This window comes from Etheostoma cragini, chromosome 14 (assembly GCF_013103735.1).
Source record: "Etheostoma cragini isolate CJK2018 chromosome 14, CSU_Ecrag_1.0, whole genome shotgun sequence".
Classification (NCBI taxonomy): Eukaryota; Metazoa; Chordata; class Actinopteri; order Perciformes; family Percidae; genus Etheostoma; species Etheostoma cragini.
The window spans coordinates 16,272,848-16,405,111 of NC_048420.1; the positions used below are offsets into that span (position 1 = coordinate 16,272,848).

Sequence of the window (132,264 nt, forward strand, 5' to 3'; positions counted from 1 at the left end):
ACACACACGCCGCCTGAGGCAAACCTGTATTTGTACCAGTGTTTCTGCTGATAACTCTGATATTGCGGCCTCCACGGTGAAAAAAAAACGGAAGAAGTTCTTGAATACAACTAACTTCAGTTGGTAGAGTAATAGTGTGTGAGACGGAGCCTGCTGGATCTGGGCGAGAGATGGGACCCTTGGCCAGAATATCATAGTTCATAAAAATGCAGCATAGTGACAATACAGACTCTTCATACACACACGTGTAACTCTGCTGACCCGTCATTTGACCAGTTCTGGACCCAATCTCAGAGATACATTAAAAAAAATTAAAAAAAATACACTATGTATTTCAGATAGCTAATTTTTATTTATATGTGTTGCAGCTGTTGTCTATACAAGATACAACTTCAACATAAGAAGAATGTAGCATAATATGGATGTGGAAGCAGTTTTAAATAGCCTCTGTGGCAATAAAAGTTGTTTTGGTTAAAATCAACAAATAATCGTGATTGCTTTACTCTGACCTCGAGGAGAGACTTCACTCGCTCGTTTGAATCAGAACCACTCATGACATCATAGCTGGCTGATTGGCAGGATTGACTGACTCGTGCGAGCATCGACGTCTCGCGAGTCATCAAGTAAATCACATGGTCTGCGAGCTTCTGGCCCTGAGTCTGCGGGTCGGTCTGTTTCTCGGTTTACTCAGTTGCTTGAGTTGACTTGTGAAGTTGTTGTTGCCTACGAAATTGTAAGCTTTTTGCAGCTAAGGTGGCAAGGAACTGTAGTAGCTAACGTTGCAAGAGGTTTGTGTGTGGCGCCGTTGTCATTTTAGATTGAATTGTAGTAGGACTCAATTGATCCAGGTTATTGATACTAGAGACTCGCGATTTCATTCAAAGATCGAAGTAAATCACGACTCAAACAGGTTTAGTGTGTCCCTTTGTTTCCCCATGCTTTTTTTTTTATTTAAGTTAGCTGGCTACAGTGGTCCTAGTAAACTAAAAAAAGTTAATCTGGAGCCCTGAAAGTGAAGATAGGTTTACCAGGAGTAGAGTCAAACTTGGGCGGGTAATTTGTTCCCTCTGCTGCAGCGTATTCCAACCCTAGAGACAAAGACAGAAGCCGGAGATTAAAGTTGTATGTAATGAAAAAATGTGACTATACTTAAGACAACTGGACACAGATATTTGGATGTAAATATCTAAGAGAAAAACAAGAGCTGTGGAATTTGGTGTTTGTAAACAGTGTGCATATGCCCAGCATTGAAAAGCACATTTCCTTCCTTTCACCTTTATCACAAGAGCTTCTTTGGGATGCTGATGAGGATTTTTTAAATATTTTTGATGGAAAAAACAGATGATTCATTGATAAGATCAATTATCCTATTAGAGGGGGGCACTTCTTAATACATTAACTTACTAGCTCCCTCCTCAAGGTCTGTGCTTCCTGTGTTGTTCCAGGTGCTGCACCCTCCATAGTTTTCTTCTGCCTGGGCTGGCTCTGCATAGTCAGCAGGGTTGAATGTTCTGGGGAAGAAAGTGATAAGTGGGTTGAGTTGAGAATTGAGTGTACCGACCAACAGCTGAAGGGCTGCCAGCACAACAACAAAACAAAAAAACTTTAGCCACAACTGGCTGCCCACACAATAATCTGGGGTCCATTTCTTAACTTACCTTCTACAGGTCAAAGTTTTGAAAATGTTAAGCAGAAGCAGACTCCTATTTAATTCTTAAGAGCTTCAAACCCCTAATGAGCTACTTGGTTTTGCACCTGCATATTGCATTACGTGTACTGTATGAATAAATCCCCAGCTCTGCTCTTATGGTCATTCTGCTTTTAGCTAATAGAAACACTTCAGACAGGAGTGAGTGGGGAGTTTAGCATGAGGAGGAAATTATAAGAACTGAAGTGAAACCATTTCCATCTTTGGGAATTTGTACAGCCAAGACATGCAAATGAGCATCTAAATGCATTTTTTGTTCCTCAAAAACTCTTTCCTGGTACTGCACGTTTTTAATTGACATATCTGCGTATGCTGGTAAAATTACAGCTGGTGCAACCTAGCAACATGATGAAGAACAAGACTTTTCTTTTGAGTCAAGCAAAGATGCTTTCATTATTTGTCTAAGATCCTTCCTGTGCAAATCTGAGGGAATTTATGGCTTGCCTTAGCAGATTTGACATCAAATTTCAGGAAGGTCATATCGTTTTAAAATCCTATTAATAGAATGAGGAATAATACTTTGTTTTGATAAAATCTTATATTACAACATCCTGTTTTATGGCACTGAAAGGTTTCCCTAAAGAAAACAAGAATAACAGACACACCAGAGGCGATGCACTCACCTCTCACCTCCTGCAATATCATATCTGGGCCCCTTATCAATCTGGCTTTAGAGGAAAAATAATGGCAACAATTACAAGAAGCACAACAAAGTAAAAGTAGAAGATAAAGCTTGTTTTTCAGACCACAATCCAGAGCAGCAGCGCAAGCAAAATGCCATCGGTCTGCCTGTGCCAGTGTTGTAACAAACACTCTACACCGGTCAGTCACTCTCCAATGCAAGGCAAGCCAGTGTGCTTTTAGTCATGGTGGGTAAATACAAAACAATAAACCCAACTCAGAGGTATACACATTGCAGCCACAAACACAAATCCTATGCTAGATGAGAGCAGTTATGCAAGAGTAATTGCAGTAATCTTTTCATTGATGCAGTTAATGCCTAAACAATCTCAGAATTTCAATGATACCTTCTATCACACAAATGCATCATCTCAAACTAGGAATGTTAATATTTAACCGTTAACCGACAGTAAGAATTTTGACTGATTCATATTATCAGTTAAACAGTTATTACTAGGTCGATAGCTAGTATGACTGGACCGTGTATGGTCAATGTGCTTAATTGTGGCCAACTTGTTACAGGGATAGTAAGTAGTGGTGTCTATAATGTAATATAGATAATAAATGTTAATCTGTAGGCCGTGGTCCCAGTAATATTTGTTGTGTACTCAGGTTGCTATCACATGATATTGTAAAGATGTGTTTGAGAAAAATAATTGAGTATTGCTTTTCAATGTTTTCATGTTTGTTTTTTACAAGTTCTTGCTCTGGATTACTCATCTAAAGTGTTATTGTCTAATTAATTTTACTTTGTACAAACCAGACATAAGTTGCAATACATGACAATTATGAACTACAGCTTCACTTTACCATTTATTTCTTCTGTTCTCTTTGTTGCAGTTTTTTTCCACAGGGTTTACACCAGCCACTGAAGCACTGCCTGCTTCCTTTCAGCGTCTATGTTAAGCAATTGTGATGTTCACACAGCCCACACTGCGCCATAGAGCTCTGCGAAAGCTTGCAATCCGGAGCGATTGTTTAAGCTTTGTCTATTTTTTCCCAATTACAAATGATATCAAAAAGGTATATATTATACAAGTGTATGATAAATGATCAAATATGCATCGCCTGCTTTCCTCTGCAATAAAACAGTTTAAAGAGTCCGGTATTGAGGAAATTGCTCAGCTGATAGGCTATATGGAGGTAAAAGCCTGTGTCGCGCCAATACACTCGACCAATGGTGGAACTTGGGTTCTATGCTGTCCAGCCAATTTTTATTTTTTTTAATATTTATTAAATTTAAAACAACAATATGTTGCATTGTAAAAAGAAAATAGGTTATACAATCTATTTCTTAAATGCTAGTTAAGTTATGTTTTAAGCTCCTTTTTCCCTGCCAAGTTCATGGCTCTTACTGTACAGCGCTTACAGAGGAGAGCTATGTGACACATGCCACTATATTCTGGGTAAAATTGGCCACCCTACACAGTAGTATGCCAGGCAGACACACAGCTGACAACCTTGCAGATGGATAGGGGGGGGAGATAGTCTTGGACACGTAAGCAGTTACTGTGAATGTGGATGCATGTGTCCACGGCAATGCAGGCATGCAATATAGTGGCTGCTCTACCCGTACAAGTCTGCAGCTGCCTGCAGAAGCTGAACACAGAAAATATGTCTGAGTCTCCTGGATAGGTGAACTAAGAATCAGTTGCCGGTTTGTCGGTTAACGGTTAATGGTCAGTTAACAAAAGTTGGCTGTCGGAAAAAAGCATCCCTTTCACAAAGCTATTACTAAACAGCCATAACGGATGCTGATGTAAATCAGCATTCAATATCTCCATTGACAGAAATTTCCACCTTACGTCAACTAGTGAAATGACAAACACATACTTCATAATAAACCTTGACCGTCTTCAAATGTAAATGGCTCAATTCAAATAAACAGCTGAGCTCAGTCTCCACAAGAACCACACTTTTACTAGTATTTGTAGCTCTGACAAACAACATTAACCATTTTCAGGGGGTTTATGGATGCTGACTTGGAGAGGCCTCGATGAATATGACATAGTGGGACTCCCATCTCTTCCCTTGTTTTTTTTCTGCAAATTAGAGAATTCAATAAAAAGGCAGCCAATTACCCCTAAAGCAACGCTTTAAATGTTCAAACCAATGCTATGGTAAAAGTGAATACAACTGGCTACACAATGACTGCATCCTTTCCACCAGGCAAGGGAAGGAGGTTGATATAGGCAGCCTTGTTACATGCTGCAGTTATGAATAACACAACTCTGAATGCAACTTTACATTGTGTCGCAATCTCAAAGAGCAGTGATTCAATTCTAAACAATTTTAAAATCCATGATTTAATTCCACAATGATAAGCCACTACTTTATATTATATATAGATAAAACACCCCTACTTTACTACAAGGTGACCTATTATAAAATATGAGACAAAAAGAGATGTTTCCATTACTTCGCTAACCACCAAATACTAAAGACCTTCTTAATCCCCAAATGTGTCTGATATTCTTGGAATTGCAACTAAAACCGTGTTATTTTTTATTTTTATTTTTAACATCCCAAAAATCGGATTTGGGCTTACAGTGTCAATATAGCCTAGGAGAGTAGTAACAACTTAGATACACATGTTATGCTTAATGACACAAGTCTTAGTCAACTCATAAGCAAATACCTCCTCTTTCCTCTTTATTGGCCAGTGAGTGAATTTGTGTCTGAAATTCTTGGCACCATGGAGGGTTTCTACAGCTTCAAGAAATTGCTAATATGTAAATAAATACCAACATTTATAGATAAATTCATGACATTTTATTAATTTGACATTCCTCCAACCATCTGGGTCATTCAAGTTTTACTCTGACCTTAGAACAAATCTTTTTGATGAACTTATTCGTCAGTAATAATATGTGGTACTTGTGAGCTCACAGTATTCATTTAATTTGAGAAGAATGCTAACATTGTATAGCAGAAAATGTGTATGTAGGGTGAATGGTACAATGTGCATTAGCATCCTCTTAAATGTACCAACACAATGTAACAATGATGCACACAAATGCAAACCTTCCTTTTGAGCCACATTTGTTTTATTTAAGTCACTGGGTTTAACTGCAGTGAAGCCAAGCTGGTAAACTGTCTGGTAGCAACAAGAAGCAAAAGCAATCACAGAACTGTTGTGGTGGGGGGGGGGGGGGGGGGGGGGGGGGGGGGGGGTTAGGTAACATGAAAACACCTCAGCTAGCACTGCATGCGATTGCAGGTGGGAAGCCCCAGCTCACCAAAATAAAGCTTAGAATTGAACAAATATGAAATAAGCATATTGTAGAATTTGTTGAAATATGCCAGTCATTTTCTAGGTTTACACACTATACTTAAAATTGTAGGACATTTTCACAGCATCATGGAAACACAAGGCATACAAATAAAACGTTAAAGACTTGAGATTGTGTTAGTTACACCCAAACACTTTGTTTCATTCAAGTCATGCCTCTACTCTCTGAGCCTCTGTGTTCAACTACATATTTATGGCAAGAATACAGTAGCTTTGAAGCACACATTCAATACTTTGTATTCTTCAGAGTGAAAGTTACATTCCGGCTTCTCTTGGGAGGAAGCCACTCAGCCATTGACCTCACTAGAGAAAGCCACATTATATCACATGTGCTACTCTACTTTGGCAGACCAAGAAGATTTAAAGATCCATAACTATAGTGAAACATCACACCCAACTGCTTCATAGTAAAATGAAATCAGCCAAATCATGCAAGACATTTGTTATGACAACTACTATGTCACCCATTACATGATGAAATTTGGCAATAATGTCACAGTTGAGAAGTAATTCCTCTGTTATGACTACTAGTCAAGCTGCAAGTATAAGATGCTAACTAATTAACTGACATATTGATAATAACAACACCCCCCCCTCCCACATTGTGCACTTTCTGAAGAGAATTATTCTGCCCAGGCTGTTCCATCCCATTGGCTGATGTATATTCTCCCTCTTTTGGATTAACGCTAAACAATGGACTAGGGTCCTGCTCGCTGGTGACCATGGCAACAGGTAAAAGTGGAACAAAAGGCCTTCTGGTTTTAGACAACGCAGGTGTTCACTTACCCCATGCCTTGCGCCGAAAATCTCCCTCCCCGCCTTCCAGACACTCCTAAAGAGACAAGAGTCAGTTTCTTAGCCACACAACTATTTTCACGAGAAAGACTGGCAGAGTTTATAGTAGATATAAAAACCTATCTTTGATTCCGCCTCGTTTTGATAAGATACATTTCCTTCACAAATGACTTTGTCTAAAAAGGATTACAGCAACTTACCGACAGTCCCTCTTCCTCTTCCCCTTCCCCTTCGGCCTCGCTCTGCACCTCTTCCAGCTATTGCAGCCTTGGCTCCATCCAAGCCATTCTCCTGACCACGAACTTGAGATAAGAAGAGAAAACAGCATCAGATTTAGACACTACGCTGCATGCAGATGTCAAAATAATCATTTAGGCTTAACATGTTTACAGGTAGCAGAAACGGTATCAAAATGTGGTGCAGAATGAGAGCAAATTACATTTCCCAACTGTGGTCCCCTTCAGAGCCACAGAGCCAGGGCTTCAAGGTTATGGCCAAAATGATTAGATTTTGTATTTTTTTTTACATTGAGATCACAATTATATATCACTATTATTCATGGATTTAAAAAAGACATTTGTATTTCACTGCTACATTCCTGCAAATGTACATATCTTTGCATCAAAATAAGACTGGCGCTTATTCACAATATCACCTAGCAGCAAATCATAAATTAAATTGTATCCAAAAAGAAGGCTAGCTCTTCACCCTGTGCTCCAGACTTTTCATTTTGCCCATCTGCTCTCTGTTGTATACTACTCCTCTACTCTGGACTGCAGCCACAACATTCAGGAAGATTTTTTAGAGACTGCCTCCCCGGGGTGCATGTGCAGAGGAATGACATCTCGATCACCCCTGGTGGCTGGCTGTTCATTAAGGAAGCGCTTAATTTGATATGCAGCTCAGTTTTCTATGAGCGATTCACGCATTTTAAAAAACGTCAGTATCGTAGTCACGTTCATTTAATTGTGGGAAACCAAAATTGTGTTCTGATCAATTGCGCACCCCTAACCAGTGCGTTGCTTGCCAAAACAAATATTCCTATTCATAAGATACCTAAAAAACTCAAACGTACTGTAAGTCAAAGTAAAAAGAGATAGTTAACACTTACACTCTCGTCCCCTGCTGGCTCCACGGCCCTTACGTGGAGCTCCACCTCGACGACGTGCTACATCCTTCTCTCCTCCTTTCTCCCTGTTCTCTTTTCCTTCCTCTCCGGTTTCTGCCTGGCTAGTCTCCTTCTGGCCTGACACCCCTTTCTTCTTCCCCACCATTTCCCAAGAGTCCTTAGGAAAAAATAAAGACTGTGTTACACTGCTGGACTCACTGACTATGTATTGAGTCATCCAATACGTAGAGCTGTATCGCTCCGGTACAGTTCCTACTACATGAGCCTCATCTCTGTGCACAACATAGAGTTTTTTCTGCCTGGTTCTGTGACGTGTAACATTAGACAGGCAATCATAAACATTAGATCTTGGTAGAAGCATGCTGCATGGTTATTGGCTCACTGACGCTGATGAGATTTTCTCCTTAGGTATTAATATTTGGTATTGAATGACAAGGCATTTTGATACTTTAGAGGCAATTCGGTCAATGCCTTAAAAGTATTGAATTCGGTACCCAGCCCTACAAATACGATAATAAAAACACTGAGGGAAAAGTGAAGGTTAATTTATTTCTAGACCTTTGCCATAATAACAGGACAATGTACTCAGCCAAAATCACAACTAAAATAAATGTATTCATGAACAAAACGATTTGAGACCAATTGGCGGGGATTTGACAAAATACACACGGCGATACACTGGTAAGGTCCTGAGACCATTTTGCAGAGTTTGACTTCACATCACCGAACAAGATGATTATGATTGGTTTAAAGAAATGCAAACAACACCAAGCATTTTTTCTCCTATCTAGGAATGTATGTGTGGAGTAGCCAGACCTTACTCCACAGCATTGTGGAGTATTTCGACAATCCAGGAAGCTGACAGACCCTTATCAGATCCGATTAATGAGCTGGAAAGATACATATCAACCCTTTTTGATTTAAATGGCCCCCTATTTTCTACTAGTTACATTTATATCAAAGCTTTTTGTAACTATAAGGTCTTGTTGTTATCCATACTCTTATGCTAAACCATCACACAAACCCAATACTCACAGTGTCTGGGTTACCCTCCAGCAACACATTAATGGCTCTGTTGACATCCCCGTTGCAATCGTGCAGTGCAATCATAGACTCATCTTGGTCCTTGCCTGTGATGTCTATCAGCTGCAAAAGAAACAGTGACATGATGAGACACAGAGGTGACCCCTGATAACTTGTTCATAAAAAGGCTCTTAATGTAAATTTATGCAAATAGTAAGGTTTTTCCAAACATACACACTTAAGAACCAGGGTTGGCTACAGAACAGCACGCCTGCTACCAGTAGGGATTCAGCATCTTGGTCACTTCAGTAGCTTGAACATAAGTTTTATTTTTCATAAAATGGTTGTGATACCATGCCCTCTTTCAATGCCTTTGAAAATTCTACTAACTAATTGAGCCTGCAAAAGGTAACAACCTCTTATCAAAAAGGCACTGATATGTTTTTAGAACATTTAGGGGGAATCATAAATCACATAATTCATTGCCAAATTCTGTATAACCCTGACAAATAAACGTAAAGCAACACGGGTAGAATAAAAGGGTAATTTGGCTTGAGTGCAGATACATAATCTAGTTTGAGCAGTTTTCTAGCTTGTCAAACTAGCAACTGAAAGTGCTGAGATTTATTTAATAAGAGCAGCTAATAATATCCAGTGTGGAACCTCAGATTTTTAACCTCTTAAAAAATGCAAACAGAAAAAAAGAAGAAAAAAAAACCTTTGCTGTGTCCATTTCTAATAACTTAGGTCGTACCTTAAAAAATAAATAGTTCAAGCATTTCTTTCATAGCAATTCCATAGCTAATTAACATATTTTACGCAAAAGGGTATATTAGCTATAAATAATATTCACCACCACAGACTTGATATAATGCACTTAAAGTTGTCACTGACTGAATATCCTTGATGACATCTGTCCAACCAAATATGCAAAACTAATTTTATATATGCAATATGCGTAATATAAGAGACGCATATACACACACTATGCAAGACAATACACGTGATAATCTATATATCGGAGCTAAAACACAAAGTAGTACTACTTAACTGAATAACTTAAGTAGAACAAAAGGATGTGCTTCTGCTCACCTGTTTGACCTTCTCTTCAAAGTCTGCATCATTGTGGTCTGAAATCATCTGCGCAAGTCGGATCTGCTCTGCGGTAGCCTGTTCCAAGAGTAGTGAAACATCCGATATTTGACAAAATAGAAGCAAAGATTTGCACTTATGTAAAAACAAAGGAGAAACTCACTGGCTACTAGTGGTCTTGTTAATCCTTCAATCCCTTACACGCTTAAAGACCTGCCCAAACACTACAATGTAACTATAAAGCTTGTTTGATGTTAGCTGGTCCACTTAGATCATTGAGATAGTTGATCAGTGTAGTTCAGACTAAAGTTGTAATCCCTAACGCCTAAAATCAGGGACTTACCTCCAGATCATCAAAATATGGTGTAAACAGTTCTGATTATCTTGTAGTAGATTCTTAGCTATAGTCTAATAAACTTCTCAATTGACTATTTATTGGGCTGTAACTGGCATCATTTTTTCACAACCTCTTACAGAGAACATTTGTTGAGCCATCCATTTGTTATTTGAAGTTATCTTAATACTTTCACAACTGTTGGTGACCATACTATGTATTTGTAGAAACTAAACAAGTCCCATTTAGTACAAACTGCTTTTCCTATATTCAACCCTGGTGTATGTCACTGCATCTGGGCAGTGTGACAGGTGTTGAGAGTACCTGAGGCCTCTGCTTGTGCTGTGTCTGACTCTGTGTCTGGCCCTGTGTCTGCTCCCAGCTGCCACGGACTCGGTTCCCGCCCATGGACGTCATCATTTACAGTATATACAAATAACAGTATTTACAAAGGAATAACACCTGCGAAGAGAAGGGGGAGAAAGACATTAAAGACCCGTGACCATTACCTATTTATATGCATTTCTGGTACACAATTCTACTTCCTCAAACTGCCTGGTGGCTTATTGCCTGGTGGGGGGGGGAAGCTAGCAGCTTTATCAAGAAGACAGCATCAGCTTTGTTCCCAGAGACGCCTGAAAACGTTGACAAAGAGTGTTTTAGCCGCGGGTAGGACCCGCGAAGCAAGAGTGCCTGCTGCATGCATGGCTTGCAAGTGCGTAACGTTAGCTAACTTATTTACATCAGAGTATTATGCAACAATTTCTATATCAAAATAGCCTTGGTAAGGTTTAGTAAAACTATAGCGTGAAACAACATTATATGATTGTAAAACAAACGAAATATAGATCAACACTGTTTTGAACACCAAATGAGAGAGCCAAGATACAAACACATTACGTTAGTTAAGACATCCGACGGGCTAACGCTATACATCTCTATTGGATAGCAAACTGTTAACATTGCTATCAACAGCGACAGCTTAATCTTGCATACGTTACGCAAAACCCTGTTTGGACTAGCTAGCCCACAAACAAGCCTAAAACCAGGGCCCGTCTAACATATCCAATTCTATTAACCAGCCACATGGCCAAAATGCTAGCCAACTAGCTAATACTTTAGGGGAAAGCATCCAGTTTTGAGGTCGTGGTGGGCTTCCGCTTCTCACGGCTTCACCTCATGGCGACAACGAAGATAATTGTAATAGCCGATAGCAAAGTAGCTAACCGAGTACCGACCACTACGGACTTAGTTTTATGACCAACAAGTTCATTACCTAGCTAACTAACTTACTAGCGAGCAGTTAAAATGTCATGTTTGAACAAATCAATAACGCCCATGCCACTCCGTTGCCGCTAGCTAGCTAGTATGCTAACAAATGTTAGCCAATGCTAACTTAATTAACGTTAACGCTAACGTCGTTTCGCACAGCTAGGCAACATTAGCCAGTTAGCAAAGTAGCCCCTTCATAAACTGCACCACCTCTATACAACATGTTAGCCCCAGTATGATGGCCGGGCTCTCGACATAGGAATCACCGATGCTAAAGTTAGGCCTGCAGGCCGCTGAAATGAAAATAAATAACAGACGATACTGACCAGAAACCCGGCTCAATATTTGACACTGCTACACAACCGACCGACAAGTGGTCTCGTTGTCAACTTTGTAGTCGGATTTAGCACAGGAAATAATTCCTGAACCCCAAGTTGATACAACTAAGTTGGGGAAATATAGCAACCCGACTCGCTCACACAATAAGCGAGAGACTGAATTTACCTGTTTCTTTTCCACTCTGACACCACGGAGAGCCGCGTCACGTGGTTTACAGGGCGCTTCGAGGAAACTGGACCCACAACATGTGATCACATTACACACTAGGTTTAATATCAGCGGAGTTATGAAATGTAGTGAGGATGCACAACATAGATAATAAATGTTGGCACACTGAGTGATGAGGAGTGTAAGATATTGCATTTATCTAAGAAATAAATACACTGTATTTGTAACATGCCAGTGTTCAGTATGGTTGGAGCCATGAACTTGAAAGTACTCACATGGGAAAGCAGCACTAAAACTGGTTAGAAAACAAATGAAAAAAAATGTAAGAAAAAAAAAGCACAGAAATGACAATCTAACGCGGTATCCACATAGCTACATAAACAATTAACTACATTTTCATAACATTTCGTTAATTAATTGTGCAAATAGTGAATAATATAATATAAGCGTTTTTAGTGTATATGTCATGTTATGTATAGCTATTTATCACACACTACACTAATATGTCATAACGTGATGTATAGGCGTATATAAGGAATATTCCTTATACGCCTATACATCACATGAATGAAACAATGATGTGCAATATAGTACATATGTTACTGCTAGCGTTACTTCTACTACTATTACTACTACCGCTAGTAATATAATAGTAATATATAATATCAATTACAAAGTGTGGTTGTATGAAGTTCTTGTTTAACTGCACAGTTTGGCCTGTTTGGCCAACATTGCCAATTATCTTTAGTGTTTTAATCACATTTTAAACATAAAGAAACATGCTACAATACAAAACATATGGTATTAGATTTTAGGGACCTGTGAAAGTTTGGGGCTATACAAAGCATATAACATATTGTACTAATGTGAAGTAAACAGGTAGGTTGACTGGACTGGTCCTCCTTACGCACAGTTATTACGGTAATATGGAGCGTCGCAAATCAGATGTCGTCGCTGTCGCCCTCCAGCTTCTAGCTAGCACTAGCTGAACTGCGTAACTTACTACAACATGCATGATGTCGCTGGCAACGAATATTAGAGTCAGTACGCTCGCTAGATAGTTTTTTTTTTTTGTAGAAACATCCTTCCAAAGCTGATAAACATCTGCTCGACTGTGATGCAGTAGCATTTATTTTCTAAATGAACAACCGACTGTTAGCTACCAAGCTAATGTAGCAACAGAACGTTTACATGCACTGCTAGCTAAGCTATCTTATCGGCCTGTGGATAAACTGTTTACACTGGCAGACAACATGGCAGAGTCATTATCAGGGGTTAATGTTGTTCTGGTTATGGCCTATGGAAGCTTGGTAAGTAAGTTTCAGTTTTGGTTGCTAGCTGATTGCTCATGTGATGATGCTAAAGGTAAAACACTGTCTTATCACGGTTTGGTTTTGTTGGCAGGTGTTTGTGCTTCTGTTTATCTTCGTCAAAAGGCAAATCATGCGATTTGCAATGAGATCCCGCAGAGGACCCCATGCACCTATTGGCCACAATGCACCTAAGGTAAGGTGACTCTCCTCTTTAATAAGATAGTTTACCTCTTGTGTAGTTGAATAAGGATCAGTTGCTGTTGGTTCAAGAGTTCAAGTGTCTGTGTATTTTCTACATGAATTGATGTACAGTCTTTGAGGGAGGAGATTGACGCCAGATTGTCCAAGGTCCAGGAGATCCGCTTTGAACCTCGACTCCTATCAGAAGAAGACGATAGGCTGAAGCAAGGATCACAGATTAGTCTGTCACTTTTTCAGCTCATCTTGTTGTCACCTAGATCTATTTTTTAAGTGCATTTCTTTTTTTGAAATCTAACAAAAACCTGTTTGTATATTACAGGTTGCTACAACTACCTGTACAGAATGAAAGCTCTGGATGCCATCCGTGACTCAGGTGAGAGATTAAATTTGATGCTCGGAATTGATTCTGCAGGTGCATGAATCATACATCTTTATCGTGTCATCACATAACTTAATCCATTATTATAACACTCATGACTGTATCATCTCTCAAATTCCCTTCAACTATCACATCTTTAGAAAAAGCAGTTCAAACAGCTTTTCATCTGTCAATCTCTGAAAAATTGTTTTTTTAATTATTAATTAAATTAATTTAAAATGTATTTATTTCTGGAGTCTTTTTTGCATAATAATTATGCTCTATGAGTTTACCAAATCATGTTTTTTGCAGTGACCTAATTTCCCTATGGGGAGTATTGATACGTCATCTTCTTTTCAAACCTTCACTTCTTGTTCTTTCCTGTTTGGACCTCAGGAATTCCTCTGCAGGAGATAAGCCGCTGTCCCAGTGCGTTTACCGGACGCAGCTTCAGGAACTGGCTGTCTGAGTTGCGCAACTCCCACTCTCTGATCAAGAGCAGCCGCAGCGCGCTTATTGACCGTTTGCTTGAAGGCTACGACAGCGCTCGCCATGGGACTGGGGTGTGTAAAAGTATTTTTGTGTGTGACTGATAAGTGATGGAAAGAAAATGTGAATATGATGGGCAGTTTTTGTTGTAGCATGTTACCGATTTGACTTTAAAGTTGACTCTTTTTTTTCCAGGTGTTCGGGGAAGCAGAGTTTCTTGAATACCAGCAAGCTCTAAATGAACTGGCTGATGTGTAAGTGCTGTTATTCTCATTCCAGACTTTAAATTGTTAGTCTTTAGAGACACGTTCAGTCTTCACAAGCACAACAATAATCATCAAAAAGTATAGCGTAGACCTACTTGCACAAATCTTGTGTTTTCACTTATTTTTAATCAACTCTGTTATTACTATTACTGCCGCTATTTCATTAGTAATATCTATGAATCTATTTACGTGTACTACTACTACTACTAATATATTTGTGCAATGCCATCCATCAATCAGTTGACATTTTTGCATAGTAACCACCCCCTTTCTCTACCTCACTTCCCCCCCCCCCCCCCGCCCTCAGGGTGAAAGCCTATTCCAGTACCACCAGCCTAGACCAGCATCACCAGTCTGCAGCCAAGGACCTGACAGGCTCTCCTGTGAGGAGCACTCCCTCCACCATCCAGGTCACCTACCTGCCCTCCACCGGCCAACGCAGCAAGAGGCCCAAACATTTTCTGGAGCTCAAAAGTTTCAAAGACAACTACAACACACTGGAGAGCACCCTGTGAGAGACCACGGTTAATTTGCGGAGTGTCCGAGTGAGTGAGTGTTAGAAAAAGAAATGTCTCATTTTATAACAATAGTTAAGATTTTAGACAATTATTTTCTCATTATGGTGAAGCCCTTATGTGCACCCGTTACACCCAAGGCCTTTGTTCTTAATTTGGACCTACCAAATATTTTCAGAGAACAAATAGGATTGTAGAAAACTGCAAGGTTTCCATTGTCATTTTTGTAAAAACAGCAATGTTAATGGCAAGTCACCTGGATTTATTTTTATCTTTCTCAAAGTCAAAATGTAAATGTGTGTACCTTTTGATTTACTGTGTTTGTACAGATGTAAGATATTTATATGGAAATTGATAACTTATTTAATTGATATTGAGTGATTTGTATTTATGTGAGGTTGTTCATGTCTGTGGTTTGAGATAAAAGCCTTACTACCCACTTTACTAATAGTCTGTATTTAATATTTCCACTAGATGGCAGTACAGGGTTAAATAGTACAGATGCAACAACAGAGATGCTAAAAGTTAAGTGCGTACAAGTTCACAACAACCAGGTATTTCATTATATTGAAATAAAATGTGACAGTCTACACAAAAACACAGACTGAACTTCAAGGTACAGTATCTTTCTAGAGTGTTCACAGTAAATGGGTACTCAGTTCATAAAAATGTACATCCTGGATTGCAAGTATTTTAAAGAAAAACAGCCATACAAACAATGCAAAATTATGTAATTAAGTTTATCAGTTAAATCAGAGTTATTAAATATGCAACGTTTTAGCACAATACTAGATGTGTAATACAAAGGGTGTTGAGGCAGCACTTGGCAGTGTAGATAAGAATTACAATGCAGCTATCAACTAGGCTCTGTCTCTACAAGTACCCCCTAATATGTTTTCCAGCATAATTAAAATAAAGGTCAGAATTCTAATACATAAAATAGCATTATATGTGACCCATTCTTATATTTATGTTAAACGTAAATCATATTTTAACATTCACATAGCCAACTGCATGCCTGCGATTGGCAATATGGTGCAAAGCACTAAGGACTCTGACCCTGGACCCTGCTGCTTAGGATTGTGGCCAAGAGGCTTTAGGATGAATAAGTGCTGAACACACTCACCACAATGTCCTTATTTGTACGAAAATGCAACACAGACATCTACAATAATAACAGCAGTTTTTAAACTCAACCTACCATATACATTGACCTATTTAAATAACTTATTCCAGCATGCGAAAGAAGTGGAAAACTTTAAAACACAGGGAACTTTACTAAACTTTTGCTACTGTGTCGTGAAGACTTGTTGACCAAGTACGTACTGCACATATTTGTGTCTTTGCATATCATAGAAGAAGTTCAGTAAAATCTTTGCATTGCACAGCTTCTTACACGTATCCTTTTTAGGATTCCTCCTACCACTGGATCCTAGTTTAAATTCCCCTTTGATTTCCTATTTTAAATTCTGTGTGATACAGAGAGCCAAGCAAGGTGTGCTGCCTCAAAAGTAACTATGAGGTACTTACAACGGACCAATGTGCTTCGTCACCATGAGGTCTGTTAAGCCAGCATTTTTGGATCACTGCATATCCACATTTTGTATTCTGGTGGTTGGTGGTTAAATATATACTGTATATTTACACTATATTGTACTTCTGGTTATTCCTTTGGTTGACACTCAGGAATTGATCTCGATGACTTTGATGAACGGGAGGGCCTTGTCGGTCGGTGTCGTCGGTGTAAGTCTTTTACTGTACAGAGGGGGGAAAATAAAATGTACGTTTACAGGTCGCAACTGTAACACAAAATTTCCCTTCTGGGTTCAATAAAGTATTTCTGATCTGTTTGATGTGTACATTTGACCATAGCGTGACCAGTAGACAAGACCAGGCAACAAGACATCAGTAAAATAAAATCAGCATCTTACTGGGAGTAAGAAAGCTCACCTGTAAACAACCTCTGGCTTGTTCTCAGTGGACGTCAGTGGGGGAGGTTCCTGGCCTGCCAGGAAGTACTCCATATGGTCATGCATTTCTCTGTTCTGCAGACCGAAAGGGGTTAATGACTATAAATTGTGTGCACAGACACCCAGATGCAATTACAGAGCAGTAGTATGAAAGTTGTACATGCAAGACAACTTTTCAGCTCTCACTTGATTGGAAAGTAATCTATTTGAGTGTGGGGCTTTTAGATTTAGCACAGAATGGACGAATAAAAACAAATACTATATAAAAAGGTCAGTCATAGTTATAATAGCCTTTAGTTATTCGTTCAGATTATCTAATTACAGTTATGTAAGGCTCCTGACCTCAGCTTCCAGGAAAGCCACCCTCTCCTCCAGATCCCTGATGAATCGTTCTCTCTCTTGGATGACAGTCCTGGAGTTCTGCAGCTGTATCATTGACAAAACAAACCCAAACCAACAGTGTGAGACGCTCAGGAGAAACCCAGCTCACTTTTCCGAGAGAAGCAGATGCAGCATTACTTATTTATGACAAGTGGGTTTTGTTCTCACCACAAATTTCCTCTTGGCTCTACTTCCGCAAATCAATTACACTTTATGTGTCCGCCTCCTCAAAATCTAATTTCCTTGTTAATGGTTTCCTCTGCAGTTGTGGGCAATGGAGAGCTCATTTGCATTGTGTGTGTGGTTGTGTTGCACTGCTAGTCAACCTGCTTGTGTGCATTAATACCTGTTCGATCATGTGGCGGACTTTCCTTTGCTGACACTTTAACATGTCGTCAAGGTGATGAATCTTTTCCTTCAGGAGAGCCACCTCCTTCTCCAGCTTTTCACACCTGCAATCACAATATATGTGAAAACTATGTCAAACTAACTAGCAAATTGATACATATATAATTATTCAAGTAAAAAGCCGTACATAACTACTGAACAAGTTAGTTTGTTGTTTTGACTAAAGGAGGTTTTATTTGTATGCTTTGCATTTTGCACCCTGGAAAGCAAGTTGCTAATGGGTAAATCATTTCAAATTCCTAAATATTCAACCAATTTTAGAGGATATAAAAGTGAATGAATTTACCTATCTTTAAACTTTGTTTCTCTTCTCACCTCTGTTCATTCTCCTCCCCTTCCTCCTGGTCTGCTTTGAGCTGCAGCAGCTCTGCCTCCCCTGCTGCCATCTTTTCTTTGAGGATGCTGTTCTCTAGCTCCATGTTTCCAAGCAGCTTTTGCAGCTCCTCCACCTGCTGATCCCTCTCCTCCAACCGCTCCCCAACCTTCTGTAGCTGCTCAGATTGCTCAGCCAGACGAACACCATACTCCTGTGACTCGGCCTGTGAGGGGAGCCACAGAGCGAGAGCCCATTTAGATCAGAAAAAGTGATCTTGCAATTAGCCGCAGCGTTCTGCGGCGGTGGGAGGGGGACATAAATGACCCATTTTTCACTCTTGTTAGATGAGATTACTGACATGTAGCTCATTCTCTGGTAGGTTTATTTGTTAGGACGGAACACTTTACACGCTACCTTCCATAACAGTACATGAGCTGTGTCCCAAATTCTTATTAGATACCATTTCTAAGCAGATTTTAACACATAGTATACTCAGTGTGCATACTACGACCCATGATTTTAGCGTATGCGGTTTATATACAGTATACCCCCACAATGCAATTGGAAAAGAAAGGGAGGAGCTGCTCATAGCTGGAAAACATACACAAAACTAATTGTAGATGGTGGTGAAACAGATCCAGGAACATCTCAAATAAACAAAAAAAATAACTTACATTTAAAAAATAACATTTTGTGTTTAGTACTAATTGTCAGCGACAAAAGTTCTAAAGTGTTGTAATAGTTGCTCAATTTTTCATCTTGTCCAAATCATAGCCTAAATGTATTTGCTAATGACTGAGAATTAAAATGAATAAAATGACAAGTTAGGATTCCAACTATGTAAATGGTTTTATGTGTCTGTCTGTTGTATCAATAAATGTGTAACTAGTGCTACTAACTATACAGAGGGTTTAAGGACTTGCACATAGGGACAGAACAGCCTATGGTAAGTCAGGGGGCCTTGTCCCTACATGACCTGACACATGAAAGTGTGCTGTGGAGCAAAGACCCATACAGTGAGGGTCACAGGATGAGGAATGAAATCCAAAGATAAGATTGACAGATAATGAGGATGATTATAGAAACAGCACAGCAGCAGAGGAGTGAGTCATAGCTGCAGACAGGAAATTGTATCATGCTACTGATCTTGTGAGACAAACCTGCAGTCTCTCCCTCTCCTCCTGATGCCTCTTGTCCATCTCCTTCAGCTGTGCATACAGACGCTTGGTCGCCTCCCTGAGCCTCACACTTTCCTCCTGATTATCCCCGACCTGAGAGTGCAAGCAGACAGAAAGTGACATGCTTAATTAGGCTGGTAAACTACTTAAAACTGAGGGCAAGGTCGGTCTGTTAAGTTATGCTGAGATAACCACTTACAATGGAGGTCAGTGTGAATTGACTCGAAGTTACTTACAGTAAATATCACACATACAAGTCCCTGGTTGTGGACAGCCACAATATCTTTCTGCTCCAACACTACTTTCTTGGTAAATAATGGTGTTATATTACAGGAGATGTTATAATGTGTCGTGTCTGGACTAATACACAGGAAATGCAATTTTGTGTGTATGTGTGAACTCTATTAGTCAGGATGTAAGTGAGCCCCTGAGCTGTGTGTGGTAAGCTTTATTATCAGCTTAAAGAGTTGCACCATTTTCTTTAAAGCAGCATGCTGTTGTGTGAGTGCGAAACAGTTGGAGGGCCAGACATTTTTCCATTATGAATGCTTCCATTTTAAACGTAAAATTTGAATGCATTCAAACTAGTTTCAGCTGAAATTGGTTTCCGCCATTCCCCATGGTTCATTCAAATTAAGCTGATGAATATTCAGATCATAAAAGCCACAGCAAACACCAGTTAGAGATGCTAAATTAGGATTTGCTCACCTGAGCGTCTGAATCGGTGGGAACAGTGTTGCCATAGGTGACAGCTGGTTTGCTGCTGGGCAGGTTGACTCTCAAGCCATTGACTGGATACTGAAAAGGAGAGCAGCGGTAGGTTAGTGCCTTATTTCTCCTTTTACTTGTAAAATGTACAGTGGCCAAGAGAGATCACTGCACTGCAACTTAAGAAAACAAGCAGATGAAGGAAAGAATCTTCGTTACTTTGACAACACATACATTGTTTAAACCAAAGACTCCACAGTGTCCATGCACTGTATTTTTTGCCTAGATTTGTTCCCATTATTTAAACATTTGCTCATCTTGGATTTAAATTTATAAAAATGATTTAATTAATACTTGATAGGTTAATACATATATGAAAAAAATCTTTAGTTAATTAATTGCAGGCCTAACTGAGTTCATTTTATGGCATTGAAAGCTCAACACACAACAACTTAAGAAAACATAAAAACATGAAGAAAATATCCCCACCTTTTTGACGAGACAATTATAGATCCAAATTTAATCCAGTATCATAAATGCTGTAACTTACTTTTCTGTTCATCTACCTACTTGTCAGCATTACATTCACCAAATCATCTTTGATTTGATGCCGAGGGTGTGTACCTTGTTATTGGTAGTGTTCTGCCTGGCTGCCATCTGCTCTCTCAGAGTCTTCAGACAGTACCTCACCTAGAAACAAATTCACATTAAGCATTAAAAAATGTGTTGCAGAAACTATAACTATGCCTTGCTGTCACCATATCAAACCCGGCAAAACACACACACACTATTGTTTTCAACCAGTGGTTGAATGATGACTCATTGTCTAAATGCGCTTGAAGGAAGTGTTGCTCAGCTCCATCTGTCACACACTGACCTCCTGAATCTGCGACACTTCGTCCGTCAGCATTCTGACACTCTCTGCTTTCTCTGGACGGGCTTTGAGGAGAACCTGTATACCACAATGACAGGAGTGTGATAAATAATATAAGTGAGCCACCAAATAATTTGGGACTGGCTTGTTCATGAATGCAATTATGCAAACGAACCCTAAAACATCCTCACATACCTTAATGACTTCAGCTTTTTCTTCTGTGGGAGTGACCAATGTTTCTTCCTGCTTCTCTGGTTTCTGTGGCAGCACTACTGCTATGCTGCTCTCCTGTATTCAGTGAAAAAAGTTTAGTAAATGTTCCATCCTTTAATGTTTTTTCTTTCATTGATTACACAACATGACAAAACTGTTTCCGCTTTGATTTTGTACCTTGCTGCTGTTCCGGTCGGAGGAGCAGCCTGACTGATCCTGATCTAGTAGAGTGAGTCTAACCCGCCTGCATCTGACCTGAAATGAAGGATGAGTGCGTGAGAGGAACTACATGACTTACTGAATCCGTGGGTATTCGGAGAAAAACAACCAATGAAGAAAAAGGAGAGGGGCTCAAAATGAACGTTATCAGTGAAAAAGAGGTTGGAGCAGAGAAAGATAGGCGTACTTTTAGTCATGAAACATCCCCACTCTGAAGTTCCCTTGTAGATGCCACGCTGTTGGACCACAAAGCCTAGCAACCAGACCCAGGGGAGACATTTCCTTAGCATTCTTGGGGCAAAGTCTGGTGATTAGGACCAAACACTCCACTACTTGCTGGAGAAAATTTAACTAGGAACATTCAAAACATCTATGGCTGCTGAGTCACCTTCAATTTTGTTGGCATAGAAATAAAAACAGACCATGTGAGACCTTCACAACTTCCCTTTAAAACAGAATATACATAAATGGAAAATATTTGTGCAATAACTCATACTGGCTATTCTGAAGAAAAAAAAACGATTGTCTGACTTGTGTTCAACACACAGGACTGAGTGTTTATTCTATTCCTATATTTGATTTGTTTAAATTATAAGCCGTTTCTAATGTTCTGCCAGCTTTTCCTGTATTCTTATATTACATAATACATATTATATATTCACGATCACATGGAAACCCACATGATAGTGACTGAAGGCATTCACTGGAAGTGCATGTTGTTCTATATCGGTCACTTAGTCAAAGTTCACATCATAATCCCAGTGCTATTGTTTTATTTCATGTTGTAGAACTCTATCTCTCAATAGGTTGTAAGATCATCCACTGAAAATGGCCTAATTAAATAGCGGATCAAAACAACAACAAATTAATCCGATAAAAAAAAAAAAAAAAAAGCTGCGCACATAATCTAAAATAACATGAACAAAATGCCCTGTAGATGTTCGGACTGTTATTATCTTAGTTACTTCTTAATAACTTTTATGACAACTCATAAAAATATACTAATAAATGCTTAGTTAGTTAGAAGATAGGCTAGTACAGAAGGGCGTTTGGAGGTTATAGCAAAGTAAAGTAAGAAGTTTACAGCTCACAGATGACACACTGTTGGAAGCTGTAACTTAGCTCATTAAAATGTGTTTTCAGGACTGGCATTTTATTTTCAGTCAGAGGTATTTTTTTTTACAAGTTTCGCAGGCAGATGCTATTCTTGCATGCCACATAAAATACAAGAGAAACAGATGTTCCCCTGTCATAAATCCTGCTAAAAGGACATCAAGAATCTTCTTGTCTTTACTTATTTTTTAGCTGCATAATAGTTTGCATTCACATGTACTTCAGAATCACAATCAGCTTTATTTGCCAGGTATGAGGACACATACAAGGAATTTTGCTTTGGTTTGTATTGCTCACAAAGTGCTTACTCATACAAACAAACAAAATAAACCACACACACACACACACACACACACACACACACACACACACACACACACACACACACACACACACACACACACACACACACACACACACACACACACACACACACACACACACACACACACACACACACACACACACACACACACACACACACACACACACACACACACACAGTATAAACAGAAACAATATAGACAGGTTGCTCTGTAACATCAGGTTTTAGTGTTGTCTTGTTCGGTCGATGTCACCCAGTAAGCTGCAGAAACGCAACAGTACAGGGATGCTACTCACATTGTGTATCTACTGTACATTTAATAAAGCCACTTACCACACCTTTAATTGCTCCCTGTGAAAATGACACCTGTGATTACAGTGCTGGAATGACAAAGAGGCCCTGACACATTCTCTACATACCACAGTCTGTTGTCAGCTGTAAGATTCAAAAGGTGCTGTAGGTAGGACTCCGAAGATCCATGACTTAGCCAAACATTTTAACATAGACAACTTCTCAGTTCCTCCCTCCTTTCTGCTAAAGACCAAAACGGTCTCTAAGCCCCTCCCCCAACAAGGGAGAATGAATGTGTGTACATGAGCAGTGATATACACACTAACCACTTAGATCATTCAACCACTCCTTTCCTGGGAAAAGCCCTTAGCTGTATCTGGCTTCAAAGTAACACCGTGGCAGTGCAATCATCTGGACACACATAAGTGCCAGTCAGCAGCTGAATTCCAGCTCTATGAGAAAACGTGGCACAATAGTATCACTTTCGAAGATTAGGCAATTACGAATGACGGGATGACTGGGGCCGTCTCATCTCAATAAATTACAAAACATGGCCAGAATGGCAACAATATTTTTTTATAATCTCTTTTCAATATTAAAAAAAAAATAAGTTAAGTGCAGCAGAACAGGCAATGAAAATAAAGCATAATGCTTGTTACATCCTATGGGAGTTGAACTACAACACCAGTAAAATGAATGTTACAATGAAACAGTAATCACATTGAGCTTTAACGTACGTCTGTGTGTGTGTGTGTGTTTGTGTGTCACAAAACAAACCCGCATGTAAATGGGTTTTGATGGTTTTAGAGTGTGTCTCAACATGCCTATAATAATGTAGACAGATATTCAGTTGAGGTATGGCTTAGGAACATAGGGCGAGCCAGAATATTACACATGGATGACATATTTGGTTACATACTGTACGTAAGTACCTAGTTCTCTACTTTGCAAATCAAACACGGTCTAAATTGTTTACCTCAAATGGCAGATCTTCGTGTGTAATTGCTATTTCAGAAAACTATCAGAGGCAGTGACAGGCAGGCCAATATTTCATTCTGTGATCTCAGGGAGCAACAGCTTAAGGGCTTTACACAGAGGATTGTAGGACAGACACACCCTAGGAGGTGCTTACTGTTCACAGAAACACAATGTTCAACCTCACCACACGCTACTCCTCTGTGTGTCTTTGGAACCCACTGCAAGTTCACATGTCAGGCATGTGGCAAAAACATTCAGAGCTTCAAAATAAGCACACCTGAAGAATAAGTTACAGTAATATAATACAATAACCTTCTCATAAAAGTCAATTGTAGGTAGTTCTGCCCTTCTAGATTCTTTCAGGAAGAAGGGTTCAAGTCCGTAGGTTTGATAAAAGAACGATTATTACAATAGAATATATTTTCCAGAGACAAGGTTATAGAGAATATGCATCCATAGCTCTCCGTAAGTGTGTCTGACTCTTTTCCCTTTCTGCTTGATCTTATGTGCACAGGGGGGTTCAGTTGCTTTCACGTGACATGTTTGTGCGCTGTGTTTTGTCTTCGGAAGGTTAGTGCCTAGCAGAGCTCAGCCTGCAAAATAGATAACAGGTCTCTGACTGCTCCTGGAGAGGACCTTCACCCAAACACAGGACGTGTCCCTAACCACCCTTGGCCCTGCTTTTGAAATTAACACACATGATCATTATAATGCACTACGTGAATATAATGTTTATGAGCACACATGATATGCATATATTTAATTCCAACAGTAGACTTGGAACTCACAGGGGGAAATCCTGAGTAAAACAGCAGTGTTCAAAACAAAACAAAAGAAATATGGGAAACGGTAGACAATAATGTTGCTCTTATAAGATTATCTCTCTGGTAATAATGCACACTCTGCTATTTTTTAAAGTGTCACCAAATTTCAGGAAAAACAAGAGCATCATTACCTCAAAATCCTTGATTGTTCAAGCTGCAGTCAACACATTGCAGAGGTCAACATCGCAGCACCATGAGTCCCAACCAATGATTATGGATGAAAGAAGTTGACTGGGAACCAAGCCAGCAACTGTACTCATTACTAGGTGTCATACCAGGTCAAATGGTCTGTAATGTACATTTGATCATGTTCCAAGAAGAAGTTAAATAACAACAATTAATAACTACTATTGTGGTCCTGGCCTATTGTTAAGACCTGATCTAAGAGCTTGTGTATGTACACATTCATATATTTACAAGAAAAACACAACAGACTTAAAGCTACAGTGCATAGTTTCTGTCTCCCCATTGAGGAATTCTAAGTAACAACATCAACATTGTTGGCACATCCACATGATACAAGCCTTCAGTAATTGCGCACGCGCCCCTCCCACCCCTTTGGCATTTCTAGTAGTAACTTTCAAACACAGAGGGAAAAAAAAGGCTGTAAGTTGAAGTGGTATCCCTGGATTTTCCACGTAAATCCACGTCTAATATTACATCTAATGAATTTACTACAAAGAAAACCTCTTGCATTGCTATTTTCTATAGTAATATATTAGATACAAACGATAATAGGAAAACTACTTGTTTACACATAGACACTAAGAGTTTGTGCTGTTTCAAATAAGTAATAATACTACATAAATAACAAATACAAAGCATCAATAACTTGGGGAAAATAATGCATTTGAACAAAACCATAAACCAATTTTGATGAGACAGTATCTCAACATTCCTGTCCTGTGCTGCCAGCAACCACCATGATCAGCGTTTTCATTAAACAGTAGGTATGGTGGTGAAAACACTGCAGCCTTATTTGAGAGGTCACTGCAAGCCTTTAAATGATTGTCTCCAAAGTGATTTGACATCTGCTGGTGTGAAACTACACAGAGAGATAAAAAACTCAGCGACGCAAGTGAAGTGTTTAAATAAACCTTCAGGTAAATAATCTGCCAATGGATCTTTTCACAAATCAGCTCTTTAGCTGAGCAGCAGCTGCAAGCGCTGAGGGAGAGTTTTCTGTGTCTAGTGTCCTGCTTCGTCATATCAGATCAGGGAGTAGGAGGTAGAGCAGTACTATCGGTTCTTTACCCATTGTTTTACTCAGATAATTTCTCTGACGGTCAGGTATTGGGTGGGGGGGGGGGGGGGGGGATCAACAATTCAGATCCTCCATACTGCATTAGACCTGCAGCTAATGTGAAAACAGCCGGTTACACATCTGTACAATGCAACTCATGTTTACTAATTTGGAGGTGACATCACTGCTTCACCTCCGGGTCCGGGATACAAGAGCATCCTCAAAACTTCAGTGACCTCCCAGAATCAATACAGTGCCATCCAATCCCAGTTATCCAGCTACAAACTCGTCCATGACTGTTGTTTACTGATGATGTCACTGCTGTAGTCCGCTGTACAGGCTGACGTAAACTGAAGAAAAACATTGAATAAAAGGATCAACCAGACATGGCTAAAAATCTATGTACACCATTCCAACAAGGTGGGAAAGTAGAATAGCAGATCACTATTTGCACGAACACACGTATCTACATTCCCATTCCAAGGGCCAACAGAAATCACAGCAACGTGTGAAATCCATCCATCTCTAAGTGCAGTCAAAGGAAAGCAGTTTTACTGCTTAGCAACATGACAACACATGCTTTAAATGATCAACGCAATAAACACTTAAAACATGATAACATGTTGAGATCAAGTCCTGCTCCAAACCATCACACATTAATACGATACTCGTCCCTTCCGATCAATGCCAACATTGTGTCACCAAAAACTGACTCACTTTTCCACAGAACAAGTAACTGACAATTTGAAAGTGAATCTAAAATGTTTTAAACTTGCTTTCGTTGTGACAAACTCAATGGCAATATTTGCATTCTGTGGTCTCTGTCATATAAATCGTAATAAGATTTGTTAATTAATCTCTCTTTTTGTATTTTATATTTGTAAGTATCTCCTTTCGGACTGGTTTCATTTGTGTAAACGAGCCCTTTCTATGATGAATTTACAAGGAAGGCAACCAAATGAATCATATAAGCAAACAATTCATCAAGTAGACAAAACTACAACCGCAAGAACCATCATGCCCTTCACGCTTTACCAACCCAAATGCAAACCCTTCACTTAATCTCCCATAGGATCACACTGATACCTACCTGGGCAGACGAAGGGACTCTTCCTGATGATGTTCAGGCAGCTGTGATCCAGACGGTCTGTGTCTTTGTGACTAAGTGTGTGGGAAGCCCCAACTGTCTTGTCTTACACGGCTGGGTGAGTCTCCACCGGCTGCCCAACCCTTTTTTTCTCTCCAGATTGTTCTCCAGTCAGAGAACTACAGTGCCAGTCCAAGAAAGCACATGGTTGTTAGCCTCCCCTGCAGGACTGTAATGCCTAATACACAATGGAAAGAACTGGAGGGAACATTTCTCTGATTGTATTATAAACAATCATGAACGAAAAGGTTTGTTGATGGTGAATCTAAACTGCACGACAGTGTAAAAGCCAGCGTTATAGTTCTTAATCAGACTAAATGGTGTTTTTTTCACGTATGATTTGAATTAGCCAGGGAAAAAAACTATAAAAAAATATTGGCAACAGTTCAGAGGTCTGGAACCCAACTTTTATCTTCATTAAACAGTCTCAATCAGTGAGAGTAAATAAGTGACTAGGTTAAACTTTAATACTTAGTCTTGTAGCCTAAATGTTTGCAAAAATTCACTAACTTATTTAAGGTGACAAGGGCATGAAGAAGGCTTCATCTACCACATGGTGACAGTGGTAGATAGCAGCACTCTGAGGAATGTGTGGTACGAGTTATATAATAGAGATTAATGAGACGTCTTTATATAAAAGACACTGGCACAGTGAGTGTGTGAAGTGTAAACAAAACTGTGCAAAGAAAAGTCAAATGCCACAGTCCAAATATGCTCATGCTTGCGTGTGTCCACGTGTCTCAGATGCTTTATACATTACATTTTCATCACTGAAACTATCCTACATCTTATGATTTTATTACTATTTAAAGTGTATCACAGGGATGCAACTAACAATCATTAATTGTCATTAATTGACCAACAAAATTGTTGTTACTTAACTAGGTTATGTCAATTGACATACAGAGTTTTGCATGTCTCTATGCAGAAAGAGCAGGCTTCCATTTTGTGCAGGTGTGTACTAAACACCTTGTTAATTATCACACTATTTGTGTGTATTTATAGTTGCTTATCCTTTTGATTTTTATGTGAGCAATGCAAACATGCCATTTAGCAACGCAAGTATCACACACAAAAGGCTTAGAGCGGATCTCTCTTATGTAGCTAAGTATACCCTAGATTTGACAACAACAAAAAGAAAACCAGCAACACAATCCAGCTAAGCTGTTTTAATAATATCCGTGCCGAAAACATTGTTGCTCTTCCGAGCATTCTCACGCCATGACAGAACAGACGTTAACTTGAATGCCATTTGTCATAATAAGGAACAAAATACTTCAACTCTTTCAAGTGGGATGAAATAGCTTTTCCAGTGGAATTAGTGGTTTGCAGAACTGGATGCAAAAGCTCATGTTTACAGTGAGATCACGGTACACAAAAAAGCTATCCCCAAGTAAGTCATGGCCATTTAGAACCAGGTGAATGCATAGCATCGACTTGATCAAGTCAAGTTCATTCGTATAGAGCTTTCAATCATTATTACAGCCAACGACAGATGAAAAATGATCCTCTCCAAACTGTAAATCCAGGAAAAGATATTAAAACCCTCCTCTAATAAATTATTAATTTTTTGTTTCAGAGTTGGAGCCCATCAAAGCATGAAGTTGCCAAAAATCCATTTGCAACATGTGTATTATTAAAGGCATGGCTGTGCGTTTCTCATCTTCCTGCCAGATAGAAAGGATGTGTTTCTTCTTGCCACCATCCTGGCGCATTATGACAGGCCATAACACGTATTAATTCAATGGTTTAGGACTATGAATTACTTTAACCATGATAAAAGGTTTTGAAATGTTTTACCTTTCATTTGACAATAGCCATTTATGTAACTTTGATTATATAGCCACAAAGTGTGTGATGTGAAACCTGAAAAAAAGCAAGTCTTGCACACACTGGATCACAGAGTTAAATACATGTTACTGAAATAAGATCGGGCAGAAAATAAACATTCTTTGACTGTCAATGAAAAGAGGATGCTTCTAATTAACTACCCAACCAACAAGTCTTGGCACTTTCTCAATAAGTTCTTTGGAACTCCTCCCGGCATGGAATCCTCTGTAAATTCTACATTAGGTAAATTGTTTTCTCAACAAAATGATGTAATACAGGAAGAACTTAATGCAGTTCTAGAACGGCAAAAAAGGTTTTATTCATTATTTTAAAACATAAAAACATGGCTGGAGGGTATAATACTTATATATAAAGCCACAATACAATATATGAATATTATAATTACTTCTAACAATGTTTAAGTAGGGTGGTCGGACTTCACATGTTTCAACAGCTCAATTATTCTTATATCAAGTTACAGTAGGCTATGCTGTAACTAGCTTATCTGTGTAAACACATTAAAGTACAGGCTCCACAAATTCTTCAAAGGCAAAAAAGCAGGTTCAAGTTCCAGTGAAAATGCCATTTACACCTTGACACAGTCACTCTGTAGGAAAGTGAGGGATAAGTGACACGTTCAACTTATGCAACAAGTAGTCGTCCCACCCTGCTATTAGACCTGCATGATGAGGTATTTGTTTTTGTACACCCATATAGCTATTAAATTCAGCGACCATTTGGCATTACATTTATCTCTTTCAGAGGATAAGCTATATCAAGTAATTCACTTGCCTTTTGAATTGCTGTCATTTTGATTTAAATTCAGCCACATCTTCAAGGCATACATTATGTTACAATGACTATTATGTTAAAAACAGAGTGACATGCTCCAGCACCAGGCAACCATCTGCCTATATAGTGAAAGATCATGTTGACTGTTCGCCATAATCATCTTGCAATGGTCATCAAATTTGCTTTGATGCAACACACAATGTCACATAACACATGTGTTTATCTGCATTGGTAGTGGCATTGAAATGTAACACTAAAGTTTGTAATACTACTAAAAGACAAATGCCTGTTGAATATGGCAACTGAACTCTTAGAAAAACGTGAAAAGCACATTTTGCTTTCATTAGTGAACAAAAACAACCTTTTCAACCCACAATGTATTCCGACATCATGTGAAATGTGAATTGCTGCTTTATGTCACATAATCTTATTTCAATTGTCCCATAAAAGCTATAGGCTTATAGGCCAACAAACCTTTTTACAGGTAACATTTTTCATTTTTGAAATTGTTTGTGTGCAGTTATACTTTCATATGGGAAACTGAAAATTCGCTCACATATTCAGTTACATGAGAGGAAGGACCAAATTCGCAGTTAAACAGTTGGCTAACATTTATCACAGGTGTGACTGTAACTCTAAGGAAGTATAGGCTAATAATGGTACCACAATAAATATAAAGTGGGAATAAGTCCCTATAGCGTATTATTGAATACCAGATACCGCTAAATTAAATGTAGCAGGGATTTGGGTCGTCCATCTCTATAATTAAAGAAAGGAGCTGTTCAACACTCACGTTGGCTTTGTTGTCCTCTTCTCCATTTTCCTTTATCCGCGTCACGCCGCTGCTCATCTTCTCAGTGTAAAGTTATTCAAACAAAGAATAAGATAGTCGTCGAAAGTTTTTTTTCTCTCCGGTCAGTGTTTAAAACTTTACGTGTTGTCCTCGCAAACAACGTTTAAACTAGATTGTCCAAAGGTGAGTGAACGTACAAGCCTGTCCTGCTGCGTTCACTGTCAGCAGGTATGTTAATTCAAACCCTGCAGGTCTTCAACATGCCTGCACCTTATTTGAATGGAATGTACCCTACTAAACATAAATCAGGATGTAAGAAGCAGAAGTTATTGTGCACATTTTTGTGCTGTTTCAGATCTTGTTTACGGTCTATCTTTTTTCTTTTTTATATTAAAAACATACTGGTTTAGGTTAAAGTAAAGCTGTAACTACCGATTTAACGTTTTGGTTGCACGCACACACTTTTTAGTTATGTTATTTTCAGACTACTTAAGCTAAGCTACTGTATCCGTTTTCTGCCTTTGTAATATTTTCTTTCTGCTGATGAAATGCCAAATTATGTTGATGGGGATTAAACATCTTTGTCTTCTCTTAGGTCTGAGCTTGTTTATGTTGTACGATGAGACTTGAAGTCTCATCGTACAATGAAGAGAATTACAGAGCAAAAACTTTCAAACAAGTAGTTCCAAAACAACAGCACAGCAACTCTATCCCACACGAGACAAAGACAGCGTAGAAACTTAATGCACAGGGTAATCAGGTGACAATAGGAATAAGGAACAGGTGAAATAAATCAGAATGAGGCAGACATTCACAGAAGGAGCTAAAACACCTAACAGGAAGTAAACAAGTCAAGACAACACAGAAAAACTGACTACCAAAATAAAACAGGAAACAGAACCAACACACACAATCATAACAATTACTTAATTTGACACACTCTCAGCTCCTATTGAAACATTCTCTAAATGTAAAGCTAGTTTTACAGATTTAGACCAGACTGGTCATTTATGGCTGCATAGAATTAAGCCTACAAGTTTCCTATTCCATCACAAGTGGCAGTCTTATATACTATGAATTAAAAGCAGAGAGTAATTAAGATGAGTAAATCCTAATCAAACGTTTATATTAACTTCTGAAGAGTTGATTGGGATGATAATGACACACAAAGGCTGAAATAAACTGTACCTGACCTCTGAGAAGTTGATGCCTCCTCCATCCAGCAGACGTTTGGTGTGAGCGCTGCTGAAAAACAGCATTCTGTCCTCAGTCACCTGCCTGATCTTTTTCCAGATTGATCCCATATGATGTCTCTCTTCATCTGTCTTGTTTCAACAAATGTTCAACCTCTTTCTAATTTCCCAGCAATATCCGTGTCAGTAACAGTGCAGCACCCAGAACCTACAGCAACTGTGATCTGCTCACTGCAGCTAATTCTGTGTCAGACTTGCAAATAGGATGTATTCCAGTCTACTCACATGGCAGGTGGCTCTGTAGCCACTTGCTCATTTTCCTGTTAGGCCTATGGCTGAACTCATTTACCTTTGGCATCATACTGAATGGCATGAAACCTTTTGTGGCATGAGGTCTGACACGATAGCCATGAGAAAGTGTCCTGCTTTCACCATTTGATAGATAGATAGATAGATAGATAGATAGATAGACAGATACTTTATTCATTCCAAAGGAAACTTTAGGCATTCAGTAGCAAGACAGCCATAACACAACAAACCTATATACACATATATATCACACAAACGTAAGAATAAAAAATAAAAATTAAAAATTACTCACAGAAATGATAAGTAGATATACTATTGTAGACTGTGTGTAATGATGATTCAAAAGTGAACAAGTAAAAAAGGGAACAGTGCAGGGACTGAACAGTGCAGCAGATCATGATAAAATATTGACTTTGACTGAGAGCTGAGAGCTGAGAGCCGAGGGCTGAGAGAGACAGGCTCATGCTGAAAAGACAATTTCTCCCCTCCCCCCTTGTGTTGTGTTGAAGAGCTGGATGGCGCTAGGAACCAAGGACCTCCTCATCCTGTCTGTTGAGCATGACAGTGACAGAAGTCTGCCACTGAACATGCTCTTCTGTATGACAAATGCACTGTGTAGTGGGTGGCGGTCATTGATCGCCAGCATCCTACTCATGGTCCGTTTCTTTGCATTTGATTATGTTGCTGTGCGGTTTTTGTTTGTTGAATCAAACCAGAGAAATAAAAAGAAGTGCACTTAACAGAGTTTTGATAGAGGAAAAATGTAATACTTTTATTATACTTTATTGGTTTATAGTATGCTGTTTTATAACTTTAATCAACAGTAATCCATCACTTCTTATGAGCAGTTAACCATGTAAAAACCTCTTGGAAGGTTAGACTTCACATGAGTAACAACAGAGTGTAGGCAGGTGTGGCATAAAATGCAACGATAATGACAAGAAAGAACATTACGTTAGAAAGACAATAATCTAATCACCAAATCAGTTTAAACTATGTAAACCTACTGTATTATTATACTACAACGTTCTTCCGCTCTTTGACATCATGCATCTTTTACATCACGGTTTCAGACACAACTTAGACTATGTTCTTTGTTCCGTGGAACCCAAACAAAATGAGTCACTTTGTACACATCACTGTACAATAACCTGCAGTAAATACAGCACATCTGCTTTGTGTGAGGCACTTATTGGGGTAAATAGACTACTGGTAAGAATCACACAAACTCAAAAGGCAGCTCATTTTGAAAAGCCCAGCCTAAAGTAGCCTAATGCACTAGTTTTAATAGAGTAACGGGTCGGCCTTTGTTCAGATTATTAGCCACCTTTGTATACTGCACAATGGAAAGGGTGCATGTCAATTATCTCTATTTAAGATTTTAGACATTGGTAAGGAAATCGGTGCTGCGGATGTATTCTGTATGCTCAGAATAAAGCTTACATGTCAATCTAAGTTTATCTTTGTGCATGTTATACCAGTGCTGTTATAGAGTAGCATGGCAGCAGCTGTAATAGAAAGCTCACTTTCTCACGCATCATGGATGTATTTTCATACCACTAATAGGGCAGCTAATTACATGATGTGCTACAAAAAAGCTCCATCGTTGATTGCTTGCACTAAATTTGGCTATGATTAGACACTTGGTTTCACTGATTGGTGGAAATGTATGGACTTCACATTGAAAACATATTCATGGATGTGTCATTGTAATTGTAGTTTTTTTTAAAGGAAAGACAGCAGACATTTTAAACCCTGGGTAAAAACTACAAAGAAGGTGAGTTTAGGAGAGAGACAGAAAGGTTGAATGAGGTGGAAATACGATTACGGCTCGATGTCTTCAGTAATTACAGTAAACCAATTTAGGATTACAGAGTCTGTGTCTAAGGGTGGGAAGTCAGCCAGAGCTGAAATAACACGCTGCTGACATGTTACTGAGTCAAGTTGCAAAGAACACTGAGGCAGGACACTTTCTTTGAACAGAACCAAATCTTCACACCTTTTTATTCACTCTTTCATTCTTAATGTCCAGTCCTTTTTGAGTTTCATTAATAAATGTGAAATAATAATCCGTTTTAATTTTTGTGATGTAAGTCCACAACATGTTCCCACTCTTAGACACATAATATCTGACCTGTTCTTTTTTGTGTCAGTTTGTGATTTGTGGGCAGCTTTAGTAAATTGAAGTCTAATCCTCAATATACTAGCAATTGACTATAATGAGGCCCCATAAGGTCTATGATAGCTATACTATACTATCTAGTATTTGCAGGTAAACTACACAGTACAAATTTTAGTTTTACTTAAATGTAGCTCATCCTGTTTAAATTATAATTGCTTTGTCTCCAGATAGTACAGTAAGTGACCCATAACACTACACTGTCTGATAATCTATGTATGTATCTGTTCCTCTTGACAGTAAATATTAAGAAACCTGCAACATAGACAGAACAGAAGGACAGAAGCAGGCCTTGGTCTTGTGTTCTCTGTATCCCAGCACCTAGAACTTGCCTCAGGTTTATTTGGATTTAAACTAGTTTCTCTTGTAAATACAAAGTCCCAGTTTATGAGACAAAACCTTGTTTTCCTAACAGCTTTTATTGGAAATTGTAATCCTGAATTAGCACTTGATATTAATCTGCTAAACTTTCTCATTGCCCTGTGGGACATTTTGGACCATCATAGATGTACGCACATTTTTTTATTTATCTTGTGACTCACTTATGAGAAAAACTGTAATGGTGGGGCATTTAAAGCATGAAATCATTAGTGTTGGGTGATCGCCCTGTTTGGACACACTGTAGAAGTTGTGCAGTGCAGGTTTAATGAAGTAAAGTAGGGATCAGAGGTGAATTAATTGGTACTGGGTGCAGTCTTGCTGCTAACTGGCACACCTCCATTAGAGACACGTACACAAAGCAGGCGGGTATGATGCAAAGGACGCACCCATGGCATATGATGGCTCATGTGGTTTCCATCCTCATTTGGTTAGAAATGAAAAAAAAAAAAAAACTTCAATAAAACGTGACTGTTTCTAAAGGAGGCAGTGCGGCCTAAGGTTTCAAAGATTTAACCTGCATACAGAAAGTATCTTTTAGCTGACTCATGCTAACTGGTGTGCTGTGCTGTAGGTCACCTTGTCCTCTGACCTCATGGAAAAATATAATCCTTCTGTGTCATGAAATATCACAATACAATGAAAGCATATTGGTATTCAGAAAGTACATCAGGAATCAAGAAAATAAAAAAATATATGAAATTTACCTTTTTTTATTGTACACACTGTCCGATGTACTTAAAATATCCGTCACAAATGTTACTAGCAGCTTTAACAGCCCAATACAAATTGTAAAAGTTTCTGTTTAAAATGTAATAACACCATCAAAATGTAATCTGAAGATTACAATTAACATTCATCACAGCCGGGTGCAACAAAAAGAAACACTTCCAAATCTAAGATAACTATTCGTTCAATATTAATGTACAGGGAACGTAAACGCAGGCAAGTCTATTAAGTACTATTAAACCATTACAGCAGTAGCAGCATATAAAAAGAACACATGCAGAGACAACATGAAGAAAATTAGGATATGAAGCTACATTTTAAGGCATTTGAGTGAAAACATGCACATGTATTAAGGTTAGCAACATACTAAACCACGTCAGAAGTATGGTGGTTAAAGTAGAAAAGTCTATAGGGAGAGGATTCATCTCTGAGGATACACAGTGCTACTGTAGGTATATTTGATTGTCTTGAGTGACAGGTATGTACAGCTAATAAGTGTAAAAATATAGGCTCAGTTTAAATGGCCCAACATTGTCACATTCAAAAGGTAAACAAAACATAATATCACTTGAAATACACAAAGCAACACTTTGAGCTGCTAACAACACTGACAGATGCAACTTATCATGCGCAAGCAAACACAGATATAAGAAAAAGTCTGTGTTGTGTTATTTTTGGTTTAACAGTATTTTGAATTAGAAAGTCTACTGTACGACTTCTGAAAGTAAACCATGCCTCAATAATGCACTACCATAGTAGCGTACAGTAAATATAGTCAATACAAAGAACACACCTTTTTGAGAACCTTTTTGAAAAAGTTAAAGTACATGAAGTACCACCTTGTATTTCTAAGTATAACTGTAATTCTTTTCTTTGACATAACAGAGACACATAAAAGATCTCAAGACAGATAAAACGGGGAAGCAATCATAATCACAGCTGAATGCTCAACAAATGCAATCTAATTATCCTGACAACCTGCTACTAAAATTAAACAACTGCAAGGCAAGAATGTAGTGCATGGCAACTGAGTTCTTCACACAAGCGAGTCCTTGATGCCCTGAGTGCCTCCCGGAAAAAAAACTTTTCATCTTCCTTTAGCAGTTGGTGGTCTGTAGGTGGCTCTCGTTCAGGATGGAGGTGAAGTTCGCGTCGTTGAAACCGTCCTCATCCTCAGAGCTTAAAGTGGAGGAGCCCAGTGCTGCGAGATGTGTGTGCTTTGACTTCCGCCTGAGATAAAAACCAAGAGAAACTCAATTATTTTCCTTTCATACATTACAGCTCAGTGAACACAGACATTTGTCCAGCTAGTTACTATATAGTGCCACCTAGTGTAAAGAGACGAATGTTATTAATATGGTTACTTGTCACATATTGAAAGTTAAGCAAGTCATCTTGCATTGTTTGTGAAACGGTAGCATCAACATCAAGTCCTACTTTAGTTCAGTTTCCAGGGCTGTGACTTTGGCATGCATTGTTTCCTGGAGCTCCTGCTGCTCCTCCAAGTCCCTAAGAACCTTTCGACGTACTCCCTCCAAGCGCTCCACCTCTCCCTCGCTTTCGTCCACCTGCCGCTTCAACGCCTTCACACGCAGGGACAGCTGGGGACGGAGAGGGAGAGGCAAGGGGGTTAGAGGGAGACAGAGGTGAAGAGGTGGGCCATGAGGGGGGGGGGGGAAAGCAAGACGGGCAACAGGTTTGATCCGTGTGTGGGTTTGTAAGGAAGCCGCTACAGCAACATGAAAACGGCTGAGGTAGCAGAAAGATGAGAGGGGAAGGGAGGTCAGGGAGCGTTCTGGTGACCAAATGAGGTTGGGTGTGGGTCAGGAGGAGTACAGATTAAATTAGTCTTTTGAAAAAGAAACAATTAAACAATGTTAAAGATTAAACAGCAGGTTTAGGTCAAACAGTATCCATCGATAACTCTTTCTACATAAATAAAACCAGTAACATAGTACAAACCGAGTCAGGACACGTGAGACGACCATAGGAAAGTATTTGATACTTAAGACTTTAAATTTCACCCGAACAACATTAAAATAATTTTGGGATGAGAAGATTGACACAACTATTGCTTATTAGAGTGGAACCACCCTCCTTATCTAACTCTTAGCAAGTGTAAATGTCAAACCTTTCCTTTAATTAGTTAGATCCGATATGAGCAGCAAACACTAAAGGATATTTACCTGATCTCTCTGCTCAACATGCTGGCTTCTCTCCTGGTCCAATGTGGCGTTTAGCTCTTTCAGCTTCCTCTCCATTCGTCTCTGAGAGGCATGTATGCTGGCCTTCTCTCTTTAAGGACACATTCAGAATGCACACAATATGAGAACACTAAAATAATGCCACAACATTTTCTTGAATTTTTTTTGTTGGGTATGATAATAAAATGCCCCAAAAAAGTATCGACAGTGACTGACATTAAAACTTTAGTTTCAGTCCTACCTTTCTTCACTGCGCAGTCTCTCCTCCAACTCTTGAATTTTGTTTTCCAGTAGGCTGATTCCAGGCGAGGGTCCTCTCGTCTGTCCCTCCATGTCCGCCACGCGGGACTTCAACTCCTTCAACTGGAAGGAAAGTGGTACAGTCAGGTGAATAAAAATCTAATTTTGCAAAATGTAGTTGTAACTGTTTGTGTGTGTGTGTGTGTGTGTGTGTGTGTGTGTGTGTGTAGCTACTAAGTGGATGGACAGTACCTGTCTCTCAAGTGCACTCTTGTCCATTTCCAGGTCGTGTCTAGCCGAACGCTCCTGAAGCAGCTCTGAGCGAAGCTGGTCCACCTAAGAGGAGAAAGTTAGATGGGAGAACAGAATCAATAGGCAGTATTAGTACAGCTATTATAGGGTAACTGCTTATTTGCATGTACATTCATATTCATTTCTATGTGGCACCTGATCTCTGCTACGTGTGATGCGGTCATTCAGAAGCTCCACGTTGCTCCTCTCCTCATCCAGTTCAATTTCCATTGTCTTGATTTTATCCTGTGAATGTACACACAGATTAACAGACAAAAACATATCAATCAGCCTGTATTACTTATGCGTCCTAAAATATATATTACCCAGTTTGCTGACACATTAGCCTATTCCTGATTTACTCCCCCCAACTTTAGATTCTTTGACCCCAAAGCCTCACCTCTAGGCCCCTAATCTCCCTGGTGCGGTCAGTGTGGGTGCTCTTCTCTGATTCTAGTTCACTCTCCAAATGTTTGAGTCGGTTGTTAAGGAGGTCTCTCTCTAGCTGGGCGCTGTCTCTCTCCTCGCTGCACACCAGCAGCTCCTTCTTCAGACGGGAAACCTAAGAAACAAGATGGAGAGGGCCATAATGCATGATTTCATTCAAAGTCCACTCATTTGCATGCAGTTTCTGTCTTTAAAAAAAATCCCCCCAACCTCAATGTATAGTTTGCTGGGCATGCATGCTTGTTTTTCCACACGAATGTCCTGTAACACTTACAGACTTACATACACTAGCAGACTAAATGAGGAATAAATATTTACATACATGTATGTACATACAGGTCTTAATGAATTCTACAAGTGGGTAAGGTTTAAGCCCCAATTAATGTTGCCTTACACTACTAAAACTGCTTTGTACAATAAATAAAGGAAAACCTTTAACTTTATATAAATATTTGAAAATAAATAAAAAAATAGAAACTTTAACATCTAGGATTTCATGACAACTGAGTGATCAATCCACTAGTTGAGATATTTCAGTGTGGACCGATCCACGAACAAACCAACAGACCGACGTTGTCATCCAGAGATTCATGCTGTTAAAGTGTCTGAAAAGGTTTAAAATACTAATGAAGGGCAAAAAAACAAAAAAAACAAAAAAAACAAAAAAACATTTAAACTTAAAGCTATAGTTTCTGTCTCCCCCATGTTGAATTCTAATTCAAGATAACAAAAAAAACTGTTAGCGCATCCACATGATACAGCTTTACCTGACCGCGCTGGTCTTCACTTGTGCTTCTGCTCAGGAAAGTCACCAGACGACACAATCTTCTGAACATAGCCATGCTGAGTTGTGTGGATAGTCTTAATTAGCTTTGTAGTAACTCATTTGGCTAAGGCTAGAATGTAACTGATGTTCATTAATATCAAAAAGTACGCACAAAAGCTTTAAGTTTTTATGGATGGGGTGATCTTGTATTTCCAAAGCATGTAATATTAAAACAATATCAAACTTGTTTTTTAATATTTACGAGGTTCTGGTTTTCACCCTTTCTATTTTCCAACCCATTTGTCCTCACTTCTTCCTGCTGTGCCTTGAGGTTGCTCTGAGCCCTCTGCAGCTCAGCCAGCCTGTCCTTGCTGTTGCGCTGGGCTTCCAGCAGGTCCTTCCTTGAGCGCTCCCTGTAGTCTTCAAGTTGTGTTTGCAGGGCAGCCACCGACTGACGGGAATCTCCCATCATTATCTCCATCTGGCAGCCAAGAAGACAGAAAGAGAGCAACAGCGGTGAATGAAAATATCTCTGTAGATCAGCAACCGAGGACATTGTTCTAACCCTAACAAACACCTCTTTGTTAATCTTCTCCAGGGCTCGGTCCAGCAGTCTCTTCTGCTCCTCCAGGTCAATCTTGCCCCTCCTCAACGCCTCCCTCTCCAGGTCTCTCTCCTCCAGCCGCAGGGTCAGCTCGTCCCTCTCTTTGCTCAGGCGGGTGGCTCCTCTCTTGGCCTCCTCCAGCTGAGTCTTCAGGGAGCGGTTCTCATCCTCCAGAGCTTCCACCGCCTCCTCTGCCTCCGGGCTCCGGGGCACACCGGAGTGAAGTCTCGTCTGAAAATGAGAAAATATCCACTGATGAACCTGGGTATATAGCATGTTAACTGCTTTTTGTTTTATCCCTATCATGCCATAGGTAATAGGCATTTAATGTTAGGTATGTATGAGTTTTGAATTGTATGAGGCCATTTTAAGAAGAGAACAATATTTACCTCACAGCAAACACATCTGTTTTTCATCTGCCTTTGCAATCACTATTGTTATACCGGTTTTGCATGTAAAATGGGGAGAGTGACGACTAATGAAGAGCTTTACGTCTTTTCAAATTGTGTACAGTCTGTACTTCAATGCTCTGATCACTGTATTCAAACTCCAACCCCAAATCTTACTATGTATCCTAAACATATGTTGATTTGTATTTGCGTTGCACCTACAATGATTTGTGTATGACTATGCTCATCACATGATTCTTTCACATCAAAAGTAACAAGATTATGGCATTTAAAACCGCTATAATGCATTGCTGTTCCAATTCAGAGGAGCCACAATGTGAATCTTATACAAATTTATCTGGGAAGGATTATTTTCTGAGCTTACATGTTTGAGTTTTGCTTTTGGATTTAATTTACTTCACATCTCGGTTGAAAATAGAGTCTGTGTGGGAGGTTATTTCTTTTGTTATTTACAGTATATCGGATTACATAATTTTTCATGCATGTGTGTGTGTACAGTTGTGTTCAGTTTTTTTTTGTGCAGTACCATGCGGGCCAGCCTCTCTCTGAGGCGAGTGTTTGCTTCCTGGAGCTCCAGGTTGGTGTCGTGGTCCACCACAGTCTTTTCTGAAGACCCAACTGATGACTGCAGAGAGGAGCGGATCAAGAGAGAAACATGACTGACTTAATTTTGTAAAAACAATTGTCAATTATTTTCCATAGACTATAAATAAAGCTCCACCTCATTTACCTTCTCGGACGCCTTTTCCAGCTCGGCCTTGTCTTTCTGCGACTGTTCCTTCAACCTGCTGATCTCAGAAAGAAGCTCAGCTTCTTTTTCTCCACTCGCTTTCCTCAGTGCTTGAAGTGTCTCTCTCTTCTCGCCTAATTCACTCTTTTGTTTGTCCAGATCGGTGCGAGCCCGTTTCAGATCATCATGGCAATGTCGAAGCTCCTTGGGATATGCAACCAGAGAAGGAAAAACGTGTGTGTGTGTAAGAAGAATAAATGACACAATTGAAGCTTAAGCCACAGAAAACCCTAGAAAACAATAATTATCTTGTACAACAGAGGAGCTGAGCCCTTGCGTTTTTTCGACACAGCGGGTGACTGACATGTGAATTACCTCTGCTAAAGAGCTGATATTGTCAGACGCAGGCATTTGTTTCTTCATGCCGAGCAGTGACTCCCGAAGACCTTTTAGCTCGCCCTCAAATTTATCTTTCTCCAAACTGGATTTTAGCAGCCTGCGGAAGGAAAGTAGCTGTTAAAGAACACACAGTGGTAACAGTAGCGGCACGCACGCACTTCATGCAGAAGTCACTAACAACAAACCAAGCACATTGGGGAAAACTACTGCACTTAATCATAAAAACATCACTACAATCTGTCTTTTGTTTGACTTTCATTGTGGGATTGTAACTTAAATTGAGACGCATCATTTACTTATTTATTCAAAATCAAGTGTGTTAGCAACTAACATAGCAATTAAATCAGGAAATGTGTCGTTAAGATTGGATTATTGAAAAAACAATTATATTATGATCAAGATAAATTCAACCAAAATCATTTTCAAAAAGAAGACATGCATGATTTTTTGTGTTTTATATCACCGGATAACTGTTAGTTAGGATTCCCCAATCTAATGATCAAAATCATCAGATAAAAAATCCACACTGATGCATGAGCTTTTCAAGTGAATTTCAGAGTTTGCTGATTTAAAACCAGGCTAAACCTACTCAAACCAAACACAGTGAGATTGATTTTCTTTCTCACATTCGACTGCTGACGACGTGTGTTCCGCTCCTGTCAATCGAAAACGTTAAGTGAAGAAAGAGTGCATGCATTAACAAAAAAGACTGAACCATAAACAGTTCTTTGAACAGGTTGTAGAATGTATAAAATATGACAGAGTGTGTTTGATGCTTGACTAAAGAGTTGCTGGGAATATAAGCCTGGCTGCAGCTGTGCATGTTTGTCTTTTCTGTGGATCCAAAGCAGTGTTATGGCTACATAATCAGATGTGTTCAGCGTGCAATCTTAGAAATATAAGCTCCTATCGGAGGTCAAAATGAAAATGGATTTCTACATAAGCACGGCCTTTGAACGTTACTTGATACCTATGCAAGGTTTTGTTTTTTTATTCTTTGAAGTTAGATAGTAAGACAGATATAGTACGTGTATTCCAAGCTCACAAGTGATTGATTTAATTTAGAAAGGCTTATAGACACTTACTCCTCTCTGGTGTTGTGCAGCTCCTGGGCAGTGGCGTCCAGCTGCGTCTTCCACTGCTCTCCCTGATCTCTGCAGCTCTCCAGTTCTTCCTCCAGTGTCAACATGGAGGTGTTCACCCTCTCCCTTTCCTCTTCTATCTGCTCCTGGGACTGAAAACACACAAAAAACAATATGATCATTATCATGGGAGTCACTTTGATTTATTCCCTATAGTTAATTACCCTTCTCATTAAAATGACAGGTAAAAGCAGTGATTCAAAACGGAGTTACATGTGCAAATCAGCCTTTTTTTTTTTTTTACTTTGGTTCAGCGTCTTTTTCAAGCAAGTATTCACAACAGGGGAACAGAGATCTTTGAGAGTATGCCTTCATCAGCACATCTTCACCATCTAAAAAAATTCTTCTATTTTAGAAATAATACCACAAAATATGAGACGAGGTACAGCTTGGTACAGCCGTCACAAACAGCTATCCAAATACTTTAATCCTTCTCTCACCAAATAATCGCCGCATCAAAAGCAGCTGCCAACCTGTCTGCTTATTTCCTGCACTCGAGCTGCTTGATACTTTTTATCTGACACTACTGTTACCGTTTCCAAGATCTGCCCTAATGATCTTTTTCTGTATATACATACATAGATAATTCAAATTTCCTCCACCATCACACCACATCCTACAGTACGGTGCTCCATAAATAGTCTAACTGACAGAAACAGAAACTCTTCAATGGCAACTAGACTGGAAAAGTTTTGCATCACAGTCATGAGGAGCAAAAATTCACTTTTCTAACACTGCACAGTGGGCTTGGCCTGACCTTTTGATACTCTAATCAGTATTTGAACAAGGCCAGCAAACTGACACATGAAACAGAATGACAAGACAACGCCTGGGAGTATATTAGGGTGGATGCAACATCAAGGCACAATTTAATATCGCTTTAAAAAAAGAGTGCAGGATACACAAACTGCCTGACGGGTATAACTTCCCTCCCACTACATATGAACAAAGAGATTCTCTGAAAAGAAAAAAAATGTTCTTAGCAGACAATGATGTATCATAACAGAAAGTAATTATACTGAGAAATATTCATTGTGACTGTTGCATTGCAGGTTTGCTGTAGCTGTCAAAGAGGTTATGAATCCTTCCTGGTAAATTGCTCTGTAATCTGCAGGCTTTTCCTTTGACACTAGAACGATATAATGAGGATAAACACCAGTGAATGTGAAAATAAGTGTCAGTGAACAAGTTTAAGTTGAGTTCCAACACAAATATCAAAAGCTCAAAATAGATCCGGTCATTAAAAAAAAAAAAAAAAAGCTGAAAAAGAAAGAATATAAATCTTGCACACAGTGAGTACGAGTAGTACTCAGTGTGCAGAATCTTAGATTTTTTTTCACAGTTTATGAGGCAAAGCAACTGTCTATAAGACTTTCTGTAGTGCAAGAAAGTTGCTGAAATGGACTAAAAGACACACATAAAATGGAGCTGCAGCTGACCCACTCTTTTAAAGTGGTATTTATTAGGGTCTTGCTTGTTCTTTGTTCAGTTTACTCAATCAGTGGTGTTGGTTCAGTGACATCAGAGTTACTAAACCAACACTTTTTTGTTTTATTGAACCAGTTCCTCCCGTTGAGATAAGAATCGCTTTTTCAGAGCTTGTCTGGTCAGAAACACATCCGGAAAGACTATTCCTACATTAACGAAACTGCACATGAACAAACATAGCACTGAAGAGAAATGTCAAAAGCATCTATCGGGGCTGCTGATAATCATGCAGTTTGACAGACTTTCTTTCACTTTTAGTGATTAATGTACTTATGTACCATTAGTCGGATTTTGGAAGAGACAGTTGAGACAGTCTAAGTCTCTTGGGTCTTTGCTGTCTCAGCTGCACAGTTTTAATCCTTTTATCTCCATCTTCATCATTTTTAATCTGATAAAAAAATGTTTTTTCTAATAAGTTAAGCCTGAGCTTTACAGATACAGACACTACAGATTAATACATTTCAAGAAATTACAAGCTACAACACAGTCAAGTTTTGTATGATTGACTCTGCACAAAATGCAAATGACGTGCCATCCACCTGTGTGACCTGCTCCATGGTTTTTCTCAGGTTGTCCATGTCCTTACTGTACTGCTCTCTCAGAGTCTCAATCTCTCTGTCATGGCACTCCACCTCCTCCTTTAGTGCCCCCTTTAGGGCCGTCAGCTCCCGCTCCCGCTGGTGTAGAATCTCCTCCTGGCGCTGACGTAACATGGCAGCCTCAGCAAGGTCGGCCTGCAGAGTCATCACATCCTGCAGAAAGAAAGACAGTCAGACAAACAAGCAAACAAACAAACAAGTGTGAGTGTGCTCCCCGGAGTGAAACTTACCAACTGCAGTGAGTCTGAGTGAGGTGAGTTTTCTGAAACCCTCCTCAGCTCCTCCTGAAGCTCCGCCAGCTGATCTTCCTGTAGGTGCAGACGAGACTCTGCCCCCTCTCTGGCTATGCGCTCCTCAGCAAGCCTGGACACACACAGACACAGACACACACAGACACAGACACAGACACACACAATCAATCAATCAATATTGCAACGCCAAACACATTACCAATCCTATTGATCAGGCAATAGTGAAATGATCCTTTGACAAAAAAAAGCCACAGGAGCAAAATCTAGAAGTTTATTAGTGGTTGTTAAGTATGCGCGCTGTGCATGCAAAATCACACAAATACACACACGCATGCACAAGATAACTGGTCCTTACTCATCATGGACTTGCTGCAGTTCTTTCTTGCAGCGATTAAGTTGCTCTTGAAGCTCCTCGAGGTTCCCTTTTGTGAAGCTCCCATCAGATCCTCCCTTCTGCGCACACACACACACACACACACACACACACACACACACACACACACACACACACACACACACACACACACACACACACACACACACACACACACACACACACACACACACACACACACACACACACACACACACACACACACACACACACACACACACACACACACACACACACACACACACACACACACACACACACACACACACACACACACACACAGCGAGAGGGAGAGACAAAGAAAGTGTGTGAGACAGATAAAAGAGGACAAAGAGAAAGAACTGGAAAGATTGCAACACTGCAGCGTCAGTCAGTGTCGACCTTGCAAATTTATAATGCGCTCTGTATTATCTGAAACTTTAAAAGAAGAAACACTTTTGGATTCCTTGCCTCGGTTTCTGACAGTCAAAAATCTTTGGGAGAAGAGGCCCTTTCAGTGTGCTCAGACATTGTAAAAAAAAAGAAAAGACAGACGATCTCCTCACATTAACAACTCTCTCTGACAGGCTGCAGGGGGAGCAGAGCCGGAGCAGAGCCGGAGAGCAGAGCTGAAGCAGTGTCGCCCACACCGCTCCACCGCTCATCAAGGCTTCTGAAAAGGAGATTAAGTGCAGCCTGCCCATGAAACCTCTCTCATCCTCCTACACACTCGTTACACGACACAGAAGCAGAAGAGAGACAAAGCGAGGATCACGGACGGTTGCACTCCGCAAGGGACCTCACATTTGTTTCTTTTCAATGATGGATTATGAAGATGTACTTTGAACAGATTTGTTTCATTTTCCTATCATTCCCTGCAGGACAGTTTGTAGATTATTCCGTACTGGGACATTTTTCTTTGTCCTCACAAGAAGATCATTAAAAGACGATAAGTTAATTTGAGTGCTTTGAGTGAATTGCATCCTTGTATCCTTATGAGTATTAATAAAATAAAATAAATGAGACTATCCTCTCTTGCCTTGCAGTCTTTGCAGAAATACTTGGGGATGATTCGATTACATAATGCAAAGGAAATTCAATTAAAGGCGTGATCTAATATAATATTTGGTCTTGGTAGCCAACAGTCCAGTGGTTCCCAACAAGGGGTAGTGAGATAAATCTTAGGGGTCAGAAGATACGAAGTGTTTCTGTGATGCAAACTTAGGTTAATCTTTTCAGACTTTCTTCTTACTTTTGCTTTTTTCCTCATGAATTACTAAATAATATTACACTTCAGGCATAGAGTTGCAAAGTAAGAGGAGAATCAGATTCTGGAAGTGTTTTTCAGTATTATTTATTCCTATTTTTTTTTTTATAAATGAATATCCCCACTGTAACTTAGAAACAGTGATACACATAGAAACATGGTACTCTCATTGATAATGTAACAACCAGAGAGGATTAATTTATGGCCCAAGGGTTTAATCATCTTTACTTTGTTTCTGAGAAATCATGTTTTGTTCATCACTTTGCATGGCAGACTGGTCTAAATACTACCCATAATACCCATGAGCCTCAGCCACCGTTGCCACGGACAAGAAGCCAGTCCGAGTTGTACCAAATTTAAAACGCTTCTTTGTTGAATATATGAACAGAACACAGCTCAATATTTGCTGAATTCCTCCAATATTGATCCAATAGTAAATAGATTCAAACTGCGGTATATACAATCATCTTTTTCATAATTGTTAGCTTCCACTGACCGTTAGTGGCGTCGGTGAGTGGAAGGAACACATGGAAAAACTAATTCATTCTTGCCAAAATGTTTTCATGTTGATCAAAGCATGAATGGGACTTTTTAAATACTGAACCAGGAGTGTCCAATATTTCAACTAAAGCAACATGAGAAGGAATAATCCCTCTTTTGTAGAAATAGTTACAATTTGTAAACATGTGCAACCCAACGAGGGGTGGAAATAATTAATTTTTAAGGGGTAAACCTGTGTCCCAGTCCTTTGTAATTTTGAACAAAAAAAAGAATCATCAGTGTTCTTTTTTAATTTTTTTTTACAAACTTAGACATACATCACGTTCTAGGACTAAGGTAACCCAACACACCAGCCTCTGAGGGGAACAAACAGGGTGTCAGTGCGTTAACTTCATCACGTTAATATACATTAACTGGCAACACTGCATTAGACCACAAGCACTTAGAAAGAGCCGCAGATGCTATTGGTACAGAGGGAATTTGAATGCTTTACATTACCCTCTGAATTGCAGATAACTCCCTGACATCAGACTTTTTAGAGTAATCTGCCACTGATTGTCTTTGGATGGTCCTTTCATAACACACACAGACACTCATCTGATCCTACTCTGATCTTATGTTTTGACTTAATACAGACATAGGCAAAATGCTGGCATGGAGGCAGAACTGAGTTATCAGCCACTAAATCTACTAAAGTGGACAGCATGGTTACAGCCATGAAGAACATGGAGGCTTTGTTCAACAAGACCCCTCTGAGAAGGATCTGTCTCACCCGGCAAGCCAACCCCCAGCTGGTGCAGGGTTCCAGTCCAACTCAATTATTGATGGCTCTCAATAACTTACCACACACTGAGCCCTCAACAGCTTTCCTCTGCAGGTGTGTCGTTGCCAAGAGACAAGACGACCAAACAATTCACAGGCCGCAATGGTCGCAAACACACCGAGAAGTACTTAACAAGGGGTATTACATAATCAAGTGCATGTAATTTAAGAAGCTATGGACACAAAGAAATAACTTCTGTATGTAGATTTATGCAAAATTATGCAAATGTAAAGGAAGTAGTGTGCTCATGCTTATGAAAAAACATGGCACAATCTATTTTAATAAGGTGTCACAGGAGCACAAAGGAGCAAAGATGGCACCAAAATTGACAGAGGAATACTCGGCATGCTCTTTAATTTTCACATTTTTGGCCTGCCCAAAGAGCATCCTTGGAGACAAAGTGAATGAAATACAAACTTCATATCCTCAGAAAAGAGGACAGGCTGCCAAACATCTAGTAGCTTCTTTACAAGAGCTGCTGTGTTGACAAGATGCCCTTCACTGACGTGAAGGGCACGTGCTGAACCCACACCACAAAAGCTTATTGGATTACATTATAAATGTGTGCATTGTCTTAGTTTTATAAATGCGTACAATCAATCTGGCAAGCTTTTTGTAACAAGGGAAGCTTTTAGCTTAGCTGGCTGCAAAACAAAAGAAAAATAATTAAAAAAAAAAAGCTAGTAAACTTAACAGAGCATAAAAGACTCTTTAGAGATGCTGGTAGCCTTTGAACCAAGTCGGGCTAGCCGTTACCTCTGTTTAAAGTCTTTATGCTAAGCTAAGCTAACAGACTGCTGATTAAAGCTCAATACTTAGTTTACAGACATTCAAGTTGTATCAATCTCTTTACCCAACTCTCTGCATAACACAGAAAAACTGGTTCTTTAAATGCACAATCTGTGATAAAACTGTAAATGAGTGTTACGCCACCAGCGAACTTAAAAATCCAAGAATGGAACTTGATATTAATCCCAAAATGATTGGCAGATATTTTTTTACATGGTACTAACCAGCACAACAACAAAGTTATTAATGTGTGACACCAAATCTCATGGTTTCCCAGTAAATGTAAGTGGCTCATGTGCACTCACGTGAGCTAGTTCTATTTGCTGATGAAGACAGTGAGATAAGGTGGAAAACGACATGGACATTTGAGTTGACATTACTTGTAACACACACTGTTATCTGGGTTAAAAACGAACTTCCATTACATTGCTGTTGTCTAAGTAAAAGTCGGAATGTGTCTATGCATCTAAAAAATACCTTTTAAAAATTCACAGGCATTCATGTTTTCTCGTACCTTAAAACTGTCAGTTGAGTCATAGACGTGGCTGACCTTGCTTTTCAGGTATCTCTCACTGGTGCTGATCAGGAAACAGTGGACAAAGAATTAGATTGAAAAGGCACATATATTTGTACAAACTAACAATGATTCTAGCCATTTAGAATGTCATGCTTGTAGTTTATTTACCCATCTTTAAGGGTGTTGTGAATAGCTTGCTTCGCTTGAGCTTCCTCCCCATTTATGACCTCTTTGCTTTGATACAGGCTCCTCAGAGTTATCTCCTATAAATAGCAAGTTAGGAGGGTAAGAAAACAGACACAAAACAAAGGGAGAATTTAATACTTCAAAATTACTGGTACTTACAGGTTTTTTAGCTAAAGCTGGATGGGTGTCCTTGGCAACAAACTTCCCTGGCAACTTAAAGCTCGGCTTGGGGGGCTCGAGTGCCGTCACCTTGGAAACAGATGCAGGGCTGCTTCCCAGGCTTCTGCTCGCTGGGGTAGATGACGCCAACAAATTGGAGGAGGTAGACGGTGGAGCAGCGTAGGGATTCAGAATCGGAGAGCTAGGTGAGGGAACATCATGCTCAACATCTTTTCTAGCATCAAGACTTCTCGACCGCCTGCGTTCGTCAAACCTGAGCCGCTGCCTCGCTCCAGAGCGGCCTCTCGTCTGCGGGGTGCTGCCCGGCGTCCCACTGTTGAACTTACTGATGAGCTTGTTGATGGGGGCCAGGGAGTTGGTGTCGATTGCAGGGATGGGCTCCTCATTATTTGATGCTGGAGGTTCTGGAAACAACGCAGAGGGGGGAAATGTACTCTGTTTTTTCCCTCTGTATCTCCCCAAAGAGCCAGTGTAACCAGAGGCAGTTTGCTCGACCCCTCTGGGTCCCACACTGGTTAATTTGACTGGCTTCAGCCCAGCCTCATTATACTCGCTATTACTAGTCCTATCTCGTTTTTTCTCTGTCTCACTTGCTGCTTTGAGATGGAGTTCAGCTTTTGGCCTCTCATCCTTTCTGCCAGCTCCGTCTTCCTCCTCCCCTTGTGTTCCTGCTTGACCGTCCCCTGGAGGTCTTTTGTGAGGGCTCCCAAAAATCTCCCTTACCTCATCCTCTGCTGGAGAAACAGGGGAGTGTGCTGTATTTACAGCAGGGCTATAAGAGTTGGAAAATTCTGCTGGTTCTTTATTGGTTTTGTGGAGGCTGTTGCAGGGTGAAGGTGGCCCTGAGCTGGGGGTGGGAGTGTTAAGCTGAACTCCGTACGAGTCACCTTTCTCGCCATCTTTCAGGACCACATAAGGATGTCCAGAGATTCCCTGAACGTGCACTGCCACCCCATACTTATTGGAAGGAAGGGTTGCACTGTTGTTTCCTCTGGATTTATCGGGATAACCTCCGCCTGTGTCATGGAGGTCCTTGATGAAGCGGATCTGAACGCCGTAATCCACAGGAGGCTTTCTGTCAGTGGACAGAGTGCTCATGCTGACCTCCTGGTTTCTGTGCAAGCAGCCTGGGCAAAAAGGGAGGGGAAACAACAAAAATGCAAATCAGGGGAATCAGTGGACAAGTTACGAAAGGGAGAACACTGAAAATGAAAGTCTCAAGTTAGACACCATTTTTTTCCTCTATTCCACAATGCAGATGATTACATTCTCAGAGCCTCTGTTTCAGCTGTTAGAGTCTTAAGATTCCATTTAGTTCTTTTGATTTTTTGCTGTTACCAGGCTTTACAAAGGGTTATTACACCCTAACTCAGATGCCTCCTTTTTATCTGCATGTGCCACTCCTTCTTCCCAGGTGGACTAACTCTGACTCTGCAATAATATCAGATTACTGGTATAACTTGCTGCTCTACAGGTTTAGTTCCTTCTCAACCAGAATGACTGTAATCTTGTTATGACAAATATGCCACTTAGGCACCAAGAACCTCTTTGTAGAGGTTGAGGTCTACTTTTCCAGAGGGTGTGATGAAAAGGCAGAAAAAAAAAGAGCAGGGGGTGCCGCAGCTTCTTATGGAAGTATGATGAAGTGAAATACATTATTTGAAGAAAAAAAACATGGCCGCTGTGATGAAACAGCGAGCGCAAGCGTGGCAGATAATTGCAGACTGACTAAAGGCATATGCAGCCTAAAAATATACATTTACTAACCACTGTTCTGAATTGCAACCATCATGGTACATTCAAGGAGTTAGGCTAATTATTTACACAAATGAACAGTTGTACTCTTTGCCTTAAAAGTGAGCAGAAAACAGCCTAATGTTACTCAGGAAATTTAACATAAAGCTCAGTTACAACCACTAATATACAATGCTAGAATTGGTTTAAATATAAATTACCTAAGAAACCGTAACATTAACTTCTCAGCTTAAAGACTTAGAATTTATAGAAGAAAGTCTGCATTAGGGAGCTTGAAGTGTGAAAGATGTGAGTATTTACCAGACAAGGAGGGTCAGAAATTGTATGCTATTTGTTACATGATGGGTAGTCTCGCTTTGCCAGACCTTCCTCCACAGCCCTGCACAGGAGGGTCTGGCGAGTCCACACAGCATTCCGGGAATTGGAGAAAAACGTGCTTTGGTTTTTTTGTATTTCTTTAAACCAATCACAATCGTCTTGGGAGGTGCTAAACTCTGCATGGAGCCGCTGAAAAAATAGGTACTGGATGATTTTTCCAGCCTTTTCATGCTGAGCAATGTAGGATCCGGGTTTTTTGGAGCTTGATCTGTTGCTTCGATTATGATCATTCTTTTTCTTTCATTTTTAAATGTTTGTCTCTTGTGAGTTCTCAATCTATATGGAAGTACAATAGCTAATCAATATCTAACCAAAGAGATATTGTATTATAGTATACATAACAAAGAAAACAATATATCATTCCATTTGAGAAGCTGTATCCAGTATAGTTTGCTTAAAATATATGATTGAAACCATTAATTGGAACATTCGCAGTTTATAGGCTAAAACTCTGTCAGATACAATGTTAGTAATCAAACCTACGCATGTCCACCTTATATGCTCTGAAAAAGGGCTTGGTGATGAACACTATGAGAAGGTGAATACTCCTTCTATTGTCCCGGCTCTGTGGAGCATTAAACACTGGGGGCTATGTCAGGAATGGGCCTCCCCGCTCTCGGTTTCTGCCTCTGCCAAAGTCTCCACAGTCACCAGACTTCACACAGACTCACTCAGGCGTAGACTGTTTACTTTGAGCAGTGCAGGCACACACGCCGGCTCAAGTGTGTGCACATACACACACACACACACACACACAACTTGAAATGGCGCGCACAGACATATGCACGAACCTGCTGTGCATTCCCCATCTGATAGCAGGTAGTTGATCTCATAAGCATCACTGTTTTCGGTGGTAAGAAATGAATGTGCAAATAATGTGGGATGAAGTTAAAACATGTTATTGCTGTCACATTAAAAGGGTTATTTCTTTTCGAACACTTTCATTTTTGTATTAACGCGCTCGCTAAAGCTGTTTTTTGCTTCACTGAGCTCACCAGTGTACCCAGTGTACAACGTGAGTCTGTTTTCTTTGTCCAGCACCTAGAGATGTAACTCTCACAAAAATTAAAATGTAACAGACTCTAACTGACCACTGGTTATAGTGTAACACAAAGCACCTTGACAGCCATTGAGGTTGGATTGGTGAATCAATGTCACTCTTTGTCTTTCCTAAAAACATTCTTAGGATTCCAGACGTTCCCTTAACAGTCTGCATCACGCGTGGTTTGCATTTGTAAAAAATAAAGACAGATTAGAATAAAACTGAGAAGAAGGTTAGCGCTCACTGTAATACATGCGGAAAACAGTCCACACAGGCAGTAAATAAAAAAGTGAAGAGACTCCAAACTTAAAAAATGACAAACTGGAGACTAAAAATACAGCGCAAAACAAATCAATTCTGTCATTCAAACGTAAAACAAACAGTGTTGCACACTGGACAGCTAAACAAAGACCTTAAGGTTAAAAACTACTTCTGTTGGGAAATCCATAAAAATAAAAAAACAGTAAGATATAAATGTCTATAGTTAAGGGGCTCAGCCCTCAGCTGTGGATCACTGGTCACACAGAAAGCTCCCAGGTGTAAATATGTTCCTTGGGTAAATACAGATTTCAAGGATCAGGTTTTGTTCAGCAGCTAGTATCTGAGCACTCCTTGGTGACAACAGGTTCCCCTCCTCTGGTGCTCTCTCGTGTCACAAGGAAGGGCTGTGTCAACAGAGACAGGAATGTCACCCAACAGGCCTATCTGCCATCACTCTTCCCCTTCTCCTTACCCAGCCCATTTTCCCCTGGCCCTGCTCCTGCACCCTCCTCTGCCTCCTACAATACGTTTGATCTACAATTTTCTCCCACAGTGTCTCCCGTGCTTGGGTATCTGACCAAGACAACGAGCTACTTTTATACTAGGGCCGGGTGATGTGGTTGAAATCAATGTCATAAAGGCCTATTTTATGAGATTAGTTATGAGATTAATCAAACAGAGAGGTAATTGGAAACAATTCTGACAATTGATATAAGTCATTTTTCAGGCAAAAACTCAAAACGCTAACTGGTTTTAGCTCCTTAAAAAGAGGATTTCCTGCTTTTCTATGTTTTAAATTCATGTAAGTTGGATTTCTGTACGTTTTAGACTGATGGTTGGACAAAACAAACCATCAGCTCTGGGAAATTGTAATGGGCATTTTCACTTTTTTTTGACATTTTATAGTCTATGAATGTTGCTGAAATCTGTTTAAATATAAAAGTATAAATGTATAATTATAATGTGAATATATTCAATTCAATTTTATTTATAGTATCAATTCACAACAAGAGTTATCTCGAGACACTTTAAAGATAGAGCTGGTCCAGACCACACTCCATATATGCACAATCATTTAAAATAATCAAATTGATGTTCAAAGCAATTAACTGTGTTTATGCTGCATTACATCATGTAACTTCACACATCCAAAACACAAACTCATTTTACTAACTTTTAGTTTTTAAGTATATGCATTTGCTTGGAACACTTAATTCAGATAGGAGGATTTTGTAAATCAATCACACTATATAAACATATCACCATTAGATTCTAATCAAAGTCCATGAATAACAATATTGAATTATTCCCCAGCTTTTTTTGACACCATTAACAGAGGATTTAAATAGGCTAGAGTTTGTTTTGGGGTTAAAACAGAAAAGCCAGACTGTCAACTATTCCAGTCCCCAGTATGTTGGTCTGTGCGGGAGAAGTTTGTGCAGGTTATCTTGTGTAAATCCTCAACAACATGTTAAAAATAGTCCCTCATTAAAAGGTACTTGTTTACATAAACACCTTAAAGTGAGCTGTGCCCCAAGCACAAATTTTAGGTCAGGACTGTTTCTACTACACCTCCCAACGGCTAGTGAGTTATGAACTATGTGGTTAAGGATATGAGGGACTATCATGAGGCGTATCGTTTCATCCTGGAGTTGATAAAGCCACATACATCTGACCAATACAATGCCTGCATTGTATTTTCTTGGAAGGTGTTTGACTATTTACACATCTTGACTGATAATTTAAATAATATCACTTTCAAATTCATACCCATATGTAAAGTACTTTATTCATGAGAAACCTTTAGACCCGAGTAAGGCCCTGAGCACCTGTCTGCTCCTGGATTAATTGCGTCACACTTACCTACTCGGTCAGTCAGTATCGGTGCGCGTAGAAACCACCGGGTTGTTTACTCGAGCCAATGGGACCACGAGCAGAGCAACAAGGTAAACAACCGAGGCACCTGCCTCCTAACGCATCCTATTTCGAGCCTTTACCTGCTATAATAACATCTCATATCCTCTTTACGCGGCGCAGTCAGATCCAATTATAGACAGCAGCGGAGTACACACACAAAGCTGCAACCAAACCTTTGCCAACACGCCTGAAAGCAACAACAGAAGCCCGATGTGTGTTCTCGGTCATTTTCGTGAGCAGGAAAAGCTGGGCACAGGAAGACGACTGTCTATTCCAATCACAAAGCCACAGGTGTCCATGTCTGCTTATCCAATTGTTATTAAATGCCCGCTCAGCAAAACGTGTCTTACAGTGTTGCACTTTCCCCACCTGATCCCACAAAAGTAAATGTACAGTAAAAAAAAAAAAAAAAAAAAACAGCAGCTGTGTGAATACTTATTCTACTGCACCTGCTGAGATGATCCAAATCGTGAAATGTTGCTCCCTCCTCAGCCAGAGCTCCTGTACCAGTCTTCACCGCACCAGCAGCAGCAGCTTTGTACAGTGTTGGTGGGATGAGAAGATGTTACTCAATGAACTGAGGACATCGGGAAATCTCTCCCCCGCTACCAGTGCGACCTGTTGCCAGCACATCGGATAACCATCGTCCCGCCTCAGGACCGACTTCATTGGTGGGCGGCTCCCCGAAGAGGCGGTGCCTGCTGCGGGCTCAGTTTCATCTCTGAACACATGCACAACACGGGTTAATTGATACAGGGAAACAGCAAGAGGGACTCGTTTCTTCAGAGGTGTTGTGAAAAATTATTTCTCAATCAATTTTGAAAATGTTTGCATGGCAGTATTGGCCTATGCTTATATCTAATAGCCTACCATCGCAGATCACCATAAATGCTGATGACTCCTGAGGCTTAACTAATTAACAGGAGCTAGTGATGGGGAAAAAGGCAACTGTTAGTTAGCATGGCACAGGGCAGCTCGGACGGCTATTAAACTGCATTTGTAATTAAAATAAGGAATAATTTAACTGACTTTAAAAACTCCGTGGGAAATATTATCTATACTGAACATTTTGACTCACTGTTTTTTCTTTTTTTGTCAAGTAACATATGATAAATTATCTTCACTTATACATCAATAGGCTGTGATGTGTCTATGTGAACGAACAATCTTTGTAAAGACCCTCACACATTTAATTAAATATCCACCTAATCTCCTAATCATTGACGTTTTCTGAAAAGAAGTATGTAATTTGGTACCGAGTATAGGAAAAAGAGGAAAAGAGGAGTTGAAAGAACTCCATTTAAACCCAAGTTAATAATGATTTATCATTTAATCTTAATTTGTCAAATTGTTTGCTTCCCTCAAGGCAAATTGTCTATTTCTTTTTTAAATGCAACTGACCACCTGTGTCCTGACTAAAATTGTCTTTGTTTTGCTATTTTTGGCATTTCATTGATATCAATTTCAAGTGTAGGCCTACCACTTGAATCTTCTATATTTTACATTTTTCCAGGAAATTTCTAAGGAAATTATTCTTCAATCGTTTTTAAAAGGAATCTCACAATGAACTGAGAAGGAAACCTTAAAGCCACTTCTTGAAAAGGGAAAAGGTATACTGTAAACACAGTTAATAAAAAGGTATCAAGCTGTAACTGAGCATTATGGCAAAGAAATTACATTACCAGCTTCATACCGGTTTTACAACCCTCATTTTAATACAACAATTAGCAAACAAATAAAAAAAAGTGAATAAAAACAGACATGGACAAGTACAAAAAAAAATAATCTGTTTTTACTTCAGAGTTCAGTACCTTTCCCTTCCCCACCTGGTGTGGGACTCACTGGTTCCTCCAGGTCCCACCAGGAGGCGCCAGAGCGGAGCAAGAGCACAGCAAAAATATCAGTACAAAACAAAAAGGAACAGCTGAGAGAGCAAGAAAAGAAAGGCAACTTGGACATAGAACAAAGAAAAATAAGGACAGAGAAAATGAAGAATAGTTTTAAACACCTTATACCGTGACAGAAATGTGGGATTTGTTCGCTCTTAGTTATTTGGTCTACTTCAAGGGCTCTTGCAGGGCAGAGGCCAGAATATAAACATAAACAGATCAGACAGTTACTGCATTGGTTCACATGCACTCTTTTTTTTTCTTTTTTTTTTTTAAGTACAATGAACATCTGATATGACATGATGTCACTACTTGCTATGCCAACACCATCCAAAAGCACTGATTTCACAATCCATGTGTACTGCAGAGATAAACAGAAATGGTAGACTCAAATGTACTGTATAAAAACGTCATACTGTATACAACAAAGACAAAGCAGTTCAACTCATTATTTGTTCATTGGTCAACTTGGTGGCATGTTCACAACTGATGGGAGTTCTGGACAAATCTTTTGTCCTCATATTTACAACTAATTTCATGGTAAAATCCTTTATGTGAAGTGTGGATGAACTCTCGGCTTGGGTCTCCTTTGGATTAATCAGCACTGGGTACAAAACGACAGATACAAGAAGTACAAGTCTGTATGTATGCATGTGTGCGGAAACTACCAAAATGAACATTTCTGTCTTTTTCCCCAATAATGGGAAAACACTTGATTTTAGACATTTTACGCTGCAATATACTGACATAATTTTCCATCTGTGTTCACTTGCTTGCAGTAAAAAGGCTAAAAATGTGATAGGGCAGTGCTAGGATAAAGCATTTCAATGGCAAAAAAAGCTGTGATTCAATGCAATAATGAAACCCAAGTCCCTTTAAGAATTTCAGGCCATCTTTCAATGACTTTTTTTTCAATTTTAAAGATTTGATATTATTATGTCTGTTGTACTTAAAGCTGTACTTCAGGGGTCATCATACCCATGTGGTGGATGAGTGCGTCATGTCAATTATGGTCAGTCAGTGCGGGAGCGTCCGTGTCAATCAGTCACAAAGTTTGTGAGGTAGTGTGTTGGTGTCAGTGCTTTGCTGGTTGGCAGGCTAGATGTCTGAAGGATTGTGTAGTTTAACTTTCATCATGATCTGACTCCTTTTTTTTGGGGGGGGGGGGGGGGGGATATAATTTACCAAGAGTCGCTCAAAGTGCTTATATATATATATATATAGCACTATAGAAGGTGTTTCTCTGTGTAGTGAACAAGTAAAGGGCTTGTCAAGAGAAAGTTGGGCAAGTAGCTGACATGACACACAGGTCATCAGTTAGATAGAAGCAAAGAATGTTTCCATGTGGCCTTATGTGATGCACCTCCACCCCACTTCCTTCTCAGCCACTTCTCAACTCTCATTAGCTGCCACCAGTTGGCCTAATCCCTGACGCACAAACACTGCTTGGATGTCCTTGGTCTTGATGCAGAAGTCACAGGCCCAAACAGCAGCGCTCTCTCGAGTCAGCAGCCCGTATGCAGGCTCTGTCAGGCCTGTGCAGTCACGGTGGAACCAGCGTTGGCATGACGCCTCGCACAAGATGGCGTCCTGGTCGTCATGCACTTCCGCCGTACAAAGGCCACAAGGGAAGACCATCCCGGGGCCACAGAGTTTTCCAGGCCCAGTTGATGGGGCAGCAGGGCCAGAGGGCAGGGGAGACTGGGTGTTTGGGGTTGAAGTGGAGTTAGAGGGGGGATTGGGGTTGCTGCCAGGAGTGTTGCTTCCATTGTTGTTGGTCATGCTGTTCTGACCTGAATTGGGGGCCGCATTTGGCATGGGACCACCAGCACCAGGAGTGTTGTTCTGCTGGCTGTACGGGGTGGAACCAGGGGCAGAGTTAGGTGGGGTGGATTGTTGCTGCTGCTGCTGCTGGGTAGAGTTGTTAGAGTTGGGGGTGTTTGCATTGCTGGGGGGTTGTAGCTGATTGGGTGGTGGATGCTGAGGCTGGCCTGATCCATTCAGGGGACCAGTAGGAGAAGAGTTGGGGTTAGGCTGTGGCGGTGCTGAGGGAGGCTGACCAGGTGTATTGGCATTGGACTGCTGGACATCAGGGTGGCCAGGGAAGCCCCCTCCTGACTGTGGTGGGCCAGAGTTAGGAGGGCCAGGTGTGGTATTATTAGGAGGGGGGCCGTTGGGATTTAGGTTAAGCTGCTGCTGCTGCTGAGGCCCAGATGGAGCCCCTCCTCCACCAAAGTTTTTTCCATCCTCGTTGCCTGGCCCTGGCGGACTGGGGCCAGGGTAGGGGCCATCCTGTGAGGGAGGGAACTGTCCTTGAGGGGGCATTCCTGGTAACCCTCCCACCATGTTGCCTCCAGGGCCACCACCCATGCCACCCATCATGTTCATCCCAGGACCCATGCCTCCTCCCATGGGAGGCAGGGGGCCATGTGGGGGCCCTCTGGGGCCTCCACCACCAGGTAACGGTGGGCTGTTGAACGGGTGTCCACCCTGTCCGTGCTGCTGCTGTGGAGGCATGCCAAACCGAGGGTGCGGTGGCCCTCCTCCCCCGGGACCACCCATAGCCCCTGGAGACAACATGGGATTGAATCCTGGCCCGGTGTGCATGGGTGGACTGAAGTTTGGTGGCATATTGAACTGAGAAGGGCCACCAGGGGGAAATCCTCCCCCTCCCCCTCCTCCCCCACTGCCGCCCCCACCACCTCCTCCAAAGCCAGGCATTCCTCCAAAGCCGAGCTGGTGGTGAGGTCCAGCGTTGGTTGGAGGGCCAAACGGTGGCCTCCGTCCAGGTTGGCCGGCACCTGGTCCTCCCATAAAGTTCATGCCTCCACTCATTCTTCCTCCACCTCCATACCCACCTCCTCCGCCTGGGCTGGGTAGAAATGGAGCACCACCTGGTCCACCTGTCCCACTTGGTCGGGATGGAGGGCCAAAGTCATCGTCGAAGGGGTTGGAGGCGACCAGGTGGTCCACCATGGGGGTAGGTGGGGGTGCAAACTCAGTGAGGTGGGAGAACCCTGCCGCCTAAGAAAATAACCAGATTATTATTTTTTTTAACATCCACTTGTCACATACTGAGATAATGTTTCTTTAATGTTACAAAGTAATCAGATTTAAAAAAAAATAGTATTACCTGGTTGGTGGATTTCCTCGCCTTCTTCTTCTCTGGGCTCTTCATCTGTGAAGCTGAAATAGTGAAATATGGAGGGAAGGGGTGGAAAGGGGGAAATATAATATTAGCCACAACAAAAATAGGCCTTTGTGTCTCACGTTATTGGTCCACCACTAATCAAGCGCACTATCACATTTTGGATTGGCCAACACCCCTTAGTGACAGAGTGGAGCAGCTTTAGACCTAGGTCCTCTTTTTCAAGTCCAACAGTTGAGATGGATTCAATGATGGGACATAGACTGGCATGAGGACAAGATGCTGAACATCCAGGCGCTATCATCACCAAGGTTATGAAGCCCTGAATCGCAAATGACCCAGGCAGACCAAATGACCCAGGCGAGAGGGAGAGAGGCCGCAAACAGAGGCAGAAGAGGTAAGGTCAATGAGGGAGACAGGAAAAGACGATGACATGAGAACGAGAAAAAGGAGTTGAAGGTACATTTACAGCAAGATAGACATGAACCCCGTTCACAGATCCACTCTGCGAGAAACAGCCACCACCGGAGACAGTCGTGAAGTTTACATATGGGGGAGGCGAGAAGGGATTTGCTAAGAGCACCAGTGCAGCCCATTGCAGCGCAGTAATGGATGATTCCGATCTGATTGGGAGATGGGTGAAATAAATTCCTACCTTTGCTTCGTTTTCCTTGTCCCGCCAGTAGTCTCCCCGATTCGGCAGCCATTAGCTAATATGACTGTCGGTGAAGTGGCATATCACCGTTCATATGCAAGAAAAAAAAAGTTAAAAATGACGACGTCTTGAAGGCTATGAGCCGAGTAGGTGGAAATCTGCCTTCAGGTCATGTCAATAACGTATTAATGGTTATCGTCACAGCAGTAGCTAACACGTATGTGATGTTATAAGGCCGGCCCAGGTCTGCAAACACCTTTACAGCTGCAAGTCTTTCGCCACGGTATCTGTCACGCCGGGATTTGGTCACCAAAGAAAACGTCAGGTAAAACTGAGCTGCTTCACGTTATTTAGCACGAGTTCGTCTTGTTGCAAACCAGTTCCGACTAACTAAAACTGGTTGCTTGCTACCTGGCTTGATTGCCAGTACAAGCAAGTTACAGAGTACCCCCTCCCTATATAAATGATCACTTACAGATGTGCAGCAAAGAAGTCGAGCAGCTAGCTAACGCAAGCTAGTTACTACCTTGGCTAACTAGCTAGCCACGTTACTCAATGTGGTTAGCTAGCAGCGTTGAGATTTCACCCAGTAGCGGCAACACTGGAACATTAATTCGAAACTGTGACTTATCTTTCTACCATCACTTGTGAAAATGTGCCCTTAATTCCATTTATCACAACATTAATCAGATATAGAAATCGATCATGTTTTGAAAATTGTTGTTTACTATGATAACATTAGCTTGCTAGCTAACGTTAGCATGCCACTGAAGATAGCTAGCCATCTTGCAGACTGTCTTGGAAGCAAACTGTACCCTTTCTCCGTTGCTTGCTGTGCTGTCCTTTAAATTGAAACTCTCTGGTGTGTCATTGCCAGCAAACCGGTCCTCGCACGGTGTATGCTTGTTGATCCACCATTCAACTATAATTCATTCAAAAACGCAAATCTTGCCATAATTATCATGGCCTTCTATCGCCACCGGACAAAGAGGGACAAGCAGGAGTATCGCGCACGATGGAACGTTACATCTCACGGCAAACATGGGGGTGTCGAAAAGTATACTTCATGAATATTAAAAACATTTCTAAACAAAATGATTAAAATCCAGAGTGTATTGTATGATATATAAAATTATAATATTATGTTTTTAAAAACTATCCGTATTACCGTCGTCTACAGTATTTGTTTTAATTTATAGTATTGTTGTCATACCTTTCGCTGGTATCTGTGGAGCAGCTCAGAACAGACCATTAACTGTCTATGACGGTACTCTGTACAACTAAAGAAGGAGGGACATTGATTAGACAGCCAATTAAACCCATTATCAAGTGGAATTTTGATAAATCTTGAATTAACAAGCATCGTCAAAATATTAACCTAACTGTCAAGTTCCATTTAAGACGTGAATGGAGGTAAGATATGTGCACAGTGCCTGTTATTCATACTTCAGAGCATAATCAACATTGATGGAAAGGCCAGCGTTTTAGGTCTATATACTGTTATTTTCCTCAATATCCATTTGGCTTCACATTTCATTTATCATATTGTATAGGCCTATTGCAGTTAAAACAAAGGCTACATTAATTATAAGGCAAAATAATAGGCTTATAAAGATGTCCAAATTCTTAGTGGGTTACCTTGGCATAGCTCAGTCTAACGTAGAATATTAAACTCCCAAAATGCTTATTCTACATTGGTGTTTGAAATTAAAAGTTTTTCACCGCCCACCCGGTCCTGCCTCTCCCTCTTAACTTCATACAGCCTACCCCTTCCCCTATAATCTCCAGCCACAGTCAGCAGTGTCATTGCGACAGTGGGAGTTGGGAAAGACCACTCGAGCCTCTCTGGGAATGGGACCACAAATCAGAAGCAAGAAGAATTTTGCCTTCTTTAGAGTCATCACACACCAAAGACATCTTTTTGTCCAAAGGGAATAAACTTTTCCTCTGAGCAGAAGAAGGAACAGGTGCATCACAAATGGGATAAAGTAGTGGTATTGTTTTTTCTCTTTCTTTCGCCAAAAAGGCATTTAGCCTGTTGGTCTTTCTTTCTTTTTTTCATAAGTTTTTCTAAAATTGAAGATAGAGCCATTGGCTTTTGAAAGCATTTATGACATAATTTAAACTGAGGTGTGGAGATGATGTAGTCTACACATGCTTTATACTAGAATAAAGCAACGGAAGTCTTTTGTTAGAAAGACTGATTTCTAAAGGTGGGTCCCTGGGGCCCTGTGGTGCATGGCGTTAAAAGGTGGCGAAGCAGGCAAAGAGGTTTATTGGTTTCAATCTGAGTAGGCCTAATAATGGCAAAGTGGTTCAAGGAGTTCCCCATCAATCTGAAGAATGGTACCGACAGGATCCGCTCAGCTACCGAATCAGGCTCACAGCCAAGAGTCAATAAAACGGGGCTGGTGGCCGGCCTTGGTACCAAAACAACAGGCTCCAAAACGGGCCATCGGAAAAACTCCTCTGGTGACAACACAGGCGGAGGAGGTGGAGGAGTTGGGTCTCTCCTGTCCGGGAGAAATCGAAAGAACTCAGAGTTAAGTAAAAACAGTGGAAGCTCCCCGACAGAAGGAAAAGTTTGGGACAACCTCCTGTCAGGGAAAAGTCGCAAGAACTCCAAAGCGGAGCCGGTGTTTGAAGAGCAGCACAGACCTCTGAAAAGCTCTTCATCTGCCAACGCTTACATCAACCGGCTGATCCGAGTGGACAAACTGGACAAAAGCCCCAACTTCAACAGCGGCACCATCACCAATCAAGTGGTCCCCGAAGCAGAGAAACCAGTCCAGTGCAAAACAGAGACGGTGAGTAACTAATGCAATCTCAGCCCGATGAGATCAATTTGTAATCATTTCGGTGAACATTTTTCCGTTTTCAGTTCATTTTTAGTTTTTTTAAGTGATGTAACAAGGGACGTTGTAAATAAGGGATGTGGGCTGAACTAACAGCTGTTGTGTGATTTAGGTTATTTGTTTTCCTAGAAAGTAAACAAGGCCATTTTCTCAGGTAGCCTACTGCACTTGACAATATTGAGTATTTTCATTTTTTGCTACTGTATAATTAGATTAGATTGAAGATGTAACTCTTAGGAAATCCTAGTTTATAAAACGATAATGTTAAGAACAACTCTACCAAATAGAAGCATAGTTAAAATGAGCCTCTTACATGTTAATACATCAGCAAACATCACTGGTGAAATGTAAGTACTTCTACTACGAAGTTGCCTGTGTCATCAATACTGTTGACAGTGAGGATGGATCCAGTCCAAGCTCTGAAAATTGATATTATTGTTTCAGTTTCTCCCTCTCCTTTGTCTCTGTGATACGCATTGTGTCCACACCTCAGTCTGTCTTTCTATCTCTCTTTCTCTTCCTCTCCACCCCTCGCCTTTCCACCCACCTTCCTTGCCTTGGATACAAAGCTGTGGTCAGACATGAGGGTATATTTTCTCTCCTGTATGTAATCTGGCTCATTATTCCTGTTCTCTCCCACCCCCCCACCCCCCCCCTCCCTTTCCTTTGCCTCACCCCTCTCTTTCACTAGATTCAGGCCCCATGGTGAAGAAGGCTATCATGTTATAAGAAACATTGTGTTATTTGACACTTAGGCGCTAACCCAAGTCCCCTCCAGCTTGGCTTTGGAAAAAAAGGGAGAAAGATAGTGAAGTCAGGGATAGTGATAGCGGAGGGATGGTGAGAAAAAAGACCCATAAAAGAGCGCAAGAATAAAACGTGAGTTTTATTTTCAGAAAGGAAGTAAATCCCATTTCTTGATCTCAAAGTTCATGAAGAACTTTATGTCATTTCCACAGGAGGTGAAGGTGTGACATACTGTCAGATTTGAATAAGGAAAAATGTATCTGTGTTGTATAGTCTCCATCTTAACCACTCTAAACTAAACATGTTAACAACTCACTGACACTCAGCCTGTCAGGTATCTGCCGACAACTTCATTTTACCGCCTGCCATTGTCTCTTGGACAGTGGCTTGCTTGTAAAACAAACAAGAAATTATATGGCACTGATAAGATGACAACACATGACTGGTGAAGCCGAAAAGAGGGGGTGAACAGAGAGATGTAACTGTGAAGAGAGACAGTGGGCTCTTAAAACAAGATGAGGGGTCAAGTATTCTTAGCTGAAGCCTTCTCGTAGTTTACTGCAACCATAGACTGTGTATAAAGAGGTTACGACATGTTTTAATAGTAGCCAGTGTTTCTTTTCAACAGGTGGTAAACGCTGTTTCCTGTGCAGTCAACCTGTCGTAACTGGTAGCCAATCAGAAGTAGCCCTTGTCGGGGAATCCTTGTTTCTTTTTAGCCCTATTATTTGGTGCCATTCTGAAAACTTTTATTGTTGTTTTTCAGTTTTAATTATCTTATGTATGAAAAGAAATCCTATGTTATGTGATTCAGGTCATCCTTGAGGATTACGCGGATCCCTTTGATGCTCAAAAGACCAGAGAGCAAAGGGAGGCAGAGAGGGTCGGGGAGAACGATGGTTACATGGAGCCTTACGATGCCCAGCAGATGATTACTGGTGAGACTTTCATCAATGTGCTTATACTGCCTTCTCTTGTAGCTCTCAGCTGGTAGGATAGAGCTGTGATTTTTTTCATTCATTCCCTGAATCACTGAATCTACACAGCCGCGTTATCACCCTGGTGAACGACAGGATTCACATGATTAGTCTCTGCAGGCCGAGCAGTGAAACATGAACTTGCTCCCCTAGTGCTCTCTGCACCCAACGAGGTTCTCATGGCAACTGTGCTGCGTTCAGACAATGGGTGCAGTTTCCTGCCCCTGCTTCCTCTTTCCTGTCTCTGCTTCCTGGTACTATTCTCTAAAAAGGAAGTTGTCCCTCAGTGCCCACTGCCTCCTCTCGGACGCAGCTCTGTGTAACCCCCTATTTGGACCTGTCTGACCATTTATCAAAACTTCCCAGCATCTAGGAAGACGGGTGGTCCGTCGTCCAATCACATGCTCTTCTGACCTTTCATTCCATCACTCCATTGTTTTAACTAAAAGGGTTACACAATAGCCTGCTGTGAATGTTAAAATGTTGTATTGCAGTGTGCTCTAGTAGATTTAACTTCATTCAGTGTGTGCATGTGCTACTTCCAGGCCTCCTTAGAGAAGTCTACAGAGGATGTGATGTGACAGAGTCAATTTACGAGGCTTAAATCATATTAAGGAAGTAAGCAAGATGATGTCACTGTGACTCAATAAGCAAGGCTATGAGAGTTGGGCAGCGTTATTATTAACACTCTATGTGCCAGCTGACATCAGTTACTCAACAGATTCACCTTTTTTAAAGGCTTCAAAAGGTTTAACTAGTGGCTTTAATAATATTTAATAGATCATTTACTCTGTGCTATTGATCAGTTAATATGTATAAACCTCTTATAAGGAGTACCTCATTAGAAGTGTATACTGTTAGGGTTATTGAAGCCTGTATATAATATTGAATTTGACACCTTCCCAGTCTATAATGTGGCAAGTTTTGGTCTGGTATTCCAGGATCCTCCCCATTTACACACTGAATGTAATGTATCCAACAGCTGTTTCAGTTGATGTCATACATCACTTCTTTACCAGATGGTGGTTCTGTGCTTAGTTCTCAGAAGAGATTTTGATCTTGAATCCCTTGTTTTCTACCTGCAAGAGATTAGACGTCGAGGGTCCAAGGACCTGCTGAAGGTGTGTGTGCTGATGGAGGCGAGCGAGGAAACAGGGGAGGAAGGTCAGCCTGTGCCCTTACAGATATATGAGGGAAATGGTGAGGGGGACAAGACGGCGGTCACACGTCCCGAGCTGGATCCTCGTCCCTCCACTGAGTACGAGCTGCCCTGGGAGTGGAAGAAGGAGCATATTGTTAGAACTCTCTCAGGTACATCAGACGTTTGTCGCACCGCATATCTGAAAACAAGCTGAGCACTAAGGACATGTTTGCTTCTGTGCACACCTGGTTTACCTGCACTTTTAGTTTGTTAAGATTTTCCTAATCTTTATACCTCAAAAAGCAACACTTTAAAAAAAGAATACATCACTGACTGCAGTGTGCAACAGTGCTGAATTCATCCACCCCTGCCTCTTCTCCGCCTTCGATTAATAAGAAGTGTATTTATGAAAAAAAACAAACTCAGGCCTGTTCACACATTTATATTTTATATGCTGCATAGACCAAAAGCATATTGAATAACCTCTTGCATGAATCATCAAACGCCTGTCTTATTCTATATTTACAGGAGGCTTCAGCACCCAGTTCAAGATCTGTTTCTTTCCATAACTTCACATCTTCTCTTGTTTCTCTTCTTCCCTCAGCACAGTTTGACAGCTCTGAACGCCAAGCCAAAGATGAGACGCCTCACCCCACACTCACCAGGCAGCCGCAACATCCGCCAGCTCAGCCACAGCAGCAACAGCAGCATCAGCAGCATCAGCAGCATCAGCAGCATCAGCATCTGAGGCAGAAAAGCTGGACCCAGAAGATCCTGCGATCCTCACCTCCGACCCTGTTGCCATCCACCACCTCTGGCAGCAACCCTGAAACAGAGGCCCGCTGTGTTGACCCGTCCCTGCCTCTGGAAAAACAGAGGTGAGGAGGGGGAGTGGTGCAAAATCATTCATCATTATACCTCAATGTTGGGCTTTCCCTGTAGATGCATGCTACTTTAATACGGTACTATTCAAACCTTTTTATATTCAAATGAATTTAAATGTATGTCATGATGGGTCTTAATTTGTTTTTAATTCGTGCAATGGGTGGGATGTATGAAATGAGGTTCTAGACTTGATTAATAACAGATGAAATGTGATCTCTCTCTTTCCCACCCTCTGTCTCAGCTGGTATCATGGCTGTGTGACTCGTCAGGAGGCGGAGTTTCAGTTGCAGTCCTGCAAAGAGGCCAGCTTTCTGGTCAGGAACAGTGAGTCGGACAACAGCAAGTACTCCATCGCCCTCAAGTGAGTGCAACCTGATAGAGCATCTCTGTGGCTGAAATATTACATACTGATCACACTATGTAAACTATGAAAGGATTAAACTGTATTTAGTCCAGTTGTAGACAGCATTAAAATGTAGTTTATTCCGTCATTAATTATTCATTATTTTTAGCATAACTTTGTAATGGATCAGGCTATTAGTGTTCAACATTTGTCTTATTATCTATAAATGTCTTTAAAAGACCAGAACCAACAAAACATTTCACACATCACTAAGCCCCACTTACTGTATACGCTGGCTAACCTCTTACAATAAATCATTACAATCAATGTGTAGTGTATTTTGAGCAAATCCCAGAAACATTGTCCTGCTGTGCAAGAGCACAAATGTGCAATCTGCAGCTAAAAATAGTCCCTAGCAAATTTACTCCTAACGTCTGCCAAAAACTACAGCCGTCAGCTTTTTTAGGAAAGCCTTTATAAAGCCTTTTATTTAAGCCATTTTATAAAAAGGAAAATACATATACATGAGCACGGCAGACAGACTAACAAGTTGTTGATTTTGGTCTTTTTAAGACAAAGATAAAAAACAATAATGGTAATTTTTTCATTTTATTTTTTGGGCTTTAGACTAATGAATATAATGCATACCAGTAAGTGGAATTAAACTTGTGCTACAAGGCAAAATAAGATTCATAATTCATGTTTAAGTTTTTAAAGTGCTGTTTCGCCTTTCCTCTCCTCTGTGTGACTCAGGACGAGCCAAGGCTGCGTTCATATCATTGTTGCCCAGACCAAAGAAAGCGGCTACACCCTGGACCAGAGCAGCTGTGTGTTCCCCAGCATCCCAGAGGTGGTGCACCACTACTGCACTCAGCGTCTGCCTTTTAATGGCGCCGAGCACATGACTTTGCTGCACCCAGTGCCTCGCATCCACTGACTCTACCCCAGCACTGCTTAGGTGGACAAAACAAGCACACCCCTGGGCCTGCAGGGACAAAATGTTTCCAACAATCAGTCAAGACCTCACCTCTGATTATTGTGTACCTCTACTGCTCTGTCTCATTTTATAACTTGGGTGTATGATCCTACTTTTTATGTTTTATGATTTTGTATTTCATAATCAGACAACATTTGTGGCTACGTCTGTGTCTTTATGGATACATTCCTCTGTCTGTATTTTACTTTGATGTGCAGCTTAGGCAAAACATCAAGCTGCTGTTATGCATGTGAACAAGGGAGAAACCCAGCGCAGACGACGAGGCACTTTTAATTATGAAATGTGATGTGACTCATGCTCAAATGTGATGTTTTAATTATCTGATGTGGCTCTGTTAGAAGCTACAATATGTGTGTTATTGTTACTAAGTTAAATCACTATGAAGCAGAAAGGAGTTTGGACATGGAGGGAAACTCAGTAGTTTGTGGCTCTCTTTCCCCCTCTGGTGGATGTGCCGGTACAATGCTCCAACATGCCAACACAAAGAATTCTATTCTTTCCTCAAAATTAATAGTTGGTAAAAATCCATGCATAGAGCATATCGTTACACTTATCAAGATATACAACTAAGAATGATTTAGAAGAATTAATATTTGAGCATATTTCTAGTCTATACTGGTATACTTGTTATTTGTCTGGAACCACTGCCCCTTGTGGATTTGCTCTGTTTAACTGTGAATGCGGGAGTTGTTTCCATTGTTTTATCTGCACTGTGAAGAGTGATTCACCCTGTTGCAATGTGCTTAAAGGACCATGGATTTTCATGACAAGAAATTACACTACATTTCCTCTTTGGTTTTCAGCTTAACATGCCTGTCAATTTATTTTTGATTTGTAGTAAGAAAACATTATAATATAAAGATCTTTTGTCATGCTTCTTTCAGTCTACACATTGGGATCATTTATGGCTGCAAGTCCAAGAAATGAATGACACATATTTCAGTAAAGTAAAAACAAGATTTTTCTTTTAAACTCATCAAAAAATAATCCATGGTTCATTCAGACCTCTGTTGCAACAAAGTAATGCCATCCTCTCTCAGGGTTTAATGCTCCCCTGGTGCTAAGCGGCATAACACCAAATTGAGAAGTGGTGGATATATTATATTTCCAAGTCTTATTTTTTTGTGTATTTTTAATGTAACTAAAACATTTGACATGGTATACATTCTCTTGATTTAGAGATATGCTGAAAATTATTTGGACAACTCTGATCTGCCAGGATGACAATACAATATGGTTAAAGTTTGTCTTATGTTATTTTTTTGTCTGGCATTTTTATGTTTCTTTAAAGATAAAAAACATAAAAAGGGGAGTTGAAGGGAGGTTGGCTTGTTGTTTTTGGCAGAGCAGTGATGCTGGGGTTACACGAGGACACACCTGCTATACATTTGTCATTGTCCTTGTCTTTTAATATGTGGTAAACTCATTCTAAAATTGTAAAACAGATTAGATTAGAAGGTCCTTAATCTCGATGCTGGAGTTCCTCTGTGAGCATTTCTCTGATCCCAATAAACAACAACATGAACAGCAAAATGTGAAGGTGTTTGTGTCAGCGATGTTTGCTCTGAAAGGGAGTGATCAAAGCATCAAACTGCCTCATCGTCTCTGAGGAACCAGCTTCTTCAGAGTTGCTGGAAATGACTGAATCAGGGCGCTTGTGAGCATAATTAATCTTTTAGCTGCAAGTGCTTCATTGTGGTTTCAGTGGTTTGGTAATTTGTCTGAAGGTTTAGTGCTACATTTCACCTGAGGGGGATGGATTATTATGCCAGGTTAGAGTAAAAAGGTGAGGGGGGAAAGGTCTAGTGGGGAGATTAGGTTTAGCTGAGGGTCATGTTGAGGACATACATCTCACGTACCTGCAAGCAGCAGGCAGGCTGTGTGTAGATCCAAGGTAAATGCAACACTAAAATAGACAAAGAGTAAGAGCAGTATCATTACACCTGTGCCAAGGATGCTTGATGTGAAGGAAAAAAAGAGCAATTGACACCAACACTCTGTCCTTCCCTCCTTTTCTTACGTATCGTTCGCCCCTCTCCCTTACCTCACTCTGTCGGTGTTATCCGAGGCTGACATCTGTCTGTAACCTTGGGTCTCGGGGAGGACACTGTCACTGGTTGCTTCTATTTGGCGCAGAGAGTTTGAGTGTTAATTTATGAAGGCAAGCAGTGACCCATAGGCTTCATTACTATAAATCCAGAGATGACATTTTTACCTCCTTAGCTAGAAGAAATAAGTCTTTGAGTGGTGGAAGAAGTTGTAAGATCATTCACTCAAGCTAAAGTACCAATTCAACAATGTGAATGTGTCAGCAAAAGTTCTGCATACAATTTTTTTTTGGACTGATACATTATTATATGAGAAGTGATTAGATTGTTAGCACTGATGCATCTAGTGAGCTGCATTTTACTGTTGCACCAGGCCTACTTTAATCAGTTTAGTCCAGTGCTTTCCACCTGGGGTCATGAGATGAATAGGTCGAAAAAAGAAGAATACAAAGTTCTGCTCCACCAATTTGTTTTCTTCTTTTTTTGTGTGTGGCTTTTCTCAAATCATAATTTTTTTTGTTGGATCATTTGAACAATGTTTTCAACACCATGAGAGAAGTTAATGGGAATTGCATCTTTATTGGAAGTGCTAACAACTCAGACTTCTGAAATGTGGCCCCCAACTACACACTCAGGCCAAAGAGATAAAAGACCACTGGTTTAATCTTTTAACAATGTATTGTTGTTTTTTTAAATGGTAGTTGTTGGTCTAAAAAGTGACTTCCTTCTGAAATGTTGAACAGTAGAAGTACGAAGTAAAATAAAGTATTCAACATATGACAAGTACCTTAATTGTGAAGTTAATTCAATTGTGAATTGTGAATTGTGTTAGTTACTTTCCACCAATACCTGTTTTATTAACGCATATGCCTTATGAAAATTGAGCCAGGTCCTTGTAATTTAAATGTGTCCTGACGCTTTTCTGGCAGTGTACTGAAGCCATAAGGTCTCCCTGCGGTCTTCTATCAAGATGGATTTCATGAACCTGAGGAAAGCAGGCCTTCTCAAATTCTACCAAAGAGAGAGTGAGCTACACCTGCAAAGGAATACACCATCACATGATATAGACCTGAAGCTATGCTACTGTATACTATGAATGAATAAATTAATTTTGTTCTCATATGTACACTACTCTCATGCAATCGCCGCTCCCTCTCTCAGGCTTGCATGACAGCTTGACGTGATCCCTGTCTGATGGATGTGGTGGCTTGACATCTGGGTGTCGCTTGACCTGCTGTGTTGGTAACCGAAGTTTCCCTGCCTTCCTTATCAGATGCTTCAGGCTTGGTGCCAGTGACATGGCTTGGCTTTGTGTTGCTCATCTACTTTCCTCACACAAGCAGGCAGCACCGGCCATGTGTGATCCATCAGCAGAGACTCTTGCCTTTAAACTGGCTCACCTTGTAAGGTCAGGCGTGTTTTTAGATACTGTTGCAGGAAGCCCTCAAGCCATTGTTTGTGCAAGTGTGTTTGGAGAGGCCCTGTGACTTAGAATTAAGTAACTGCCCCAGAGCATAACTCACTCACCATGGCTGACAACTGATGCAACTTAGTGTCAAGCCCCAAATTCATTAAACAGACCTCATACAGAATCCCATTGGAATATCATTGCATTCAATAAGCACTACATTTGAATAGACAGTAAATGTGTAGACTAAAACTTGCACAAAATACAGCTTGTTATAAGTATATATTGTTGAAGGACATGGACTTTTCACATAACTTCACTCACCAGAGGTTTCCCCTTTAAATGTCTTTGATAGTTTCATTCAAATAAAAAAAAAAAATTAGAGAAATGTTGGAGGAAATGTATCTTAATTGTGTGTAGAAAACATTTTACCTTTTCTATCCCATTAATGCTCTTATGACCCTTCAGATGTATCATGGGACCCTTTGGAGGAGGACTAGTTACAAAATTAAAATGTATGCATTGATGCATCAGCTGTAATATACTATAATTTGGAACTCAAAGGGGCGTTTTTTCTGCAGAACAAATAAATGCTTTGAGTGTGTTTAGCTGCAAATTCTTCTGTACTTTTTTTGTTTGGATTCAGGTCTTTGCTTGTACTTTTTTTTACATTGTTGTATTTACTTTAGTAAAGGATCTGAATTCTTCTGGGTATACTAAAAGTTATATGTGAGTGCAATTGCAGTTAGTGTTTAACCATTTTGAAACATTAGCATTAAATCATTTTTTGTGCATCTGCAGTTGCCTTAAAGACAAGTAAGTTACAAATGTTGTTAACTGGCTTTTTCACCTTTTTTATAAGGTGTAAATATCATTTTATCTACCTTTTTTTGTACTACATGAAAGCAGCTTTTTTATTGGACCTGTGGATGTAACCTAGGCTGTTAACAGTCGTAACAGGTTTTTTGTGTCCCCTCAGGCAACAACAGGGTTAACAATAATTGTCACAAGTTTTCTTTGAATTGTTTTCCTATCTGCAGGCACCAAAAACTCAAATTTTCAAACCGTCTAATCGGAGGACGCCTTTAGAGAACACAGTGCCAAGGAATAAAAGCAGGGTGAACCCACCCATAGACGCTGGCTGACCTGGAATCAGTTTCTCAGTATTGTTGAAGGTAAGAAAAGGAGGCTCATCAGTGTTTAAGCATAGTTACACCCAGAAGTGACGAGATCCCTCCAGTGCAAAGGAGAGGATCTGTGATGCAGCTGCTCGGCATTTTTTCTTTAAAACCGACAAGCAGCTTTAAAAGCCAATAAGGTGGAAAAAGACGTGTTGATATACTAATCTGTTTGTGTGTGTGTGTGTGTGTGTGTGTGGTAAATACTGAGGGACAGTAAGTGTGCTAACAGTCACAGCAACTTGAACATTCCTCCGTGATTATACCACTGCTTTCCAAGTTACATACTTGACTAATGTACTCCATAAATCGGATTCACTTCCTGCCTGTGCAGGCCTTACGCCATTCACAAACACACATAGAAACACATGTGCACACAAACATTCTTTATCTTCCCTCACGCCCTCTCTTTTTTTTCTCGCTCTCTCTCGCTCTCTCTCTTTTAAAGAGGTTTTCCATGCAGATCCAAGTCAAACATCTGGGTCAGCTTATATCTAGTGGAACAAGACTTGCAGGATATTGTTGGCAGGATGTGAGAGATGGAGCAGTTTACTCTGTGGGAATCCCCAACACACACACATATACACACACACACACACACACACACACACACACGCACACATTGTTCTTCTTTGAGCCATTCAACTTGATTTCCAGGTGCAGCAATTCATGCCCAACATGAAGCTGAATTTTTAAGTATGTGAAACCAAACCACCACAAATACTAGTTGGTTAAATGCCATGTTTAATATTTTGAATAATGCATTGGTTATTACTAAAAAGGATTACAAAATAAGTGCAAGAAAAGGGATAAATCATATTCTATTGTTCAACGCTGAATACATGCAATAATATGATAATCTGTAGCTTACTATGTGTTCTCAAATAATTTACGTGCAAGAAGTGCTCCACCGTCCACCACAACTTCTTTACTTTCCAGTGCCTTATTCAGAACATACAAGAAGCTGTCAAAACTGCTATATTTGAGTTGAAAGAATATACCCTGTTCTGTGTGTAAAGTCACTCACTACCCTGAGTGCAACCAGCTCCGAATATGCTGGGTGTGAAAACCAGTTGCAGAAGAGAAAACACCACTCCTGTTGAATGCCCTGTGTCCTGTGACTGCTCCTCTCATGTGTAATCGTAGTGTTTACAAAGTGCATAAGACAAAAGTCCACTGCAACTCTGTCCTCTTTCTCGTACAGTTCCTTCCCCTCCTCCACCTTCATTATCCCTTCCTCTTCTCCCTCTTTCCACCTATCCCTCCCACCTTTCTCCCCCTTCTCTCTTGCACTGATTCATTTTTTCTTCTATGCCGACCCGCCATCTTTCGGTTTCTCATCTGTTTTGCAATCCAGGAAGAAATCATTGCAGGCGACAGTGAGAGCGCCCATCAGGATGATGAACTCGGTGAAGTCCACCTCCCCATCATTGTTGGCGTCCAAGTCGTTCATCACCTTCTCAACCGCTTCATTGTCTTTGGAGCCCTGTCAGAGAGCGGAAAGAGGGCGAGAGAGGGCGAGAGAGAGAGAGAAAGAGAGAGAGAGAGAGTTAAGAATGTGTTCTCTGTTGTGTATGTGTGTGTGTGTGAGTATGTGTGTGTGTTTTTGTGTGTGTGTGTGTGCATACATCACTGCACAAGCATGTCTTAACTTGTGTGTCTAAGTATGTGAGTGCATACCTTCACTTGTGCGTCGCATATTTGCAATCTGCATCATTGTGTTAGTGTGTAACCACATATTTGCCTCTCCAACATTCACACACTCCTTCTCTTACCCCTAAATAGGTCCCCAGCTCCTCTAGTAGCAGCTCCTTCAGTTCACCTCTGCTCAAAGTGTACTTGTCGCCCTCCTTCCCAGAGTACTTGTGAAAGGTCTTTATGAGCATCTGCATGGCACTCTCCAGGTTGGAACTGGGCTCCTTTGACATGCTGCAAAGGCATCAGGTAAAAAGGTGAGAGTCTGCCACAAAATGCCCGCTCCAGCCCCAGCTGCATGTGCGGCCACATAGCAGTCAAGGTTGAAGCCACCTCTAAGTCAAAGTGATAGTTAAAGAGAAAGATGGATAGTAGCAAGGAGGTTTCCCCATTTCTATTCAATGGGTCGAATAACACTCTCTGTAATGCAGAGGCTATTACTCACCCTAATTTAGGTTAATGTGGTCACTGTGTGTGTGTGTGTGTGTGTGTGTGTGTGTGTGTGTGTGTTTGTGTGCGTGTGTGTGTTTGTGTGTGTGACCTTACTGGGTTTTACATTTCAGAGGTTTGGATGGAAAGATGGAGAATAGTGTTGGAAAAGCTTTTCGAAACAATCTTACACACATTGTCTCCGGCATCTTGGAGCTTCTTGTGCTGGAGTTTTGGAGAGACTGCACACACAGACACAGATAAGTCACTGTCAATGATGCTGAGTTAGAGAGAGAAGACTTCCTATCTCAATACATATATTTTAAAAATGCACTCGTCGTGTCCCCTAAAATACAGTTTTGAGAACATATGACCTGTTTTTAAAAAAGTCCACTTTTCGGGTTATCGTTCTTGTGAGCTGAATGGATAATGCATGTAACAATTAACACTGTGATGTGGGTGAAGAGTGGTTTCAGTGTTAAACCTGTTCTTGGTCTGTTGATTGTGTAACAGCCTTAACATTCAAGATGGAAACCAGGAGAGAAACACACAACTGGTAATCACATTCAGAAACTAAATAAGCTGAGGTAGCAGCATGTACCCTTCACTTGTGTGTACAGATTAAGGAACTCATTTACTTCCACACTTGCTCAGTCACATTCAACTTTCATGGTCATGTGTATCGTTTAGTGATCTAGCTCTAAAAAATAAAAGTTTACGACATTGTTTTGAGGCTAATCCATCCTCACACATGATACTGAGGGACACAATCATTCCATGTGCATGATTTATTTACTATCAGCTATTATAAAAGGAGACTGAGATGCTGATGTCAGTCAACGGTTATTGCCTTGCATCATGCTGCAGAGCATTGTGTCCCGCAGAGGTCAGAGTTGTAGGCGGAGAAGACAAAAGAGGCGAGTGGACACCAAAGCTGGCTGATTGGAAAAACTATAGGGGTCATCTGTCTCACTGACTGACACAATACAATAGGAAACCATGGAGACAGAAATGCTATCAGTATCACAACATTGAGCATGGCAATATTGAAGAGTCACTATGTTAACTCAATGGTGGAACTTTATCAATGTTAAGTGACGTGTAAAGTTAAAACACTAGTGTAGAAAATGAACTATTGATGAACTCAAGGTGTGGTACATCCATGCCATGCTTATAGTTGTTATTGCTAATTTATCATCCTTTATTCTATAAAAATGCCAGTACGGTGTTATTTCTTAACACTGCTTTGACTCAAATCCCTATTGGCTTTACTTTTTATGTATAAGTCCCTGTCCTTCTGTTCTCAGAGCTTGAGCATCAAAAGACATCAAACTGTACCTTTACAAGATAAAATTAGTTACAATGAATACCTCGATTTTCAAGTCTTCTGCTACCCAGTGTCACTGTACACCAAAGGGTTTTGATTCCACAGCTATTTACTGCAGTTGCACAGCTGTGCTTTTAATTTACTTTACAAGTAAACCTTCATTAGGTACAGAGGAGAAAGTACTGTGCAGAAACCAAGCTGTCGGTCTTACCTGAGTGCTGATGGAAGGCCTCCGTTGTCTTTGAAGTGGTGCAGGGGACTGAGCCAAGGCAGAGATGGATGGGGAGAGAGTTTGCCAGTGGCTTAAATATCACCTGCCCCTCTCCCTCCTCCCCTTCCTCCTCACCCCCCAAACTTTTTCACCGTCTTACATACTCTCTGTTTCTCTATCCTCCACTCTCCCTCTCTCTCTTTGCAGGTGCTCTCCATCACACACACCCAAACATACACAAACACGCACGTGCATGCACACACACTCCCACACACACACACACAAACACGCACACACAAATATGTGTTATTGTCACAGTTTTATTCAATGTAAGCAATTACACACGTTACATAGAATTAGCAAAAATGTTGCAGTATTGCATATGAAGTTGAAGTACAAGCATAGTGGAGTGTACTGGACATAGTGGACTGAAATGACTCCAACTGCTTAACACAAACACACCCTCTAGTACTTGGCAGGAAATAAACATAGCACATCAACGCACAATGATGAAAGCCTGCACAATATCCTGGGAATTGTCCCATAATTACAAACATTTTACCCCAAGCACATCCAAAAACTCGTATGTGCACACAGTATATCCTTTCGGAGCATTCCTAACACAGGCTTTTATCTTCATCTACCGTGAATAAATGAGACTCATTGTGTGTCAGTGACAATCTGGCTGCAAACACTCCCTCCCTGCAAATCTGCTGTGTTTCATTCCAGGATGTTTTAAATCTACATGGAGTTAGGGTTGGGAGAGGTTCACACTAAGGGAAATTAACAAAACTGCCAGAGCAGACAGTTCAACCTCCTATGAAAACTTAGCTCTCACAGTCCGTCAATCTGCTGTTCCAAAGCATTAACGGCAATAGAATAATTTTGCAATGTTTAATTCACTCTAAATCCGGGAATCTCTTGCTGCTGCAAGACATTTTAAGACATGCCAGCAAAATGAATTCTGCTTCATCCAGTTTCATTTTACTATATTTAGCTCATGATTATTGGTTCAGAGCAAAGAATGAAAACAACGATGCATGAAACAAGGCTTATGGGGAATAGCAACAGTACATCACAGTACATTTTGAACAGAAAGCTGGCTGTAGATGGTGCAAGAGAGTGATATGTTTCCATCATTCACAGGAAGTACCATGATAAGAAAATGTTTTGATATGAAAAGAATATAGGTTTTAATAAAAGAAATAATAATATAGCCTAAATAGCCCAACATGTCCAATAGGTTTGTGAGCAATAGAGCATGCAGGGAACAGTGTACTACGAATATAATGGCTGAGCAGAGTGAGTGTAAATAAGAGCGTATTTACAATGGGAGTGTCGCAGTGAGGCGGGGTGACCACATGACTTAGGTTTATTTGTCCCGCCCATTTTGCTGCTGAGCTGTTTGAAGTGCCAGGTGCTTTTTCAGTGCACAAGGTGCACCTTTGATAGTGTGCCCAACGTGTGTGCCTTAAGAACTATGTGGCTGGCCAGGTATATAACATAGAGGAACTGCAACACAAGCCTTTTTTTCATCGCTGCATTATTGATGATGAGACAATTTATAAATCGTTAAATTGTAATTAACAAATTGCATATAATGTGACAAAGAAGTACATTTTCAAGTGATGTCAATAGTGGTCTAAACAAGAAAGAGTTAGGTTAAAAACGGCCTTGTCAAGCTTAAATAATTGGCCACAATAATTGCAATACAATGTAAATACAAGCAAATTAGTTTCTGCGTTAACATCTTATGTATTAGCCTTTTGTAAAGGTTCACACCACATATTAATGGCTCAGCTTTCTTTATCTTTTGCTTAAAATAGCACCTTTAACAACAATCCCTCTGACTTTAGCACATTGTGTGACGGGCAGGATTACTGGAGCCTGGGATTACTTCCGTGCAATTGTTTGTGCCCCAGGGTGTGTTACCCATCAAATGCCTAATCCAGAGGTTTCCCAAGGCCTGTGACTCAAGGATCCAGTTGCAGGTCAAACAGGGTCTTTAAACTCTATGAGGGTGTGACTGACAAACAAACACACAAGCCTGAACAAGAGCTACATTTCTTCCACTCCATCCAGTGCTACCAGGGGTCCCTCCAAATAATGTACCATCCATCACACTTATGGATCAATAACCTTTAAAATGCCATTTAAAGACATACAATGGATAGAAATGCACGTATTGTATCGTAGCGATAAAACCCGCCACCAAGCGACACCTGTTAAAGTGACACCTGTTATGGGCTTCTTTACCTTTTGATCTTCCAGTTCCTAACCCATGGCCAACTATGAGTGAAGAGAATATACTGTAGGATCCACGTGGAGTGAACCTCTTTGGGAATTACAAAAATTAAAGAAAGAGACTGAGAGCCCATGAAGTAGACTAGAAAGAGAGAGAGATGAAGGTATGATGGCGCATTGAGTACGCAATAAAATGGGGTGAAGCAATGCAAATCTTCAGCAAAACAATGTGTTTATTGTCATGCCAAGTTAGCTACATAGCATTATGAGTTAAAAGATGAGAATGTAAAAAACGATTTTCATGGAACCATTATAGGAATAGTATTTGATTCTGGGAAATGATTCACTTTTTTTACTGAGAATTAGCTGAGAAGAGTGGAACACAAGAGTGGGGACGATTGTCTCATCCAACTATTTAAATTATTTCTTTAAGCCATTAGTGCTAAGCAAGAAATACATACTTTGATGGATTAATGTGCATGTGTAGTGTAGAGTTGTTGAAGAAAAGACCCAGATAAAAATAAATGTGGGGAGAGGAGGTTATTTAAACTTAACATCTTGGCCGCAGTCACACTTTGGCCATGTGTGTCAGTGTGCTGCTGAGGGTAAATCATATTTTGCAGTAAACTTTTCACTGGGAAATGACATGCATATTATTTTGTATGTCTACATGCTATCATAATATATTATCATAATGAGGTAAATGTGCTATATAGTGGGATGCACAACATGCTGTACATATGAACATAGTGGTAACTAGTAGTACAAAGCAATGATTTTACTGCCATGTGTTATTTATCATATTTGAGGAATAGGGTTTCTTCAGAGCTGGGTTTGTAGTGTTTGAACTTTTACTTATATCTTGTATTTTAGTGTTGTGTGTAATTTGACAATACATTTTTAGTGGTTGTTTGGCTTATTTTGGCATTAATGTTTTGTGTTGAATGTAAGCATGTAGTGGGATTTGTTTTGTGAAGGAATGGATTGTCCCCTATGAGGTGGCCTCCGTTATCTTCACTTCTGCCTCCACAGCTGCAGCCAGGTTCTCTACAGCTTCCTCCACCTTTTCTGTTTTCTCCTCCTCTTCTTTTACGACCACTTCCACTGGAGCCTTCTCTAATGCTGCCGCTGGCTTCTCCTCCGGCTTTGCTACCTCGGACTTTATCGTTACTTTGACATTTCCATCTGCATTTTCTTCTACATTTACTTCAGCAACTACTTCTACCTTTGCCTCTTTATTCGCTTCAGGCTTTGCTTCATCATGTGCCTCTACGTTTGCCTCTGGTTTCTCCTCTTCTTTGCCAGGGGAACTTAATGCCACTTGTCCGGACACAGCATTTTGGGCAGGCTCCTCTTTGGCGAGGTTGCGCTGTTCGCTAAGCGAGACCGCCAGGTAGCCAACCAGCTTCAAGTACTCCTCAAAACCAACCTTGCCATCCTGATTGGCATCCAGTCCCTGGCCCATGTTGTTGACCGCCTCCTTGCTGTCTGTGTCCTGCATAGTAGGCACACACAACCATTAGACTATCAAGCGTGATGATTAGTAACTCTACCTGGACCTCCATTGGCAAAATCTCCATACACGATTAGCAAATTACACTCTACCAGTGGCTCTATCAGCATTGTAATGCTGATGAATGTCATTCAATCATATCAGATCACTTTTCCTAATTCACCTACTAAGAACTCATACTCATAATAAGAATTTGAACAAGTTTAAACTAGCCAGTTCAAATGCAAGACTACTATCTTCTGTTCTGTTAGGTGGTTACATAATGCAAGAGTTTCAATGAAGATTTCCTGACCGAAAGGATGTTGGAGAGCTGGCTCTTGACAAGGCTCTGGAATTGACTCTTTCCTAGATTCTCCTTTCCCTTGGACGACTTCAGGAAGACCTTCACCATGGTCTGAATAGCAGACTCCATGATTCCTCTCTCTCTGTGAAAAGGAAGAGGTCATTATAGATAGATAGATAGATAGATAGATAGTGTAAGGGAGGAAGATCCAGGATGGTCTGATTCAAAACACATTCAAGTGATAGGCCCTGTGGTGGAAAATGAAACAGAGGATTTTCTTGTGCACTTGAGAAGCCTTTTGTTTCAGGTGTTGAGTCTCAAGCCGCAATAAGGGAGAGGCAGTGACGTGAGATAAGTGGAGAGGGTAAGAGGGAGTCTGATTGAGAGACAAGCTCTGATGCACAATGGAAGTTCTGATCTTTGATAGGTCATCTGATCTACTGAAGCTAGCGAGGGATAGGCTTCAGATTACATAAGGGATTACCTAGTCCCTGTCTGCTCTGCTCGCTATCTCTTTCTTTCGTTCTTTCATTCTCTCTCACCAGCTGCACTCTCTCTTCCTTTGACTACCACTGTCTCATCCTTGTTTTCACTTTGCTGCCCTTTCTTCTTGTCGAGCCTTCACACAAATACGTACAAACGCATTTGACCACAAGGCTCGATAAAGATTTCAAGGCTTTTTTTTTTGTTTGTTTTTTTACACACCAGCTGCAAATTCCTGCATAAATGTTAAAAAGTCCACGTAGACTTCGCACCACTTTAGATTTAAAGACTCAATCATAATTGTCTACAGATGCGTAGGTGATCGAACAGACATTGCTAAAAATTTAAAACATGCTAGTATAAGCGTCTCGGCTTTGCAGGAATTCCATTCATTGCTGTCTGTGGAGTTCACTTAGACAGGAATTTACAGGCCAACTACGAGCTGCTGTGCCCCAAATCAGTTGGAGGATATGTTCAAGGCCACGGTTGTCATCTGTCAGCTTTACTATTCAAATGCTGCAGAGCAAACATCAGTTTGTGCTGGTGAGAAAACACACTGCAGACTCCTTGTCTCCACAGGATACCACCTTGCTCGTGTCAGCTGAGCGGTCGTTTGTAGACCAAAAAAAATAGTATTTCAATTACTTAAGTGCATGTCACACTCAACCACCCTGCAGCCACGCATTTTCTCCACAACCGGTCACTACAAACATATGTGGCAAATTAAGCATGCGTCTGTTAGTCTCATTATACCATTAGAGACACGGAGCTCTGACACTCTAGCATAGGGCCATTAAAAGCTAACATTTCACTCGAGCCCTTTCAGATTTTACTCATTGACGTACTGAGCTCTACCCTTCTTCTTTTTTTTACTCTGACCCAATCTACCACATGAGCACAATACAAATAAGTTTGCATGTCGTAAAGCTTCCCTTATTGCTGTCATTGAGCAATAGTGATAATGTTATAAACATGATGTCAAAAGGTTTATTTACCACATCTTGTATTTTTATTTTTTTAAACTTACATCTCCCTTTTGTCAATTTTTGTGGTAGTAGAGACACAGCCCGTGTTCTGTAGGAACTTTAGGAAACTTCTTCCTGCACCAGTGACACACCCTCCACAGCCTGAGCAAACAAGGGCCTTAACGGCTCTATGTGCATCCTGTCTAAAAACTACCCAGCAAATGCATTTCTTCTATTCTTGGATTGCTATTTCTATCCTTTCTCACATTCATTATTTACCTAGTGAACTCTCTTAAGGTGGTATACCTGCTTGGACAGAGTACCAACATGTGCCCTAATAATGACAAATGAATTGCATCACCCGTCCACCTTCAGAGCTTCATCTTGTCTAGTAAATAATCCACTTAAATGTCTTAAAAGGTTAAAAAAACAAAACAAAAAAAAACATTATTAAATATACAGGCCTACAACCAAAAGGTTTCCCGTTTCCCTCCAGAACCCAAAGGAGAATGAGTGTTGCGTTTCCAAATGGGGGAATCTGATACAGTATGTGCGCACAGTAATGACAATACTACCATCAAATATTAACAGAGGAACAAGTTAGGTTGTGGCTGTAAATAGCGTTAAGCAGACGTACAGCTGCTGTCTTTCATCCAAGATTCCTCCTTAGTTAGGTTTGAAAATACAGACAATTGAACGCTGGACATTGCACAAGGTCAACATTTGCCAAGACTCATCATCATCATCATCACCATCATCATTATCAACACCAGATATTTTTAAGTGTTGAAAGAAGTTTTCATACACGACACCGCTCAACACAAATCCACCCAGCAAGCCACGCTGTCACTTCCGTGGGCCTCTTTATAAAAAGTATATTGTGCGCAAAATATTGATTTTACGCAAAAATTGAGCAATACGTGCGACCCGGATGCCCACTAGGTAAACTGTGGGCCTATATGCTCGATACCCTGTCACTTTAACTTTTCGTTTGCAATTTATCGGTAACTTGATATGAAACATTTTTTTCTGAGAGAAAGAGAGAGAGAGAGCATATGGCAATCAATAAAACCAAACAAGTTAACGTAAATAGCAAAATATCCGCCAATTATTATCATTAAGGCTACTCTGCTGATATATAATTACAACATGAGTCCAAAAACCTCTGAGAGCTAGAGTCATTGAAACCATCCTGCAGTCTGTTTCATGGGCTCTTGCAAGAGTCTATCGAAACGTGGCAAAAACCATGAACAAATACAAGATTTATACGCAGGAGAAACTTCAAAGAACCCAGAAAGACGCATTCAACTCACCGTATACCGTCAGCGGGAAAAGAGAAGTGTATAAATTTGCGCAAATTAGAGTTTCTGCCCTCTTCTCCGCCTTTCTGCGCTGCGTTTTGCCTAGATAACTTGCCAAACTAGTAGGACGCAGAATCTCTTCCGTGATTTAGTTTTTTTTTTTTTTCTTTCCTTAAAACTTTTCCCCCTGACAAGTCAAAGGGCGTGTACCTGGAAGAGTGTGGGGGAGACGTGGGGATGTGGAAGAGAGCGGCTCTAACTCTCAGTAAAGGGGAATGAAAGTATACTTGTTTTTTATGGGAATTATCTTTGGCTCTTGAGCCAGCTGTTTCGCGTTATGTGTGATTTGCAGTTTCACGCCAACTAGCCAGGCTTGTGGCTTGGAGCTGCTTCAACTGCAGGGACTAGGAGACAGGGAGGGTGGGATTACTTCATCTGCACAATGCTCGGTCCCTTTCTATATTATTCTACATTAGCATTTAATAATTAAATCCATATTATTTACAATCCTTTCTAGGGTGGATGTATATTTGTTCTCTTTTATGTTTATCTGAATCTGTCTCCAGGGACATACATTCAAAATGCCCTTATGTTTTGCAAAAAGTACAAAAGTAACAAACTTCGTCTAAAAATTATTGTTTTTAACTATAAATGACAGCTAAAACTGGTAAATTTGAGACTAAAGAAATCTTCAATAAAAAAAGCCAGTGTGGGTGACATGCGTGGTGCAAGAATTCAGTTAAGCCATGTTGAAAGGGCCTTAAATTATCATTTTTAAATTCCCGCCACAGATTAAATCACCCTACTTGTGCTTCTTTCTATGGATACATAAAATACAAGCATTCTACACCCAGATTATCTGGGAAAGCTGTTGACTGCCCATTTAGAAGGCTTCCCTACACAGATAATACACACGGCCTACACATACCAGTGCACCAGTGCCACTGCTCTTTTAATCACTCACTTTATTGCTGCTGACTCATTTGCCTGTCACCACTCCTCCCACACTGGCACCTTGGCATGTGTAATTTGGATACAAAGGTCACATTTTCTTATCTGTTGAAAAATCTGCCTTATAACATCAGTTAGCCGCATTGCCTCTCTTTTGCGGGATTAAAACAGGCCTATAGGCTATAAAACAGCTGGGGAGCAAGCCAGCACACAGTACTCTGTCTAGACATTAGAATAAACACAACATGACAGTACAACACCAATAGTTTACAGCTAAACAAGGACAATGTAATTAAACTACAAAGCTTGAAATGTCCCAAACATAATGGGATGTATTTGGTCCACATACCCCCATTACAGAGTCCACTAAGGCCTCAGTGACAGACAGTGAAGAGGCTATGCTTTACACTTAACGCTTGGACAGGCAGCGTTGTACAGGCATTATGAAGCTCTATGGAACAAGATATGCTCTGGATGGTGTATTTGTGGCAGCAGTAATGCAGATAGGATTACAGGCCCCTAAATCAAGGCTGTAATACACTCCTGCTCAAATGTGGGTGCGTGGACATCATATAATGTGGTGAATGAATGACAGGAAACAGAGTGTGGGCGGCTGAATGTTAAAGACAATGAAGGCTTTAATTCAAAGTTGCATTCAACAAATGGTTAACTAAAGAGTTACACATGTGGCATTGGTGGAGTGGTAAAAGAACTTTCAGACCTTTGAGTTTACAGTTGGACAGCTTGAATTGAGCTGATTGGTGTTGCACAATCTGCTCAAAGCCACAATTGACAAGACAGCGATGGGATTTACTGAGTGAAGCCTCCCTGTTTGCTCGCCAGTTTTCCAATGAGCTGCCAGAACTCGCTGAAAGTCAGCTCCCCGTCGTTGTTTTCATCCAGCGAACCCATGAGCTGCTCGATGACCACGGGATCGCTGGCGTTCTGTGGGCGATCACAGAGAGGAGACCCTGATCATTGCAAGACCACCCTTTGCTGCAACATCAACTACTCTGCGAGACTGTCCTGCCATCTATTGGCTGAGCATAGTAAAAAATATAACTCAAGTAGAAATTCATTAACAGCTACACAAAAACATGTTTACACAAAAACATGTTCAATCTGTGTTTATTTTTGATTATGTTATGTATATTGCTGGACCAACAGTAGGAAAGGGAACTCAAACCCGATCACTGATAACTATAATCTGTTGTCACTATAAAACACACATTAATATATGGTGTAAAATGTAAAATGTATATATTTTGCACAGTGTCTGCATTATTTTTCACAAACTTTTAAATAATCAGTTAATTGTTTAAGTGATTTGTCAAGTAAAACTACTGAATACATGGTATTAAACATGATATTTGCTTGCTATTCTTTGTTTTACACCACTGTAAAACATTTGAAAAGATTACTGGTAGTAAGAAAACCAGCTTTAGCTGCAGCCCAGGATGTCCTTTGTCACAATGTCGCACATGATGACATGTCATACACCAACACAACATAAAAACAAGGCACTAAACTGGGATATAAAAAGCATACAATCACAATAAGGTATGAAACAGTGTTGTAATGTAATGAAGTACAAATATTTTGTTATTGTACTTGGGAGAATTTTCACGTATCTGCACTTTATTTCAATATTTTAATCTTTGGAAACTTTCACTTTTACTCCACTACATTTCCTAAATGACATGTGAAATAATACTTTGATACATTTCCCCTAAGCGTGTTTGTTACTTGCAAGAAATGTTACATGTTAAAATGCACAAAATATTTAAATTGTGTTTTTTTTTTTTTTTTGTTAATGTCAGACTTTGAATTTGATGTTTAAGAAGGTGTGAAAACCCTGAATATTATTCTTTTCTATGAGGAAGCCACAACAAAATTCATATTTAAAATTTTTTTTTAACTTTTAATTTTAATAGTCAAGTGCATTTAATATCATGACATTAATGTTGATACTTAAGTACAGAACATATCAGATACTTTAAGACTTTTACTCAAGTAAAGCTCTAAAAGGGGACTTTAACTTCTACCAAAGTCATTTTCTGGTCTGACTACAGGGTGAATACATTGTACATTGTACAAGATGATGTAGATGTGGATTCTTTCATACGGGCTACCCAAGTCCTTGATGGTCTGACATTGTGGTCAATTTCGAGGAAGTAATCTATAGAACTAAGGATGAGGATAACAGTGGAGAGATATATCAAAGCAACTCCCCCACATTGCTATGTCTGAGTAACAATACAGTGACGTCTCAAGAGGCCTCAGACATGTTGTGTCAAGAACTACAGTTTCTTTGATATCTATCTGTAGGGGATCAGGATGCAAAGCCAGATAGAAAGAAGCAGGCAAAGTGGCTCAGTGCAACTTCGGAGGTTTACCTTGACATAGTTGGGCAGCTCAGAGATCACCAGGTTCTGGAATTCGTCTTTGCTCAGGGTGCTGGAGGATCCATCTTTCCCAGCGTGCGTCTTGAACTGGGTAACAAGGGTGCAGATGGCAGCTTCCATGATGCTTTGTGCTGAGACCTGGAGAGTAAAATGAAAAGAGAAACAAAAGCGTAAACAAAAATCTTTCACACAACATATAAGACTGAAAAACAGCTGTGTTCTCACCTTGGTGTTGAGATGCTGTGCGTTGTGTGTTGTGCTGGTACCAAGAGCCTTGCGCCTTTACTCTGAGCATCACCTCTCTGAATATATACGCTTCATGTGCGTTCCCTGGTGCACACATCAGCGGAAAACACTTAACCTTCCCCCTTCTCCCCCATCCAGAAGGCTGACCTTATCTCGGCCTGATTTCCCCCTAAAACGGCACACATACACAACGGCATAAACACACACACATGCACAAACAGAAAAACTGCCACTCTGTCCTACAAAGGGCAAATTTATACTGATGATAGCAAAAAAAACATTACCAGTCTGTTTGCGGAGCAAGGATCTCTGTCAGGCCATTCTAATCAAGCAACTGAATCAAGCATGTCTCAGCACTTATTAGTTTATATAAAACATGACTTAAATAAAATGCAATTCAGGACAACACACAGTGCATAATGTGTAAGTCTTTCAGGAGTAAATGTGTGTGGAAAAGAAATAAATGGTAACTTGGTAACACTTTACAATAAGGTACACAAAAAAAAGTGTAGTTACTGTTTTTGAAAGAGTGCTTAGTTACCCTTTGGGTAACTAATCAATTGTTACTCTTTTAAAAACAGTAACTACCCTTTTTTGTGTACCGTATTATATAGTGTTACTGGTAACTTCTATTTTACAGCATTTAAATGATGAAGGAGGATGATGAAATGAAAGATTACAACATTTTTGAGTATTTTGACCTTCTCAAGATTGTCTGTTAGACATGTTGTAAGTTCATCCATCCATGTGTATTTTTATGTGCATCAGTTACCTTTTTATTTGAAGCCAAGTCACATCTTGGAAAAGGCACAGAACTACACATACTGTAAATGCTTGCGTGGTGACTTGTTAGTAGAATTCAAAAAATGACAAGCTCCCTCCGCAGTTTCATAGTGACTGAATGTTCTCAATCATTGCTTACATTCTCGTTCGGCAGCAGATCAGGTCACTGACTCTGCCACACTGGTTGGTTTATGTATCATCTCCAGGCTGAAAGAGAGTTCGTGCCTGTGAATGTGTATTGAGTATTTAATCTAGATCTAAATATTTTAGTTTGGCATCATACCTGTGATAATAGATACCGGTCATGACTACACTTCTGCTTCCTGTTAAAGAGTGAGTCAGACAGCAAGTCACTCATTTATGGGTTTCATTGTAAATGTCCCACCACAAAAACAGTCAGATTCTGAAGCGGGGATGTATTCTGTGATATTGTTTTTTACTGCTTCCTTATAATAAATGAATCCACTAAAGTGTTTCAATAAAGACAAACTTGACATGTTTAATGATGAAAACTTTATTGAACATAACACTGACTTCCTAAAAGAGGACATAACTGATGTTGAAATTAAAAATGATCCAAATGTTTCAATACATTTGCCCAGGCATCAATTACATGCACATCTGAGCCAGTTCCTACATAAGCAGTAAGCACAGAGCCTCTTTGTGGTCACACAAAGACAAAAAATACTTCTTACAAATTGATTCGACTTTCATAAACGTGTTTGATTAACTGATTTGTGTTGAAATTAAGCTTTCTTCAGATTCCTTTGGTCTAAAAACTTTCAAAATCAAAAGTTCCTCCGTGCAAACAGCAGAGAACATTTAACAAAAATCTGTCCAACACTTCATGTGTAAACCCTATGACATTCATCTCTGCCCTGTAAACAGCAGTAAAATAAAAAGCAGTGTAAACTTGTTTTCTTCTTACTTCTGCTGAAGCAAATTAAATTCAAGAACTCTTGTCCAATGTAGGATTTTCATAATAATAATAAAGGCACGTAAGCAGTCGCTGGCAAACTTAATATCCAAAATACCAAAGTAACTGAAATCGTCACCATGTCCACATTCAATGTGTACTGTATGGCCCTCTTTATATACAGTATGGTATGGCCTGGGACAAAGTCTCATTAAAAAGAAGGACAAGATTTGCAGTGTACTGACAGAATAAATAAATATGAAACACTCCGAAGCTTCTTTCAGTCACTGAAAAATTAACAATCGCAATCTGTCATCTTTAACTTCACATCCACCTAAAGAGGGAAAACTTCATGATCAAATATGACTAGAATCAAACACTACAACAAAACACATTTCTTTGTATCAAAGATCTAGCCAACAGTGGGAAGCAGTTCTGCAATACTTAATGGACTTTGCTTTGTGTCTTATTTGACCTTTGCCTGGCTCATTCAATTACAAATGGGAAAAACTAAATACAGCAGCTTCCTCATTTTGCCATTTTCTTCAACTAAATCTCGTCTGTGCATGTCAGTTAACAACCAGGAAAATGACCACACTAAGTCTATAATTTTGCTCTGGGATACCCAGTATATGCTGATCATGTGTTGTAGGTCCCCATGGCTACATTACAAAACTATTAAAGAGAACTAATGGTCTAAATAAACAAAACAGAGAAAAAAAATCATTGCTGTAAATGTGAATGTTTGAAAAAAATCGCTGAATTGGTTTAGCAGTCATAACTTTTATGATGACAAAATCTAAACTTCTGTCCCATTGGTGTTTGTAGTATTTGTTTTTTTTTTTATAGCAGCTCTGACATTTCACAAACCGGTTCCAACTGTCAGTTTGAAGTTGCAGGATGAAAGGTCTGTCAGGTTTAGAAAACCAAACACTCAGGGCTCTCAAACAGCCCTCTGTGTGTGTTTGCCCAAATCTACTGAAGAGCTACAGACACAAAAAAAACTGGTCTGACCTGATCAGATTCTTATCACTAAAAGAACTGGGATCTCATCCTCTGGGTTTGGACAGCAAAAGCCAACTTGAGGCCAACGTTATCTGCAATAATTTCTCAGCACTTGTGTCAACCCGCTCAGAGCAGTGTTGGGTTGCTTTCACACAGTCAAATGACAGAGACATATTCAACTTTCAATTTAACATAGATTTCTGTAACTTCCACTACCAGTGAAAACAGTTTGGGGTCACTCGCATTGTTTTTTTTAACCAGGGCAGCAGTTGTCAGATTACATTATGTGCTTACATAATTACAAAAGGGTTCTCCAATGTTTTCCTAGTTAGTTTTTTTTAAATGATATCATATTAGTAAACAGAATGTGCCTTTGGAACAGTGGATGAATGGTTGCTGATAATGGGCAACGTAGATAATGCATTAAAGATCAGCCACCCACTCAGATCAGCTGGTATTCATTTTATAATGGAGTGTTCGGGAAAGTTGTTAGTGACCCCAAACTTTTGACCAGTAGTGGATATAATACCATATGAATTGAAAAAATATATTTAACCACTGCAAGGGTGCTAAACATAATTATTGTTGCAAATAACATCTACCCAGTTTTTTTCTTGTGTGTGATCTGGATATTATTAGTTTGAATATACATGATGAGCTGCAACATGCACTATGTATTGAGAAAACACTATACGGCAGAGGAAAACCCACAAAACACAATACTGAACGACTTCGCATTAGGAGGCATGACCTGACAGAGGTAGTTAACAACAACTAAGTCCAAAATGACACAAACAAGTCTAGCTTATAATTAAAGACTCAGAGACACACATGTATGAGAGTTACAACCACTCTGTACCAGATGCTACTACAATTACAGCTCTGAAGAGAAGAATGTAGGCAAGAAACGTCCTTTATAGCACCTCTTGAGCCGTTTCTCAGCGTTTTCTTTTTTCTCTTTGTCTATTTAAGCTGTGGCGGCAAACTTCCACAGGGCTTCCCGTTCAAACTCCTCCATCTCCTCCTCCAGGGAGTCGTCGTCCTTCTTCCCACCATCCTCCAAAACGTCCACCATGTCCTCCAGGATGTCCGCCACATCCTCAGCAAAGTCACTGAAAAGAACTCTGTCGTGGATAAACCCGCCATCCTCAAAGAACTCTGAAGTCAGCTTCCGGATCTTGTCTTTGCTCTCAGGTGAAGATCCTTCAAGCTTGCTCAGGTAGCCTTCCAGCAGTTCCTCAAACTCGGGCAGCTCCACTGGATAGAGCCCCTCCTTGCTGGCGCAATCCTCCACAGAGCTGCAGCCCAGCTGGGGGCGGACGTTGCGTCGAAGCTTCTGCTCCTGGTCTCTCCAGAAGTCGTTGTGCTTGTGCTGATGAGGCTGGCGGGGCTGTTGATGGTGAGGCTGGTGCTGGTGATGGTTGTGGGAGTTCTTACCAGGCCGGCTGTGCCACGGTTTCTCCTTCCTCCTTTCGTCTCTGTCCATTCTGCGCTCGTCCTTCTTCTTCTCCCAATCGGCCTGGTGTTTCCTCCATGCCTCTTTGTGAGAGTTTTGCTTCTGAGATTTCCAACCCTTCTCCCTCTTCTCTTCTTTGTCTCTCAATCCTCCCTCCTTGCTGTGCTTCCACTCTTTCTTTTCGTCTTTTTTCCAGTGGTCACGCTCATTGCTTTTGCCTTTGTTCTCTTTCCGCTTGGACTCCTGTGGCTTCTTCTTACCCCACCTTTCAACTTGTTCAGAAAGCCTCCTCTGGATCTCCTCCAAACTATCCCTAACTCGTTTCCTGTCGCCTCCATCTTTTTTCATCCCTTGCAGTCTCTTCTTGCTCCCCTCCAGAAGAACTTTCTGCCTCTGGAGTTCTTCCTTCATCCATCCTCCCTCATTTGTGTCCTTCCTCCTCTCAGGGCCTGCTGCTTTCTGGTCGCTCTGACCATCTTTATCTTCAGGCTGAGGCGCTGAGTTTGAGATAGCTGGAGGCATTTCCTGATCATCTGTGAGGGATTCAAGACATTAAATAATGTAGTGTTTGGTAGTTTATTATATCAGAAATGCCAAAAGATTAGCATTCTGCTAAATGTATTTTTATATCATAGCAGCTATGTGCAATGTACAATAGTTTCAATAAATATGAACAAATAAATCTAAAATTTGTAATGTCAAACGATTAAAATATTTCATCTTGATTAATCCATTACTGTCATAGTTAACTAGTAATGAATCACAATTAATTGCACATTTTTATCTAAATTTTTAGGCAAATTTTTTTTCTACCTTTTATCAACATGGAAAAGTGGATCGGCTTACTATATCCTACTGGAGTGTTCATTTTCACACTAACATTCTCACTTGGACCGAATAATCTCTCACACAATGTAACACTGTCCATCAATAAAAGGGGTAAAAAAAATACTTTGACGAGGGGGCGGAGAATTTCCATCTGCTGTGTGCTTGGCCATCAAGTGGTATTTCAGACTGGATGTGCTGCGATGATAGCTCAGTTCACAACGACAAAACACACAGAGCACTTGGTCTTGTCAATGGAACCATTCAGAATCTTATTGCCATCCAATTTGCCGTCTCACGCTCGCCATCCACTCAAAATGTAATGTTACTACTCTTTGGCCGGCTCGCAAGCCCAAACAAGTATGTGCCGCGGGCTGTTGTTGTGATTCTGTTCTAGCTACATCCGGTGCGTTGTTGTAGTTTTTCTAACGTTACTAGTTGTTGCAACAGCATGTGAAAAAAAAACGACAAAGTTTGCTGGGCCAAAAAAATTTATGCCGTTAATCGGGCTTACGTTAACACCGTTAATAACGCGTTAAACTAGAAGCACTATCAAAAAATGCAACAGCACAGACTTCATTCACCTTTCTAATTCAGTTCATATTTGCCACATCGTACCTGTGAGCTGGCTGAGTTCGATCACCCTGGACCTCAGGCTCTCCAGCTCTTTTTTTAGCTCAGGCAGAGATGACAGCTCCTCCTTCAACTTTCTGTTGTCTTTTTCCAAATCTGCTTTTCCCTTTTCATCGCTGCTTGCTGCTACTGCTTTCAGTGCTGAGTTGAGTTCTTCTTGCTGTGACTAAGAAATTAAAAAAAAAAACAGCAATGTGACTACGCCACACGTAGATATGTGGCGTAGTTAAAGCCAGGTTCTGCAAAACTTGGACAATAATCAAAAATGTTTGTTGAAAACATGCAGCCTATATATTGCAGTGCATTAAAACAATGTGCAAGAGTTAAAAAACATCATTAGCATTAATATAACTGGTATACTGACCTGTAGTTGAGCCTCTAGCTGAGCGATTTGCTGGTTTTCCTGTGTCAGTTTATCCAAAAGCTCATTCATATCCTGCGGATCACTGCTAAGCCAGTCCTGGATTGAAAATTATTGGCAAATGGATTCAAAACCCCTTTTTTTAAATAATCCTGTCTTCAGCATGTGTTTTTTAAGTTTTAAGACTCAAGATTCCTTTAAGTACTACAGTAAAGACACATACTGGACATAACACTGAGATTGATTTAACCGACGTGACAGATGGAAGGAACAGACCTGGCTTTGTTCTACATCACTCAGTTCAGAGGCGTCAAAGTCACCTGTCAGATGAGAAAACAACACATTTTTCACACGTCTTCACAAAGTCTTACAACAGGCAATTTTATTGACACACATCTGCCAAGCTGTCTTACCACTGCATAAGATGCGTTTGTTGTGAAGAGCATTCTATGAGCTCAGGCACTACCTGTGCACAGAAACTATTTACTTAGGCAGAATTTTCTTTTAATTCGGTTTTATATATTTTGACCTAGTAAACCGAGCAGATTGCCAGCAATAGTTAAGTTTACTCTCATTTTAAGCTTCCTAAACAGCCAGTGAGTTCTTCCAAACAGGGATAAAGAATGTAATTTCACAATTCAGAATGCGTGTTATTTGCAATTTGCTGCTGCCACAGCATGAAGTGTCTTGCCAGATAAGTGATTGGACAAGCTGCTGAGCGTTAGCCAGCTAGCACAGAAGCTTACACTGCTGTCTTATCTGTAGTACTGAACCTACCGTTATTCAGATCAGAGAAGAAACCTGTTGACATAGCACAACTTGATCGACAAGATCTAAAGACAGACATTTTTACTGCTGACGAATGTGTCATTTGTAAATACTGGCATTGTAAAAAAAGCCAACGTGTAACCTAGTCATTTTTGAAAATATATACTATAAACCATAAAATTAGCAAACCTTTGATGGAACAGGTGTAAACAGGTGTACAAATCAAAAGCTATTTTTAACATAAGCATATTTGTTGGGTTATACATATTATAAACAAACTGTGAGCAAAAGTATTGCCTCCTACTGTATCAAACTATAAAAAGCAGAAGCAAGTTACCAGGCTTAGTTGTGTTGAAGGAACTCACCTGAGAGGAAGAGGGAACCTAAGAAGAGCAGGATCAAAGAGCCCACAATGCATTTGTTCAAGGAGAACCATGGCTTTTCCTCCTTCTTCTCAGCAAGCTTGAACTCCACTTCCTCTTCCTCATCTTCCTCATCTGATGTTCTTGGTCTTGGCTCCTCAAAGGAGGGGACATTCCTCCTCCTCAGTCCACCATCACAGCTGCTTGTGTCACCCAAATCAAAACTGCTGGATGGTTCTACGGGAGGGAGAAACATAACATGAGTAAAAAAAAGACATCCTGAACATGAAAAAGCAAGGTATACAGAGCAGAAGGCCGTCACATTATTAAATAAATTATTGAGAAAAATAAGTTAAGTTGAACCACATGTATTCAAATGTGGCCCAGAGCGTAACTTCTACAATTCATCTCGACATATTTGGCTGCAAAAAGTATCATGATCAGTATCCAAATCATAATTATCTAATGGCTGCCTCACACAAAAATACCAAAATCTAAGCGCACACAAAACCGAATAGAGTGTAAACAGTGTGAAAAACAAAAAATGTGAAAAAAGCGGACAAAAAAGTCAGAGTTGCTTGCAAAAATGTAGACATTTTCGCACTAAATTACAACTATCGTAATTTCATGCATGGGAGTTTCATCATTTACTCAGCAGATAAGAAACATGTTAAACAATTCTTCTGATCAAAGACTCTTGTGTTCTGCTTCTTTTGACAAGTGCTTACTATAAAGACCACCTACTTTGCTCAAGGCAGTGTTACCAGCAGAGCCCAAGACCCCTAGGGGCCCATGTTTGTGGCAGATCATTTGTCACTTTTTTGGGGATAAGCACTTCTAAAGCACAATATAAACTGGAATGATAAGGGCCTTAAAATAGTCTTGCTTCAATACGCTAGCCTGTGTCAAAATCTAGCTTTAATAAATCATTAATGCAGTCAATATCATGCTTATATGGTGCATTTTCTTGAATGAATCTGGAATCCGTTTGAGTTTAGTTATATTATCACAGCATATCTGTGGCCATGTATTATTCCAGCAGAGAAGAATTGTACACAGTGCACAGCATGGGTGGGAATCTTTGGGCACCTCTTGATTCAATTCCAATTCATAGGCCAACAATTGACTCTAAACTGATTGTCGATGCAACATTTTTTTTAGATATAGAGACTGATAGCATAGAGGCTGAGAGGATTGGGGGGGTTAGCAGGAGCCAGGCAACTTATCTTTGCCCTGGGGCCACACAGCAGGTTATTCTAGACGTGACTTTACTAAAAAAAAAAAGGACTCTTCTTTTCATTTCCAAATGCTAACTTGGAGATCAGATGTTCAGGAATTTGTTTCACTTTTATGTTCAATTGCATTTTCTTGTTTCATTCTAACGTTTGTGTCTTGAATTTGTTTTGTCATAATATTATGTGTTGTCTTCGCATCTGTCTAGCTAATAGAAAAGTGTGCGGATGGTGATGTTGGCAAATCTTTGATGCAAAGCAAGATATCTGAACGGCTACTGGCCAAATATATCTCTATACTGTATTTTTATACCTTTTTTGAAAAATGCTGAAAACTGCTGCTGGATTTTCAATTTCCTTGCGGGAGTCATGCCAAAAGGATCAATAAAGAGAAGTCTAGGTCTAAACTGCCACTGGCGTACAGTAAAATGAACATGGCTGTCTCTAGGGGCAGCTAACAGAAGGTAGATGTTTAGCCTGCTTAAAGGAATGTAGGAGGAATCAGTATGATTGTGGCGTTATCTATTGGAGCAGCGGTAACCAGCATTGTACGTGTTTGGCTTGAGACCAATGGTTTTTCAGTCCATCATTGTTTCATTTAAAGTATTTCTCTAAATACTAATAAAAGAAATCCCTAATAACAGTCCCTAGTTTGAGAACTGACTTCCTCTAAATTATCTACTCCAAAATAAAGTTCACTCTATTCCATTGCCTAATTTATCATAAATATTCCTTTTAAACTGATCCTATATACCTTCTTCTTCTTCTTCTTCTTTTCCTTCTTCTCTCCCATCCTGGGTCATTTCCTTAGATGGCTCCATGTCCTCCTTTTTCCCAGCTGCCTCTCCCTCTACTACACCAACGGTCTCTGGTACAGGACTATCACTGATTGGGCTTGCTGTGACCAGGCTCTCTGGGACTTGGCTTAGCGACTCTGTACTCTCTGGAACAAAGCTGACATCAGCTTCAACATGAGGGGGAGGATCAGTGGCTATAAGGGTCTCTGTGGGTTTGTTGACCTCAGGTTCAGCAGTGAAGACAGGACTCTCCTCAGCATGGCTAGCAAGAACCACCCCGATATCAGCAGGCGTGTCAAGCACTCGTTCTGTAAAGACAGGGATCTCAATGAGGGGATTAGTGGAGCAGGACTCCTCGGGCTCCACTGGCAGGAGCTCGGCATCAGGAATATCGAGTGGAGCCCCCATATCAATGTTGGTGACAAAGGGTGTGGCTCCTAGGGGCTCGTTGTCACTGGGGGAGCTGGTTACAATGTCATGGATGACTGGAGGCTGACTGTCCAGGTCGAGGTCTGGAGGATCAAGAAGGTTGGGAAGAAGTGGACTAATCATGGTTGGAATAGATGGGATGGGTCCCTCACTGGACTCTGGAGAGGTCTCTTGACAAACCTAAAAATAAGGGCAGAAAAAGTTTTCTGTGATATCATCTTTTGTGACCTTTTGTGATATTGTTTCTATGATTTTGTTCTTTTAATGCATCCATTTTTCCATTTGTCTGTATTGTCAACAATACTTCTTTTATTTAATGACTTCCTACGCTGCCCAGAGTGGCGTTTTGAAAACAACAGGTCTCAACTTCTCAAGTTATATTGAGTTTTCCAGTCACCTTTTCCAGTCACCTTACTGAAAACACACCACACTCTACTGAGGTTACTTTCAGTATATCTCTACAACTTGTATGAGACATTTCAGTCTTTCGGGTTCTTAAATGTAGGTGCAAAATGCTAATTGTAGAAGGAGCTTCTTGATTCAATGGTAGTGGCAATAAAGGTGGGTGTATAAAGTTGATGTTCTAGATCTGTAAAGTGTTCTGTCAAACTCAACTGTATCTATGCTGGAAGTAAATATCAGAACATAATCTATGTGTGGGCCATAAGTAAATACATACTGTATAAGAAAGTACAAAGAGAGAAAACAACATTGAAAAGAAATTAGACACAATATACATTTCTAGTAGCTGGTTATAACAATGTCAATATGGTGTAGGGAAATTTTGTCTTTACTGGATTATTGCATCGTTCACCAACCTGATGGCCTTCTTCAGACAAGACCGTTTCTACTGGAATGTCACTTGCCGCAGCTCCTGAAACATCATTCACACAATGTCAAAACTAAAATATGAAAACAAAGAATATGTTTAAAAGCAATCTTTTTGGCCTTAATTATTGATTAATGCCGCAACCCAATCCAGCAGCCGCAGATCTTGACTTGTCAGTACCTGTCACATCCTCAGAGAGACTCGGGACGTCACCCAGGCTCTCAGTGCCGTCATCTACTGGCCCGACATTCTCAACAGCCGCTTCCTGTGGAGTCGGAAGATCCAGGGAGATCAAGCTTCCTGCTGGTATTTACATTAACACCTATAGCGCTCTCGTCGGTTACACTGCCCTTGACATTTCAACAAACATTGCAGGCATGCATACACATGCACACAATCCTGGGCTGGCAAACATGTCACTATTTCTTGTATATTAACTGTCATTGTAATAAATCATGGGAACATCTAACAATAAAGTACATGCTGAGTTGGCATTTGCCCAAAATGATTTCTGACATGCTTGATAAAAGCAGCTACAAATTAGAGTTAGACTTACATTTAACATCCATTATTGTCAAATGTGATCGTATACATGTTGACATAGACACAGACTCTATTCCTAAACATACATTGTGATACATACGCTGGTATTCAACTGTCAAATGAAGTCTACTCTCATTGATATGAATGAGGTAGGCAAGATATTGCCTCTCAGTATAATGCAATACATTGCAACGGCACTACATACTAAACACTCCTACAACCTTCACTATAACCTTCATAAAGGTATGACGTATTGAAGGGCTGTTGTATTACATCAGTTTTAGTTGGGTGTGCCTAATAAACTGGAAATTGTGTGTATGTATTGGTATCTAAAGAGGATCTTTTACTTTTTACATGACATATGTTCCTGTACTAAATGCAGCGGTTTTAACACAGGCAGCCATGGAAAAAAATATTGCACATACAGTTAAAATACGTTTCCCACAATTGTATAACTATGGGAAGAGGGGCGCAGGTACAAACCTGCTATATTTAAAATGAACTTGTATTCATGAGCAAGGAAAATAACTATCATCCAAATTATATCCAGGCACACACAGAGCTTCAAGTTTCAGTTCCCCTGAGCTGGGTCTTTGTCCTACCCACCCCGTTTTATACTGTCTATGGTCATACCTCGGGGGAGAGGAGGGTCCAGCTGTTGGTTGAGGAGCCACTGCTGCTGCCTGTGCTGTTGCTGTTGTCAGACATCGCCCTCTTCAGGCTCAATTTGGCACAGCACGGTGCAGACTCTGCTCTGTAATTTTCTGCAGACGACGACAGAAACAACATATATTCGTTGATCATGCCTGCTGCACACGCAACATGCCTTCTGGGAGTTAACAGGATTATCTAGATGTAATAATCTGACTCTAATTTGGCTACATCGTATTGATATAAGTAGGCTAATTGCCAACAACCGTATGTGCATTTCGAACATGAAGTAAACGCAGAATGAAAAACCAGGTTTTATTTTCAGCAATATTTTGATGGTGAGTTTTAGTTCAAGAGGACACTTATGCAATAACGTTACAGTCTGGGACCTAATTTACCAGAGACAAGAGATAAACGCCAGATTGTCGTTAATACAAGTTATGTAACGGTGTGTTGGCATCCATACTGCTGCGCAGTTGTTTTTTTGAAAGGGTTCAGCCAGAAGAAACAGGAATCTCCTGATTGTTTTCATCACCGCGGCTTTTCCCAGCCAACTTTTCATTCACATTCCTGCATCCAGTCAATCCGTGTGCCAGTTTAATTACAAAAAAATGGTCAAACCGCCGACACGAGCAGGATCCAGACAAACAACGGTTGATACTCACGTGTCGACAACACTATATGCGCCAAGGTTCTGTTTAGCAAATATAACAAACAAACCTTAAGGGACTGTAACTGTTGTAGCAACTAAATTCAGGGTTCACTCGTAATGGTAAACAAAGGACGGTAGGCTGAACATTCCCACTCCCACTCTTCCGCGTTCTCACTCAGGCCCAGCTGTTCGCCAGCACCTACACCCGCTCGACTCTACCAAATTTAACACAAATAAGACGCTTTATTTACCCAATTAGTTTACACCTCAGTCGCTCGCTGTTTTTTCCCTTCAAAACGTTTTGTTTTTTAGTATGAACAACGCTCTTCTCCTCCAGTGAACTTGGGAAGTTTGGGAATTCCACGCTGCGTCACGTCAACCAAGACGCCGTTCGTCCAATAGGGTTTCAGCAGAAGAGAAGGATCTCCCGCCCCTGAATCACGGCTGGACCAATCAGATAAAAGTGTCGTGTCAGGAAAACGAGGCACAGCCCTGCTTGATTGACGCCCGCAGGTGAAAGTAGCAGGCGATACTGATCCTTTTAATAATACAACGTCATGTGTGAACCGTCCCTTTAGATGCATGGGTGCACATGTATATATATACAAAAGGGAGAGGCTAACAGGACCAGCCGCACACTGACACGTCTGCAAAGCTATATTTGAACTGCGGGACTTACCAGGGTGGATAACCCCTCTACTCCAGTTGCTCCAGTGTGGACATCGATTGTATCATCTGGCTCCTTTTAAATTTAGAGTCTGTAAACTGTTTTGTTTTGACATTTTCTTTAACACATCTGCATATCTGAAACAAGAACCAACACAAAAACAAACACGCACGCCATTAAAAAATAAGTGCGCCTTTAGTTCCAGATACATGGTAGGCTGCAGGTTGCAGTGGTGATAATGGGACTCATCCTTTTCCTAAGTAAAAGAATGGTATTAAAAGCACAGTGTAAAACTACACCTAATTGAAAGTATGGCCTCTCGTTGTATTGTTCGTTGGCCTATAGATCATTAAAAAAATGTCTTCTGTGTCTTTGCTTAAATTAAACTGTCAAATAATTATAATATTAACAGTTCTTATAATGCATGCTCAATGGTAGATATACGTATCCATATACATCCATGACATGTCACGCTTGGGTTGTGTTTTATACTTTCTGGAAGTTGTATCCATAGTTCTCTTAATACATCCATGACGGTTTAGAAGGATCTTTGGCATGCTACCTAATCTTTTCTACCACGTTGACCAATCACGAGGCCCTGTAGCGATTACGAATATTTACTGCGACAGACAGGAAAGACCAATGGCAAGGGGGCTATTTGGATGGATTGACCAATGGGATGAGACTAGGTCTATTTGAACGGTGAAAAGCGGGCTAGCAAACATTCGAGAGGGAAACAAAGAGGGGTCAACATCTTACTACTTTTGGACGTAAAATAACTGGAATTAGTAACTTTTTCTGATCAGGCTACTTTGACAATCATATAAGGTAACTTTGAAGCCTCGTGGTTATCGCCACACAATAGCAAAAACAAAACTAAGCCGTTTTTACGTAAGTTGTCAGTGGTAACGCTTGTTCTTAGCTAACTGTTAGCTGCACTCGCTTAGCGGAGGAAACCAAACGGAAACTTGCTGCCACGTTGTCCCCATAAATGTTGGTCTGTTTTGCCTTATTGCTGATTCTGAATGTTGACTAATGTTAAAATCTCTCCACCAGGTCCCCGTCATGTCTCACAAACAGATCTACTACTCTGATAAATATGACGATGACAAATACGAGTACAGGTGTGTATGGCTGTTTATCCAACATACAATTTAGTATTGTCAGAGTGTCAACCTTATCATATAACGATTTTTACCAACGTGGCTTTGTACAGAAACTAATCACTTTGCGTTGGTATATTAGCTAACATTCTGCTTATTATTATTCACCCTCATTTTCTACAGGCATGTAATGCTACCCAAAGACATTGCAAAGCGTGTACCCAAGACCCACTTGATGTCGGAGACCGAGTGGAGGAACCTGGGAGTCCAGCAGAGCCAAGGATGGGTGCATTACATGATCCACCAGCCAGGTAGTTTATCTTGATTCTATGGATAATTTTATTCAACTGATCTGAAAATCTATACCAGTAACGTAAGTAAGCGAAGCCGTGATAAATGTCATTTGATCGCTTTCTGTTAAATATTGTTTCCATGGTTCCCCTTTATTATCATGTCAATAATAAATGAGACTATAACCTGATGGGGCCACTTGATGGAAAATAGGCTCATCTAAAGTGACTTGATTTTTACAAAAGTACAGTGCTTTATTAATTGAACGACCATGAGGCTTTGGTCATAAAGTGTGAAAGTGGGATCTTATCTAGATGTTGACGTTCATAAAAAATATTGAGGTCTAGATATTTGAGACAGATGTGTATATAATGGCTTCTGTGCCCGCTATTATTTGACTGCAGGGCACAATAACTCTGAGTTCTGTTCTACAGTTGTCATGTGGTAAATCTTTACTAAAAAAAGGGTGCTTGACCACAAGCTGAAACTTACCAGGCACATGACACAATGTTGACAAGTGATGTCACCAATCTGCATTTAACTGAACTTGTCCACTGTAGGGGTTTAGTCAATTTGAAAGTTGAAGCCCCCCCCCCCTTTCCCCATATGTTGCCCTTTTTAGTAATTGGCTCGTACAATTGCCAATAAGGGGACCACCTCCTCTTCATCTTTTTGGCAGAAGATAAGAGGTGGAAAGTCTGATGTGGAGATTTGATGTGAAAATGGGTAAACTGCTTTAAGCTTCACTGCTTTTTTCAAGAGGTGGTGCAGGTGGGTGGGTTGCTGACATCGCTGCAGACCCCCAAGAGTGGTGAATGTTGCAATTTTGCTACATTAAGAAATAATGGAATATGAGTCACTAGAGTCAGGTTTCTCAAAGCATCACAACAATAGTTGTTATTATTATCATCTTTGCTTATATATTGTTTAACTTCCTCCTCCAGAGCCGCACATCTTGCTGTTCCGGCGCCCTCTGGTAAACCAGCCTAAAGTCATAAGGGAGAGAATCGCTGGGTCCTTGGAAGATCAATCTTGCTTGTCACAGATCAACCCAAAATAGGCAGTATGCTGTCAGATTACCAAGCTCTTCTATGGTAGGTGACTTGTGATTTAGGCTTATCATGTTGGACCTGGAGAAGGACTACCATATTTATGAACAATGGTTGTGGAATGGAGTATGCGTTTGAAGGGGGAAAAAAAAAAATCTTCACCCTTCTCTTAGGGAAAAGACTTCGAGTGTTAAGAGTGATGTGCCGTCAGCCAGAAAAACATCACTTAATCTTTTTTGTGTTAATTTATATGTCCAACTTGCTGAACCTGCTTGGCTATTCCAGCTTTTTAGAACAATAGTTATAAGATGTGGAGAGTGAACTTGTTCAAACATTTGCGTAATTCTAACAGTGTTTTCGGGGTCAGAACATAAGCCAGACTGAATTGGGGATCCTAAATCAAGTTTGACTCTGGGTGTGGTTTAAAGTGACATGTAGCTGCTTGGTTTAAATGACACTATAACTTGGCATTTAACACTTTTTTTTTCATGTGCATCAAAGACCGCATCTGTACGAGTTGCCTTGAAACTGCTTTTGATCCCGTAAAAGCATATCAGTTTTGGCCTGCTTTAAAAATCTTTGAGGGCTCTGATTGATGTTGAGCTGCTCGGTATTTATGATTGTGGCGCCTTTTCTGAAATACATGTAAACACTTTTTCTTTTTTAAATCTTGTTAGTATGGACTTTGGCAGTATTGAGGGTATACAACTACTTTATGGTTACAGAGCCACTTGACACATGAAAATGCATGTGAAAATGATATATTAAAAAAACAAAGACAGTTGATGGCAGATGCTACCCTAAAATGCTCTTAAAAAATACATCCGGGGCATTGAATTAAACGTTACAAAGCCAGTTGCATTTATTTCAGATTGTGGTGTTGAATGCTATTTGCATCGAGGCTCTTGTTTTCGTTCTCATATTTTTCAGAATACTTGCACCCACTCTGACATGTTTGTTTACCTTCCATCCCTTACCTTTACTACCACATAATGAGCTGCTCTGCTGTCACTGAGGCTAATACCTTGCCTTGAATAATTGTTCTTTGAACTTGTGCCTTTTTTGTTGTAAGGTTTGCTTTTTGACACGATCGGTAATGTGTAGGTAAACAGCTGTTCTACCTTTTCAGAAATATTAAAAGAATCAATGTAATCAAAATTAAAGTTATGATGCATTTAGTCTTTGATATGAAATCTGTTGGATGACATCCCTGTATCCTAATCTTAAAAATAACAGTAGGATATTGGATAACTACAGAGAGTGTGAAATTGATAATACCCCAATTTTATTAACCGTATATGGCTGCATCAAAATGGAAATGTTTCTACAACTAGCAAATTTATCAGAAGTTAGTCCAATCCACCAGACTGCAGCATAAACTTCTTGAATATACCCTTCTAACTATTCTATAGTCTTGTCCGGTTTCATGTCTCTGTAACAAAAGGAAAATGCCACAAAGGAATCCACCTAGGAAATTTGACTTAATGTTGGAATAACCCATTACTGCCTGATGTCCTTCCCAAAAGGCAAATGGATCGTATTTACAAACATCCCATGAGTTGCATGACATGATGCACCACTGCTGGACAAAGTACCCATTAATTATAAATATAAATTAATGTGCATGAAGTTTAATTACATAACATCTTTTTTTAATGTCACTGAAAGTGTGTGTGTGTATATACAAAATAACTTGAATTTAATTGATACTCTGAAGAAGGCTCACCCACATCTGCATAGAAAACCAAGCAATTTCAAGAAGAGAATTTTAACAATACTTCATACTTGTCTTAGAAAACTGCATTAGAAATGCAGTACTTGTGGATCCAGTACTTGCTGATTCTGTATCTAGCAGTTAGTTGGCTAGACCAGACTCAGTTGGTTGATGCCATTCGTAGAGAAAAAAAACAGACTGTTATCCCTATTTACAACCCCAAATCTTTGGCATTTATACTGTGTGTACTTTTTTTTCTTTTTTTTTACTTTCCTGTGTAACCCCAGACACAACTAGCAATTTATTCAGCTTCATTACAACTGAGCATGTATGTTACTGGAGTAAATATGCACCAAAAATAATCTGTGCTCATTACCTGTCGTATTGTAATGAGCCCTGCTGGAAGGAAGCTTGTGATCTTGTGATAATCTGCAAGAACGTACACTATGCCAGACAGCACATGTCATGGATATGTAATAAGGTGGTACACAGTGTGTTCATTCAGTAATGTTTCTGTTGCCTGGCACCGACTGGACTCTTATTAGTTGCTCAAAATATCCAATCTAACAATTGCATTGTCTCCTATTTCCTATGTAATGAGGGTCTCATCTACTGGTAATGTCTGAGTTTAATGGACAATGTTTTACTGAATTGGCAAGTCGTTATGATGGTGTGAAGAGATCTGCCACACATAAATGAACGGGCCCTAACCAAAACAGTAAATTGGACAAGTCAGAGGCTGATGGCTATCAATTTTAAACTGAGTTCAGCTCTTTATAAATCAAACTATGTTCTCAAGACCTATGATAAAAGGTTGTCTAGCCCCATGTGAGTCTTATGGTTTATACTAGCATAAGACTAAGAACATTGGCAAATATTTGCGCTTGAGAAGGTGGAAGGATTGACTTTTTAGCAATTTTGCTTAAATAATCAGAAAACAACTATTGATTAATCCTCTAATCCGTTCAGGTCTAGTTACTGTTTACATTTGAAGCAGTTGACTCACATTAAAGCAATTAAGGAAGTGAAGTAACAAGCTTGTTTAGGCAAGATCAGCTCCAGGTTAGATGGAAACACACCGATGTGGTGGAAACTGAAGCTGCAAATGGGCCAAAAAGTGGGGTAATACTTTCACTGAGCTGGAGGAGGCTATTAAGAGAAAGGCGATCAGGGTGAAGAGCCTGGTGTCACGGTTACCTGTGGGCCTCTGAATCCCACATTACACTATGTAAAATTCTCATGGACTGCTTTATGAAAAGATGTATATATGTATTAAATGTGTGACTATATCACTCTTGTCTCGGTTATTGTCATTATTTTGAACTGCTCAGTAATTTGGGTGCAATGTGCAGGTGGGTTTACAACTAAAATTGTATCCTTATCTTTAAAACAGATGTGATACAACATTGAAAACTTTGACACATGTAGAGCAATCTATTTGTTTCAATTCAGGCAATCAACCCTCAACAGGGGGATGGCTGCTAGAGGGTTCATGTCTTATTCAGTAATTCGAAAGATTGTTTTGTGAATATATATACATTAATGAGAGCTTCCTGTTTGCTAGCATGGTCAGTTACTATGGCTGAATTTTTATTAGGATTAATATAGGTCAAATATAGTCATTCAATGCAAAAATAAATTTCCCGTTCAAATATGGGTTATCAAAAACCATTAGGAACACAAATGCCTGCTGTGACATGCCACTTTTGAACTGTGGAGGGCAGTGCAACACAACTATGCAGGAGTAGACAATCTACATTCATTCAATTTGCTTTGTGCATGCAGGAGATGCTGCATGGAACACATTGTAAACAAAATGTTCTTTTTCCTCTGCCTCACATTTGGAAAACCATTTCTATAACGTATCATTGGTCTGTTCTAACAAAAGCAAATCAGTTTCTCAGTGTGTCCCAGATGGACAAAGGCAGACAGTGGGTGCAAACAGGGCTCATGGCGACAGTCTGACACAGTGGGTAGTAACTACACAACTTTGGAACTCGGGTAATGGAGGAATGAAAATATTTTCTGAATTACAATGACATTTTTGACAATTTTGGGGAAAAATGTTGCCGAGCAAATCACTAGGTTGTGATGGTCAGCAATCTGAGGCTCCTGCTGAGATCCAGAGATGTGTGGTGGGCAGAATAAGATGTTTGACGCCTCCAAGGTGAAGAAATGCTTGAGCATCTGCCAGATGAATCATGCTGAAAATGGGTTCCTGTTGGAATCTAAAAGGTAAATGATGACCTAAAGCTGTAACTGTATTTACAGCATAACAAAAATAATGACCCAGTCTATCACACTGATGACCTTTTATTGGAAATCTACCAGTCTATTATTCAACAATAATACTAATATAAGTGTCCTCATTTTCAAAGATGATTTAATGGTGTTGAGGATTTTTCAGCGGGTACAAAAACTGATGGTTAAAATCAAATTAAGTCTGCCACTATTACATCATCGATTAAGCATCAGATTATTGTCTCAAATAATCAGTTGTTTGGCATGTTGACATTTATAGACCAAGAACAATCTTGTAATTTAGTCTTAAATCAGACAAAGAAGAATGGCAAATCCATGCATTTTAGACGCTGAAACTGGAATTTGGCAGTTTTGCTTGAGTAATTAAATTAAAAGTAATTAAAAGTACTTAAATGAATAAATACTGCAAATAAAACACTTGGGAAGTTTTTTTTTTTTAGCTCTCTGTGTGTGTGTAGGCTATATATGCAACCTGTGTAAGGGGGTCACAACCAGCCATATTCATTTCAAAGTATCAAAAACCCGATGATATATTTCTTTTAATGCAAGTTTTCTTTAATCAGGTTCTGTTGTGCAACATTAGAAACGTAAATAGAAGTTTGCTCAAAATTTTTAGAAACAAAAAGGCACAACCCAGAAGGACTTGCTGTGAAGCCTTTTGTGGATAGTCACAGTTTTGCTTAATGACGTTTCTTCTTCCCTGTCAAAAATATGTCCATGCTGTTCTTTACATGGTGTTCTGCTGTCAGAATAAACATCTTGAATCATCGGAGCAATCTTGGCTGGTTATTGTTCATGAGCCAGATTCATTCCACTTACAAGTTGCTATCCAAATTCCCCTGATGCAGCTGGTGTGTGTGTAGCCTACGGCCGTTGGAGGGCAGGGCTCAATGTCCAGAGAGATGATGCTGCACTCAACCAAACATGCATGTTACCATGTAGTTTATTGGGGGTTTGGGGGTGCAGTGGACAACAGTAGGCTACAATAAATTGATAATGACGTCATGGGTTATAGTAATTGCAACTCTGCGTTGGAAAAAGGTTGTACCTTAATTAATCACCAATGCAATGGCCCCGGCCTGCACGCTAAGTGTAGACCTGTAGTTCCCATGGATGTATTAATAAAACTGGATCATTCCAGGCAAGGAAACCCTTTTAGCTAGCGTTAGCTAGTTGCTAGCTAGCTACTATAACTAAACTTTAACTGGGATTAAAACAATCTGGTACGAGTTCAACAGTAAGTTACAGGTTTGAGTGCCATTCCAGGGCACTTTCACGAGTAGAAGGTTGTGAAAACAAGAGTCACGGGTTGCCCGCGTTCCCTTACTTAATACATCCATGGTTGCCCGGAACGCAGTCAACCCATGGATGTATTCAGACTCGACCAAATCAAAAACACCTGCGATGTGGCGTCACCAACAGGTGCATTCTGGGGTCGGTCTGGCTAACATGCGAAATGTTTTGCTTTTGTTTAGAAGTGAGTGAGAACTTTTTGCTTTTTTGGTTAAATTATGCTTTTGAAGATGGACTAGCGGAGAAGTTGAACCTGGAGCAGATTCAAGAAGACTTTAACAGACAGGTAAGTAGAATTACAACGTTAACTCATCTCAAAGCACAACATCAACAACCACTGTGTTGCCTAGCAACATAGCATTTGTACTGGGGGTGTGTAAAAACCATAGACAACGGTCTATGGTAAAAACGGTGGAATCAGACTGCAGTTTGTGGCTGCAGCTGCTTTGGAGTTTATTGTGATCTGTGCTGTCTACTTTGCTAATGTGTTCATTCTACTGACTCAGAGGTGTCAGGCTTTTTAATGGCTTAATAATGGTTGTTCAACCCGCAGTGGTGTCCGTAGACGTTTTATTTATTGTATTTATTGTTGGTGATTTTTGTTTAATTGTCTTGAGTTCTGTCTGTTGTCTGGTTAATTCTAGTAAAGCTGTGTACAGAGGAAGGTGATTGTATTTATAGCCTAATTGATAATCAATTGTAGGCCTGAAAAATATTGAGCAAAGTGCTGTAGAATTTATTTATGTATAATAATTATGGTTTGGACCAGGCAGCAATCTTCTGATGCTGTAAAATAAAGTTCCAAAAACTACAGTTCATCAAGTGGCCACTTGAGGCAGGTTGCAAAAAGGCAGTCAACCCCTATGTTAAAATGCCCAACTCAACTGTATGTACACATCACCACCAACTTGCTTTGCGAAGAAGCTCTTTTTTTTTTTTTTTTTTTTTCTTTTTTTTTTTTTAATTGCAGGGGGAGATAACCTCAGTGGAAAGTTGGAAGGCTACATATTCAATGGCCGGCGCAGGATAAACACATTTGCTGCCATTGAGGGTTAGACTATGCATGGCGAGGGCTTCGAACACACTTTGCATGCGACTTTCATTGATAGCAGCAGTAGCAGCATGTACCACCCCATCATCAAGGTAGATCTGTCTTTCAGGTTGGACACGTACTGATGGACAGACTCACCCGGGAGTTGATGCCGTTGCAGAAACATAAACCGGCTCAATCCACACACTTTCATGCAAAGCACTATTGAAGACAAAGACTCTGAAACACTGTTCTTGCTTCTTGTTCCCCACAACATGAGGCAGTAGGAGGTGAGGACATAACAGTTACAGCAGAATATTGTTTGAATTAATGCTATTGAATTAATGTTTCCAGTCTGGTACAAAAACGGGTTTGGTCTAAGTTATTATATAACTTAAAGTTCTGCATAATTAAGATGGTCTGATTTGGCAGTATATCCACTTTTTAAACATACAATCATATGTGGGCTTACTTATTGTTACAACAGCTCAGCTAACCTGGGCTTGTAGAACAACAGAGGAACACCGCTAAAGGCCAACCCGGTTTGCAACATCAGTGGTGTTGGTCTCCTCTCCCTACGTGATACACCCAACCCCAGAACGAGACCCGCACTTGCCTGGATGTGTGTATACTCCCCCATCCGCTGCCTAAACTCACGGCCTGAGCCAGGCCTAATAGCATCTAGGAAATGTGACTCGCATGGTGGAATCAAATCACCTTGTACTGCCTGCCTGTAGTGGGGAACAAGAATCAGGAATAGTGTTTCAGAATCTTTGTCTTCAATAGTGCTTTTGCGTGAAAGTGTGTGGTTTGCAGCCGTCAGCCTGTGGCCTGCTGCTTCTTTCTGAATCAATGTCCTGAAGGAATCTCCTCTTTTACCGTTTGGCCTGGGTTAAATCAGCATCACACAAACACGCCCCCTCAAGTGTCATGTCAGTACTGGGCCTGCCCATCAACTAACAAGGCCCACTCTTCTAAAGCCAGACTGATATAACAATGTATTTACATATACATACACACGCATCAGATTTTTAAATTTTGTTGTAAAGGCGCCACAAGTTGTCAGCCATTGTATCAAACCCCGCTCTATATGACATGTATACAAAAACAGTTGTGATTGGTTCGGCCAGGATCTGGTTGTGTTGAAATCTGTCTGAACAAGATGGGTAGAGGTATCTGCCAGAGAAAATAAAATATGGATTTGAAGATTTGTCTGGTTCACAGGTTAAGACATTTGTACAGTGTGAGATATGATGAGAAAGATGTTTGTTTGTTCTGTATCGCTGTTCTGTTTTGGTATGGGGAATTAACATTGCCCCTCCATTCAATGAAGAAAACTTCCATAAGAGCTCTGAAGTGTTATTAAGTTTAGCCAGGTTTAAAGTCACATGAAAAGCACTGAGAGGAAAGTGTGATTGAGGATAACTGGCAGTGAAGATGGGCTCAGTTAAGGACCAGAGGAGAGAAATAACACAGGGGGATTTTAAACTGAAAAAAGAGTGAGACACAAAGAGACACAGCCAACCAGGGCAAAAGGTAATTTTTTTTTTACAGGTGAAGGTAAGGTAAGAGAGAAGTACAAAAAAGGAGTGTCGGAGAGAGAAAGACATTGGGAAGAGAGAGGAGAAAGAAAGAGAAGGTCAGACAGCGAGATGGAAAGTGCTCTGGCGAGGAAGGGGTATTTATGTCTGGGTGTTTTCAGCACAGCGGGACGTCTTCTAAAAGGAAGCCAAGTTTGATACAGAGTGCGAGAGAAAAGAGCGCTGCAGTTTGAAAGACGGCTGATGGAACAAAGAGCCCAAAATTGCTCCATTAGACTGTCCAGAGAAGCATATTCAAAAAATGAATTTTAGAACAGCATGAAATAATTTATAAGAGTAATCTATCAAAGTATACAAAAAAGTGAAATTCATTTTAAGGTTAATATTCTGTGAAACAACAAACTGTCTGTGATAACTGAATCTTTGAATAATACATTTCACAAAATGTATAATTTAGTTAATGTAATTAACCGATTTTCCTCAGACGGAGATTGTCAAGGAAAATGAAAATATGAAATGATCCCCCTCCACCAAAGACACACGACATGAGACCTTGAGGCCAGAAGGACAATTCTGGTGAAAATGTGTCAGATATATTAAATTAAAGCTCCTGGTGGGATCTGTCCAGAGGCGAAGACACACTGCTGAGCACATTATAGAAGACAAAACAAAATGGAAAATAACTTCTTTCAAGTCTTAATACAATGTAATTACTTAAAAGTTTTTTTAATTGACATGTTTTTCACCCTCAAAATTAAAGTAAAAACAGTAAATGTCACTCACTGTGACGAGTTGGCTCCCCTGCAAAGTTTACTCAGTCCCAGTTGCGATCTTTTAATACTTAAAATACTGTGTAACTTTTTTATGCTATGTTGTATTAGGATATAATGTAATGTAGTATGTGTCAACAGAATATGATGTCCTCATACTGTATTCAAAACCCTTGTCCAAATGTCAATACCAGGGTATGACAAGTTTTAACAAATACAAATTACTGCATCTTACTGTCTCACATGAACATAATAAATCAACGTGTAATCTATACAATCTGATTCAAATATTGTCAAAATTTCAGACCCACTCATTGACTAAAGTGCCATTTCAAATCTTAAATTTAGTCTAACAGTTCCAATTTTAGAGAGAATTAGTGCTGCAGGACAGGTTGGTCAGGGTTGTTGAAATCTGACAAAAGAACAGTGTTAGCCGGAAGTATGAACATATTACTATGAATATATGTGGGTCAGAGAGAAAAGTATTTTAAATTTCCTGTATGTCCGGCACATATTGCATAATTGACAATAAAGTGGACTTATATATTATACTAATATAAAGTGGACGGAAAAACCAAAAATAGCAGATTTTTGCAGACAATATGGTCTATCTGTGCTGCAACCAAGTTCTGTTTTATACATCGCAGCGCAGTCTGTCAAGACAACAATGAACCACAATGTGTAAGATAATACTCCAATAATATTAAATCAAGCTTTCTGTAGTTTACATCCAATCTTTTCACAGCAGCCAAGTGGCTCAAACTGCAACATCGCCAACCAAAAGTTTGAGGGCCAGATCGTTGATCGTTCAGGCATGCAATTGGGCACCGTGGCCCCCCTCCAACTGCTTATCAAACAAGAACCGGAAACTAAAATTAGTCACGGACAACCAATCTGTGGTTAAAATTGGGTTTAATCCATACAGTGTCTTGCTGTAGCATTTTGTATACACTGCATTCTTTCTATTTCCTCATTTTGTTTTCTTTGAACACTGGTCAAAGCTTAGTCAGTCAACAAGCAGGAGTTCCACCAACATCTCAACATGAGTTCATTCACTTAAGTGCAATTGAAACCTACTGCAAGGGGTTAAAGCCTGAGGCAGCGCCTGGGCCAGCTCTAACTCAACCACCTCCACCAATCCCTCCTGTTGATATAAAGGCCCTCTAATAGAGTCAGCCGGTCGGGCATTGATCTGGTCTGAAGAGCGACTCTGGCCCCTCTGGTGATACCGATTTTAAGATGTTTGGTCTCGGGCACGTTGCTGATTAGCTGTATTGATCTAACCTTGCAGACTCTGCTTATCGGACTTTATGGCGTGTTTGTGTTAGAGTTGTACTATGAGTTGCCCCTATTGAAAAGGATATTGAGATTGGCACTGAGAGTTCTTTCATGAGCTGGCCTGTTGGAATTGCTTGTGGCAGACTGAGTCGTACAGCCAAAAAAATCTGTAATGTCTGTCAATATGAGCAGCAGGGGTCAAGCTGCCTGTCCTTACAGCACTATGCTGCACTGTAAACACAGGACACAGCATTTTAGAGTCTCTATAGTTCCTCTCGATCATTCCCCCACAGGTAGCTTTAAAGCTCACAGAAATATTATCCAACCGTATTTTTGGATAACATCCTGAGATTCTATTCAAAGGGAATAAGGCTCAAAATGAAATCAGCCTTAAACACTGTGGCACCGGCTCATGTATTTTCAGGAGCTCTTTGTGAGAAGTAGGTTATAAATCAATTTTAGGATTGACCGAGTGCTTTATCTTAATTTCCAACCTTGGCAGATCCTTCAGGGGTCTTTTAAACATTAGTACATTTCCTGTACTGGGGAGTGGCGGTCGAAGTGTCTGACTGCTCCCTGCATGTAAAACAAGGCGACTCAATCTGGGCTGAATCAGTGACTCACAAACAATGAGCCATATTATAACTGCACCTGTTGATGGGATGTTGGGAGCAAATGGAGTGCTCTGTGATTGTGCATATGCATGGCGTATTGATCCAGCTGGAGGAGAGCTGGGGTGGACTTCCACATGGCCTTGATGTGTGAGATGCCGTCTGGACCTGGAGACTGCACTATTGATCAGCATGTCAAGTCTTAAGTGGCCTCTCCATTCAGGCCCCTTGATAGTAACACACTTCCAAAATGACAGTAATCAATGGAAATGGTTAAATGACCCCACGCAACTAAAACGTTATGAATTGCCTTGCCAACATGGATTTATCTTTGTATATAATGGAGCACTGTCTGACTTGTCCACTGTTGAGGCGACTTGTCCTCTGCTGAGGATAGACATTGTGTCAACCTAAAGCTTTGTGTTTATGAACTGCACTCCCAGCGAGTCAGTTTACTTCTCTTCCCTTGCTGCTGCAAAACACCCTCTTTGCATGATAGATAGGCGATATGTGAGCCATTTCCCCCTTTTCACTCCTCACTGCTTGTAATCCAAACACATTTGAGTGTGATGGTTGTCAAATGGTAGCGGGTAATCAGACACAGACAAAAATGAATAATGCATCACAATATGTCTGGTTATTATTGTGCTGATTATTGTCAGAACGAGGCAGACTGTTTTCAAAATGAAAAGACATTCAGCACAGCTCTAACTCTTCATCCAACAAAATATACATCGTCAGTCTCTCTACAGTTAGAATTTACTGCAGCACCAGAAATGTATAAAAAGCAAGAACAGCAATTGTCAGTTCCTTCCCCATTTATTGTGAGCTCAAGAGGCCAGAAGGAAGTCAAGTTGTCCATCACTTCACTTTGCTCCAGTAGTGTAGAAACATTGACAAACGGTACAACACAGACAATTGAGATTGATTCAACCAAAGAGAAACACCGAAATCTCTGGACATAACAAAGCAGACCACAGCTTTGTGTCTTCTCAAAGTTCACACAAAACTGTTATGGACATCTGGGTTCAAGTGATCAAGAAGCAGTGGAAATACCAGAATATGCAGGCCGAAAAAGTGAAACGCCGTTTGGAGGTGCAAGTGATCAGTCATTAGACACAGCGGAAATGGCAGATGGGTGAAAACAATTGCAACTATTTCTCCTTTTTTCATTCAACACAGGATGTGTAAGTGGTGTGGTGACTTGTGAGGATCATTACAGCGAGAGGATATTGTTTAGGGGGAGGACTTCTCACATCAGGGAGAGTGACAAAGACAGAGAGTTTAAGCAGCGAGTGTGAGAAACTAATTGTAAAACTGACAGCAGCACTTAGCCACTGTTAAACAGCTGAACTACAAGGTGGCATGCTGCAGAAAGGGTGCTTGATTGTGTTGTTAGCCATTAGAGCGCTAAATGTCCTAAATGTTCATACTCCATTGTAGTTTTAGTGATCTTTCTTGGAATGAAAAATAATCAAACTCTTGACTTTAATTCTGTAAAAGCTGCAGTGTATTAAAATCGTATAGGAAAGAATGGACATACATGAAAAAGGGGCATCCATGCCCACTGCATGCGTATGAAAGTATAATCTTTTTTGACAAGAGTGTAGCATTTTGGCGTTGCTATTACAAGTCTTCGAAGCATAACATGATGACATGCCCTCTCCATTTTTATCTAAGCCTTAATGCTTTTAGCCCTACTTTCTGAATTAGCTGTCAGCCACTGTGGTCTCCTTCTCAATGCTTCTTTGCAGCTCAAATGACTGAATTAGGCTCTGCCTCTAAAGATAATTGCTTAATTGGGGTCTTTTCATATGCTGTCTGTAGCCGAGGACCTGAAAAAAGGCTCTGATAACTCCGTAATTATGCAGCTACAGGAGATATACACATTTGTGGAAGAGCTGTGAAGACTGAGATGACAGCCTCCTGCTCTCTCTGTGACTACTCTCCTCATGGACTTTGAGATACAACTAAAATGGGCAGTGCCTCTTTCAATACAAGTAAATTATTATTTGTGTGTTTGGCTTTCTTGACTATGTGTCTGTATTGCCAGGACTCAGGGCCGTATATGAATATGATGTCAGAGCATGTCAGAATCCAGCTTGGCTGCATGTATGTGTGTCTGGGTAAAAATCTTATTCCTGCTGCACTGCCACATTCTCCTATTTGAAAGGTGGATAAACACTATTACATGGTACAACTTCTTCTTTCTAGTACATCTCTTAGATACAATGTGTCAGATGAAGCCTATGTGTGTAAGCTGTTTTGGGGAGGAACATCACATACAGTACATGGCGGCGGCTTTCACCTGAGTCTTTTTTTCCAAAGGCTTTGTTGTCAATATTACTTTTCCCGTGGAGAAAAGAAGCTATGTACTGTGGGACGGAGCAGGGAGAGAGGTAAATACTGTTATGGTCTGAGGTAAAGAATAACAGAAGGGTGTTGGAGGAAGAAGTTGGAGCCTGAGCGGGAAGAAGCGAGAGAGGGCAAGAGGCAACGAAGATGGGGCAAGGAAAAGACTATAGCCACTGAGGGAAAAGGAGGGGGGAGGATTAGTTTTGCTCCGGTAATGACATACCATAAAAACATGAAGGAAAGGAAAGAGGTGAAGAAGAAAAAATAGAAAGAAGGGGGGAGGATTAGTGCCACTTCAGGAGTGATAGAACATGGGGAAAGTGAGAGAACGGGGAGTGGGATGGGAGATGGGAGGAATCCTGGGAGTTTAGTTAGGATTAGTTTTGCTTCAGGGACTGGGGATTGAATAAGGGAGAGGTTCGGTGATCTGGATGGCGTCAGGAAATCAAAACCTCTTCTCAATCAATTGTTGACAAAGTGAGACCCAGAACAATCTCTCTTTCAACTGCTCACACTGCACTCCCATCCTTCTGGGATGTGTATATTTACTGGACGTCACTGGCACTTTTATAACTAATGATGCAGTGGGGAATCAAAGTGTTGAACTACAGTCAGTGATCGTCATAAGAAAACCTGTATAAAATCATATACATATACATCAAGAAAATAGTTTTTGAAATATTTTTTTTTCATGTGTCCTATACATTGTTTCCCGACACTCTGAGTTAGCTCCGAGACCAATTTTACTAGTACAGCCTTGCACTACTAGTCTCGTTAACATGTCATTTAAACATTTTTCATGAGAGGTTGATATAAGAACTTGAAGCAAAGAGTGAGTTTTTACCCAGATTGTAATATGTGAAATGGTAAACCTATACAGTATTTCACAAGCAAATACATACATAATGATAATAATAATAATAAAAAACAAATACATTTTATTTAGCAGATGTACATTGCTTTTCACCGCTGTTTTAACTTAAATTTGTGTAAGTAAACTGAGTGTAACTGACCAGATGATGGAACATGTCACCTGATCATCCTGAAGAATCACGATTAATTAACTCCATCAGTCAAAAACAAGAAACGAGTTTGCAGCACATGAATCAGAATGAGCATCTACAGCTGTTCCTTTTTTCAGCTGGCAGGAATCTCTTGCTGCTCCTATTTTGCCTTGGAAATGAAAGATTTGCTTGTGAGATATTTCTTTCCTTTTATTGAGGCCATCGGGGGAGCCTTTAACACAGAAATAGTGCTCAACAGGGTGTTCTTTTCTGTGATAGAGAGTACGAAAATGATGCAATAACAAAACATTTGTGGTGTCTGAAGTTTTCTTCAAAGTTGTATAGATATAAGAGGGGGGAAAAAACACAAGAAAGATTGCCAACTAGCTCCCTAGTTATTAGAGACTTTGCGTAGCAGCCAAAAAAATAACAAATAGCTGTGCTTGATGGGAATAAACACTGCGGCTGGACCACATCTTTGACTTTTTAAGTTTCTTGGATGAAACCCATTATATTATGAAAATGGCAATGATAGAGGTCTATCTGTTTTTCTATGCCAAAATGTACATGTATGGTGGCAATGGGCTGACACGTTGTAAAGCCAGGTGAATGTTTCTATGAAGCTGCACACTGTATATTTTCTTCATACTGTGCCCTGACAAAAAAGTGATGGGGGCTGATAGGGAGACTAAGAGAGAAAGTAGTACAGTATACTATGACTGGCCCAATAACAGGACTGGTTGTCAGTGTCAGCGGGCTCAGCTGCGGACAGTTGGCAACAGTAGTTGCGGAGGAACATTGTTAAAAAGGAGCAGCACTGTCAGATCTGGACATTCTCCTAAAGTGTACATGGCTGAGGTCACAGGGCGCACGGTTAACACTCACAGAAGAGAATAACAAGTCTGGTGCTTTGTACAGATTGACTCTGAAGACTGTCCCAATGTGAATATCAAACCTCCACCCTGACAAATAGGCAAAGAGGGCGAGGGTTGTAATAAAATAGGAGAGCATGAGTGAAGTGATGGAAATAGGTTGCTGAGAGAGAGAGAGAGAGAGAGAGAGAGAGAGAGAGAGAGAGAGAGAAAGAGAGAGAGAGAGAGATTGTGTTTAATTAGCGGCCCTGGAGAGTATCTTGGTTGAGCCAAGAAGGAACATGGGATGTCCTCTAATTGGCCCTGCTCTTTGGAAAGGGAGGAAAGGAGAAGAAGAGAGGAGACAGACACAAGAGGGAGGAGAAGAAAATGAGGAGGAATGAATGGACTTTTGTCCGCTTGGCTGCACGTGTATATGAGCAAGCTGTTGGGTGTTTGTCCATAAGATGTGAAACCTTAGTTGCTGTACTCATTAGATCTTACTTTAGTTTATCTTATACATTTATGCCAAGTAATGGAGCTGTACAATGTACCGTGGCATTACATAATTATACATTGGATGAGAAAATTGATACCACTCAAGCAAATAAATAAAAAAACTCATTCTAGTATATCATTGCTTGCTCGTCCATGTCCCCTTGTGTCAGGGTAATTTTAGTTCTTGCATGCTTCTGTTTTATGGGGCACCATTGTGTGTGTAACAGTAACCGGTGTAATGGTAGAGTCGAGAATCTGATGTGAACACAGAGAGAGTGAAGTTGGGTGCTTCCTGTGTTGGTGTTTTGGTGTTTACTGACTTGCTGTGTTGGCCTTTATGCTCCCAATCAACAATTCAGGGTTGCATATAGACTATATGGCCAAACGTACGGGGACACTCTTCCAAAAACCTTTGTGTACTTGTGTAGTCTATTATTTATCAGTCACTGAAACAATTAGCAACCCCTTAACTCTGAACTGAGTTAAGTTGGGTGGAGGAATTGGGGAGTACTCATCCCAGATGAGTGGAGCCTGTTCGTCTTTTAAATTTGTGTGTGCAATTTTTTGAGTGTCTTTGTCCAATAGATAGATGGATAGAAAGATAGAAAGATAGATAGATACAGTAGATAGATAGATAGATAGATAGATAGATAGATAGATAGAGCAATCCCTACAAAAAGGGGTAGGGTGGTTCCCCTCTTCAAAAAGGGGGAACAGAGGGTGTGTGCCAATTACAGGGGTATCACACTTCTCAGCCTCCCTGGTAAAGTCTACTCCAAGGTGCTGGAAAGGAGGGTTCGGCCGATAGTTGAACCTCGGATTGAAGAGGAACAATGCGGATTCCGTCCTGGTCCTGGAACAACGGATCAGATCTTTACTCTCGCAAGGATCTTGGAGGGGGCCTGGGATTATGCCCAACCAGTCTACATTTGTTTTGTGGATCTGGAGAAGGTGTATGACCGGGTCCCCCGGGATAAATTGTGGGAGGTGCTACGGGAATATGGGGTGAGGGGTTCCCTTCTCAGGGCCATCCAATCTCTGTATGACCAAAGCGAGAGCTGTGTCCGGGTTCTCGGCAGTAAGTCGGACTCGTTCCAGGTGAGGGTTGGCCTCCGCCAGGGCTGCGCTTTGTCACCAATCCTGTTTGGAATATTTATGGACAGGATATCGAGGCGCAGTCGGGGCGGGGAGGGGTTGCTGTTCGGTGGGCTCGGGATCTCATCGCTGCTTTTTGCGGATGATGTGGTCCTGATGGCATCATCGGCCTGTGACCTTCAGCACTCACAGGATCGGTTTGCAGCCGAGTGTGAAGCGGCTGGGATGAGGATCAGCACCTCTAAATCTGAGGCCCAGGTTCTCAGCAGGAAACCGATGGAGTGCTTTCTTCGGGTGGGGAGTGAGTCCTTACCCCAAGTGAAGGAGTTTAAGTACCTTGGGGGCCTTGTTTGCGAATGAGGGGACCATGGAGCGTGAGATTGGTTGGAGAATCGGAGCAGCCGGTGCGGTATTACATTCCGTTTATTGCACCGTTGTGACGAAAAGAGAGCTGAGCCAGAAGGCAAAGCTCTCGATCTACCGGGCAATTTTCGTTCCTACCCTCACCTATGGTCATGAAGGCTGGGTCATGACCGAAAGAACGAGATCCAGGGTACAAGCGGCCGAAATGGGTTTCCTCAGGAGGCTGGCTGGCGTCTCCCTTAGAGATAGGGTGAGAAGCTCAGTCATCCGAGAGGAGCTCGGAGTAGAGCCGCTGCTCCTTCGCGTCGAAAGGAGCCAGTTGAGGTGGTTCGGGCATTTGGTAAAAAATCCTCAGTTTGAATGTAGTTATTCATCGGATTAAAAGAATTACGTTTTTGAAATTATTGCCCCATTAGGATAATAGCAATAAAACATTTTGTTGAATTTTGGAAATTATTAAACACGTCTTTTTGTCAAAAAGACATTTAGACGTTTAGACTTGACAACGCTCTGGAGTTGTAGGAAATGTTTGGATATCATGAGTCGGAACCAATCCCAACACTGCAACCCAATCCTAAATTAATAAAAATAACAATAATAATAACAATAATAAATTATATAAGTGAAGCCCAAACAAATGCAACAAAAAGAAATAAAAAGCTCTGTGCATTTTAACATTGACTTAATAGATAGATACAGTAATGATAGATAATGTAAAAAGCAATAAACAAAAATAATGATTGTGGGTGCTTTCGCTGCACAGGGTCAAGGAGAAACTTGGTTGCCGTGACACGCAACAAAGAGGAGAGGAAAAAAAGCTGAGAGGATATGAATAAGGGAGCAGGAGAGATGGATGAGGGGAGTGGGGTGAGTCAGGAGAGACAGAGATGGATGGAGTCTGGCTGTACAGGGGCACAGCTACGAAGAGAGACAATTCACAGATGCACAAAGGAGATCTGGGAGAGGCTTTGGAAAAATGACAAGTCAAGAAGTTGGGGAAGGAGGGATAATGAGCAAAGACAGAGAGAAAGGAGTGTGTGTTTGTGTGCGAAAGGGAGACACCAAGGCCAAGAGGGAGCTTTGGGGGAAAAAAAGAGAAGTTTATTGGATAGAATTGGGAGAGGAGAGAAAGAGATTCACCTAGAGAGATGCAAAAATAATGAGATTCAGGAAATGTTAGTGACAGATAGGGGGGGAAAAACGATTCTAGAAGGGACCATCCAAGAAAAAAATCTGACCAGCTCAGCACGTTCTTCTTCATCTACCCCATTTAACATGGTGGCATTAGTCTAACCATAGCCCTAATCAATACTCGTAACAACATATTGGTGATCCATCAAAGTGCCAGGACAGAATTGATCACGCTCAGTCAAATGTGACATAAACAAGGCCTTGCGATCAATATGATGTTAGTGTATTCAGTCCAAGACAAACACTCTGTATCACAATTAACTGTTCATTTTGCGAGTGTATGCTTTAAAAAAAGTCATTTATGCACACCTAAAAAGCAGCAGAGTGAAAGATGATGTGTCCGAGCAACCGCGGGCCTAAAAAGATGTAGTAGGAGTAGTATTTTATTAATTTCATTGAAATATCTATTTATACGTTTACCCTTCCCTTTATTCTGATAAGAAAAAATGCACATTGAGCTATCACTTTAAACGCTTTGTTTGTCCTTGTCATGTGCAGGGGTGGGTGGGGGGAGTAACAAGTATAATAAAGAATTACAAAACATACACCAGAAGCATTTAAGTTTAAGCGAGCACCTTACTGAAGAGATAATCAGCAGAGAAACTGAAGCTGGGGAGTTTTCTTACCCCTGCAAAGTTAATAACACAGCACACCAGAGGAAAAGCAATCAGATAGAGAAGAGCCACCAGAGGTGCGTTAATTATATGTAGGAGCTAATTATGCTAGATTGAAGTCATGCTTGCCGCACCCATGTCACCATATAATGAGACTGATCAGAGCAAGGGTCATGACGAAGGTGCACAAGGCAATCTTGATGCTGAGGTCACACCAGATCCTGATTTAAAATCTTCATTAAAGCTCTGATAATTGTGCAGCCTATTGGATATAAATGAGGCTTGACGATCGATACCCCAATGCTTGGTTCAGTCTAAGGGAGAAACAAGTGACAGTGATACATGTTTATAACCATCCAGCCTTGCATTACAGATAACCCTTGCTAACCCTATGTACCCTCTACACCTGCAATTAAACAATAATGCCTATGGGAGAGAGAGAGAGAGAGAGGCCCGCCGCTTAAATGCTTCTATCACAGCTAAATGATACTCTCTCTGACCACGGAGGGAGCTTTCGGGGCTGTAATGCACCATTATGATATCGAACGGCCGATAGCTTTCCCCCTTCTCTTATCACCACCCCCACCACCAACTCCCACACAAACCCCTCTGCTCCTCCTCCTCCTACCCCATTCAATCCAGAGGCATCAAATGGGAAAGCGTCAGCAAGATTTCCATGATTTGAAAACCCTGAGGAGAAAGAAGAATGGCTAAATTGACCAGATCACTGAGACTAATTGGTCCACTGGCTCATTAAGGTGTGAGAAGATAACGAAGCGCGGCGAGCACTAGGGGGCACAGGAGAAATACGTAAATAACACACATGCAAGCACCATGCAAAGTAGCCTCCACATTAGGTGTGAACATGCAAGCATGCACGCATACACAAATAGACACTTTCACTACCAGGTTTCTAATATTTGAAATCATTATTTAAGGTTTGTCACAACATGTATTAATGAGATATTTGTTGAATGGTCAGTTCACCCAAATAACAAAAACATATTTTCTCACTTACTCCTTGCAGTACCTAACCATGCAAACTATTTTGTTTTTATATGCCCAGGTTCTGAGGCAAATATGCCTCTCATGAGTATTCTGCCTCCAACTGAATTTCTAAGATTTTTTTACTGTTACAGCAACTAGCCCTATTCCTAACCCAGCCTCCTAGAAAATATGTTTAAATACTACTAATTTACAGCAAAAAACTTTTTGTAACCAACGTAATGTTGCTCTTTAACAACATAATTAGGTTAAAAACATTTGTGGCAGGTCTCAAAATGTTGATACAAACACATCAGTAAAATGTAAAAATGTGTATATGTGGCTGTCTTTCAATTTAATTCCTTCCTACAATATCTGCTCTGGATATATAACATCCTCTCCTAGCAATGAAGACATGCTAAAACTTTGTTTATAGGTTTAGGAACTCACAGCATTTAATTAAGGATAAGGAAAGATCGTGGTCTTGGTTAATTATGGAAAAATTCAACAAGGACTTAAAGCACGAGCCACGATGTGTTTATTAAGGTTCCAGTAAACCACAGTATTTCCCAAACGCCAACCAAAGGGCTTTTCTTGTCTCAACCTGACCACACACTAAAACACACAGGATTTTGCATCCTGACTTTGATGTTGTAGTCCTGCGCTTTGCACACCCACCATCCACCTTAGCCACCTCCCTGAGCACCTCCCTGATGTGTGGTAAACATGTAGAATATAGCACTTTGTAGCACTTTCCTGTTGTTGTTGTTGTTGTTCCTGTTTCTCTACTACAGGCCAACCCTATGACAATGGTTAATGATAACTAACCATTATGCTACATAGAGGCATAAATCTCTCACAAAACTTACTTTTTTGTAATTTGAAGTGACCCTTTAATATAACAACTGATATTCTAAGATAATAATTATTGATTATATTAATGATAATAATTCTAAGATTGGTATACAGACTATAAATAACTAATCAGACTGATGTTTAGTGGCTGCAAAAGATGGCAATAGAGGGAAGGGAGTTTGTTTCCCACTACCGAAGGCTTCCATCGCTTCATCACCCCCTTCACTCCACAAGCCATCCCTCCATCACAGAGTGAGAAAGGGGAACGGACAGCATTTCCTGAAGCCAACAGAGCGGTAGAGCGAGCAGTAGAGAGAGAGAGAGAGAGAGAAAGTGAGAAACACAAAACAAAGGCAGTGGGGGTAGAGGAAGGCAGACCCAGGTGTGAAGGAGAGAAAGAGAGAAAGACGGAGCAGGAGAGCTTTAGAGAGATGCAAATGCTACCCTGAGAAGTTGTCCTCTCCTCTGGTTATCCTCCATCACCCTGCCTGTGTTTTCTCCATCCCGGCGACTCTCTTCATTGCCTTTTGGCTCCGTGACCCCTGTGTCGGCTGCTATTTCTCAGCCTGGCCCTGTCACTTTTCTCCAGGCCTACTTGCAGCCCAAACCGAAGAGTCAAATGTTGTCAGTGGAGCTTGAACCTCACACCATTGTTGTAAGACAGAGCAGATCCTGTGACGGACTAAATGTGACAGTTGAGCTGCTGACCTTTGGTCCGGAGACAGCAGACAGAAAGCGGCAGCCAGAGTAGCAACGCCCATGCACACACACACACACACACACACACTTACACAGATGTAGCATTGTCTATGTATGACTGTATGTAAAATTCCTTAAACATACAGCCAGTTAAAATGTAGCCGTATCACATGCTTTGGTAATGTATTGGTTAGGGTAAGTGCCCAAGCTTCAACGATGTAGCTTCTCATGGTGGCAGCAATGAAGTAGTAGTTCAACAATTTTGGAAATATGTTGTTTTTTTGCTTTTGGCAGAGCGTTAATAGAAGATGAATAACACTTTCATAAATGTACACTAAATGTAAAGGAGCCAGAACAAGTTTAATTTAGTTTAGAATAAAAAATAGAAATTATGCAAAATAGCCAGTATGGCTCCGTCCAAAGTCAAGAAATGTAAAAACGTGGCATATTTTATGTGGTACATACCTGGTAAATATGGTACATCGTATTGTATTCTCTTAATAAATTGTGTGAGAAACATAAAACTGTACTACACAGAATATATATGGTGAAAGTTGTCGGCATCTGTTACTTCTCTTTATATTGGTTCAAAGACTTTTAAAATCATCTAAAATTAGCATCAGCTAGTAGTATGTTCTGAATTAACAATGTACCAGTATGCATATGTATAATATAGATTAATAATCCATGTGCCTTGAATGGAACAAAGGTCTTATTTTATGAAATGCATACGCTATATTATGTGTCGAGGGATGCAGAAACCAACTCTCAGCACTAAAATTTCCTTTGGCAAAAAGAGACAACGTTAGCAAGAGGTATAAGAACTGCTGGATGTAAAGCTCACATCTTCAGTGCAGTCATTTAAGTTAAACTGCCATTTGTTTTCGTAAATGTCACTTGGTTTTAATGGGTTGTATCATCTCTGTACACTGGCTCTTCAGGTAGCAGACGGTGCCAACACTGGCTAATGTGAATATGGAAATGATCAGGATTGGAGGTAAAAGGTTTTCCTGTCACAGCAGCGTTAGGTGAATTAAGGCTAAAGTGGTCCCGGAGGTATTTATTCCTCCCTCTGGCAGTCATCGTTTCTGTTTCCATTTATTCACTCTTCTCAGTCATTTACTATTTTTCCTGTTTTGCCAGCTTTTATACCAGCCACGTTACCTTTACTGCCTCCATCGTTTAAAATGCTCCACCTCAGAGTCCAATCCTATACGGCCTGGTTCATAATCTGGTGCTATATCGCTCCTTTTTTGGTGACACACACCATCTACCTCACTGTCTTTACCCCTGTGTCTATAATGTCTCTTTATAATGCTTTTTCTTTTTCTTCTTCATAAAAAGCATAGCCTGCTTCCACTCTCTTCCTCAGTTCTCCCTCGTAACGGCCCAATCGCTCACTTTCTCCCCCACCCTTCCCCCATCCTGCTCTCTTGCAGTGTTTATTTAAGCAGTTTCACAGTCACTGCACCCTGCTCTGACTGTGTCGAACGACCAACCCTCCCTCTCCTCATCTCTCATGGACACACTTTGTATTTGTATCTCTATCTCTGTAGCTCTGTACTTCTCCTTTTAATCCTTTTTATTCTTTTGCCCTTCTCCTTTACTTCATCCCTTTTTTTGTTTCACTCTTTGTCCTGGTGCTCCCTGCCTCTTTATACATTCTAAGATTTAGAGTTGCTTTAAAGACTTCACAACGCCTCTCTTTCCATTATAGCTTTTTAGATCTGAGAATGGCAAGCAGGAGAAATCTGGGCTGGCTACAACCAGGCATGGGAGAGAAAAAAAGTAGAACATATATCTTTACACATAGACTTAGACTAATTGTTTAATAAAAGGGAGATCTTTCCAGGCAGCTCGTGATAATCAAAAAACATTGATGCCCTCAATGGGCAATTTAATAACCTGGAGAGAGGGCAGGGATGATCGGATCTAGCTAATATTTAAAAAGAGCAGCGTTAAGATACTAATCCCATCCATCCCACGTTCTATATTCATTTTTCTTGTGTTAATAATGCACAAGGACACGTGAGCACGTGGGTAGCTCAGTCTTATTCATCTTTTCGGTTTTAAAATGAGCTTGTAATTAAATTATATATCAAATCTCAAATATCTGCTGAGAGTAATAACAATAAGGCCTAGAAAGTGTTGGCTGCAGCCAGACCCTTTTATCAGTACAATATACATAACAGTCTGCTGCATTGTCACAAAAAGTACATTTAATCTATTCCTTGCTATATGAACACTAATGTGACACTCACTGCCCGAGTGCAGGCTTAAAGTGGTTAAACTCCAATTAAAATCTATAAAAAATAGTTGTATAAAGGTGTTGGTGACTCTGTGATAAATGGCCTCAAGTAATCTAGTACAGATATCTTTAACACTGGGTCCAGGACCCTCAGGGGTCCTTGGTTATTGTTCATTCAAGTCAAACTTTTGACTGGTATTTGATATGAATATGTCAATACTTAATAGCTTAGTAATGTATGCACCATATGAAGGCTTTAGCCCGCCCTACACAGTAGCGTAGGCCCAGTTAAAATTTAACTCAATTTCATACAATATATAGTCCCTGCTCCATCTCTCTATCAGCTTGGGGGTCCTTGGCCTAAAAAAACAGTTAACTAGTAGCACTGTGGGTAATGCCAAGTTGTGACAATAAAAAAGAATATGTGAAATAAAAAAGATGATATCTATATCCTTTTTTGTATCTATCATGAGTCTGACAGTGTTACAAAATATAGGACTTTTCAGGCCTACATTTTGGGGGATACACGTATTCACTTTCTTACAAGAAGAAGAAGTTGTTCAAAGCAACTTTTATATCTGACCGTTCAATAGTAAGCTGGAGCGAGCAGCCTGTTAGCATAGCTTAGCCAATGACTAGAAACTGGGAAACCACTTGCCTGGATTGGTCCAAGGGTAACAAAATCCGCCTGCCAGCACCTCCAATGCTCACTAATTAAAAGCCAATCCCAGAATGTCTAACTATTGCTTTAAGCTTTAGAAAGGGACCACCAGAGCTTGTACATATTCTTATTTTCAAGCACTCTTCAACAGGACTCAGGTTACCAAGTTCAAAACCTCTGTCTCTACATCACTCTGTTGCTCGATTTTGGCACTAGTATTTCTGGACTTCCGGTGCTTTAGAAATAAGGCAGACACTCTTAAATGAAAGCTATTGAAGTATTCCAACTTTCATTGATACATTGTAATTGTTATTTCACTACTCCACACGCACATACACACACACACACACACACACACACACACACACACACACACACACACACACACACACACACACACACACACACAAATATGCATTCACCTCGAAAGCCCATCCCCTACATCATTCACGGCCCCGTTGACAGCTATAACACTTTCTAGTTTCATAGAACTGGTTGTGTTTCCCTTGCTCTTAAGACTACATTCTAGTCCTGTGAGTCTGGGAAAATGTGCTGTCAATGGCAGTAATTTATTCTGGTCCTCCCCGCAGGCCTCGGTGGACCTGGCTCCCTTCCTTTTCTTTTTCTCTTGGGATTTCCTTGATGTTGTGGAAGCTAAGGGCCTGTTGACTATCACACCACCCATTCCTTTATATTGATTACCGTCTTCCAGCCTTTATTATGGGTTAATGTTTTCTCTCCCAGACCTGGCAAAATCAGATTGGATGAACTGTGAGAGAGAAACAACGAGACACAGACACAGAGAGAGAAATTAGAGAGGATATAGTGCAATAAAGTCTCATAAAACGGAAATGCAGATTATGTGCTGTAGACCCGAATAATGCCAAAATTCAATTTCTGTGCCAAAAACTGGATTATGTGACAACAGCATGATTTGGATTATGAAAAACGTGGCATAAATTGGATGAACCTTTTTCATCAGTATGCCCCATAAAAAGATAGAAGACTTTTAAGCAATAAAAACAACATTGATTAAGGTCAGCGATGAGTTTGGGAAACTAAAATGTGGTTGGGTTTAGAACACTATAGAGAAATAAAAAAAGATCTATAAAATATGTGTGTACCTATCTGTCAACCAATTCTCTGCACGTGTCTTTTTAGTAATTTAACCTGCTTTTTTTTTTTTATGCAGAGCTCACACTTGCAGATACAAGTGTCATCAGTTTCATGTCAGGAAATTTCAGGAGACCCGGCCCTCGTCATGTCTTTATAAATAATAGAATACAGTTTGTCCACACCATAGCTAAATACAGTTATCGCTCATTAAAGTTTTGCTAAATACAATTTCAACTTTGACAAGAGTGACAACTTTATTGTAGTTGAATATTCCAGGTAGTTACTGAGTGCACTCTTGCAATCTGCAATGCATATTAGATTTGTGCTAGACAGCTAGAAGTTGCACATGCTGGTAATTCAAAGATGGCAAATAAAGAGAAATGGCATTGTATACCAATTCACTGTGGTTCCACCTATTTTGGGGACTCTGTATATGAAAATGATTATTTCATTGGAAGACTTTCAATTTCTTTTAATTGGTGTTGCTCTGTCACATAACTTGATGGACAAACTCACACAGGTGAGGCATCAGTGCTCTCTCTAGCTCTTGAGGTCACCATCATTTGTCTGCACTAAACGTTGCTATAGCTATGGACCTTAATCACAGCTAAAACATTATTCATTGGTTATATGGAGCTAACTGCGTTTACCTGTTTACACACACACAGTGCTCACTTCATTCTGCTCTGCTGTGCACCACAAATTGAAATTCCCTCTCATTAGCGGATAGTTTGTCAATCTCAAACACTGACAATGGGAATGTAGCCACATCTGCACAGCAGGTGAGCCCGGGAGGAAAAAACAAACATTGTGGCATCCTAGACACTCTAAAGCAAATCTATTTCATCTTCTTGTCAGCCACTCATCATGTTGGGCATGTCTGCTGTGAGATGATCAGCTGCCACTTCAAACCATTTTGTAATACTACTGTAGCATGCACCAGTGGCATTTCTAGTTGCTAGCTTTAGCTTTAAGTTTGTATCTATGTTAAACAAAGAATGAATGTTTGCACAGAAGAGGCATCAGAAGAGTAATGGTGGTGTCCTTTCCCCTTCCTTTATTTACTTCATATCTCTGTTTGTGCTCTCTTGCTGACTGCTGTGTCCCTGTGTTTGTCCTCTAAATTGAATGATCACATTGACACACAGATAAGTAACTTTACCTCCAATGCAAACATGTACGTATACACAGCACAGACACAAAGGTGCATGCTCACACTCATACTGTACATTAATGATAATGCGCCAAAGAATACAAATGTGCACACACACAGATACAATCAGCCATACACCTACAGGGAAACTTCACTCTCAGTATCTTGGGTAAATCTGGTTGGCAGAAGTTGAATTTGGCAGAGAAGGTTCTCCACTGTGAATAACACTGAAACTAATGAGATCATATCTTCCACTCTTCTTTTCTCTCCATCTCCTTGCTCCACATTTGCACTCTTGTTCTCTCTTTTCCTCTCCTTAGTTTTGCCCTCTGTCTCGATCCGCCTTTCTCATACACACTCCTCTTAATTTGCTGCTAGCTGTACTGTTTCTCTTTCTTTACACTCCTCTATCAACCCTCTTGGACATCCTCTCTTTACCTGCACAGATGGTTTCAGTGACTCCTCTGAGTCTTAATTATTTTGTCAATTACTGTGGGAAAATGTGCAATTAAAGTGGACAGTTATTTTGTGTCGTGTGGCTCCATATTCATTAGGGTTACACCTGATTTTAGGGGCTCTGGAGTTTTGGGATGCTCCATGCCAACGTTTCTGTCGCTTCCAGGTGTGTGTGAGGGACATCTTGGGGGAATTAGCACATTTTATTTCCCTTATCTTTTTCACTGTAGGGATTCCCACTAATGGATGCCATAGCATTGTGAGCATATGGCCTATGAACAATTAGATTACACGCCACAGAATATTATATATCTTTCTGCGTAGCTTTACAACTAGTTTAGTGGGACATGTACACATTCAGCACATTCAGATTGGGTTCTTTGTAATGGCATTGATCTGTTTTCTTGATGTGCCAATCTCACTCAGTTTAATGTGCTCATTGCTGGCTTCGAGAGCAACCCACAGAGAGTATTTCCCTGGGAAAGAGTTTGTCAAATCATGCACTGTGGTGCAACCAAACACTTGTGTGCCGCGTTAATCCATTGGACTATTGTTCTGCCCCAACCTTTGGGTCCGTGGTTCTCCCTCTTCTCTTCATTAGGGGCCTTGATCCTGACATCAACACTACACTCACAGGGCAGCGAGGAGAAGGACAAACAACAGGAGACCTGTTTATTCACCGAGGCCCAAAGCAAACACTGCACCTCCTAGGGGTGGGTGATGCTGACAACTAAAGTGTTGTGTGGGGACGAGAAAGAGGGATAAGCAGTGATAGGTGTGGGATATGTACTGTATATGTACACAAGTATGCCAAGCAGAAAGAGACAGATATGGAGAAAACATGGAGGATGTGAAGGAGATGTGAAGGAGGTGCTTGGCTGACGAAGAAGGAAGAGTGTTGTATGAGGAGAAAGGACTCAGAAGAGGAAGCTGAAGAGATGCAGCAAATAAGAAAGAGAGGAAAAGTGGTAGGAAGGGGAAGGAAGAGAAGGAATATGAGTGAAAGATTAATAGAGAAGACGGAGATGGAGGATGGTGGTGGAGTAGAGTGAAGGGCCCATGGTGCCACTCTTAAGTCATCTCATCCAATGAGGACCTGAATGCTGAGAGGGCTTTTTCACAGCAGGCAGCTGCTAGCACATCATTTTGAAACCTCTCTCCCCCTCGTTCCCCCCTGTCTTTCCTGCTCTCCCGCTTCCTTTTGCTTGGATTGCACGTCACTTAATATGAATTTATTTCATTGTTGGTTTGTTAGTGGCTCAATATGAAGCTGCTAATTTTGGCTTGTAAATGAGATCTTGGATCATAGTGGGAGTAACTTGGATTAAAAAAAAGTTAATTAAAATAGGAAATAAAATAAAAATCTCTCCTTGTTTTTCTCTCCATCTTTAGACTGGCAGTAAACGTGCAGGGTGTAACAGAAGCCGGCTCATTAATGAACAGATGTGAAATAAGCTGAGAATAACCCAACGTGATTTGAGGAAAAGTTTTAAGCCTTCACAAGTTTATGTTAAGAAACCTTAAGATGATGGAAAACAATCTGCACAGTGTTGTCATTGATCACCATAAATTTACCACATACCAGAAATGTTATCAAGTCTTTGGTTCCCAGCTTCAGTCTCATCACATTGATTGACAGGTTGACAGGGGCACATTATGTCAGTTCACTGTGGTGTCAAACATTATGTCCATACTATCATTTTATTGAAGTTAATAGTCAAAAGTGAAGTACAGAGGGAAAAGGCAACGCACACTGATAATTCACAGTTACTAGGAAGCAAGAAGAACAGCGGGGAAACTTATCAGTGGCGTGATGTAATGTTTACCGGCTTTTTAATTAATTATGAAAATTAGCCAAAGTGATAGGCACGCTGAGAAGTGAAATCAGATCTTTACGCTTATCGCAGCCCCGCAGCACTCAGTGCGCTATTTGAATGACATCTCATGCAGAACGCAGTCCCTCACAAACATACTCTCACAAATACACCTCTGCTCATGGAGGCACATTTAAAAGCATCTACAAATACATGTACATTTGCAACTGATAAAGTTCAGAGATTGACATTAATGTGTGCAAACACTAAAATACACACATTGCCACAGAAAAACAATGCTATTGATTGGATTTAGAGTTTTCAAGGTCTGAATAAAATTTGATTTTACCCTTTTGATCCTAGAATGATAGCAGAGTACTCATTGTATTCATCTGTCAAAATGGACTGCAAATGTGAGCTTGCCTGATATATATATATATATATATTACATTACATTACATGTGTAAACATTGATTTGGAAAAAAATAGGTAAGCTTAATAGGCAAAGAGTTACACAAACAAGCAATTACTCCAATGGCTGACATGATATTTCTGTGGTGTTGGTTTATCAAAAAAACATAGTCTTTTATTTTTTTGCAGAGGGGGAAAACGTTCCAAAACTGTTAAATGTATGTGGGCTCTGTGTCCCAGTGTAATATTATCACTGTTGTTGTGTCATTGTTTCAGTTTGTAGTTTTTAGTAAAGTGTGCAGTGCTATAGCAGGGAAGTCTTCCCTTGTTAGGGTTTGCTGACTCATCACACCAAGTCGGTCCCTGTAGGATGGAGATGAGCAACAGGCAGAATCCAATATTCCACCTTAGAAGACAAGCTGCCCTGTTCCCATCATGTCCAGCCAGATTAGGGAGCAGGATATTTTTGGAAAAGAAAGAGGGAGAGAGAGGGAAGTTGCACTGCCCAGGGCCGTACTCCTCCTCTTCCTCAATTTGGACTTGTGTGTGAGATGTAGTGCAAAAGACAAACGTTTACAAAAGAGGCTTTTATTCTCATGCAACTTCGGCTCAAAGGAGGGGAGCCAAGAGACATGAGGTGTCCGCAGGGAGAGACAGGATTATCTGAATTAGCCAGGATGCACCAGGGCCCTCCTAGAAAAATCGAAAATCAAATAGCCCTTACAATAAAATAAAGAAAACTCAGTTTACGCTTGTATTGTGTATGTATGTATGTATGTATGTATGTATGTATGT

General features: G+C 40.4%; 11 protein-coding genes and 1 long non-coding RNA gene across 32 annotated transcripts in view; 4 read left to right on the top strand and 8 right to left on the bottom strand.

Annotated features, from left to right (window-relative positions):
* Nucleotides 1–11,983, bottom strand: part of ubap2l (ubiquitin associated protein 2-like) — a 28,722-nt gene extending 16,739 nt beyond the window's left edge. For 3 of the 6 annotated variants that reach the window (XM_034892591.1, XM_034892593.1, XM_034892589.1), the window contains exons 1-10: nucleotides 11,653–11,843; nucleotides 10,379–10,516; nucleotides 9,721–9,798; nucleotides 8,641–8,751; nucleotides 7,588–7,762; nucleotides 6,677–6,778; nucleotides 6,468–6,513; nucleotides 2,332–2,376; nucleotides 1,405–1,511; nucleotides 1,029–1,088 (exon numbers count right to left, since the gene is read on the bottom strand). In XM_034892591.1, the coding sequence (XP_034748482.1) occupies nucleotides 1,029–1,088; nucleotides 1,405–1,511; nucleotides 2,332–2,376; nucleotides 6,468–6,513; nucleotides 6,677–6,778; nucleotides 7,588–7,762; nucleotides 8,641–8,751; nucleotides 9,721–9,798; nucleotides 10,379–10,474 (820 nt within the window). In that variant the 5' untranslated portion in view covers nucleotides 10,475–10,516; nucleotides 11,653–11,843. Of the gene's footprint in view, nucleotides 1–1,028; nucleotides 1,089–1,404; nucleotides 1,512–2,331; nucleotides 2,377–6,467; nucleotides 6,514–6,676; nucleotides 6,779–7,587; nucleotides 7,763–8,640; nucleotides 8,752–9,720; nucleotides 9,799–10,378; nucleotides 10,517–11,652 lie in introns of all 6 variants that reach the window. The other 3 variants (XM_034892594.1, XM_034892592.1, XM_034892590.1) reach the window with 2 other exon arrangements.
* Nucleotides 11,984–12,749: 766 nt separating this feature from the next.
* LOC117956225 (protein C1orf43 homolog) lies at nucleotides 12,750–15,414 on the top strand. Of its 4 annotated transcripts, XM_034891158.1 has the most exons (8): nucleotides 12,755–13,143; nucleotides 13,238–13,339; nucleotides 13,459–13,567; nucleotides 13,667–13,720; nucleotides 14,102–14,268; nucleotides 14,390–14,448; nucleotides 14,768–15,016; nucleotides 15,078–15,414. In XM_034891158.1, the coding sequence occupies exons 1-7, from the start codon at nucleotides 13,087–13,089 to the stop codon at nucleotides 14,973–14,975; spliced, it is 756 nt and encodes a 251-aa protein (XP_034747049.1). In that variant the 5' UTR covers nucleotides 12,755–13,086; the 3' UTR covers nucleotides 14,976–15,016; nucleotides 15,078–15,414. The 4 variants fall into 4 exon arrangements, with proteins under 4 accessions (XP_034747051.1, XP_034747050.1, XP_034747049.1 ...); XM_034891160.1 differs by lacking the exon at nucleotides 14,390–14,448 and having other exon boundaries at nucleotides 12,750–13,143; XM_034891156.1 differs by having other exon boundaries at nucleotides 14,768–15,414.
* Nucleotides 15,415–15,694: 280 nt separating this feature from the next.
* Nucleotides 15,695–32,015, bottom strand: tuft1b (tuftelin 1b). 3 transcript variants are annotated; one of them, XM_034891153.1, is made up of 13 exons: nucleotides 31,772–32,015; nucleotides 30,579–30,638; nucleotides 21,201–21,278; nucleotides 21,006–21,098; nucleotides 20,814–20,888; nucleotides 20,561–20,626; nucleotides 19,937–20,026; nucleotides 19,211–19,321; nucleotides 18,050–18,273; nucleotides 17,673–17,778; nucleotides 17,288–17,371; nucleotides 16,926–17,020; nucleotides 15,695–16,730 (listed from the first exon to the last, which is right to left on the bottom strand). In XM_034891153.1, the coding sequence occupies exons 1-13, from the start codon at nucleotides 31,880–31,882 to the stop codon at nucleotides 16,658–16,660; spliced, it is 1,266 nt and encodes a 421-aa protein (XP_034747044.1). In that variant the 5' UTR covers nucleotides 31,883–32,015; the 3' UTR covers nucleotides 15,695–16,657. The 3 variants fall into 3 exon arrangements, with proteins under 3 accessions (XP_034747044.1, XP_034747045.1, XP_034747046.1); XM_034891154.1 differs by lacking the exon at nucleotides 30,579–30,638; XM_034891155.1 differs by lacking the exon at nucleotides 19,937–20,026.
* Nucleotides 32,016–35,337: 3,322 nt separating this feature from the next.
* Nucleotides 35,338–55,639, bottom strand: cgnb (cingulin b). Of its 4 annotated transcripts, none has more exons than XM_034891149.1 (21): nucleotides 55,376–55,639; nucleotides 49,553–50,700; nucleotides 49,376–49,470; nucleotides 49,205–49,268; nucleotides 45,293–45,390; nucleotides 44,917–45,049; nucleotides 44,627–44,839; nucleotides 42,543–42,691; nucleotides 42,084–42,113; nucleotides 41,434–41,554; nucleotides 41,050–41,262; nucleotides 40,855–40,953; nucleotides 39,892–40,149; nucleotides 39,625–39,795; nucleotides 38,502–38,663; nucleotides 38,258–38,347; nucleotides 38,063–38,146; nucleotides 37,812–37,933; nucleotides 37,553–37,661; nucleotides 36,804–36,967; nucleotides 35,338–36,596 (listed from the first exon to the last, which is right to left on the bottom strand). In XM_034891149.1, the coding sequence occupies exons 2-21, from the start codon at nucleotides 50,669–50,671 to the stop codon at nucleotides 36,464–36,466; spliced, it is 3,627 nt and encodes a 1,208-aa protein (XP_034747040.1). In that variant the 5' UTR covers nucleotides 50,672–50,700; nucleotides 55,376–55,639; the 3' UTR covers nucleotides 35,338–36,463. The 4 variants fall into 4 exon arrangements, with proteins under 4 accessions (XP_034747040.1, XP_034747041.1, XP_034747042.1 ...); XM_034891150.1 differs by lacking the exon at nucleotides 55,376–55,639 and adding an exon at nucleotides 54,873–55,116; XM_034891151.1 differs by lacking the exon at nucleotides 42,084–42,113.
* A 2,336-nt stretch (nucleotides 55,640–57,975) lies between these two features.
* On the bottom strand, nucleotides 57,976–61,642 carry pygo2 (pygopus homolog 2 (Drosophila)). Of its 3 annotated transcripts, XM_034891162.1 has the most exons (4): nucleotides 61,434–61,641; nucleotides 60,619–60,682; nucleotides 59,949–60,001; nucleotides 57,976–59,839 (listed from the first exon to the last, which is right to left on the bottom strand). In XM_034891162.1, exons 2-4 carry the CDS (start codon nucleotides 60,668–60,670, stop codon nucleotides 58,208–58,210), a joined length of 1,737 nt encoding a protein of 578 aa, XP_034747053.1. In that variant the 5' UTR covers nucleotides 60,671–60,682; nucleotides 61,434–61,641; the 3' UTR covers nucleotides 57,976–58,207. The 3 variants fall into 3 exon arrangements, with proteins under 3 accessions (XP_034747053.1, XP_034747054.1, XP_034747052.1); XM_034891163.1 differs by lacking the exon at nucleotides 60,619–60,682 and having other exon boundaries at nucleotides 61,434–61,642; XM_034891161.1 differs by having other exon boundaries at nucleotides 60,619–61,641.
* Nucleotides 61,643–62,395: 753 nt separating this feature from the next.
* LOC117957325 (SH2 domain-containing adapter protein E-like) lies at nucleotides 62,396–70,096 on the top strand. Its single transcript, XM_034892985.1, has 6 exons — nucleotides 62,396–63,425; nucleotides 65,035–65,158; nucleotides 66,284–66,508; nucleotides 66,943–67,216; nucleotides 67,465–67,584; nucleotides 68,320–70,096. Exons 1-6 carry the CDS (start codon nucleotides 62,922–62,924, stop codon nucleotides 68,501–68,503), a joined length of 1,431 nt encoding a protein of 476 aa, XP_034748876.1. The 5' UTR covers nucleotides 62,396–62,921; the 3' UTR covers nucleotides 68,504–70,096.
* Nucleotides 64,956–77,035, bottom strand: s100s (S100 calcium binding protein S). Of its 4 annotated transcripts, none has more exons than XR_004659476.1 (6): nucleotides 76,860–76,967; nucleotides 75,517–75,563; nucleotides 74,973–75,126; nucleotides 74,119–74,683; nucleotides 69,728–69,732; nucleotides 64,956–64,966 (listed from the first exon to the last, which is right to left on the bottom strand). XR_004659476.1 is itself a non-coding variant. In XM_034892988.1 (4 exons), exons 2-4 carry the CDS (start codon nucleotides 75,528–75,530, stop codon nucleotides 74,507–74,509), a joined length of 345 nt encoding a protein of 114 aa, XP_034748879.1. In that variant the 5' UTR covers nucleotides 75,531–75,563; nucleotides 76,860–76,967; the 3' UTR covers nucleotides 73,925–74,506. The 4 variants fall into 4 exon arrangements, 1 of the variants encoding a protein (XP_034748879.1); XR_004659478.1 differs by having other exon boundaries at nucleotides 75,513–75,563; nucleotides 76,860–76,952; XR_004659477.1 differs by lacking the exon at nucleotides 75,517–75,563 and having other exon boundaries at nucleotides 76,860–77,035.
* A 2,283-nt stretch (nucleotides 77,036–79,318) lies between these two features.
* On the bottom strand, nucleotides 79,319–83,922 carry s100u (S100 calcium binding protein U). Its single transcript, XM_034892987.1, has 3 exons — nucleotides 83,661–83,922; nucleotides 80,909–81,041; nucleotides 79,319–80,598 (listed from the first exon to the last, which is right to left on the bottom strand). Exons 2-3 carry the CDS (start codon nucleotides 81,026–81,028, stop codon nucleotides 80,095–80,097), a joined length of 624 nt encoding a protein of 207 aa, XP_034748878.1. The 5' UTR covers nucleotides 81,029–81,041; nucleotides 83,661–83,922; the 3' UTR covers nucleotides 79,319–80,094.
* A 1,281-nt stretch (nucleotides 83,923–85,203) lies between these two features.
* s100a11 (S100 calcium binding protein A11) lies at nucleotides 85,204–87,335 on the bottom strand. Its single transcript, XM_034892992.1, has 3 exons — nucleotides 87,230–87,335; nucleotides 86,996–87,143; nucleotides 85,204–85,544 (listed from the first exon to the last, which is right to left on the bottom strand). Exons 2-3 carry the CDS (start codon nucleotides 87,122–87,124, stop codon nucleotides 85,410–85,412), a joined length of 264 nt encoding a protein of 87 aa, XP_034748883.1. The 5' UTR covers nucleotides 87,125–87,143; nucleotides 87,230–87,335; the 3' UTR covers nucleotides 85,204–85,409.
* Nucleotides 87,336–90,541: 3,206 nt separating this feature from the next.
* On the bottom strand, nucleotides 90,542–99,901 carry pbxip1a (pre-B-cell leukemia homeobox interacting protein 1a). 3 transcript variants are annotated; one of them, XM_034892982.1, is made up of 12 exons: nucleotides 99,744–99,880; nucleotides 99,506–99,534; nucleotides 98,823–98,953; nucleotides 97,827–97,911; nucleotides 97,636–97,691; nucleotides 96,345–96,997; nucleotides 94,363–94,598; nucleotides 94,007–94,030; nucleotides 93,506–93,549; nucleotides 93,233–93,328; nucleotides 92,854–93,034; nucleotides 90,542–91,943 (listed from the first exon to the last, which is right to left on the bottom strand). In XM_034892982.1, exons 3-12 carry the CDS (start codon nucleotides 98,895–98,897, stop codon nucleotides 90,922–90,924), a joined length of 2,472 nt encoding a protein of 823 aa, XP_034748873.1. In that variant the 5' UTR covers nucleotides 98,898–98,953; nucleotides 99,506–99,534; nucleotides 99,744–99,880; the 3' UTR covers nucleotides 90,542–90,921. The 3 variants fall into 3 exon arrangements, with proteins under 3 accessions (XP_034748873.1, XP_034748874.1, XP_034748875.1); XM_034892983.1 differs by lacking the exon at nucleotides 99,506–99,534 and having other exon boundaries at nucleotides 94,363–94,596; nucleotides 96,346–96,997; nucleotides 99,744–99,901; XM_034892984.1 differs by lacking the exons at nucleotides 94,007–94,030; nucleotides 99,506–99,534 and having other exon boundaries at nucleotides 94,363–94,596; nucleotides 96,346–96,997; nucleotides 99,744–99,901.
* A 924-nt stretch (nucleotides 99,902–100,825) lies between these two features.
* On the top strand, nucleotides 100,826–102,757 carry LOC117957328 (cyclin-dependent kinases regulatory subunit 1). The gene is made up of 4 exons (XM_034892991.1): nucleotides 100,826–100,987; nucleotides 101,216–101,283; nucleotides 101,446–101,573; nucleotides 102,498–102,757. Exons 2-4 carry the CDS (start codon nucleotides 101,225–101,227, stop codon nucleotides 102,611–102,613), a joined length of 303 nt encoding a protein of 100 aa, XP_034748882.1. The 5' UTR covers nucleotides 100,826–100,987; nucleotides 101,216–101,224; the 3' UTR covers nucleotides 102,614–102,757.
* Nucleotides 102,758–108,037: 5,280 nt separating this feature from the next.
* On the top strand, nucleotides 108,038–120,458 carry LOC117957105. Its single transcript, XR_004659438.1, has 2 exons — nucleotides 108,038–108,157; nucleotides 120,031–120,458. It is a non-coding gene; the product is annotated as an uncharacterized LOC117957105 (long non-coding RNA).
* The last annotated feature ends 11,806 nt before the right edge of the window (nucleotides 120,459–132,264 follow it).

Excerpts from the sequence above, each read along its gene's own strand:
- LOC117956225 (XM_034891156.1), top strand. The coding sequence starts at position 13,087 with ATGGCAGAGTCATTATCAGGGGTTAATGTTGTTCTGGTTATGGCCTAT. Across the intron at positions 13,721-14,101 it reads GGATGCCATCCGTGACTCAG|GAATTCCTCTGCAGGAGATA; the intron begins GTGAGAGATTAA and ends TTTGGACCTCAG. Across the intron at positions 14,449-14,767 it reads CTAAATGAACTGGCTGATGT|GGTGAAAGCCTATTCCAGTA; the intron begins GTAAGTGCTGTT and ends CCCCGCCCTCAG.
- tuft1b (XM_034891153.1), bottom strand. The coding sequence starts at position 31,882 with ATGGGATCAATCTGGAAAAAGATCAGGCAGGTGACTGAGGACAGAATG. Across the intron at positions 30,639-31,771 it reads GAGGCATCAACTTCTCAGAG|AAGATGAGCAGCGGCGTGAC; the intron begins GTCAGGTACAGT and ends CTTTACACTGAG. Across the intron at positions 21,279-30,578 it reads AAGAGGACAACAAAGCCAAC|GTCAGATGCAGGCGGGTTAG; the intron begins GTGAGTGTTGAA and ends CCTTCATTTCAG.
- cgnb (XM_034891149.1), bottom strand. The coding sequence starts at position 50,671 with ATGAGCACTCTGTCCACTGACAGAAAGCCTCCTGTGGATTACGGCGTT. Across the intron at positions 40,150-40,854 it reads GAGAGAGGCTGGCCCGCATG|ACGAGACTTCACTCCGGTGT; the intron begins GTACTGCACAAA and ends TCTCATTTTCAG. Across the intron at positions 36,597-36,803 it reads GCCCTGGAAACTGAACTAAA|GCGGAAGTCAAAGCACACAC; the intron begins GTAGGACTTGAT and ends TTTTTATCTCAG.
- pygo2 (XM_034891162.1), bottom strand. The coding sequence starts at position 60,670 with ATGGCTGCCGAATCGGGGAGACTACTGGCGGGACAAGGAAAACGAAGC. Across the intron at positions 60,002-60,618 it reads ACAAGGAAAACGAAGCAAAG|CTTCACAGATGAAGAGCCCA; the intron begins GTAGGAATTTAT and ends TCACTATTTCAG. Across the intron at positions 59,840-59,948 it reads CGAGGAAATCCACCAACCAG|GCGGCAGGGTTCTCCCACCT; the intron begins GTAATACTATTT and ends TTATTTTCTTAG.
- LOC117957325 (XM_034892985.1), top strand. The coding sequence starts at position 62,922 with ATGGCAAAGTGGTTCAAGGAGTTCCCCATCAATCTGAAGAATGGTACC. Across the intron at positions 63,426-65,034 it reads TCCAGTGCAAAACAGAGACG|GTCATCCTTGAGGATTACGC; the intron begins GTGAGTAACTAA and ends TATGTGATTCAG. Across the intron at positions 65,159-66,283 it reads TGCCCAGCAGATGATTACTG|AGATTAGACGTCGAGGGTCC; the intron begins GTGAGACTTTCA and ends TCTACCTGCAAG.
- s100s (XM_034892988.1), bottom strand. Across the intron at positions 74,684-74,972 it reads AGCTGGGGACCTATTTAGGG|GGCTCCAAAGACAATGAAGC; the intron begins GTAAGAGAAGGA and ends GCTCTCTGACAG.
- s100u (XM_034892987.1), bottom strand. The coding sequence starts at position 81,028 with ATGGAGTCTGCTATTCAGACCATGGTGAAGGTCTTCCTGAAGTCGTCC. Across the intron at positions 80,599-80,908 it reads AGCTCTCCAACATCCTTTCG|GACACAGACAGCAAGGAGGC; the intron begins GTCAGGAAATCT and ends CCTACTATGCAG.
- s100a11 (XM_034892992.1), bottom strand. The coding sequence starts at position 87,124 with ATGGAAGCTGCCATCTGCACCCTTGTTACCCAGTTCAAGACGCACGCT. Across the intron at positions 85,545-86,995 it reads AGCTGCCCAACTATGTCAAG|AACGCCAGCGATCCCGTGGT; the intron begins GTAAACCTCCGA and ends GATCGCCCACAG.
- pbxip1a (XM_034892982.1), bottom strand. The coding sequence starts at position 98,897 with ATGTCTGACAACAGCAACAGCACAGGCAGCAGCAGTGGCTCCTCAACC. Across the intron at positions 97,912-98,822 it reads GGACCCTCCTCTCCCCCGAG|GAAGCGGCTGTTGAGAATGT; the intron begins GTATGACCATAG and ends CCGACTCCACAG. Across the intron at positions 93,035-93,232 it reads AGCTAGAGGCTCAACTACAG|TCACAGCAAGAAGAACTCAA; the intron begins GTCAGTATACCA and ends TTAATTTCTTAG.
- LOC117957328 (XM_034892991.1), top strand. The coding sequence starts at position 101,225 with ATGTCTCACAAACAGATCTACTACTCTGATAAATATGACGATGACAAA. Across the intron at positions 101,284-101,445 it reads GATGACAAATACGAGTACAG|GCATGTAATGCTACCCAAAG; the intron begins GTGTGTATGGCT and ends CATTTTCTACAG. Across the intron at positions 101,574-102,497 it reads TTACATGATCCACCAGCCAG|AGCCGCACATCTTGCTGTTC; the intron begins GTAGTTTATCTT and ends TTCCTCCTCCAG.